Raw genomic sequence first — 115,882 nt, 5'->3', positions numbered from 1 at the left:
TATTCACTGTTTTGCTACGTTTCTATCTGTGTTTGGCACTTCCAAACTCTTCTCCACTCTATTTAGATGGTGTAATACCGAAGAGAATTGAGTGAGTGAGTCTAGGGACCAAACACTGTATTTATAGCCGAAGCCTCTATCAAACTTCGGTGTCTACATGTCCCACGTGATTCTATTTTCATGGGATCAATTATCAACGTGATGGAAGAGTATTGGACCACTTCAAGGACTCTTAAGTGATAGACTCGTTCTCACGGACGTCTCCGTGAGAAACGGTCAACAAATTCTTCATAAAGTTTTCAGTACCATAGATGCAGACACAGTTACATGACAATTTATATGGTTATGCTTAAGTGGAAGGTCATGCAACCAGAACATTTGAATTAAGAATCTGCCAAGTTACAACTGCTATATCTGAAGCAGGTTTCTCAAAATTGTAGTATGGACTGGTGGTAGAAACAAAAAAGACAAACTGATCTTGCTGCTGCACCTGATTGGGAATCAGCTTTGTGTACATGTTGCTAATGGCACATGACTTTTTGTGGTTGAGAAAAAGTACTATCACCGCTAGCTAGCAGCATCATCCCATACTATCTTCATAGGGGAGTAATTTCAAAATGTTACTGCATGCAATTGCTGGCCCAGAACAGCAAACTGTCTGCTACGAAAAGGGATATATAGTAAAATTAGTGAGTGACCCAGAATTTATATCATGCAGCTCACTGCAATGATGGTAAAAAGTCATCAAAGTGAATATGTGCAACTAATTAATATGAAAATTATTCAAGTCAGGCCAATTGTTTCAAGAACAACAGGAAACAAAGTGACTCAAACATGAGGATATAAATATAGAGATGATCAATTGTTGTTAAACTAATTAAGATTAGAGTTTAGCATTGTCGTTTAGAGAGTATGAAGTACAGATTTAATATACGAAGTACAAAAAAAGGTCTTACAACCGGTTCAAGATTGATAAGAAAAATACAAGTACACGTTACAATGATATAAAATGAAATATCTGGTATCTCGCTGATCCAGCACATCATCATCATATATCTTCTTGATTTTTCTTCAATTGATCAAAACTTTGAGAAAATCTGGTGCAAAACAGCCTAAACCTCTCTGATGTTGCTTGTAAAGGCTGAGTGAATCAATGCTCTCCAATTCCTCCAGTTGGGGATGCCAAGAATGGATCTTAATCAACCCAAGGCCGCTACATGGTTGGAAACAGGGATGGATCTTAATATATCAACCCAAAACTGAAGAAAAGGAAAAGTAATGTAAACATATTAATTATTTTATATTTAATTATTTTACATTGATAACAAAACAACATTGATATCGGAAAAGGAACAAGAAAAATACCATGATTCCCCATTTCTAACCACTTAATTCCACATGCTGAACCTGATGCAAGGTCCAAATGCTATGGGAACTGATCCAAAAAACACAATGTGAAATAATTTTATCATCAGCATGTACGTAGATCGATCTATCCTGATAGAAACATGCATGCAGGAAATAATGTATCAGAGCAACAATTATTTCTCTGGTAAGAGAGGGTAAGAGAGGGATTACATTTCTCTGGTAATCCACTGATTCGATGAGACCATGAAGCGTTTATACGCTGGTCTTGACCTTTAATTCTCTTCTTGTTTGAGAATCTGTGAATCTTTAGACTCTCCTCCATTTTGTAGCTTAAATGTGTGGCAGATCATGAAGACTGGTCGGACGGTGGATCATTGAATTTGTATGACCAACGCCTTAGCTTTAGCGCTCTGAATTGTGTATGTTGCTAAGTGCATAGAGGCTTAAATAGAGCCAGAAGAAGTTTCATGATTGAACCTTATGATCTCCACCTGCCTTTTAAAACCAAATGATATAAATGAATATAATCTCTACAGATTTTATATTTAATTATTTTACTTTCTCCTAAAATTTAAAAACTAATGGGATTATCAACAAGGCATGGCCGTATGGCCTTGGCATGTCGAGTCTAGCTCTAATAAAGTCGTAAAAAACAATTTCTATTCATGTTTTCTATAAATTGACACTACAAGAAAAATGACCATTTGTGATGAATTATATGTAACGAGAATGACTTTTTGCGATCAAATTAAACTCATTTTAACAGAAAATAATCATTTTCTTAGAAAATAACTGATCACAACTGAGCAGTTTTTTTGTAGTGTGATCTGTGAAAACTATAAACACAAGAAGTTGTTGAGTAAAAATCTAATGAGTAATTTTGTTATTTGAAAGCAATTTTCTCAAATATACCTAAAATTATCCTATTATTATACAGCTTTATAGTTTTCTACAAGGAATACTCAAATGGTAGAATAATTTAATGTCTTCTAAACCTATTATGGCATATAAAAACTGTTGATCTCCGATTCAATTTTCAATTCTTCTTACAAAATATTATAAATCTCTTACCAATGTTGATAGGGTTTCATACTAAATATGTACATTCCATCCACGTGTGAATTGATGTCAGGATTATTTTTGTGCATATAAACCAGCAAAACGCTACAAAAGAAAAATAATAAAGTCTCTCTCCCCTATCTCCACCTGTTTTTCATAACCAAACAATATAAATGTATATATTGATCTCTACGGGTTTTATATTTAATTATTTTACTTTCTCCACCTTTTTTTCATGTTGTATGAACTCGACTGAATATTTTCATTTAAGCTTGCCAATCATATGTTATGTGGATTCCTATAAGTCCCTAGCTTGTTAAATGGGAACACCTAAAATATAAACCACAAGAAAATCTTAAAAATTTCAGCATAACACATGATTAAAGTAGAATAGCGCAATGAGGTCTCTAGATGCCTGAAGAACATGCTGCAATACTTTTTGGGTGGAGGGAAGAGGCTTGTATTTATTCACAATAAAACCATACATCATCACATAGTTCAAGAATTTGTCCACTAAAACCATTTTTTTTTTTTTTTTTTGTAGAGAATAGTCGGAATCAAACAGGTGAAACTTCATGTATAGATTGGAGAGTAAGAAAAAGGCGGAGGTGGGCTACTTACTTTCTCCGGTCAGGCGCAACATTACATTCTGGTAACTCATTGATTCGATGTGATATTGATATGCAAGGGATTTGAACCAAATACTTTGGAACTCTTGTTTCTTTTCCTTAATACATTCGTTTGGATTTCTTCCATCAGTATACAACTCCATCCTTCTGTAAAATCTAGGTAAAGAAAATCCTCAATAAGTATAAACAAGATGAGAAAGTACCAAAGAAGCAAGTAATTAAGTATGAGAGGGGCTAGGATTCTTCATATTGAAGAATTCCAAACAACCTCTAGAGGAAACAGCTAGGGTTTCTTTTCTGTGCATACTCGGATGCTCTAACGGGCGTATTTATAGAGTTTGTAGGCGAGTATATATAATTGCCCTTGGTTTCTCCGCATCAGGCCATATTTACATAATTATCCCTTTTTTAATAAACAAAATTTTATCTAGCTAGAATTCTAATTATTATTATTTTAATATTTTATTAGGGGTGGTAATCTGTATACACAGGTCATGTTCTTGTCATGTCAAGTCAAGTCAAGATCCTTCGACTATATGAATTAACCGAAACATGACTCGTTAAGCTAAACGAATCAGACATTTAAACCTTAACATGACCCATTTAAATAACAAGTCGTGTCGTGTTGTGTCACCCATTTTGACCCCTTTAATAACTAATCCTAAATGGGTCAACACGACACGACTCATTTTAATCAGTTTCATGTGAATGGGTTGAACTACCTGCAAAATCGAGCTAACCCGATTAACATAGTTTCACATAAAAGTTAAAATCAATATTTATTAGTAGCTGCAATATGTAAAAAAGAAAACATTCAGACTACCTACTAATAAAAAATATCAATATTTTTCAGATTTTAACCTATAATAAAATCAAATATACTTCAAGCCCAACAATATAAAATATGAGTATAGGTCTAGAATTACAATCCCAACAATAAAAATATAAGCATATTGAGGAATATCAATATTACAATTCAACAGTACTAAAACTTTAATTTAGAAATAAAATTTAAACAAGTTATTGCGGATCGATTTTAGGTTAAGCGGATTGTCTTGTTATTAACCCATTTACTAATTGTGTCTTAACGGGTCAAACTGATTTGACTTGAACCCAGTTATATTAAATTCAAACCTACTAATTTTGTGTCATGTTCATGTGTGGGTTCACGGGTCATATCAAATATTGACACCCTTACATTTTATCAGAATTCTTACTGATAAAATATGATATTATAAATTATTAGAAAAAAATATTAATCCATAATAAAAGTTGACAGCTTTAACAACTTGAATTATAGGTGAAAAAAATTATGTTAGAACAAAATTATAATAATCTAAGAAAACTATTATTTTATTATAAAATGATTATATATTAGTTGTGTTTGTACAGAATCAAGAATGACTGAATACAATTCTTGAATGAATAGGTATTAATTTGTGATAAACACAAGTTTTTCATTAATGTTAACATTTGAATAAGTAACTTATATATTGAAAGATCTTTGCTACTTATAATACCATACACCACACATTACAATTTCTTTTATTTTTTTAATTTTTTTAATTTTTTTTAGTTTTATTCTTCTTAAAATAATTGAATTCTTCTATTCATCATCCATACATAACACATTTGGTAAGAGAATTTTTTTTTTTTTGAAAAAAAGATGGTGTGGTTTGTGAGGCTTATAAATAAAATTTTTCATATTGAAAACACACTTCACAAAGTCTTAACCTGAAAAAGTCTTAACCCCATTTTCTTTTTTTGATACAAGGGGGTTGGTGGTTTCGAGCTCAGGTTTTCCATTTGGACAACTGAGCCATATGCCATCAGGTCATTAGGCTCTTGGCAGTCTTAATCCTATTTAGACATTGATATCAACTCATAAGAGAAAGAGTTTTTATATGAACATAATTTGCATTTGTAACAAATTGATATCTATTCCTTATGGTTATATTCAGCGATTTTTTTGCCTTTCTTTTGACCCAATTATAGATAATCAAGGATAAAGATCTTCTAGATTTTTTTCTCGATAACATTCACTCAGTTCAGAATAAAATTTTAAGATTTTTATCCGACAATCATATCAGTTCATATTTTACATTAAAAGAAATACTGTTAATATTCAAAGTTCACATTTGAAAGAAATACTCTTAATAAATTTACTCCCAATGGAAATAGGTGCAACGTTAATACTAAATTAGTGATATTTCATTCCTAATTAATTTATTGAAAGGCTCCTCATATCTCTCTTTCCTTTTTTGTTTTGTCTTATTAGTATGTTTTGTTTTGTTACTATAAGAAAAACGGACTTTTGTGACCATTTAATTGCGGCGAAAAGTCCATTTGTGACCAAAACAAATTCATTTTGGCTGTAAATAGTCATTTCGCTGGAATTAACTGATCATAAATAAACAGTTTTCTTGTAGTTTCTTTTTCTATCCTTCATAATTAATATATCTTATTGTAATCCTCCATGACTACAGCATTTATGGCCATTGTATGATTTTCTATAATATTCTATCCTAAAGATTTTCTACAATTTTAAAAAATAGAAATAATATGTAGACTTCACTATATAATTTAATGCTACACATAGATAACATTGAACTCATCGATTAATGTTATATTAAATGTGGAGAGAGACATTGTAATGCCCATCCTTATGGTGGGATTTTAAAAAATAATTTTAAAAAATAAGATGCAAATTACTAACCTTTTTAAAATCTTTCATTTTCTCCCCAAGCTATAAAAGGGGAGAAATAGAAAACAATGAGTAAAGAATAAATGGAAAGGGAAATAGACTAAGTTGATAATCCAACTTTTATTCTTGACCCCAAAATAATTAGAGTTTTGGAAATAAATAAAATACAATCTTACTAAATATCTCCAAGAGAAATAAAATTATTTAAATAAAATGTATTTGTAAAACTATATCATTTAGGTATCGTTTGGATTCGAAGATGAGTTGAGATGAGTTGAAATGGGTTGTGAATAGTAGTGAGATTTGTGAGTTAAAGTTGTTGAATAGTAATGAATAGTAGTGAGATGAGTTGAGATGAATTGAAATGGGTTGTGAATACAAACCGGGCCTAAGTTTAGAAATTGGGTTTAGTTCAATAACACTAAATTACTTCATTAAAATAATTTTGGACTTATAAAATATTTAGAAGATTTTTAAAACACTTGGCTCAATTTAAAAATTATCCGCTATATTTAAAATAGCGAGGTGGACGGTGGCGGAGCCCTAGCCTTGTGAAATGGTGAGGGAGAGAGAGAGAGAGGACGTAGAGGCCGACAAGGCGTGGTGGCAAAGGTCTGAGACACTATAGTCAATAGCAACGAGGTTGGTTGTTACCGTGGGCTTGCTAGGCTAATCGTGAGAAGGGGCTGGGAGAGGGAGAAGTGGGATCGGGGGGAGAGAGAAAAAGAGAGAAAGTCTGGGGATAAGGACCAGGTGGCTAGGAGGAAAAGAGAGAGAAAAGGAAAAGAAGAAAGGGATATTAGGGTTAAACATCCTAGGGCAAAAAAAAAAACCGTAGTTTCTATCAGGCTCAATAATTGAGTTGAAGCCCATTTATTATTTTTTTAGGAACCAAAACCATAAAATTAGACATAGCCCATATATGTATGTGATTTGTCAACCCAAGACCCAAAACCATTGAAAAGTAATTACAATCCCAATAATAAAAATATAAGCATATTGAGAAATATTAATATTACAATCAAACAATAATAAAATTGTAAACTTGAAATAAAGTTTAAACAATTTATTGTTATTCGATTTTGGGTTAAGCTAGTTAACCCGTTATTGATTCATTTATTAATCATATCTTAACGAGTCAACCCGTTTTGACCCGAACCTATTTATATTAAACCCAAATCTATTTATATTAAACTCAAACCCACTAATTTTGTGTCATATTCATATTGGGTTCATGATGAGTCATGTCACATATAATTGCCACCCTTAACATTTTATCAAGATTTCTGTTGATAAAAACTGGTAATATAAATTATTAGAAAAATAATAATCCATATATAACAAAAGTTGATAGCTTTAATAATTTGAATTATAAATTAAAAAGATTATGTTAGAACAAAAGTATAAGAATCCAAAACAATATTATTTTATTATAAATTAAAGTTGTAAAATAAATAAATATATATATATTATTTGTGTTCGTACTAAGACTCGAAAATAGCTGAATACTATTGTTGAATGAATAGGTACTAATTTGTGAGAAATGCAAGTTTTTCATCAATGTAAACATTTGAACGAGTAACTTATATATAATTGAAAACACTCCCTACAAAATTTTAACCCTATCGAGACATTGATATCCATTCATCTTATAAATAAGAGAGAGTTTCGATGTGGACATAATTTGCTTTTGTAACAAATTGATATCTATGCCTTCAATGGTTATATTCAGCCACTTTTTCTTCTTTCTTTTGACCAAATTCTAGATAATTTATGATAAATATCTTCTAGAGTTTTATCTCGATAACGGTTAGTCTAAATCTTCAGAATTCAAACAGAATTTTTAAGATCTTTATCCGATTAGTTCATATCTTATTTATATGACATTTTAGAAAAATATTGATAATAAATATATTCCCAATGGAAATAGGTCAAACGTTTATAGTAAGTTAGTGATGTTTCATTCCTATTTAATTCTTCAAAGGCTCCTCAGATCTCCCTTTCCTCTTTTTTTTTTTTTTTTTTTTTTTTTTTTTTTTTTTTTTTTTGGTCTTATCTGTAGGTTCTGTTTTGCTTCTTTTTTTTATCCTTCATGATTACAACATTCATGCCCATTGTAAATATTCGTGTGATTTTCTATAATATTCTTTTGTAAACATTTTTAATAATATAAAAAAATTACGAATAATATGTAGAGTACTTCACTATATTTAATGCTACACGTAGGCAACATTGAACTCAATATTTATTACCATTATAAACATTTAATATAACAGTAAATGTGGAGAGAGACACACAGTAACATCCATCCTTATAAGAAAATTTTAGAAAATAATTTTAGAAAATGAGACGAAGACTAAAAGAAGACAATGAGTAGAAAATAAATGGAAAGGGAAATAACCAAGTTTAAAATCCAACTTTTATTCTTGACCCCATAAACAATTAGAGTTTTTAACATAAAATAAATATTTTCAAGAGAAATAAAATTATTTAAAAAATCAATTTGTAAAACTATATTATTTTTGGGACTCCAAAATTAAAGATGCTAACTTTAAAAATTAGGTTTGGTTTAATAACACTAAAAATATCCCATTAAAGCATGAAATGAGTTAAAATTAGTCATGTCATGTTGACTTATTTCTAATTAGTTATTAAAATCGGATGGCTCGATAAGACTTGTTATTTAAATTAGTTGTGTTAGGACTTAAAGGTCTAACCCATTCAGCTTAACGGGTTGGGTTCGTATTGATCCATATAGGCAAATATTCATGACTTGATACAATACGAACATGACCTGCAAATATGAATTGTCACACCAAATAAAATATTAAAAAAGTGATAATTTATAATTCTAGATAAAATTGTGTTTATTAAAAAATGGATAGTTATGGAAATATGGCCTGCTGCGGAGAAACCAAGGGAGGTTATACTCACCTACAAACTCTATAAATACGCCATTCAAAGCATCCAAGTATGCACAGAAAAGAAACCCTGGCCGCTCTCTCAAGAGGTTGTCTGGAATTCTTCAATAAGAAGAATCCTAGCCCCTCTTATACTTAATTACTTGCTTCTTTGGTACTTTCTCATCTTCTTTATACTTATTGAAGGTTTTCTTTATCTATATTTTATGAAAGAATGGAGTTGTACACTGACGAAGGAAATCTAAACGAATGTATTGAGGAAAAGAACATTAAGAGTTCCAAAATAATGGTTCAAATCCCTTGCATATCAATATTACATCGAATCAATGAGTTACCAGAATGTAATGTTGCACTTGACCGGAGAAAGTAAGTAACCCACCTCCACTCTCCACTCTTGTCTTACTCTTTGATCTATATATAATGAAGCTGCACCTATTTGATTTTGACTAATCTCTACTTATTTTAGAATATATAGATTCTTTTGTGGGTTCAAACTTTTGATATATCATCTTTCCTATGGCACTGTTTTTTTTTTTTTTCCCCTTTTCAAGGTTGATCTTTCTGTCTCTTATTTGATATTAGTGGGCATGAAAGGGCAGTTGATGACATGAAAAGGATAATAGATCTCGTTTTCCGAGATGCTCATAATCCCAATTAAGATGAGTCCAATTTATAAGTTAGAAGCATCAGCTTGACGCAATAGCATGCTTAGCAACAAGAGGGGGGGTGTGGGGGGAGCATTTGTTTATCTACAAATCATGCCATTTGTAGATAACAACTTTGTAGATAAACAAATGGCATGAACATTTGACTATATGGATAAATACACATCCCATGATGTGGCATTAGATTTACTCTAATCTATTCATCCATATAGTAAATCTATTCATTATCATTTTTCTTATCATCACATGATGTGGCATTAGATGATGGGTTTATGAAATATAATAAATAACCTTTAATCATCTAATGTCACATCATAAAATGATGAGAATTCGGATAATGAGTAACATTACTTGTTCCATTAGGTTTCTAACTTTTAGGAGAAAGTAAAATAATTAAATACAAAATCTAGAGAATATATTCATTTAAATCGTTTGGTTATAAAAGGCAAGGAGAGATAAGGATAAATATGTGGTTTGAAACTTCTCTTTGGCTCTATTTAAGGCCTCTATGCACTCAAGTACAATTCAAAGAGCTAAGAAGCTCTCCACATACAAATTTGATGATCCACCGTTGGATCACTCTTTATGATTTTTCGCATTAATAAAGCTAAGGCATTATATAATTTTCCCTTTGACATCTAAGCTACAAAATGGAGGAGAATTTACAAATTCTCAGATTCTCAAACACTAAGATAATGAAATGTCAAGATCAGCGTATAAACGCTTCATGGTCACATCGAATCAATAAATTACCTGAGAAATGTAATCCCTCTTTTACTCTATATACATGCATCATGTTTCTATATATTAGCATAGATCTCTGTACATGCTGATGATAAAATTATTTCACATTTTGTTTTTTTGTTTTTTTTTTATGCAGTTCCCGTAATATTTGGAGCTCACAGTGGGTTGAGCATGTGGAATTAAGTGGTTAGAAATGGGGAATCATGGTATTTTTCTACCTCCATTTTTTATGTAAACTATTGATCGAAATCTTACGATTTATTAATTAAAAATGTTCATTTCCTGATATATACCAATGTTCTTGTTTTATCTTTGCCTTTTTTGTGTTTGGTATTTGGAAAGCCATCATTTGTTGTTCTCCTTGTCATTAGTTCTAAATCAATTGTTCGATTTTCACTCTGTGTTCATGAATTATGTGATGCATTATCATACATATAAATGGAAGATGGTGTATGCTATTCTAGAATATAATATCCTAATTAATATGCTTACATTACCTTTCCTTATCTTCAGTTTTGGATTGATATATTAAGATCCATCCTTATTTCCATCCAGCAGCCTTGGGTTGATTAAGACCCATCCTTGTTTTCATCCTATTGGAGGAAGTGGAAAGCATAGGTATACCTTAAAGTGTTCATTCCTCAGCCTTCACAAAGAAAATTAGAAAGGTTTGGGTGAGAACAGCTAGCTGCAGGCACTGCTCAACCATATAATAAACGGAGAGGTTTAGGCTATTTTGCATCAAATTTTCTCAAAATTTTGATCAATTGAAGAAAAACCAAGAAGATTCTTATGTTCAATTACACACTTGAAAATGATCATGACCACTTGTTGTTGGACTGATGAAGTGGGTGAAAAGAACACCATTGATTTTACATGTTAATTAGATAGGTACTTTTAATGATGTGCAGGATCAGTGATTTACAAGATATTCATTTCTATATCGATCATTGTAACGTGTACCTTTTTTTTTTTTTTTTATTAATTTGCACTTCTTATATTAAAGCTTTTACAGGGAGGGTTGATAAAATAGATCCAACTCAGTTACATGGAGAGCTGATATTTTCACATTAATTAGTCTTCTTCATTGCCCTCTAACCTTTCAAAGGTCAAGCGACGACGTTTCTACTATTCTAATTATTGTTGTTACGAATCCAAGAAAAATGGCTGAATACATATTGTTGTTGAATGAATAGGTATTAATTTATGAGAAACGCAAGTTTTTAATTAATTAAACATTTGAATAAGTAATTTATAAATTAAAAGCATTTTAACCATATTGAGACAATAATAATTAATATATATCCATAGAAAGAGTTTGGTTATGGACATAATTTGCATTTGTAACAAATTGATATCTATTCCTTCAAGGGTTATATATATATATTCAACCACTTTTTCTTCTTTCTTTTGACTAAATTATAGATAATTTAGGATAAAGATCTTCTCGAATTTTATTTTGATAATTGTCACTCTTAATTAATCTTCAGAGTTGAGACAAAAAATTTTAAGATCTTTATCTGACAATCTACGAATATCAGTTCATATTTTATTTATACGAAATTTTAAAGAAATTATACTGTTAATAAACTTATTCCCAATGGAAATGGGTGAAACGTTTATACTTTATAGTAAGTTAGTGATGTTTCATTCCTAATTAATTTCTTGAAAGGCTCCAATAAGATCTCCCTTTCCATTTTGTTTTGTTTTTTTTTTCTTATTGGTAGGTTTTGTTTTGTTTCTTTTTTGTTTTTATTCTTCATAATTAATATATCTTATTGTAATCCTCCATGATTACATCATTTATGGCAATTATAAATATTTTTGTGATTTTCTATAATATTGTAAACATTTTCTACAATTTAAAAAAAAAGAAATATATATAATATGTAGATCGACTTTACTATATTTAATGCTACACGTAGACCGCAGAACCCAACATATAATGTTATGTTAATGTGGAGAAAGAGACACTGTAACCCCGTTCTTGTTGTGAGACTTTAAGAAATAATTTTAGAAAATGAGAAGGGAATTACAAAATTTTTTTAAACTTTTCATTTCCTCCGCATGATATAAAAGAGGATTAATATGATCTATCATTTAGCTCTAGTACATTTCATACTACAATGCTTATTGAAAGGACTTGAAATCATCATCTTATCCTCCATCTCGATTCTAACTTAACTCGTGGTCATTCATATACTTTATGTCTATCGTAGTCCATCAATCATTTCTAATCCATTCCTCGCCTAAACACGTGACTACTTCTACATATTTTTTGAAATCCATAGTTCATTCCTTCTATTTCTAACTTCCTACATTCCTCACAACTTATTTCCCTTCATGAACTTAACCTCACTTCTATTAGTAGGTGTCATTCTCACATGCATTCATTGACACTTTCATACTATTAAACATTAGCATATTAAAACATAAACTTTTTAATATACGTAGTGCAGAATAAGACAAGCCTCAGGAAGAATTCAGCCTAGGTTTTTCCTTCACTCTCTATTTTCTTTTCAAAAATTTTCTTTCTTCATAAAACTTTGTCTCCTTTATTTTGAAAAGTTTATAGAATCTTTCATAATCTAGGTTTTGCTCTGATACCATCCTGAAATGTCCTTCCTTGTGATGAGCTTTTAAGAAATAATTTTAAAAAATTAGACGAGAATTACTAAATTTTTTAAAACTTTTCATTTACCCCCTAGAATATAAAAGATTCTATAGTTAAAATTAAAACATGCATTATAAATTAAAAGAGCGTTTGCAGCGGTATTCGTTAAATTAAAATACAAAGCCCATTTTACAAAATATGCATTCATAGGTAACATAAAATGTTTCTTGGTTTCTATCACTTTTCCTTGGGCCTTGGGCCATGTTTTTCCTAACACTTCATTCTTATTTCATTTCTGGGTAGGGCACAAATAAAAATAAAATGAGTCAAATACTCAGTAAGTATTATTTCATACTATAAAATAATACTAACTAAGGTTTTCATTCATGCATTCATCATTCCTCTATATACGTTACATAAAACATTTCTTTCCTCACATAACAAAGTGGGATTTTTCTTTAAAAATATTTTCATTCCTTATAAAAACATTTCCTACACCTCGTACATTTCTTCATTAAGCGATAAACCATTTCATAACATTCAACTAACTGTTATCACTTTCTTTTGATCGGTACATATTGTTACACCCCGTGTATTAAGATTAGCGGTCTTTTAGACCTAGGCTCCAAATGTGGTCACAGGTTGGGAATCTCTTTCCGTTAGGATGGAGCCACTGACTGCACTACCAATGGAACCGATCTAGCATTACAATCTACCCCTCTTTTTGGTACCATCATTCATTTAGTCATGACTGTTACGTAGCTTCGTACATTAAAACATTCATTTCCTTTTCTTTCATTCATTCATTCTTTTCAGTTATTTCCATTTCATTCCTTTCATTCATTATTCTATTTCATTTCATAAAACATCATCATTTCATTTCATGAAACATAAAGTCAATAAGTGCTACATATAACATCCATTTCACATGAAGACAACTGTTTTTTAGGTCCATAAGAAAGGGTTGCCAAAGGAGGCCGTTACATACGTATACTTTAAACATTCATACATAAGCAATAGATTCATAAAACATCATTTCCTTTTAAGAAAACAGTTCCTTTTCTTTTATTGCATAAAAGAACATTTGCTTATAAAAGCATTTCATTTCATTTTATAAAAAGAAACAATTTAGTTTCATTTTCATATCATTTAGAAAACTCTAGAAGAGTATGAACATAATACTTACCTAGACTATATGTCATTCTCATTTCATGTAGTCCATTCATGTGAGTGTCAGATAGAAACCTACATGCATTCATAACTTTACATCATTTCATTTTTAATTGCATATGCAACTTAAACTTAAAACTTGCATAAAATTACCATTGACTTAAACTTCCTTCATTTAGACTAGTTCAATTAACCAATCCCTCCTCCATACATTTCTTTATCAACCATTTCTGAATTTTAATGTTGTAGCTTGTAACCAACTTGAAGTCACCTTTCAACTTCTTTCAGCCTACTTCATGGTCTTATATTTTAAAGTGAGTCTTTATGCTTCACTTTAAAGATTAAGACACAAACCCTTTCACCTTCATCATTCTCTTTCTACCAAACCATCACTTCTACTGCATAACTTGAATCAAGTTACACAACTCAATTGTAGTCAATCATACATCCCTTCATCCATTCATATGTCATGTAACCCAACACTAAATCATGGCACAAACTAAAATTTCTATCATTCTCACCATATAATAAAAAGACAAGCATAATATACATCTTTAAGCCAACTTTGATGCTTAAGCTATGAGGGCCCCACCAGCGCAAGAGGATAGACCACTACTAAAGAAAGATGAAGAGCCACTCAATCAATTTGGTGAAAAATAATTATAGGTGCTGCAAAGTGCAGCTAGTCTAACACGTGAATGAGCAAAAGTGCTTGGTAGACACATCCCAATGTGAGGTGGAAATGAACTTCTCGCCTTGTGACAGGAGAGTTAGGAAAGCGGCTTACAGTAAAGGTGAGAACGAAGAGCTGAAAAAGCTGGTAACTCTGATGATACATGGGTTACTAGCTGAAGGCAGACATAGTTACTCATCTAAGGCTAGCAATGACCTAGGAAAGAATGGAGCAGGTATGAGAGCTTTCTGGAACAACATGAAATTTTTCAGAAGAGTGGCAATGTCTTACGTAGAAGCCCATATTCCATTTGAATGGTCACATCCCAAGTGGGTCCGCAAGAGAGAGTATAATTGGTAGGTCATATCACCTGAATCTAAAGGTATAGCTCAACGCCACGTACGAGACCTTCATTAAAGGAAGGACTAAGGATTGAGCATGTAGACCATACCCTATCCATCTGTCTCTGTCAAACTTAAGTATGAAAATTAAGACTAAAGGACTCATATCCAAGCATATATGGAGTCATAAGTATATCAAAAGAAAGTTTAACAGTCCCGCCCTATAAAAGGAATTTGGACATGGGAAAAAATCTCACTTTTGAGATCTTAAATACTCGAAGAATTTTGGAGCCAAATTCTTCAAAAAAAAAAGGGAAGAAATGGCGCAGCAATAGAGCAATCTTGATGTTAAGAAATAGGTTAGCTTCTAAGACAGTACTGGAAGATGTGGGGCAAATGTTGCATGTAAAAGGCATATGAGTATTTTGTAATCTTGATCATGAATAAATCTATTTTTTGTCATTATTTTTATTCTTATATTTACTCCCTGATTTATGAGACTTCGAATGTATTTTTTGTTTTCATTGATTCTTATCTTTGTGTGAGAACATTATCTTTGTGTGAGAATGATTAAGAGCCTTATCTCTGTGTGAAAACATTATATCTATGTGAGAAATCCTTAACGTGTGTATATCATCATGGGATATGATGGAGAATTCTCCAAACCATTTCTATGAAACATTGCCACAAGTTTCATATGAGAATGAGAAATCCCCATGATGATTGGAGTGGAGCGGTATCGTGTTGGCCTCACTTGATAGGCAAGAAGGAAAATCCCTTGAACATATCATGTGTGGCGTCTTCAAGTTGGTTGACTGGGTAGACGTTTCCCCGGTGCAACATGTTGCCTCTGTGTGTGAGACATATGTGTGATGACAACTGTGCTTGACAACTTTACATACTAGAGTAGAGGTAGATTCCTTACCTTCGTAATGCCTATGCTTTACAACGCATTGGGTAAAGGGTAACTCCTCACAGAGTGACTCCTCATCATGCTTGTGTGTGTATGTGTGTGTCTGATTCCATGCATACATATATGTGTCCTTTCATTGTTACATGAAACTGTTCATTACATCTTCAGGAGCATTATCCCATTAGCAATCTTGTCATAATTGTTTAACCTACCTATGGTTTCCTTCTCATAACCATAGACTTTGATGCAAAATTAAATCCAATGGTAGAGTCAAAGGAATAAAATTCATTTCCGCCCGAACCCTGAGTATGTATTTATAAGGATGGAATTGATGAGAAATGATTTTGCTTATTTCTATGATGTGATTTAGAATTCTGGTATTCCAAGGTCTTAGCTTACTGACTAAACCCTTATCTTTTTCGTTACGATTTCATATGCAGTACTTGAAGGTTGTATTACTTTACTTTGAAGCGGTTTCAGGCCTAAAGGTAAACCTCTCAAAGTTTGAAATGGTTCCCATGGGTGGTGTGAACAATATTCAGGCTTGGCAAATATCTTGGGCTGTAAGGTTGCTTCACTTCCTTTGAAATACCTCGGTCTTCCGTTGGGGGCTGCTTTCGAGACAAAGTTTATTTGGGATTGGGTGTTAGAAAAGATTGAAAGAAGATTGGCTGGGTGGAAATGGATATGCTTGTCCAAGGGTGGTAAATTAACTCTCATCAAGAGCACTTTATCTAACCTCCCTACTTATTTTCTCTCCATTTTCAGCTACATGCAAGTGTAACCTCTCGTATTGACAAAATTTTTCGCAACTTTCTTTAGGGAGGCATTGGGGAGGAAACTAAGTTCCATCTTATTGGTTGGGATAAAGTTTTTCTTACCGATTCCATGCGGTGGGTTAGAGATGCATAATGTGAGGGTCTTTAATAAAGCACTTTTGGAGAAATAGTTATGAAGATTTTATAGGGAATGAAAGAGTTTATGGAGAGAAGTCATAGATTCTAAGTATAGGAGTATGCAGGGGGCTAGTGTTCTAAGGAAGTTAAGGTGGACACATGGCGTGGGATTGTGGAAAAACGTTTAGAGCTGGATGGAGAAGATTATCCAAATTTTTCAGATTCACAATTGGAAGAGGTAATAACGTTTATTTTTGACATGATATGAGGTGTGGTGAAAAGGCTCTAAAGTAGGTGTTTTCCATGCTCTACCAAATTTCTTGTAACAAAGAGGTTGTTCTGGTTGATTTAGTGGTATTATCTAATGGTGTTGTCTATTATAATGTAAGTTTCTTGAGAGCGGCTCAAAATTAGGAGTTGGATAATGTTGATTTCTTTGACTCGTTATATGCAATGTCAATGGTCAATGAGATGGAGGACAGGATGATTTGGTATCTGAGTGGAAATAAAAAAAATTATCGGTGCACTCCTCCTATACGGCTCTCTTAGGTTTTTCTAATGATCATAGTTTTCCTTGGAAGGCTATTTGGAAGTGCAAGGTACCTTCTAAGATTTCTTTCTTTGTATGAACTGCATCTCTTAGGTGGATTCTCACTTCGGATAATTTGAGAAAACACGATCTCATCATCTTAGATTGTTGCTTTACATGCAAGAGAGATAGGGAATTAGTGGATCATCTTTTGTTACATTGCAAGGTGACTAGATGTTTATGGAATTAGATTCTTAGTCGAACAGGGGTGGCTTGGGTTATGCCCGAAAAAGTTAGGGATATTCTGAGGTGCTATACAGAAATTAGGGGAATGTCCACATAGTTGCTATGTGGAGAATGATCCCTTATTGCATTATACGGTGCTTGTGGCTGGAGAGAAACAAGAGGTGCTTTGAAGACATAGAGCATTCTTTGGATGAGCTAAAGCTATTTTTTTACAATGCTTTACTTTCTTGGGTTTCGACCATTATTTGTAATACAAACAATCTTCATGACTTGCTTGTATCTCTCACCAATACTTAGATGTAATTAGGCATGTACATTGTATACAACCATGTACTTAGGCGATGCCTTTTATATCCATAAAATTTAACTTTTACTTATATTAAAAAAAAAAAAGAAACAAAGTAGCTTCTAGAATAATAATCCCATTTCTTATGTGGAGATTTGTAATACAAATGCATCCATATACAACACATGAAGCATCGGCTTCATCCCTCAACACAATAATAAATATTTTGCTCTATTGACAATATGAAAATAGCAGTTACAATTTTTCTCCTCCTTGAATGCTCTAAAAATACTTGCTCTACTTATGCTTACACTTGAGATGGGTTCTATTTGTCTTCCAAGATTAATATTTTAGGTGCAGGAGAAACGACGAGTCAATTCATATGGCTGCTTAGTTCGTAGGTCATGAAAGCCATCCTTTTTTCCTATGGCCAGGATCCATAGCTACCTTATAAAGAAGGGCAGATGCTGCACCTGATTGGAAAGTCCTAAACTTTAAATGTTCCTGATGGCAAGACTTTGGTTAAGAAAGATAAGGAGCTTGACCTTCTTAGACCAGGTAATTCGACTTGGCTTGCTAAAAAGCTGGTCAAAGCTCTAGCCCTTCTGTGAACTGGAGGAATTTCAAGCTTATGTTGTGGGTCTGGTTGAGAAAATATTGCAAAATCATTCAGAGACCTAGCTAAAATATATGTATATAATGCAAACTATTTAGATAATGGAAACAGTATTATGAAATTGAAATAATTTTATATCATCATGTTCCAGCTATTACAAATGTTGTAAAGAATTGTCAAAATCAAACGGGTGCAACTTCATATATAGCTCAGAGAGTCAGATGAGGGCGGAGGCAGGCTACTTGCTTTCTTCGATCAAGCGAAACATTACATTCTGGTAACTCACTGACTCGATGTGATATTGATATGCAAAAGATTTGAATCAAATATTTTGGAACTCTTGTTTATTTTTCTCCATCAGTATACAACTTCATTCTTCTATAAAATATAGGTAAAGAAAACCATCAATGAGAATAAAGAAGACGAGAAAGTACTAAAAAAGAAAGTAATTTGCAGAATTCCAGACAACCTCTAAAGAGAAGCTAAGGTTTCTTTTCTGTGCATATTTAATTGCTCTGAAAGGCATATATATAGAGTTTGTAGGTGAGCGTAACCTCCCATGGTTTCTCCTCAACATGCCATATTTCCATAATTTCCATATTTAATTTTGAATTGAATGTGAAGAGAAGAGACACATAACAAGTAATTGGTACAATAATTAAACTCAATTTCCATTTCGATATTCAATTGATGCAATAATTAAATATCTTGAATTTGTCCTAAAAAAAATTATAAATCTCATACCAATCTTAATAAGGTTTCATACCAAATGTGTACATCTCATCTAAAATAAATAAATATTAAATTCTCTTCTATTAATCATTATCATTATTTATGCCCGTCTTTTATAACCAAACGATATAAATGAATATATATTCTCCACAAATTTTTTATTTAGTTGTTTTACTTTCTCCTAGAAATTACAAACCTAGTGAGAATTTTGTTTTTCATATTGCATAAACTAGACTGAATATTTTCATTTGAGCTAGCCAATCATATATCATTTGGGTTTCTAGCAAGACACCCTCTAGAGAGAGAAGCTTAGAATTCTTTTCATTTATAGAGTTTAAGGCTGGTGTAACTTCCTTGTTTCATTCCTACTTATTTTCTTGAAAGGGTCCTTAATCTTCCTTTTCTCTTCTTTTTTTTCCCTTATTACGGCATTCTATTATGTTTCTGTTTTTTTTTTTTTTTTTTTTTTTTTTTTTTGAACCTTCATAATTAATATCCTTCATAATTAATATATCTTATTGTAATCCTCCATGATTACAGCATTGATGGCCGTTATAAAATTTGTGTGATTTTCTATAATATTATAAAAACGTGTGATTTTCTATAACATTGTAAAAAGAAGATCTCAGGAGCCTTTCAAGAAATTAATTAAGAGTGAATCATCACTAACTTACTATAACAGTTTCATCTATTTCCATTGGAAATAAATTTATTAACAGTATTTCTTTAAAATGTCTTATAAATAAAATAAGATCTTAAAATTTTTGTCCGAACTCGTTTGTTTTCATAACACATCTCATTTTATCTCATCTAATCATTACAATTTTTTCAAATTTTCACATAAAATAAAATAAACAATTCAACTTTTTCAAATCTTAAAACAATAATAATATTAAAAAATATATATTCTAACAATATTTTATTCAATTTTCAACTTTCATTTTAACTCATCTTATCTCATCTGCAAAAACAAACGAAATTTTTTCTTTACTCGCACATAAACGAAGAGATTTCTCATCACTGACATCAATACAAAATAAATTAAGGGAAAGTAAGACTAATGTGCTTAATCGGAATTTTAAAGATCAAAATGTTAATAATTAAAAGTTATTGAAAGGAAGACTATTGAAAGTTATTTTTATTGAAATTATTGTATAATGAGTCAAAGTAAAATAAGTTAGCTATAAATAATATTTTTTTAAAGAAAATTAGCTAGTATTGTACACGGCACCGCGGTCTACTACAAGTTCAAACGAATTTTGAAGTTGAAGTTTATTTTTTTAATAAGTGTGGCTCTTAAATTTGTATTTTGATAATATAATTAACAACAATTTACAAAATAATAGTATTAGGCATTATTCGTGTAATAGATATTCTCAAGTATTCCTATATATTTTCAGATATTATACAAAACTAATTCGTTATTACTAATAAATATTTTAAGATATTCTAAATATCTAAACGGGCACTTAAATAAATTTCAAAATCTTTTTAGACCTAAATTTCAAATAAGAAAAGTTGGTATAAACCTCTTGTACTTTTGGCAATTGAGATTCATCCCATGTTGTTTTAAGAATTAATCCTTTATGCTTTTAAATTTTTAAACGCTTTTAATTTTTTTTAAATCAGACCCTTCTATCCATCTCAGTTAATGGATAACATTTGCCATCGAGCAGCTACATGTCAATCTATTTTTTTGTATTTTTAAAAAATAAAAAATTAATAATTTCACTGGTTTGTGGAAGGGCCTTCCCTGCCCGCCAGACTGCGTTGGTGGCTGAATCTAGCCACTTTATGGTGGTCAGCCAACTCTGGCGTGGTAGAATGAGACCACACCATGGTGACCAGACTTGGCCGGCCATAAGCGGTGGTGCTGGTGGGAGGGGAGGCTCCTCCCACCAACAATTCGTTATTTATTTATTTTTCTGATTTTTTTAATAAAATAATTATTAAAATTTTATTTTAAAAAATTATTTATACAAGTGTTAAATAAACGAAATGATTTATACAAACTTCAAATATACAAGTTTCATGCAAGTCGTTGTAAAAAAGTGAATTTCACCTTAATAAAGTGTAAAAAAAAATTATTCTTTATTAGTGAGATCTATTTTTTTAACAAATGGATTGTATTAAACTTGTCTATTTGAGACTTATACCTAATATTACTCCAAATTTTATATGTCTTTGTAGAAAAGTAAAAAAATATTATTTTTTAATTGAGTATGGCTACTCTACCGCTAAGAGTAGCCTACTCAATATGACTGCTAGGCTAAATGTGTGTTTTTATTTTTTTCTCATTTTTTTTTTCTTATTTTTTTAACATATTTAAATATTTTTAAAAAATAAAAATATACATCAATACACTAAAAATTATTTTCTTAATTATTAAGTAAAAAATTTTAAAAAAATAAATATATAAGCGGTTAAATTGATAGGGCAAAGTGAGAGAAAAAATTAACATTTTCCTTTTTAATTAGACTCATTTTTTTATAAACGACTTACAAAATTTATATATTTAAAATTTGTAATTAAAGTTACTCTTTCATTAATAAGATGACGAATAATACGAGGGCTCAACATTAAATATAAAAGTAATTAAAAAAAAATCTGTTAATTATTTTTACAACACACATCATACATAAATTTTTTATTTTTTCTCTTATTGAATGTCTGATCTATAAATAATGAGCAGGTAAAATCAATTAGTTTGTTACGAAGACAACCAAAGAAACTTAAAAAACTTAAAAATAAAATAAAAATAAAAATGGTGGGCGAAGAAATAACAAAATTTAAAAAAAAAAAAAAAAAAAAAAAAAAAAAAAAAAAAAAAAAAAAAAAAAATTGGAACTAAATATTCGTAGCTTCCAGGTAACGTACGAGAGAGGCTGAAATTCCAAGAAAGATCAAACTTTACTGATGGTCGTTGCGCGTCTTCGTCTCAACCAAAACCGCCTCTCGATCTCAAAGGTATTCTCTCTATTTTTCAGTTTCAATTTTAAAATTAAAGCCTCCGTTTGGTATCCAAGAAAGAAGAGGAAAAAGGAAAGTCGAATTGAACAAAATTTGCAATTATGATGTTTTGTGCTGTTAGTTTAAATTACTCAACCACGACTGGGAGTTGGATGCTTAATTTTCTGTTTGACCTTTAGGATTTGATGTTATAATTTCTTTATAAACTCATTTATGAAATTCTCTCTTCCGAATCTGTTTGTTATACTGTGAAAGTCGAAAGAGGAAAAAATACTAGTCATTGATGTTCGTGGTTTAGGTGTTACTATTTTAGTATTGGTTTCTGATATCCGTAAAAATTATATGTGGTCAATGGCAGTTTGTACATGTTCAGCTGTGTTAATTGCTTCTTCCTTGCCCTTGCCCTTGGTCTTAACTCTTCCAATTTGTGGTAAAATTCATGGCTCCTAGTAACAGCTGGGTTAGATGTTCAGTGTATTTTAGTTTTCATTTTCCAGAAAATCATTTCTAGAAGGAGTTGAATGTATGGAATTTTGTACTTTTTATTATTCATTTTAAATTCATGATTGTGAGTTGGGTTGCTTAAAATAAATGATAAAGCAAATAAATTATGATTTATACGTGGCTGTTGAACTCTGTTGTTAGGAAAAAGGAGAAAAATTAAAAAAAAAAAAAACAAAGGGATAACTTTTATGCTGTTTTTTTGTCGTTTCAGAAATGAAAAATTTTTATTAGATTAAAAATCTCCTCTAATGGAATTATCTTACTTCCTCCTGGTTCTCTTCTATTGGTAAAATTTTATTTTTCCTATTAAAAACACTATTTTACTTTCCGTCCTTTCTTTTTGTTAGCGACCAAATATAGAATTGGAGCTTTCTTTCTTCTAATATTTTTAGGGGTTGTAGATTTCCAGGAAGGCTTTTTGAATATTTTGTTATAAGATTTTGAAGGAATTCAAATATGAGTGATAACTTGATGGAGAAAGTAAGTGCTTTCGGTGAACGCCTCAAGATTGGAGGTGCCGAAGTGAGCCGAAAGATGAGTGAAGGCATGAGCTCAATGAGCTTCAAGGTGAAGGAGCTTTTCCAAGGCTCAACCCAGGCAGATAAGCTTGTTGAAGATGCCACCTCAGAGGACCTTGATGAGCCTGATTGGGCTATGAATCTTGATCTTTGTGACATGATCAATCATGAAAAAATTAACAGTGTTGAATTGATCCGTGGAATCAAAAAGAGGATCATGTTGAAGAGTCCTAGGGTTCAGTACTTGGCTTTGGTGTTGCTTGAAACGTGTGTTAAGAATTGTGAGAAGGCTTTCTCAGAGGTGGCAGCTGAGAGAGTTCTTGATGAGATGGTGAAGCTGATTGATGATCCTCAGACCGTAGTTAATAATCGTAACAAGGCTTTGATATTAATTGAAGCATGGGGAGAATCGGCCAGTGAGCTCCGCTATTTGCCTGTTTATGAAGAAACATATAAGGTATTGTTGAGTTTTGTTGCCAAAATTTTGCTTCTGCAACTCTTCCATTCGAAATTCTCCCTGCTCTTTTTCTCTAGAACATGAAAAATTATGTGAGTTTTGCTGTAAACATTTCTTTTTGGCTTAATCTACTGGAATTTCTTACCAGCATGTGCGATATAATAGAAACTTAGTTTCGACGGCTGATTCTCTCTGGTCAGTGTTCTCATCTCATGAGTAAAAACTTATGTAAACTCTGAAATGGAAAAGCTTAAATAAATTTTTGTATAATTACAAGTAAATGAAGTAAAAAAAAGGATTTAAAAGGGATAATATAAAGTATTCCAGAACAGATAAAAAAAAGTTGTTTCCTAGCCATGCCCCCCATTAAGGAATTGTTTGCTGTGAACCAACAATTTTGGTTCTCAACACTATAGTTTTACCTTTTACCCTGAAAAATCAAGTTTGTACATCTCTCAGTGCAAGATTCTTTTCTTTAAACATTTTCTGCTGGTGTCTTTCTACTTCAGAGTTTAAAATCTAGGGGGATTCGATTCCCTGGCAGAGACAATGAGAGTTTGGCACCTATCTTTACTCCTCCTCGTTCAGTATCAGATTCCGATTACGATGCTAGTCTTCCCCAACAGATTCAGCGTGATTTTCCTGTGCAAAGCTTTACAGCTGAACAAACAAAGGAAGCATTTGATGTTGCAAGAAACATTATTGAGCTTCTTACAACGGTCTTATCCTCTTCACCCCAACAAGATGCTTTGCAGGTGACTTTTTTTTTCGCTTTATTTCTATTTATTTTTCATTAAGTGGACAAGATCCCATAAATTTTATTCAAAACCCTCACTTATGGTGGAGGGATACTATGGTTACATATCCAAGCATGCTTATTACATGACCAAGATGCACACCTATACCATTTCCTATGTATTCCTGTATGGAGATCAAAACTCATCATTCATTTACCACGTATAATTGGAAGCCCTACCTTGTCTAGTCTCATAATAAGGTGACCTTTTTTGTCTCCTTGTTCTGGCTGTCACTTTCGATATCCACTAATTTGGTTACCTCTAAGAGTATTTTTTTATCAATATAAATTGAACAAATCATCACAATTGTTTAACTACCTTGATATCCGTTTGACTACCTTGATTGATTAGCCACATATGCCCTATAGACCAGTAGGAGTTTTAAATTCCTATACGACAATCCAATGTTGGGTTGTTACATTGGGTTGGTATTGGTTCTGATCCCATATGTAACAACCCGAGGAAGGCCCAAGCCATATCAGGGGCGATACTCTAAAAGCACTAGTCAATGTTACAATTGGAACCCTTCAGAATCATTATACATGGTTTGAACTTCTCCCCTTCAAGCATTGCGGGATCCTGTTAACCACCTTCCTATACACAATCCAAAGTATTAAATGCATTCTAATGTAATCTCTAACTGATTGGAGTTATGAATGAAAGCAAAGGTTATTCTTCTCATTATAATGTCTTTTAATATTAATTTTAAAATCCATAATATTTAAAATGCGCTTTTAAATTCCTACGAGATATGGTTATGGCTTCTGTACCGTATTAACCTAGCTTATTTACAAGCTTTAACTATTGTTGCTCACCCGGTTCACATATGACCTGTTAAATGATAGCAGAGGCGGTGTATTCTAGTTATTTCTTCACTGTTTATTCCTTCAACTTTATGATCCTAGTTACTGTAATCATATATTTTAGAATGGTCCTTAATATATTTACCTTCCATATAATGTTCCTTAAAATCTTAGTTTGTCTCCTATCCATATTCCCTTTGTTTGTGTATTTTGACAGTGGATTAGAAACATTGGTATAAGGGGGAGAATGGGTGAAAATATTTGTAAACTAATGGCCTGATGGTGATAGGGACGGATTAAAAAAATGTTGAGGTGGAGCCATGCTTGATGTAACTCCAAGAATCCTAGGACAAGAAGATTGATACATAACACAAGCATTCAGACATTCAAATGCATTCAACCCGACTATTGCATGGGTTCACCTGAGAATTTCATGGTTTTTTTATAAATACAACAGGGGAAGTTCCTAGACCACTTAGAATGTTTAGTTCTTAGGGTAGGGTTTCAATAGATCACATCAGAAAGGAAAATCCCTTATATTGTCCCAATTGTGGTTCATAGTTTCTAGACCACTCAGATTGTTTCTGTTCTTTTTGCATTCTTCAGTAGCAGAAAAGGCTAAATCTTCTGGGTTGATTGAAAGGAGTCCATCTAGATTGTAATGTTAGTTAAGGTTGAACATTTTGCCAGACGCCCACCTAGAGTTTGGGGTTCCTGTGGAATTGGGTTTGTATGAACTTACTTTTGTACCTAGATTTTAAAATGTTACCGAGTAATGGAAAATGTGTCACTTTTATTTTGTATTGTATTCAACACACACAATGGGATGGATTCCTGTAAAATCAAATGTCTGTACCATTGGACATTTTAGTTATTGGCAACTGAAGAACCTAGTACATCAAGCCATGGGGACAGCTCAGGTTACTGTTATACTAAACCCTTGTACAATTTGTGTCTGAAAAAACAAGGAAGCTTAGCGCAATAACAACCTACTGCAATGCAGATATGTGTTATGCTTTATAAGGAACTATTTTGTCAATATTAGTTATGTTTCATATTTTCCTGACTTGAGCATTCAGTATAATTGTTCCATAGTCGGTATTGATTGCTGGTAAGAACACGTAACATGAATGGAATGTATTCTTCCTGTTGTCAGGATGACTTGACAACTACCCTGGTACATCAGTGTCGTCACTCGCAATCTACCATCCAGAGAATCATTGAGGTGGCTGGAGATAACGAGCCCCTGCTTTTTGAAGCCTTGAATGTAAATGATGAGATCCAGAAAGTCCTCTCCAAGTATGAAGAGCTTAATGAGCCGTCAGTTGTTCGCATTGAGCAAGAGCCTGCTATGATACCCGTTGCTGTTGAGCCTGATGAGTCCCCCCGTCATGCAAAAGAAGACGCCCTGATTAGAAAACCAGCTGGTTCACGCCAGGGCGGAGGTAACGATGACATGATGGATGATCTTGATGAAATGATATTTGGTAAGAAAGGAGGTGCTACTTCTGACGGTGGGCACAATACCAAGAAGCGACCACCAAAGGACAATCTCATAACCCTTTGAGCTGCTTCGCTTGCTCAATTATTCGATGATTTTAGGACACAGCACGCCGGGATGGTGCTGATACTGGGGTTTTTAGTTGGTGAAGAACATTTATGCTAGATGTTTAAAAGCTTATCGGCTTCATAAACATGGTTGTGGACTCTCTCTTGGGAATTTAAATTGTTTCTGCACATCATGTAAGTAATAGACGTTTATATATGGATGGGTAATTATATAGGAGACCTTGTGAACAATTACAGTTATATTGTTGTCGTACGAGATTGTGCTAGAGAGTGCGATCGTGTGTTTGGGTAAGAAAATTATAGGAAAATTCTGATCTTATGTTTTTATGATCAATACTTCCTCCTTCAAACTTGGAATTAACCCTCAATCAAACCATCTACGCTCGCCCAAAGATTCGATGTTCTTAGGGTTTGTTTGTTTGTTTGGAAACCAAATGTTCTAACATATTCTTATATTATTTATTATTATTATTTACAAATTATTTGTATCGACTCTAATTTTTAAAAAGTAAATAAATAGATACAGAAATCTTATTTATATATATTTATTTGAAAGTCTTGAATAGGGGTAGCAAATCGTGTTTTCAGGTTGTGTTCGTGTCGTATCAAATCATAAACATTTGATTATAAACATCAATTTGAACCCAACCCGTTAAACTAAAAGTGTAAAATTTTCAAATCTTAACTCAATTCATTTAAATAATGTGTCGTGTCAAACTTCTAAATCCTAACTCAATCCATTTAAATAATATATTGTGTCATCCGTTTTTACCTGTTAAATAATTAACTAGAAATATGTTAACACGACACGACTCATTCAAACCCGTTTGTTTCATGTAAATGGATTGAACTACAGCGCATAACTTATTTGACCTGATTTATATAATTTTACATAAAAATTAAAATCTATATTTATTAATAACCACAATATTTTAAAATATATATATCAATATTTTTCAAATTTTAATATATAATAAAATCAATATTACAAACCATTCAATAATAAATATGAGCATAGGTCTAAAATTACAATCCCAACAATAAAAACAATAAAAATGGGTCAAATACAATAATTGAGAAATATCAATATTACAACTTAATAATAATAAAATTTTAATTTTGAAATCAATTTTAAATAGGTCAAAACGGGTTGATTTCGTGTTAAGCAGATTGATCCGTTTATAAATAGTGTCTTAACGGGTCAACCTGTTTTGACTCGAACACGTTAAAATCAAACTCAAATCTGTTAATTTTGTATTGTGTTCGTGTCGGATTCTAAGAGATGCTACCAACATCATACGTTGCAAGACCACCCCCTTCTTGCCCCCACTCCGCATGGGATGGGGGTGGGGTTTTTGCCCCCGGCACCCGCCCCCATAGTGCGAGGGCGGGGTACCCCGTCTGAGTATTGGGGTGCGGGGGTAGATACCCTATTTGTCCCAACACCCCCCACCCCCCTCCCAAAAAAAATGGGGCCATGGCCCAAAAGTTATTTCTGATTCATTTTGGGCCCAATAATAAATAAATAAAATGTATAATAATTAAATAATAATAAACAATACATAGAATTTATAATAAAAAAATTTAAATTAAGAGAAAATGAAGTAATACTAATATTTATATTAATAATCTCGCTAAAAAATGTACGAAATACAACGTTAACGCGAAAATCTTTTTACAAAATGAAGATTTCTGCATAAATTGAACCTTATATCCTCCTCTAAACATTTGTTGGCAATTTCAAAAATATCGCCTAAGATATTTGGTTCAGTCAAGAAAATCTTTGGAAGATTTATAGAATGATGTCATACCAATCAACGTTTATTATGGTTTGGATAGGGGTAGTAATTCTGTTTTCAGTCGTTTATAATTTTGAGAATTTTACCTATCCACTGTTCGAGGTGTAAACTAGATACAATAACATTTTCGAAAGAGTAAAGTTATAGAGCAGTCTATTCTAACACATCAACCGTAGTACGTCTGAACTAACTTTTTTTTTTTTTTTTTTTTTTTTTTCCCTCTACATATCGAGTAACTCACTGTACTATATTACTGAGCAGGTTCGTAGCACATCAACCGTTCTATATATAAAGTATGTTACGGTTGTAATCAACAGTAGGTTAATGTAAAAATTTATTTTTTTAAAAAATTTAGTTTTGATAGTGAAATGAATTAAAATAATTTATAAATAATAATAAAATTATTAATTTAAATGAAATGAAATGTTAAATATCAAACGGATCTTACGGGACTTGTCTTAACCCCAATTGCTAGGTGTCCAGCTCTTATGGGTACAAGGTGCTGACCCCATGCAGTACCCATCAATGTATAGGTTTGTTAAGATGTGTGTGCACAAAGGTCTGTCTTCCTAGCCTGTCTGAGACGTCTGAAGCCAGACCATTTAATTACCTTATATCCCGACACAAATCCTCTTTAAAGTAGTTTTATAGGGTGTAGGTATTTATGATGATGATTTAAATTTTAATAAAGAGTCACTACAGCATTCAATAAAGATGATGAAAGAGAAATTTTATCTATCGGTTATTATTTATTTTTATATTTTATATTAATAAATTTTTTTCATAAAATATAGAGTATTTTTTATAAAATATAAGAATATTTTTTATAAGATGTAAAATATGAAATAGTAAATAGTTAATGAAAAAAAAAATTTCTTGATGTATTGGATACATTAACACAAAATTTGTCTAATGGTAAGCCTTAGCTATCACAAAGTACTTTCTGTTTATTAACAAAAATATAAATTACCCTGCACTTATATCTGCAATTATTCTTTTTCATTTTTGTTAGTATGACCTTGTCCATGTGCTAGATTATAAGCAAAATTTACAATAGTGCATTGTTATTGTATTCTCCATCTAGAATGTAATATATATATATATATATATAATATAATTGAAGAAGTTGGATTCTAAATCCAATATGATTGATATTATTATTATTATTATTATTGGATATATAGATGGAGTTGGAATGAATGATAGCCTAAAGGATTGGTTATTTCGAAAATTTATAATCCGAAACCCTAAAAGATTGGAACCCTAAATTGATTTAGGGTTCAAATTAAAATCAAAATACACACATATACACACAAAATCACAACATCAAACACATGTACAATCAAATCTCCATAGCACCCAGTTCACAAATCCTATCTTCCATCTCTATTTATCCCCAACCTTCCTTCAATCTCCATAACTCGTAAAAAAAAAACATAAAATACTGAAAGGGTTTTCGAATTTAGGGCTTGCCTTCAACAACAATGATGCGGACAACTGTGACGGCAACGATGACAGACACAGAGAGCGACGGAGTCACCGACACAATGACATAGAGCGACGGAAAGAGACAAATGAGAGAGAAAAGTGAGATTCGAGAAGTGGAGGGTGGAGTCGCGGGAGAAGGGGACTTTACACCCCAAACCAAATGTCATCGTTTTATCTAACGTCATTTTGTCTATGGGATTTATATATATAGGATGCGGGGTGGGGAAACCCGAAGCGGGGCTGGCCCCTTCCATTACACTCAGGCCCAATATGAAACTGGCTTTTGAATTTTATATATATATATATATATATATATATATATATATTATATAGATGAAAGCTCACTTAAGTTTTAATGAATAATTTTGGGTTTTGGCTACGGGTCCATTTTATTTATAAGGATCCGGATCATGTTTTGTTTTGTTTTATTTTTTATTTTTAATGTTTATTATCAATTTCAAATGGATTAGGGTTACAACTCTAGAGTCCATTTTCTCATTAAAATTTTTAAATCCATGTCTTTTATATTATCATATATAATTATATATTATTCTGCCTCGTGCACCATCCTTTTTATTTTCAAATGTTAATGTCTAGTTGCTCTTCACCACACGCACGCTTTTTTCTTTCCCTCCCCATGTTCAGTAAGGCGGCTAATGCCCATCAAGCGGCAACAGCAGCAACCTTTACCCTCCTTGCACGTAAGTTTCGCAACATTCATACACCGAGCCCCCATCTCGCAGCATCAAACCAAACGGAAAAATGCCCTCGTACAAGCATAACTCTATATCTCTAGCCGCGCCTTCCTCTACGTTCAGAAAATAAAAACCCGAACCGATATATCTCCAACCGTTTCCGTCCACTATGCCTCATTCGAACCTCCCATAACTTCACACTCTCTCTCGCGTTGCAACTTCTCTCCGCAGTGCTCTCTTTACATTCATCCACATTCGGTAACAACTTCTCCCTGCTTCTCCACGCAGCAACGCCACACGACCAGAAAACAGCATGCAACGTAGCAGCGTCCGCTGCGCCAGACCACTGTTGTGTAGAGTGAGGACCACGACCAACGCCAAGCGAAAAACCACCGAGAGAAAACATTCACCCTCTGCACGTCTTCCTTCACCCTTAACACAGTCGCAAACCGTCGTCGACCCTGCACAATCTAGTTGATGCCATAAACGAAACCACGCCCCTCAACTAGCAAACCGAATGTAAAAACTGCACCCACGCGTAGCAAACCACCACCGTCTTTAGCCATGCACGTTCCATGCTCAGTCTCCTTAGCCGCAATGCGAACCACCGTACCTGCACCACACTCACGACGCTAACCACCGGGAACCACGTTGAAGTCAGCCCTTGTTTTGCTTCTAAAAAACAGAGCAAGTTCTTGCTCAAATCCTCCACCGAGCCACCTCTCCGTCGGCCTCTCACGGGTTTCTGTACTTTTTTACCGCCGCTGTGCTCGTCAACCCTGGCCAACCCCTACCATCACCTTTTCTACACGGGCCAAGCACCCCCCCCCGGGCGTATGTTGCATGGTGCGTTCTCAGCCCCTCCCCATCTCTCGGACTCTATCTTCTTTTTTTTCACGCTCTCACTCTCTCTCTTGCCCTCTCTCTCTCTCATCACAATATCTCTCTCTTCCACAGTGACCTTCTGTCGCTCCCAGCCGCCCCGCCGTAGACATCCACCCAGGCCACCGCTACATATAGCTTTCGATAAGCATATGCCCTTCCCTGCCCAGCGTTTCCGTTTACGTAGTCTGCATGTTAGCTTTTATCTTGGGGTGTAATTACCATAGTACCCTTAAATTCTTAAGGTGGGCCTGGGCTCACAAGGTTTTGGACGATAGTGGACTTGTTTCTATTTTATTTTATAATAGTCTAAAAACTTTTATATTTACCGAAATTACTTAAGTGATTTAAATTGTTATTAACTAAAGATTTCTTTCAAACTTATTTTCAGGAGTAAACGATAACTGTGTGATTTTCTTTTTTTTTAAGCACTTTAAATATGATCTAGTTTATTTTTATTAAATAAATTTTGTTGTTTAATTTAGAATATCTTGACATAATTATATAATCTAGTATTAAACTTTATAGTTTGATTTCAATAGTAAATAAGTTAGAATTTAATATCTTAGTCGGAGAAAGTAAGTGGATATTGATAGATTTTGAAAAATGATGGTATGTTAGGGTTATGAGAATTTTAAGTCTTAAGGTATTAAAATAGGTATTTCATGTGTAATTACGAAATAACTGTTCAAATTGAAGATTTATTTAAGTTACATGAATTTTTCTATAGGTGACGATTGATATTCATTTGGCATTGTTGTGAAGATTTTATGAAAAACTAAAAAGTCCAAATAAGCGGGGTTCATATGCTAGATTTGCATAAAAAGAAATCAACTAAGGTTGGTTTGTAAAAATTTGCATGTTGTTTTTAAAAAAAAAATGAAAAAAGCCTCAGTATATATTTTGCATTCACTCATAAAATCTATATGAAAGAGAAAAGAAATATTTTTGACATGAATAGTATAGACATGAGCAATATTTGACATGTTTCTGAAATATGTAAAAGAGCGAATATGATATTTGTGAATTTTTTGTACATATGATACGAAAATGATTTGGATATGTTTTTGATCAAATGGAAATGATATGAATATATTCAACACATGGTTTGATATGATATGAATATGAAAAGCCTTTGGCATACTTACCTATTTTGATTTTGATTTTGATTTTGATTCTGATATAATAATACTAGTTCACATTATATGATTGATACCAACATTATATGATATGATATGAGTGTACCCACTTTGGAAACAAAGTGGTTTTTTATGTGTTCTTTCTTGTGTGTACACTCGAGACTTCGAGATTGAAAAATGAGACGTTTCACAATATGATACTGCCTAGTTTAGCCACCGGGGATAGCACAACCCTACTACGGTGGTTAAATATGGTATATGATATGATATGATATGATACAATACGATATGATAAGATGAAGATGTTCATTTATGTTATGCCAAATCGTTTTTTTTTTTTATATGAAACGGGCTTTGAATATGAAAATGATATTTGAATATGAACAATTGGTTTTTGAGTATGAAAAGATTGAAAAGTCGCTCTAATTTTCTGATAACACGTTTCTAAGAGCTGCATATGAAAATGAAATATTTTGTTTATGTACCGAACTTTTTGAAAAAGGCTCATGTTTACATACTAGTATATGTTCTCTGCTTACTGAGTTGTTGATAACTCATCCTCTATCCCTATAACATTTTTCAGATAATTTTGATAGTACAGTTGAGGATCAAGATTATAAATCATATATAAGGCTACGTGAGTATAGTGGAATAAGTACAAAGATGGTACTTTGGTTATCTAAGCATTTTATTCAATAGTTCTGTTTTGCTTTTTCGATTGAGTATTTTGAAAGGTTGAAATTTATTTTGAGATTTAGTGGCACTTATAGTTATTTATTTTGGGAGTAGGAGTTTTAAACATTGAGATTTATGTGTAATTGAGCAGTTAGAGTTTGAGTAGTACTACGGGTCAGCTCCTGTAGAGGCGCACACTTTGCACACCCTACGTGGCTGCATTGTTTGTATTTCTTTTCTTTTCTTTTTTCTTTCCTACCGGAATGGATTTGAACACAACAACCACATTTCAAGTTTTTAACCCATCCCGCTCTTGCGACCCACTCCCTTCCTTCTGTTGCCGAGCACCCTCGCCATCTTTGTCGTCGCCCAGCACCGACGACTCGTCAGCCTGCCTCTAGCCATCTCCACCCATCCCTCTCCTGCGCCCCCTCCCGTACCTCTCGTCACCAGTACCCTCATTTCACAAGAACCACTCGTCGCCCAGCACCAGTGTCGCCCTTCCTCAACCAGCACCATCGTGTGACGCACCCTCGACTCGTCGTTGTCCCTCTCATCACCCAGCACTCGCGACTTGTCGGCCTCCTTCTACCCGTCACCGCCCAGTGCCCACGACTCCAACCTCTGTTTCGCCGCCCATCTGCTCAGCAACAAGAGGTAACTCCTATCTTTGTCTCATAGCTACCTTTGTCTCATTTCTAGCTTTCTAAGAAATGCTGGGATTATCAAGTGTTGGATTTTGTGGTTGCTGCATGTAGAACTTGTGGAGCTGGTGGTGGAATTTTTAATACTTTTGGGTTGAAGGCTGTGATTAGGGATTGGTGGTTAGGTTGTTCAAAATAGGGTGTTGGAGCTTGCATTTCATGCAGTTTTATACAGATTTTACCATTTTGGTGTTGGAAAGTGGTATCGAAGATTTGAGACTCTATTTTCTTCTCATTTTTTTTAAAAAACTTCTAATGGTTATTAGGTTAGGTGGATTTGTATGGTGTAATGACCTTCTCAAAGTAGAAAAATGTTACAGGCTCTTAAACTGATCGTAGAGCACTTCCTTTGCTTTGAAAAAAGCAAAAATTTCATTGGTTATTGTTAGTTTTAATTTGTTAGAAACTTGAGAATTTTCCTTGTGGAGGCTTTCAAGTGATTTTATAGAACACTTTTACTTTGAATGGCAAAGGTTGTAGTTATGTCTAGCTTTTGGTTGCCCCATGCCCACGTTCCAAACCCCATTGGAGATACACGCATTGGGCCAATCTTCCCTGTCACTATCAACGAACATATCCTCTTTAAATTCAAATACACAAACAAACCAAGAGGTTCAAGGATATACATTTCCCCATGGCCAATAGGATGGGAGTTTAAGGGGCTTAAAGGGTGAGGAAGGAAGGGAAATCTCATTATATCATCTTTATATTTTTAAAAGAAATTTGCAAAAACTGATGAGCTATGTCATCATAAAAAATTAAAAGATAGTATATTTTGTAGATTTTTTCTTTATAAAAATTGTTTTGAAATACTTTTGTTCAATGTTACCCACCATTACTAGGGTTGTGTTAGCTTATGTTACTTAGCCTTGATTTTGTGCAAGAGAATTATGTTTTATTTCAAATCTCACAATGCTTCGTTTTTTTTTTTTTTTTTTAAGTTTTCTATTTTCATCCTTTACTAGTGAGTTCCTCTTTTTTTTTTTTTTTTTTTTTTTTTTTTTTTTTTTTTCTAGTTTGTAGAGTTCAGACGCTTCCTTAGCTATGTAAAGTGTGAGCCTCTACAGGGGCTAAACCGTTTATTTATATTGTCTTGTGATATTTTCATGTGGTTTTGATGTGTTGTACAGTGGAGGAAAAAGCCAGATTGGTGCTAAAAGTATGCACACTAGAGGACACAAGACATTGCTCCTACTTAGATCAGAATCTTGGATTTTGGAATGAATATTATGAGACTACTTAGATTGTAATAAGCTTTTTTGTAATGTTGTATACAATTGGAATGAATATTATGGCTCAATATTTTATTAGATGACTTAATCCAAGGATGATTATTTGATGGCAATGTGAATGCGTCATGTTCTAATATTGAGATCAGTCGGTGTGGCTGCTTGTGTAGATGTTGTTGTGCCTAGTTATGTATATAAATGTTGTGGATTGCGTCTACGTGCTTGTGTATAAATGGTTTTGTGTTCAGTTGTGGAGGGATTTTTGTATATATAATCATTGTGAATCGTGTTCAAGTTTATGTGTACAGATGGTTTTGTTTCCAATTGTGTATGGATTTTATGTATAGGCAGGTTGTGGAGAATGTGTTGTGGAGATGCATAGCTTGTGATTCCTTAAGAATTGGGAGTACATGTTGTTAAGCTTAACATACAAAACTTGTACATGAAATCAATTAAGCTTCAATATGTCAGTTATGTTGATTTGTTTCTGTGCATGAGTGAGTTTGGAAAAATTTCAGCATTTGTCACAAACTAGTATTGTTTTAAATGAATGTTTTGGACCATAATTGTAATGCTATATTGTCTTTGAATATCATTATGGATGTGTGCTTAGTAAGATCTGAGTATATATGTTTGAGGGGCAGACATTTTTTAGACCAGTGCTAGTTGAGGTTTTATATAGGATGTGTAATTCTTTATTTTATTCCTTTACTTAAATTGAGTTTGTTTTACCAAAAGCTTTTAGAATAATCTAAAAATTGCTGAAGATGAATTTAGTACATTTTTTTCTCTCTATTGCTTCATAAGAGTGCAAAGCACAGGATGTGACTGAGATTATGATTGTAATGTACTAAAGGAGGTCTCATGGATTTCTCATGAATTTTTTAATATAGCCAAAATGTTTAAGCACAAGTTAAACCTAGTTGATCGTTGCAAAAGCAACCATGATTGAACAAATTTTTTCTTTTTTTTGACTGAACAACAAATCATGGTCAGACAAAAAATAAAGTGAACAACCAACAACTAGCAAGCATCAAAATCTAATATGGAGTCTCCAACCATTACATTTGCTTGTCAATCACACAAATATTATGTTTTGGCATACAGTGGCAAACACGGGCTAGAACATAAAACCCATGCCAAGAAAGAGTATTACAAAAAGCTACAAATTGCAAATTATATTACTATCAACTACTCCACAATAACAATTAAATGAAAACAACACAGATTCAGCTTCTCCATTGAAGGACCTATTTGCATCACATTGTATCTTCATCTCCTGCAACATAAAACAAAACAATGGACGGTAAGCATTGCTTAAATAGCTTAAACGAATAAAGTTCACCAATTGTCTTGTTTTAAAAAGTGTGGACTTTCAATAGCTTTCAAATTATATTTTTCAAATACTCCCCTATTGGGCTTATATACGTCTAATTTATTAAAAAATGATTGTATGCTTTTGTTGTAGTTAAATTATTTACATGTATTGCATGAACGGAAGTTTGTCTCTGATAAATCAAAGTTTGATGATGGGCAAGAACAAATAATCTCAAGCTGTTTGGTTCAGTATTTTCGTCAAACACATACAAATTAAAACTATGATGAATTATGAAGGTTTAGGCCTTATCCAAAAACCAAACAAAGGTTCAGGCCTTAAAACTTATGTGTTGATGCTATGGAAATTAAAACAAAGGTTCAAGCTTTATCAAGAAAAAAATCAACCAGTTAAATTGAATATTCTTTAAAAATGATTTTGTAGGATATTGAAGATGATTATTAATAGTGAAGAACTTGAGATAATCTCTATGTGTGATGGATTTGTAGAAGATTGAAGGTTCACATAATGACAATGAAATGGTAGAAGATCAAAATGATTCAAACTTACTATGGAATTCGATGACTTTTCTTTAGTCCTCACACTGCGGCAATTCGGCAAACACCTCTCTTAGAGACTAAGGGTAGCCTTTTTTTGAAGGAAAGTCATTTCATGAAACCAGTCTCTAAGAAGGAAACCAAACCTTACGTTTTCTTAACCTTAAAGACCACACAATTAGATATGTTTACTTAAGACATAGAACATAGTCCACACGATTATTGAGTTGAGTTTCCGATATGCCTACCTCTGTTTCTAGCCAACCATTAAGCCCTTATAGACGTAGATGTAGATTAACAATTATACTTACCTCGTGAGATGCAGATCTAGACGCAGGGACATATGCTAGTTTCCCAAATGTCTATGTTTGCCCTAAAATTACAGAGAAATGAAGAGACGTGCTTGCCCTAGAATCACGGACAAAAAATAGATGGAGTAAAGAGGGAGAGAGGAGCACAAATTTTGCTCTAAAATCACAGAGAGGTGACTAACCCGACGAGGGAGAAGCATGTAGATCTCTGATGAGTTGCCTAGCAACTGTCTCTAATGGAGTGTTCTTCTTTCTTTCTTACTTTCTGTGATTGCACGAAGGGCGCTGGCGTGAGGAGAAGATCCTGTACGAAGAAGGGTTGGGTTTTGTGAGGGGACTGAGGCCTTCACAGTGAAGAAGAAGAAAGGTCACGACGTGAGGGAGATTGAGGGTTTCAACTTGAAGAAGAAGAAGAAGAAAATTCATGGGGTTTTCGTTGAAGAGGATTTCGAATTCAAGAGGGATGCTTCGTGATGAGGGGGCTGAGGTCAGAACCAATTCGTTGTTAGTGAACCTGGTCTGACACGTAAGGAGTGCAATGACTGATGCGTAAACAGGGACTGCTCTCCGAATTTATTCTTAGGGTTTATATATGAACTACGATTTATGATTTTTTAGTAACAAGTAATAACTCTCCGACTTATTAAGAATCGGGACGTTATAATTGACCCCGCCTCTATTGGGAGTCGCATATGCAAGCGGAGCCACCGCCCCTTACATCTGTTGAGCAAATCTCCCGTCCCATCCAGACGAGAGTGGGACAAACGAGGCGGGCCCGCTGCCCATCCCTATCGAATTCATAGGTCGCTGCCCATCCCTATCCAATTCATAGATCGCATTACATATTGTCCCCTCCCTAATCTCGAAGATTGAAGAGGTGCGTTTACTGAGTTAAAAGATGTCATGCCGATCGAGCGCGAGGATCGAAATCTGAGAAAAAACGGAAATGGCAGGAAAGCAGAGCCCAAGATCCAGGTCCTCCCCAATCCTCCTCCTCCTCCTCATTACCCTTTCTCTCCTTGCTCTCTACATCCTCTACTACCTCTTCTCCCTATCCCATGGAGCCGTCCCCTCCACTCTCTCTCACCAGACCCGGAAACCCGAGACCTCCTTCGTCGTTTCGCTGGAGCACTTCCTCCTTCGCCGAGCCCCCAAATTCCCTCCTCCAGCCCGCGGGGTCATTGCGACTGACGACGTCGTTAGAGACCTCGACGAATCGATGCATAGGATAGAGAGCGAGAGGATGTGGGTAGACCCGTACTTCCCCGCCGCAATGCCGATTAGGGTTTACGTGTATGAGATGCCGAGCAAGTTCACCTACGATCTCCTGTGGCTGTTTCGGAGCACTTACAGAGACACCTCCAATCTCACCTCCAATGGCAGCCCCGTCCACCGCTTAATTGAGCAGGTTCTCTCATTTTAAAAATCAATTTTTATTACCCGTTGTTGTTGCTATTTTTTATCCTTTTTGGCTACCGTGAAAAGAAACAAGGGAAAAGGAGAAAAAATAGAAGAAATGGAAGGAAAATTGGAGAGGAATGATATTTTTTTTTGAAAATACATGTAGCATTCAATTGATTACTGGCTGTGGATGGATTTAATTGCGCCGGAATCGGAGAGATTGTTGAAGAATGTGGTGAGAGTTAATAGGCAGGAGGAGGCAGACCTCTTCTACATACCATTCTTCACCACCATAAGCTTCTTCTTGATGGAGAAACAACAATGCAAAGCGCTTTACAGGGTGTGAGTGATCTTCCAAGTTTTACGTTTCTTTTTTATTGTCGCTTTTTAAAAAAACATTACTTTGTTGTTTCTGTATGCCATTTTGTATCTATTTTACCTAATATTTGTATATATGTTTTGAGATGAAATTCCTAAAGTTGGAATTGGCCTGATATAAGTTCGTAATCGCAAATACAAAGCCCTTACGATTGTTTGTTGTCTTTGAAAGTAGTAAAGCCGTATTTTTTTTTTTTAAATGGGTAGTTGTATTTTTCTGTCACAAATATCATTTCGTTAGTTCTTGTCAAGCTGCAGCCTGGTAATCAAAGGACTAGCTTGGGATGTGCTGTAGACTCTGACATCCTGGGCGATTCTGTGTTAAGATTTTTCCTGGCTTACCTGATACACAATTCTGGAGGGTCTATCCAGGATATACTCCCCAAAGGTGGATCTGAGGGGTCCTACCTTGGTGAGTTTTAACAGCGTCAAAAACAAGAAAAAAAAAAAAAAGAATTTATTTGGTTAGTCATGAGTTGGGACACTTAATTTGTATTGATTTATTGAATGGATATATTTAATTATGTCCTTGGCCAGAATTTTGCTAAAATTGTTAGATCAAATCACATCTCCTCCTCCTCTTGTGAACAAGGGATGGAGCCTGTAAAGGGAAAAACCTATCCACAGCCTGAGTTGTTGGAGATGAAACCTCATATATTGACCCTTTCAATAGGTTTTTGTGCCCTTTTATATTTTTGGCATTTCAACCTTTGAGAATTCTCCTTGTAAAATTGTAAAATTCTCTTATTTTTCTTAAAGCTCTGGCATACTCTTACCTGTGGTATAGGAAGCTCTGAATTGGGTGACCAATCAGCCTGCATGGAAGCGAACTGGCGGAAGGGATCACATACTTCCAGTTCATCATCCCTGGTCTTTCAAATCTGTTCGCAAATTCATGAAGAATGCAATTTGGCTGCTACCAGATATGGACTCTACGGGCAACTGGTGACTATTTAAGTTTCCAAAGAACCTATTTTTAGAGGTCCATTATTCATTAATGCTGTGATTAACTATTAAGTGATTTTTTTTTTCTTCATTCAGGTACAAGCCAGGACAGGTTTTTCTGGAGAAAGACCTAATTCTTCCTTATGTTGCCAATGTTGATTTATGTGATGCCAAATGCTTATCAGAAAGTTATTCAAAGAGAACAACTCTACTCTTTTTCCGGGGTCGTCTTAAAAGAAATGCTGTAAGAGTTATTGTTATTCTATGATTATTTAATTAGTTCATACGTGAAATTAAGAAATTCTCCACTGGTATTTAGTTATTTATTCACACCTTTGGCTGGGCACTTACCTTTTGGAACTCATATAGCATGAGGTGACTGTACTGACTTTTTGAGATTTGGTCACTGCTGCAATTCTGAACAAGGTTCCTTTTATAGAATCTTTTAGTAAAGACAGGTTTCTCAATCAATTATATTAAAGTATGACATGAATAACTATTTTAGGATATTTCTTGTATGGGGATGATTGGAATTTCTTTGGTTACTTTCAAATATGCTGAGGAGAATGGCTTTTCTGAGAAGGGAATAAATGATTATTGGTTGCAAATTTCTTACTTGTGGGGGGATTGCAACTCTAATATCCGTAAAACTTTTTTAGGTGTTGCTCTTGTATATGACCTGTACTTGGGCTATGCCTACTTTCTCATTGATAAAGTTCTTATTCTCATTGATAAAGTTCTTATTCACTGATAAAAAAAAAGTATCTGTAATACTTTTCAGATGGCCCCAATTTTTTTTGTTTTTGGGATAAGTAAGATTTTGTTAAAAAAGGGTGTTGACCAAGAAGTACTCGGGAGACAGCTAAAAATATATTTGAATTGATGGTATTATTGTAGTTGACAGCCAGGATATTATAGATCTGATGCTATTTTGGGGTGTCCAATGGGCAAACTTTAAGGGAAGAATAAGGACACAGAAAAGAGGATAAAGATCTAGGAGATATGTTTTTGTATATTTTGTATATTTATCTGTTTTTATCATAATGTAGAAGTACAGAACTGCTTTAAAATGTCTAGGCACTTGATATTCATTGGTCAGAATTTTAGTTGGTCTTTTCATCTCTTCTTTTTAACACCTGGACCATGAATTATGATGTCTTTGATTACAGATTTTTTTTATTTTATGTCCTAAAGATTACTTGTGTCTTGATATTTTATTTGATTGTACATATTTGATCTTTTTCAAGCTTATGCTGATTTTGTTCCTTCTTAGGGAGGAAAAGTACGTGCTAAACTTGTAGCTGAATTAAGTGGTGCTGAGGGTGTAGTTATAGAGGAGGGAACAGCTGGAGAGGGGGGCAAAGCAGCAGCTCAGAATGGCATGCGCAAGTAATATAAACAGATGCTTACTATTGTCATGGGGTAACCACATTATATACTTTGTCAAGTGGTTGAATTCTTTCATTTGTAATCAGGTCTATCTTTTGCTTAAGCCCAGCTGGTGATACCCCATCATCTGCTAGATTGTTCGATGCTATTGTTAGTGGATGCATCCCTGTCATAGTTAGTGACGAATTGGAGCTTCCTTTTGAAGGGATGCTTGATTACAGAAAGGTATGCATGCTTCCGTAGAGATTGTTCTGTTATTGCTTCCCTTGATTCTTCTCATGACAATATCAAGGAATACAAATAAAGGATCATCCCAAATTCAAAATGTACTTTTTAAGATTTCTACAATTGGATGTTGGAAGTGGTAAATTGTGAGCAATATGCCTACATTCAATGGGTTTTCAAACAAAAGGAAATGACCGCTGTCTTAGCCTGTCAAATAAATTCTTAGTGTTGGTTTGGTTACATATACATAATATTGGTTGAATGTTGTTATGTCGTACACAATGGAGATGATTTATTTCAATCCATTGTGGAAGAAGAAAAGTGAATAACTTTGATGATGTTATTTTTTAGTGTCTCAATGTTTGGGTAATAGATGGATTAGATCCTGTTATCCTCCTATGCAGATAGCTCTTTTTATTTCGTCCACTGATGCTGTACAACCAGGAAGGTTTTTAACATTTCTACGAGGTATTCGCCCTGCTCGTATCAGAGAAATGCAACGAAATCTAGCGAAGGTTTGTGACTTGAATTTGATGTTGTAATGATATCTTTATATCATATTAAATTGTTGAATTAGATGCAAGCAATTTGGGGTTATGTTCTTTAACGATTCTCTTTCCATTGGATTGCAGAAAGAAATGTTTTACGATTTTTATTTTCTCCTCTTGCTCTTTCCAAGACTGGAATGAAGGTTTTAGTTATTTGGAAATTCTGCTGCATTTTGCTTCTTAGTGCCATGGCTTTGCAACTTTATTTGTTGAATATGCCCGTGTTTATTTGTTGAACATGAGTCGTTTAAATAAGGATGGTAATTGAGGTATTTCTCTGAGGGGACCCATGATATTATCTTTATTTTTGCAGTACTCTGGGCATTTTCTGTATTCCAGTCCAGCTCAGCCTTTGGGTCCAGAAGATTTGGTTTGGAGAATGGTTTGTTATTTCTCTTCCTCAATTAAGAAGTTATCCATTGGTTGTATTTTGTTTATAGGTATATTTGAGGGAGTAATGTTCAGAAACATTATGCGGAGTAGGAACATTTATTTTTAAACTTGACTTCAAGCTGACAAATATTGAGTCCGTCCTACATCGATGATGCCCTTTTTAGGTGTAGCACCTGAAGTTTTGGCCAAGACATCTAAAATCATTTCAAGTTTGCAGTCCTACATCGGGTGGGAAGACTGTAATGTCCCACTAACTCTCCATGTTGGATGAGAGCGGTAAATGAATATGATAAAAGGCACACTGAATGTCAAGTCCCACATAACTTTCTTACTAGTTGGAAATGCATTTTATAATGCTTTGATTGAGCTCTTTATCACACCTTCACCAGTCCTTTTAAAGTAGAAGTGCAGATGTTTCCTTTGTATACGACCCGAGTACTTGAGCTTTGCCTACTCTTGGGAATAAAATTTCGTATTACTTATCAAAAAAAAAAAAAAAAAAGGTAGGAGTGCAGATGTGGCTTGGGCTTTTACTTGGTCGATTATAACGTTATTAGAAACTCCCAAGTTTGAAATTATGATTTACCCTTATTTTTTCATTCAACAGATGGCTGGTAAGTTGGTGAATATCAAGCTCCACATCCGGAGATCTCAGCGCGTGGTAAAAGATTCTAGAAGCCTGTGCTCTTGTGATTGCAGGCAAGCCAACTTTACGAGCTCAGGTCTCTTATCTTAATGAATTGCTACTCTCTCCAGTGAAAATATTATTTCCTGCTGTGGCATGGTTTTATTTTTTTGGTCTCTCGTTTGTTAATTTATTGGCGATAATATCTCTCTCTCATGCCCACATCTTTTGGCAACCAATCTTGTATTCAATGTTGGTGGTGGTGTTATCATGCTGTCTTAGCCTATAATGGAACTGTAAATGTTTCATTGAAATATAAAAAAAAGAATACATGCTTACAAAAAAGAAGAGAAAAGAATACAAGCTTACAAAAAAAAAAAAAATCCATGGTAAACCTGAAGATCAAAATCCAAAATGAATACTTTGCCGCATACCTTTGATGATGTTGTGATATGTTGGGATTATTGTCCTCCATTTGTAAGTCAAGCTATTTGGCTTGATAAGAATTCTATTTGTAAGGATTCTATTTGATTTCAATGAATGTTTCCTGTTTAACAAAAACAAAACAATAAAAAAAAAAAAGAATGCGGGATAAATAAGATATGAGTCCGCTAAAAGTTAAATCAAGGCTCGAAAAATTGGAATCGGATAAGGATTGAGCGATTGAATCATTTTAATGTTGATAAAAAAATATTAAAAATTATATATAATGCAATTCAAGTTTTTAATATCATGTATAAAGTAGTATAAAATATAAATTCATTGACTTGGTTCAATAAAAATATTATACGAATAAAAATAATTTCAATTCTTGCCTTATACAAGGAGATAAAGATCATTAAAGAAAATTAATATTAAAGAAAATAAAGAAATACATGTTTTATCTTCTAAATTTTTTGTGATTCTTATTGAATGCAATGATGAAAAAATTAATATATGTTTAATTCTATCGTATCTTTGTACAATAAATTAGAAGAAAAAACTAGTTTAAAAAGAAATATAGTTTTGAATTTGTTGTAATTGGTTTAAAATCGACTAGAACCGGTCTGCATTAGCTTAAATCAATCAATTAAAGCAAACTTAGTGAATGATTAAATAAGTTCATTAGAATCAAGTCGGTTTCTCACCGTTCTGAATTGAATCTTTTTTTAAATTTTACTTTATTGCGTTCAATTTGAAATACACCGAAGAATATGTGGTGTTGGTGTTGTGGGCTCTCATCATACTTTATTATGAAGGTCTTCTGAAGTAATACTCCCGTGGTATATAAGGACTACGTACAACAGTCCTCACTCCAGTGGGGTTCTCTCTCTAGAATAGAGTTAGTCCCTTCTACTGGTCCTCACTGGATTGCAGTGGTGGTCATGGATGAAGAACTGTCTAGACAATGGGAAAGGCTGAGTCTCACTGAAAAGGAGAAGGAAGGGGTGATGTTACCATCCCTCACGAAGACAAAAACAAGGAACCAAAGTTCATTCTGTCTGTTATTGATGATGGTGGCAGGAAAACCTGTTAATGAGGAAGCTTTTAAGAGTACTATGGCCAAAGTTTGGAAGTGTGAGAGTTGGATTCAGTTCACTGAAGTCGGCTTGAACAAATACCTTATTGAGTTCAACACTAAGCAGGATATGTTTCAAGTGATAAGGGGCAGACCATGGTCCTTTGACCACTGGCTTTTATGTATCCAACCTTATGAGGGATCCATGTCCATTAATGAGGTGGCCTTCAACAGAGATGAGTTTTGGCTCCAAGCTTACAATTTGCCCTTCAACTTTATGAACCAAGAAATTGGTTTCCAACTAGGTAGCAGTGTGGGGAGGGTCCTAAACGTCCATGCAGATGAAAGAGGAATAAGCTGGGGCAGGTTCCTGCGAATAAGGGTAGAAATCGACATCACCAAAGCACTACCAAGAGGCACATTTCTTACGGTGGAGGGAAAGAAGGCATGGTATAACATCCTGTATTTTAATGTATTTTTACTGAAGGATTATTTTTAATAATTCAAAAATTTATTCTCTTATTTTATAATTATCGGATATTTTAAATGGGTTATTTTATGATTTTTAAATTGTAAAAATTAAATTGTTATGTTTTCTTAATATTTATTTATTGTTGTACATTTAAATTGTTCTTCTTTTTAAATTAATTGATTGTGAGATTTAATTATTTTATTATCATTGTATCATTACGTTTAAATTATTTTAATTGATTTACTGTTTTAAAATCATCTTCGTTGGATCATTTTCTGTGACCCAAGAAGTGAGGATTGGACCTCATTTCTTTTCCCCACTTTTCTTTTTCTCATTTTTCTTTTCTTTTTCTTTTCTTTTTCCCCATTTCTTCCTCTTCCTTTTCTGTCCCCGCGCGCGAAGCCCCTGCACTCCCTCTCTCCCGTCCGATTTCTCCTCCACCCAACCCGCCGCCGTGAGCCGCCCATGACCGACACCGCCCCTTCCGTTCACCTCCCATCGGTCGGCGACCTCACCTCCCAAATCCCAGTCCCTATCTCGCCGCCGATAGCCTCCACGCGCAACACCCAGCCGCGGCCTTCTCTTTCTTCGCGTGCCGCCGTCGCGCCACCTCCGGCCACCATCTCTTCACCACTTCATCCTCGACCTCCGAGCAACCCAATGGACCCAGCCCCAGCTCCGATCCGTCACCGGTGAAGCACATTCAACTCTATCTCCGATTTCAACTTTTTGGCCTTAAAACCACCATTTGCGCCACCGCCCACGGCAAACCACCACTACCATTGGCTTCACTGACCTCTCTAGGCCCTACCCTATCAATTTCGGGTCTTAGTTTGTTCCCATTTAAAAGTGGGTATTTGAGACTCACGGCCACAGTGTATTTTACACTGTTACGTTGCTGTGCCGCCACCTTTTGCAGCTCCATGATCCTTCGAAAATTATTATATAGCACTGTAAGTATTTTTCCAAAGAACTATCGTGATTTAAATATATTTTTGCACTAACTCATATTATTGTGATCTGGTTAGACATGCTGGACTGAGTCCGAAGAGTTCAGGGGTCGGATGGATTATGGACAGAGTTGTGTGTTTGGTTGGTATTGTGAATTGTTGGTTGTTGGATTTGGTGTTGTTCATGTACATGGGATATTGCACGCATGATCATGTTTGTAAAGGAAACTGGGTTTTCGTGTAAATGCATTCATGTTCATGTGTTTCATGAAAACAGAGTTTTCATGTGTTAAAGGATTTTGGGTGCGTGTGTATCACGACTCCAAGCCGAGATGGGGTATTATCTCGGTGGAGCTCCTCTGGTCACTCGGGGGCGGAATATACTGAGTGACGTCCCCTAGGTTGTCGCTGGGCGACAACGGGATCGGACGAGATGGTCTCGTGTCTACTCCGTGGCCCCTCTGTTGGTGGGGGCTAGAGGATGCTTGGCCACGTACACGCTGGGCGAGGAACTGGGCATCGCTCGTTGCGTAGTGGGTGCTTGGCCACGAACGCGCTGGGCGTGGAACTGAGCATCGCTACGAAGCCAGGACGTGCGGATAATCCCTAGGGAAGATCATGGTGCATTGGTTAATGGAATAATGAGCTGTTTTCTGAGAAAATAGCGTGTGTTGATTAAAATGATTTTATGTGATTCATTTTCTGGGAAAATGAGGTTTTATTGATTTGGATCATTTTCTGGGAAAATGATGTAGTATTCTTTTTGGGCCAAAATGAGATTTTGGCGTGTGTTGGAAAATATCTATTTTCAGGAAAAATAGTATTTTTGGATTTAATGCATATTTCATCATATGCATGCATGTTGGTCGCATTAATATATTTTTATCTCGTGGTTATTTGGGTTATACTTACCTGCGGTACTGTTTTATGGTAACGCAGATTTTGATGCAGAGGAGGATGAGGATGAGCTTGAGGAGTCGACTCCGCCCGAGGAGTGATTGGATCACTCGCATTTTGGTTTGGGACTTGTAAAATATTTATTTCGGATGACTGTATAATGTTTAAACATTTTTACTGATTATCTAAATTGTATTAACAATTCTGGCACTTAGTTGTATTAATTATCCGTTGCGTTATTTTTGTACACTATTGCATGTACACACTTGGCACTAACGTTGGGATGTGTGACCCTGTTGTCATCATCCCGGCGTTTCGATTCTTGTGTCTCCTTACATGGGGGTCATGGGCGCCACATATGGATTCCCTTCAAATATGAGAGACTACCCTCAGTATGCTTCAAGTGTGGTGCCATCAAGCATCTCAGCAGGCCTGCATTAGTGCACCAAATGGGAATGGTAAGCAACAATATGGGACCTGGCTCAGAGCCCCAGTAGCCAAGGATGGTGATCTGCAATATAAAAAATATGGTGAAGGAGCTTCTCAGGAAGGCCATGCTCAGTCTCATCTCAGGAAGGAAGGAAGGGAGGTTAGGGATGAATCTCAAAGTGGCAAAACAGAAGTCAAGGAGGAATATCAAGTTCCTACTAGGGACTTTTTTAATGACAAGGCAAAAGTGGCTGCTCAGAACAACCTACAGGAATCAGAGGACTTGTCAACACAAAGACAGTTACTCGAAATAGAATGTGGAGAAAAGCAAAGTTAAAAAGCAGTGGTCTATTTATCCCCTTCAGAGGGCCCAATGATATGCTAGGAGTGGAAGGCACTGACTTAAGAAAGGTAGACCTTGTGGACAAACAGTCCTATCTCGACACCATCAAGGTAAACAACACTGAAAAGGAACATGAGGTATCAAATGATCTGGTTTCATAGATTAACCCCCTAGACCAATTTTTTATTGATCAAGTCAAAGTTCTGAAACAATCCAAGGTAAGGGCATCTTGGAAGAGACGAGCAAGGAACTTATGTTTTGAGAGCCTTTCCTCAGGGTTCTCTAGCAATTCAAAGAGAGCTACTAGCCCTCTTCCATCTAGTGATGAACAGAAAAAGGATAAAAGAATTAAAATTGAAGAAAGAGTCAGTAATACCTTGCACAATGCAGATCTGGTGGAGGCTATTGAACAGCCCCACCAATCACAATGAATGGCATAAGCTGGAACTGTCGGGGGCTTGGGAACCCCTAGACAATTCAAGATCTGCATCAAATGGTGCACCAGAAGATCCCATCTTTTGTTTTCTTGATGGAAACAAAGTGTAAAAGGCTTAAAGTTGAAAGTATCAAAAAGGCCCCGAGGTTTGAAAACAGCTTTGTAGTAGATTGTAAAGGATTAAGTGGAGGGATTGCTTTCCTATGGAAGGAGGAATTTGAAGCAGCTGTTCACTCATATACTCAAAACTATATTTCCCTAATGGTCAAGGCAGTTTTTTTTTTTGGGGGGGGGGGGGGAGGGGGGGGGGGGGGTTATACTTACAAGTTTTTATGGCTCCCCAATACAGCACAAAGGAAGGAAAGTTGGCAGTTATTACGAAATCTTACACCACTGAATCATGAAGGGTGGTTATGTGTGGGGGACTTCAATGAGGTGCTCAGTTTTGGAGAAAAATGTGGGGGGCCCAAACCCCGCAACCAGATTGAGTCTTTCAGGCACACTGTTGATGCATGTGGATTATGTGACATGGGCTTCATTGGTAATAAATTCACTTGGTCTAATGGAAGATTTGGAGGGGCATTCATTAAAGAGAGGCTTGATAGAGGCTTCTGTAATTTCACATGGTCTAAATCCTATCCTAACTCAAGGGTGTTCACACTACCAGCGTTAAGCTTAGATCACTGCCCACTCCTTATCAACCTAGATGGGAGTCATGCTTTCATCTCAAGGTCTAAAAAGCCTTTTCGATTTGAGGCAAGCTAGACACTTAGAGAGGACTGCTATAAGGTGGTTGAGGAAGCATGGAATCGACCTAGATAGGCAGAAAACCAAGTGAAGAAGGCAAATGAGGGATTGATAGGATGCAAACAGAAATTGTTGAATTGGAGGAAGGTGGATGCAAGCAAGACTCAGGAAGAATTGAAGGATCAACTAACTCTATTAAATGAACTACAGATTCAAAATAAAGGACATCTCAATTGTGCTATTAGGCAAGCACAAAGAGACGCAAACAAACTTCTTGAAGAAGAACATATTAGGTGGAAGCAGCGGGCAAAACAAAAATGGCTAAGGGAGGGAGACAGGAACACCAAGTTTTTCCATCAATATGCTTCCTAAAGAAGGAAAACCAATGTTATTAACAAATTGGTGGATGATTCTGGCCAGGAAGTTCACTCAAAAGAAGGAATCAGTGCTCTTTTCCAAAGCTACTACAAGGACCTTTTCTCTACCTCAAATCCAGAGAACATAACAGAATGCTTAGCATCTCTGAATCCTCGAGTCACAGCAGATCAGAATGAATCACTCACAAGGCCTTATACTCAACAAGAAGTGGAGGATGCCCTCTTCCAAATGGAGGGACTTAGCTCCTCAGGATCAGATGGTTTTCCTGCAGTTTTTTACCAAAAACACTGGCCAATCATTGGAACTCGGGTATGTGATGCAGTCTTATTGGTGCTAAATTCCAAAGGAAGTATTGCTGAGATCAACAACACCTTTATTACTCTAATTCCAAAGAAAAGGGCCCCTACCAAGGGGACTGAGTTTAGACCAATCTCTTTGTGTAATGTTCTCTATAAGCTGGTTTCAAAGGTGGTTTCCAATAGGCTTAAAACATTTCTGCCTCATATCATTTCATGCACCCAGTCTGCTTTTGTGCCTAACAGACTCATTTTTGACAATATTATAGTGGCTTTCTAGGCCCTGCATACAATGAAGTGTAAAATGGCAGGGAATGAGGGCTACATGGCCATGAAACTTGACATGAGCAAGGCCTACGACAGAATTGAGTGGAGTTTTCTTAGAGTTGTGTTGCTCAAGCTGGGGTTCTGCAATCAGTGGGTGGAACTTGTCATGCAATGCATAGAGACAATCTCCTATGAACTTCTGGTGAATGGCATACCCCAAGAACCTATCCACCCAACAAAAGGCATAAGACAAGGTGACCCCCTCTCACCTTATCTCTTCATTTTGTGTGCTGAGGCACTCAGCAACCTGATTAATCAAGCTAAAGCTAAGGGTATGATTCATGGTGTTCCAATTGCAAAAGGACAAATCAGTGTTTCTCATCTATTTTTTGCTGATGACAGCCTGCTTTTTTGCAAGGATAATGCTTTTGAATGGAGTAGATTACTCAGTCTACTAAGAATGTATGAGTTAGCCTCTAGACAAAGGCTTAATCTTGAGAAAACTTCACTCATGTTTAGCAAGAATACAATTAAGGCTGCCCAGAGGTATATAATTTCAATTGCGGGTATGAGATCTGCTACATCATATGAAAAATACCTTGGATTGCCCTCTGCGGTAGGAAAGGGTCGTTATAACTCTTTCAAGAGTATTCTAGACAATGTAAGATTGAGAACTAGTTCTCATAGAGTCAAGGTTCTATCCCAGGCAGGGAAAGAAATCTACATCAAAGCGGTCCTACAAGCCCTCCCCACCTATACCATGAGTGTGTTCAAGCTACCTACCTCACTTCTAAAGGACATAAATAGTGTAATCCACAACTTCTGGTGGGGACAACAAGATAGTGAAAAAAAGACTCATTGGGTTTCTTGGAAGAGGATGGGGAAATCTAAACTAGAAGGGGGGATGGGTTTTAGGGACCTTGAAGTTTTCAACAAAGCCATGCTTGCTAAACAGTGTTGGAGGTTAATCCAGCAACCCGAGACTCTTGCAGCCAAAGTGATGAAAGCCAAATACTATCCAAACACCAACTTCCAGCAAGCAAAACTAGGCTCCAAGCCATCTTTTATCTAGAGGAGCTTTATTTCAACCAGACCTCTTGTTGAAGTAGGTGCATATTGGAGGATTGGGAATGGCATGGAAACATATATATGGAGAGATAAATGGATTGCACATGCTACTCCTAGCAAGAGCATAAGCCTTGTTAAAGTCCTGGACAACAATGCCATTGTCTCAAATTTGATTAATCCTGAATCAAAGCAATGGCATAATGAGATGGTAAAGGAAATTTTTGTCCCAAGAGAAGATGACACCATTTTGAAAACCCCTATTAGTAGCCTCAATAGCAGAGACAGAATCATTTGGCAAGACTCTAAAGATGTCACTTTTTCTGTTAGAAGTGCTTATCACCTGGAAAATGAGAGGATACTATCAGAAAAGTCGCAAGCTTCAAGCAGTGAATCTTTCACAGAAGTTTGGAGGCTGCTATGGCAGCTTAAAATCTCACCTGGAGACAAGGTCTTCCTATGGAGAGTGTGTCTAGAATCCCTCCCTACTCAATCTAACCTTTTCAAAAAGAACATTGTGAAGCAACCATTATGTCCTATATGCAGGTTAGAAGTAGAAGACACAGTGCATGCAGTATGGAGGTGTGAATCTGCTAAGGATGTATGGAGTGCTTGTTCAAAGAGCCTCCAAAAATGTTATCTACCTCAGGAGTCTATGCTGCAACTTTTCGAAGCTCTTACCAAGACCATGAAGCCACAAGTGGTTCAAGAATTTGTAGTTGTGGCTAGGTAAATATGGTGGAGGAGGAACTCTTTCATTTTTAAGGAAACTTTTGCACACCCCTTTGCCATTATTAGGGAGGCCAAACACGCTCTCGAACTACTAAATGAGGAGAATCCAAGAAGAGACTTCAGAACTTGCCGAGCATATACCTCAGCAAATTCATGACAAGCTCCCCTCTGCACTGGATCAAGCTGAATTGGGATGGGGCTATCGACAAGGCACAAGGTCTCATTGGAGTAGGAGTGGTTGCCAGGGACAGTGCAGGCCATATTATTTCTACAATGAGATCCAGCAAACACCTTTTCCCTGACCCTCTACTTGCTGAGGCTTATGGGGCGTTGCAAGCAGTGAAGATTGGACTGGAGCTCGACTTTACACAGGTCATAATTGAAGGGGACCCACTACGAGTTGTAATGGCTATCAAGAGTGATAAATAAGGCTGGAGTAATGCTAGTATGATCATGAATGAAAGTAAAGTATTACTTGGAAGGTTTGCTAAGTGAGAGATTTCTCATGTTAGGAGAAATGGCAATTCTATAGCTCACTTGTTGGCAAAAGACTCTTTCATTTTCTGACCCTATGGTAACATTGAAAGAGATTCCAGCGTGTATTTCTTCTTTGGTTTAATGAAATGATGAAGAGAATTTGACTTAAAAAAAAACAAAATACACCCGTGGTATGTATCAAAATGATTATTTCACCTTAATTTTGTTTATGAAAAATAATAAAATATATATATATATGGGAAGATTGAGTAATGATCCACGCACAATTATTTCTACAACTTTTTTTTTTATATAATAATGTTTTAAAATGGAAATATTTGTGTAAAATAATATTATTTTTATAAGTTATTTTATAAAAATGCCTCTCAAAATATAGTTGTATAAAAAATTATAAAAACTATAATATAATTGGGATAACTCTAGTTACAAATGAGATTTTCATTTATTAATTATGGTAAAGGTGTTTTTATTTTCCCTTTTGTATCGACAAAATCATCTCCAATAGCTAATCATTTGATCGACGAGAGTTGAAGAGGAAACAAAGCACCTAATCTCACTCAGGTAAATAAAAGGAAACAAAATAAAATACACTTCACTTCACTTCAAATTCCCAACAGCTTGCAAGTCCACAACCATAAATTGTCAATTTGTCGTATAATTTGAGATGCAAGTTATAATTTATTTTCCAGGTTTTTTAAGGACGAAATATAAGTGAGGAGACAATTTTTTCAAACATAGACAATTTGTAAAGGGATAGTGGAATGTTACAAGAATACTCAACTATTATTTATTATTTTATCATTACTTTTCACATACTTTTTACTATTTGTTATTATTATTTCATATTTTATCATTACTTTTTTACTACTATTCACAGAACACTTGAAATCATCTCGCTATCCAAACGCAACCAGTTCACTTTTCTGTTATAATAAAATCGCTAAAAAAAGCTACATTGAGCCAAAAAATAAAAGATAAAAACCGCCCATTGTTTGATTTAGCAAAGACTATATATATATATATATATATATATATATATATATAGGCAGGTTACCTCCTAAATAGACCCGAACTTTGAAGTGTTCTGCTGTACTCTGCAATAATAGGGGAGTTTTTCACAAGTTCCCAAATCTTAGCAGAATTCTTCAACCAATCACGTTCAGATACAGTCCTTGCAAAAGAAGGGCCATTCATGGATATAACCTGTATGAGAAAAATTACTTCAATTTTAGTTCTACTCCTATATTTCATCTTGAGAAATAGATTAAAAATTAAAGACAACTTTTCTACACATAAAATTACAAAAAACAAAAAACAAAAAAGTGTTACACGGTGAACGCAGCAATCACATGCTTCTGTGTGTCTGGAATCACCATATATATAGTTCAAAACTGCGGGCCTTACCCATATCTGACACGAGTATTCACATCAGTATCAGATACTGCAGCCATTTACACAAAATGCTTTAAGATATGTTTAAGATACTGTAGACATTTACACAAAATGTCCTTAGATATGTTTAAGATTTTTTAAAGATATGTAAAATGCTTTAGATTCATTTTATTCATCTACCACAAAAAACAAAACAAAACAAAACACAAACACAAACAAAAGAACAAAAAAGCCCAAGCCCTTTTTTGTGAACCATTTTTTTTCCTACAATATCATTCGATAACATTATCGAATCTTCTAGTTACAGAAGTTGAAACCAAGGGTTGATAAAACCATAAATGCATGCATTTTGAAAACTCAAAGACTACTAATTTAAGACTTAAATTAGTAATTTAATTCTACATTATTTTTTACTTAAATTGGTTATTTAATTTTCATCTAATAATAACATAATCACAAGAACAAAGCTCCATGATTTGAAAATTATATAGTATATAGATCTTTTTTCTGGGTAAATATAATATATAAATTGATTAACATTTTAAGTTTCTAGAATTGATATATCATATTGAATATGTATCTGTATTCATATTAGGGCTTTATAGGTGCCTTTCTTTGTTGAGACAGACAGACAGACAGACCTGGTCCCTCAATTTCCATAGCGCGGAAATGTAACTTTCATATTGATCTCTTGGGGAATCATCCTTCTTCTTACGTGGAATAACGAACAAATCCGGCCACAGGGAATCGGGATCATTATGCTGAATACCAGAAGCCGCAGATGAAAGTGGTTGATCTTTGGTAATGCCTCCAGTTTTGTCTCTTATGAATGAAGACGTGCTGAAATAGTGTGAAATGGACTTCCTCATTTGGAAAAAATTACGTGGACTGAAATCTTCGTCATGAAATCTGCAAACAGGGAAAGTACAAATAGATTAGTTGCTTCTATTGCTCTAACCTTGTGTATAGAAGAATTTTAAAATAATATAAGATAGCAAAACTATTGAAGTGCAAATAGTTTCATTTACTAGTTTTTAGATGGTTATAGAGAAAAATGGCATTATATAGAAACAAGCAAAAACAGATACAAAGAGAATATAATCAATCGTTTCTGTGCTCTGTCATATCTTCAAATATTTCCTCTAACTTCACATGTTATCATAAATTAAGTATTTTCTCCATTTATTTTGTGTTCAGAAAAGATCACTCACTTTGTATGGACAAAAATTGGAACAGCCATATACTCTTCACTTTTACTAACTTTATCTTTGTTTTCCTTTTCAGGCCCCATATTTGAGCTCTGGGTATGAGAAGGGAATATTGAAGATGGGTCAGGTATGCCATGTTTCAACAAGTCAACCTGCATAGAGACTTGATGTAAAAGATCATGGGGTAAAAATTGTGGCAGAAGAAAAAATAAAAAAGAGGAATTCCCACAAAAGCAACTAAAAGCAATTAATGCAGATCCAAAAGCTAAGACCAACACAAGAAATATGAATTTTCCCATCCTATTTGGTAAGACCCCTACATCCTTAATGAAACTAAGAAACTCGTGATGCTCAGTATCTTTTACTTCAATCCAAGTTTTTAGTTTCCATGTAATAATCAGTTTTGTTAGTTGTTATGCAATCCTGATACCAGTAGATTTAAACTTCAGATGGAAGCTAGGCAAGATAGATATTATTCCAGAAAAAGGGGCAGATTGTATGTTCTGTGGATCTTTGCAATTCTACAAATAACTTAGTCAGTTGTAACTGGAATTGCCACCTATTGGTGTAACAAAACAGTATGTGCATAGGCTGTCAAACATAGGGGTGGGCAGTGGGGCCAGCACCCCGCCAGGGTCCGCCCCGCCCCCGCATGGTGGGGCGGGCAACCCCGCCAGCACATGTGGGGGTGGGGGGCAGACTGATCCCACCCTGCTGAGACATATATTTATATAAATATAAATATATATAAATTGTGTATATTTATATACAATTCTAACAAATTTAAAAACTATGTTAATAGTTTTTAAATTATGGTCATATTTACAAATTTAAATTTACAATTTAAATTATGTGATAATTTGGGTCCAAAAATATTTTTTTGGACCCAAAAATAGTTTTTAGGCCCAATGGGCCATGGGTACCATTGGACTGGGTGGGGAGCGGGGCGGCTGAGGTGTTTGACCCTGCCCCCAAGCACCGGGGCTAGAGGCCTCGCCCCCACCTCCCAAGGGCGGGATGCAGGGGTGCAAACCCTACCCCCGGCCCATGTGGGGGCGGGTATCACCTCTAGTGAAGGGTAATTCATGGTGCACTATTCTTCAAGAAAGGAGCAACGGTAACAATTACAGATGGAGAAACAATAACCACTCGATCAAAAACATACATGTATAAAACAGAGCAAAAAATGTCAAGCCCCCACCCAAAACAGTGAGTTGGGAGGCACAAGTTATGAATGAAGATCAGACACGCTTAAGAGCCACATTTCAATGCAGGAACCACATTCAAACATGTAAGGAACAGAAATCTGAAACATCATATCTAAACAGATGGTCTAAGCACATGATATTTAAAAATAACAGTTCATTCAATTTGCTAATCAAACAAGCAACGGCTATAGCATACTTGAACTGAGCCATCTAAAAATATATATAATATACTAAGTAATGACTAAGATGAGAGTCCTACTGTTGATATCAATCTCCACATGTTATCATGAGCTCCCTCCGATACCACAAGCAAAACGTGACATATGGATGCTAGTAGAACGCCAAGCTAGAAGAATTCCTTGCAGCATGGCAGAAAAGGACAAGATCATTAGAATTTCAACACTTGGTCAACATGTGCTTAATATCACCACAGTATAGATAAGTCCATGAAAAAAGCAAAAATAAGGAAATACAAAAACATCTTCAGAAATTTCATGGACCCTAAGCAACAGGTGTAATTAATAAACCCACTTCTAAGACTTTAAATTTACCTGAATACTCATAAGTTCATGAGCCAATTCGGCAGACAGAGACTCACCACTTATAACTGATATCGTGGATGAGCCATCAGGTCTCATAATCTCAGCTAAAACAGAAGGACTAAATAAAGGCTGCAAGGCAAGTAGAATACATCATAATTCAATAAAGAGACAACGTAAATACTCCATTATGTACAGTAGTAAAGAGAACACTTGGAAATGTTTAAAGGAAACAACAGGAAAAAAAAGGGAATTCAGATCCTTCAATATAATATCAAGCATGTTATTGATACATAGGGGTGTAAAATCAGTTCAGTTTGGTCCGGTTTTGGACATATTTTGGAACCGAACCAGTCTAAAGTCATTTTGGAATTTTGAGAACTGAAATCGACCAGTTAATCCAGGGAATAGGAACTTTCTTTCTTTCTTTCGGTTTGGTTCGGTTTTACATGTGTGATTCAGTTTTTGGCTTTTTTGTTGGGCTGGTTGGTTTTTTGACCCAAATGAATAATTTTTTGAGTCCAAATCTGATATAACCCAAAACATTATTTTCAACTCACAAGACCATGCATGTAACCAATTAACCAAATAAATGCTAAAAACAATTAGCCAAAATACACTAATTACTTCAAATTAAAACATGCATTTCATAAGCCAAAGGCCTGTGGCCTAGTTGGCATAACCCCCAGCCTCCAAAATGGAGGTCTGGAGTTCGAAACCCCCCTTCCCCCAAATTGGAAAAAAAAAAAAAAAAAAAAAAAAACACGCATTTCATAATGCCTTAAAAAAAACTATCAAAAAAATGCACATAACAATATTCCTAAGGGCTAAAAGCCAAAAACATGCATATAAAAAACAATTAGCCAACATAAACAAAATCTAATAAAAATAAAATACGCTAAAATGATTGCAAATGCAACCACCAAAGTAAAAGGTCTAACTCCAAAGTATCTAAAAAAATTTACGAAATAACTGCTTACCAACTACTCAGCTTAAAAATATGTACTTACAAAAAATAATATATATATATATATATAAACATGTTAATAACTTAATATTAATATTCATGTTTAAGAGTAAGTTTATAACAAGGAAGTATAAATGGTAAGATTAAAATTTCATATTATATTAATTTTATAATGATAAATAATTTGTACAAGTCCCGCGCAAGCCTTTGTAAAAAAGTCCACCTTGAAAAAGTGTAAAAAAAACCATTCTTTTTTAGTGAGACCCACTTTTTTACAAAGTACATAGGGTTTGTTTATTTGGAGCGTGTACCTAACATTACTCTTTTATAATATGTACAATATATATAGCATATAATATATATATAATATAAAAAATTTAAAATATATATTTCGGTTCTGTTCAGTCCAATTCGGTTTCCAAATCATGAAAACTGGGACTGAACCGGTTTTCAATCGGTTTCTGTCCCCAAAAACCGAAACCGGTTTGGTCAGTTTTTCAGTTTTTTCTTACATCCCTATTGATACAGTTGTTAATACCATGACTATTGACTTAAATTCCACTGAGAGAGTAAAAGGGAGAAATAGTTATGATAATATTCATGCCACTTCAAATGCAAAGGACAGCGAGCTATAAAAGCTAACTTGTCAAGAACAAAACACGAGTCTGCACCACAACCCACCCCAACCAACCCCTACATTCCCGAAAGAGACAAATGCGAAAAAATAAATTAGGATCAAGTTAATTAGTAGTCCCTAGTTCCTCAATTCTTAGGTCAAGAAGATTAAGATAAAAGAAGCGCTAGAAATTGCCCGTCAACATCGTATGCTTAATAGCAAATTTTTTTTTTTCTCACCCTCAAATTGTAAATCATCAGGTGCTATCAAGCTTATTTTAGTTAATTATATAAAGCTTTCTTTAGTTCCTCCACCCAAGTTTCGGTTTCTTTTGTTCATATGGATGGGGGCTATTGTTTGTAATGGGCTAAATTGTCCATGATCTTCTACTTTTGATTGTAAACTCTAATTAGGTTATTCTCATGTATACTCCCTGTGTACTTGAGCTTTGCCTACTTCTATGAATAAAACTTCTTGATTAACTATCAAAAAAAAAAAATCTGCTTCAACTATGGAAGATCTATGACTCTCTTGTGACTTCATTTGTAAGATTCAACATATAACACAGAGGAATATAAGATATGAAATAACTTATCATTGAACATTAATATTAAAGTAGACAAAGATTATTATTTTTTATATATAAGTATACATAATATTTAATGTATTGTTTGCAACAAACAAAAAAAATGGTCAAGCGAAAACAACAATATCAGCATTGAACCTGGGTATCGAGAAGGATAATTCGTTCAGCAGAAATTCTTGGTTCAATGCCCATAGTACAATGCTTTGCCATTGCTTTAATATCTTCTGACTGTATTGCGAATGGTGGTAGCATTCCTGAAAGCCAATGCACTATAGTTATCTTATATCGATGTACCTCAATTTAAACTAAAAGGGAAGAATTTAACTCAAAAGGCAACACCAAACACAGTGATATTGCACATATTCAGTAAAATTTTATTCTACAGATGAGTGAAAATTTGAATTTATTATCTAGATATGAAGGAAAAAGATAGCAGCTGAATTGATACTGAACTGTTACTCTACCAGCAGAATGAAGCCTAAAAGAAGATATTTTCCTAGACAAAATGGACATTTGTATTATAGCATTTTTCAACAAAATAGTCATACCAGAACCATAGGCAGGGCCATGACACAACTCTGCAGTAACATGAAAACTTAAGGTGTCACGTCCTCCCTACAATCCAGCATAAATTAATGGCTCCTTTTTCATTAAGTAATGATCAGGCATAGCCTTAACAAAGTACGGTTTTGATTTTAGCTTTCAGTATGTGCTTGCTCACTGAAACACAGGGCTGCACTTGGTCTTCATTCCTTATCATAAAGCAGAACTCCAGAGTCTTTTGATTCTCAATATACAAGAGGAAAATGGGAAGAAACTAACAATCAACTTTGGATTGAATGTATTGGGGGAATAGAGTGGAAAGGGAATGTTGGGACACTATTCCCTTCTCTAGGAAAAGAAGTCAAGAATGCTTCTTCCCATACGTTAAAAGATGAAATTCCATTTTTTTCTTTTGTACCTTAAAAGACACCAATAAAAAGACAGATGTATTTGCCAAATAAAAAATTTCATTCTTTGCTTTTTCTAGATCCTAGCTTGTAATTTAGGTGTTCTTACTTCCTGTATACTTGGGCTATGCCTAATTACTTGGTTTAATAAATTTTATTTTACTTGTCAAAAAATAATTTTATTCCTTTATGTAACTTCGTTGAGAAACTCTCAGATACGCTAGAGAGAGAATACTTCGGTCATTTATATTCCATTTTAATAACATTTTTACTGTCCATTCCTTTCCTGAGAGAGGAGGTATCATGCTTTTCACCCGAGGAAAAAAGTTTTCATGCATGGAAGAATTTATGCAGCATCTATTCACAGAAGTGAATGTACCATGAGAGAAGATGAACCTTGCAATCACAAGGACAGTCATAAACCTGGTCAGCTGTCAAATGACTTGGCAGTTAGAAACAAAGTCTGGACTTTCTTTTCTCTCTCTCTCTTTTTTTTTTTTCCCGAGCACATCGAGTAGTTAAAAAATGCAAACATTACTCACCAGGCGAGCTTGCATCAAACCCATAGAGTTCATTCATAATCGTAGACTTGCCCACCCCGGTTGGACCAATCACCCCCACCACCGTAAAATCTGTATTCTCGGTTAGAAACTGCGAAATTGACGCAAATTCGTTCATGGTTAGTATTCACACAAACTGAAAAAACAAAACAGATATACTATCATTTTGAGAGTTGTTCCACCTCAACTAAGCAAAACCAACCCCTTTGGCTCAATTGAGCTAATCTTTACTTGTTCTAAGAATTAGAAGACCAGAACATAAAAGTTCAAAACTTATATCTTGTTTGGTTACTCAGAAAAATGGAAGAAAACAAATGAAACATGAAATTTCACACTTTTTGGGTTTCTTTTTCAAGATCGTTAACAACTTTCTTGATTGTTAGTAATCTTACTTATAAAAAATATATATATATATAAAAAAAAAAGGATTTTTAACAACTTTACCGGGACACAAAATAATTTCACATGGCTTAATTACCAATAACGCTAAAGAGTCAGAGATTCGGAATTTATTATGCGCGCGCGCGCCCACACACACATATAGGTAGAAAGAGACTGATAAAAAAAGTGTAGGTAGAGAGAGAGAGAGTACAGGGAGAAAGCGGTCGATATGGAAGTCCCAGGAATCAGAGAGGAGGTTAAGGGAGCCGATTGGAGGAAGGCGGGACCGAAGCGACGCCGTCTCATCATCGGCAGAACCTCCACGTCCGAACTTTCCGGCAACTGGTCCGCCAGTGACGAGACCAGGCTTTGCTAACAGGATTTTAGGAGGAGGTGGAGCCGGAGAGGGATTCGATGAACCTGTACCGCCAGTGGACCCTGCCATTGACGAACTATTGCTTCTTCTTTCCTCCCCAAAACCTTAGTACGCAGCAGGCTGGATTACCACGAGTGTTACCAGCTCTGTTTTTGGGCCTTTGGCAACGATGGGCATGAGAACTTGGTAAGTGTGACTGGATCCGTTTGGAACTTGGATGGCAATATTATCTGGCCGTGAAATAATTTCTGAATAATAATAAAATAATAATAAATAATAATGAACTAATATGAGAAGATCTGAAAATAATAATGTTTTCATATTTACTTTTGGTTATTTATATTATATTTAGATGCTGAAGTAATTTTAGATAATTTATAAATAAGAGTTAAAAATTAGTGAATAATTTATAAATAATAGTGAATAATAAGATATTACTTCACTTACTAAACACAACCTTATAATTTAGTTTTAATCATATAATAATCACATGTATCATAAAAAAAATTAAAAAACACTGATAATACTTGAGAAATTAGGAATTGCTGATAAAATGTAACCAAAAAAAGAAGGAATTTGTTGATAAAATGAGATTCTTTGAACAATTATTTATATAAAATCGAATGCAAAGGCAAGATACTTGTACTTTCAGTAATAGTCTTTTATGAGTTAAATAAACATATCACCCATAAATTATTAGATGTTTTATATTTCACACCTGGAATTGTCAAAAATTAAAATTGATACATTATACGTCTATGGCTATATTTTTTTCATTAAAGTTGAGAATAATAAAAATTATGTGACATTGGAACTTGTTAATCTAAAATATATTAACACAATCTCTATAATAGATCACTCTTTTTATTTAACTTTTCAAGGGAAAAATAAGGTATACTCTTTTCCTTTTTCTTTATTTTTATTCAAGCTCTTAAAAGATATTACCCCCTCAAATAGGATTGTTCATCCGGGTTCCGGCCTGGGAACCCGGATATATCCAGACAGAATTCAGGTTTCAAATCTAGGCCGAAACCTGGATTGAAATCGATTTTTAAAAATCCGGAACCCGGGATGCAAATAGGCTAATTGGGTTGGCGAGAAAAGCAGGGAAGAAAATCAATGAAAGATCATACTGAGCCCACCCCTGATGTTCAACTTCAATCAAAGAACATTGGCCAGGAAATCTTCAAGCCTAACATAGTATCATACAAAATGGACTAGTTACTAACATCAACACCTAATAGGTAAATCTTGCCCATAAAATACTCCTATGCATGCAGGAAGTGTGAAAATCAGTTGTTAAGGAAGCAGAGTTGCATGTCCAAGCTAACCCCATTTCTTTAATTCTGGATGAATAGCTAACCTCACCTGTACCCCTTAATAATAAGACTACCAAATGAAATTGATAGATATTTCATCAGCCATCACCCAGAAAAGACCTCATGGCAGCCTTCATGAAATTGGCAGTTCTTCTTGGAGTACTTGTCTCCCCAGCTTCTCCCATGGAAACCCCAACTCCTCCAGGTAACCAAAACCTAGACCTTGTTAGTGCCATTGATGAGATGCAAAGAGCCAACTACTTCACCTTTGTCACACTCATCAACATGGCTTCTCTGGGCAGAAAAATCCAAGAGAATGTTACTTTCTTGATGCCTAATGACAGGATGCTATCAAGGACTGTGATGCCACAAGGCACTGTCTTCGAGTTCTTGCTCCGCCATTCCATCCCATCTCCCTTGCTTTTCGACTACTTAGAGCATATCCCAACAGGCTCCATCATACCTAGTTCATTCCCAGGTTACATGCTCAGAATCATCAACAATGGCAGAAGAAACTTCTCCATCAACAATGTGAAGATCATTAGCCCCAATATTTGTATGGAGGGGTCTTCGATCCGGTGCCATGGCATTGATGGTGTTCTGCTGCCAACAAAGATGCAAGAGAACAACACAACTATTTCTCCATTACCTTCTTGCTCTAGCAGTTCACCTCCTGCTGCAGTGGGTAGACCTTCAGCTCCATCATTTCCATCACCAACAGTTCCACTTGGTGTGCTTAATCCTACTGCAGCAAGTGCCCCTAGACCTTCCCAACCAAATGCCAGTCCACAAAGATCAGGGCCTTCCCCATGGTTCTCTTATGGGGGATGTTGAAATTCCTAGTTACCTGTATGATGGTGTTGATAGTGGGGTCTATCTAGTTAGTGTAATATAGCTTGAAAACCTGTGCAAGTGTTATATGAGCCAGGGATGTTGGAATTTTTTGTAAATGGGCAAACTTGTTGTGTAATTTTCATGAAGTCCTAGTTTTCCCGGGCTTGAACTGTGAAGTCATTGCTGGAAAAAGGTCCATATATATATGTACTAGTCCTTACAAGTTACAAAGTATTGTTTTGCCATTTTGATCCCCCTCCTTTCAGATTCTTATTCCAGCACAGATTTTGTATTTGAGAATAAAAATAAAAATACTATTCATAATCATTTTAACTATTTTTGTTATCATCTCTTGGCGTGATATAAAATAATTGACAGTTAAATAAAAGATAATAAATAATTTCTCATTTATTTAATACAACAATAGAGAATGATAAAGGAATAATGATTAAAAGATTATGAATAGTTAAGTGCTAAAAAAAAGTTATAAAGTTAGTTCTTCATTTACAAATTCATTTATTTTTCTATTATACAAATGGATTGAAGTGTCATGATAAGTAGAAATTGAGTTATTTATGATTTGGAAAATGACAAAAGCTACAATAATTTTTTACAACTCCGTTTTAAATAGGAGATATTTTTGTACAACATACTTGTAAAAATTATTATTTTATAAAAATACCCTTTATTTTTTAAAAAATAATGATAAAAAATAGGTATAAGTTGTCTTTGTCGTAAAAATAGTTGTATCTAGCATTACTCCTACTTCAAAGGGTTATGCTATGTACATTGATCCGTGTTGCTTATTTCCGTGTGTGTGTATATATATAGATGGGTTTCATTGTTGAAGGATTTTGCTTGTCATCCTATGTCACATTTTTCTAATGCAACATATTTTGGTTGTTTGCCTATCTGAATAGAGTAATTTTATGCATAAATCACTATCTATTTTCACATCTCACACTTGTAGATTTTTCTTTCATAAAATATAAGAGTATTTTTTATAGGATGTGGGGTATGGGATAGTGAATAGTAAATTATGCATAAAAATTTTCATTTGAGTAACTCAATGGAGAAATTGGTTGATACTCTTTGAGTTTGAGTTATTCTACTTACAAGACAACTTATAACTTACGAGTATTATTTGCAAATATTTATTCTATCATTTTATTATTTTTCAATTTTTAATGTATCACGTGCTCATGTGATCTATTAATATTTTACTTGATTTTATCTGTTTATTAAAAAAATAGAATATTAGATTTTTTTTTTATTTGACTAATCCAGAATATTAGATTTACGTTTGGATGTTGAACTGAGTTGAGTTGAGTTGAATTGAATTGAGATGATAAAATATTGTTAGAATATTATTTTTTAATATTATTATTATTTTAGAATTTGAAAAAATTGAATTGTTTATTATATTTTGTATTGAAATTTAAAAAAAATTATAATGATGAATTGAAATAAATTTAATAACTAAACGAAATCTAAAGTGTGTATAAATTGAGAAATTTTATTTTATTTTCTAATTAGTAGGTGTTCATTGAAATGATATATAAAATGATTTAAACTATATTTATATTAAAAAATTAACATTATTGTTTGTTTATTTTTTAAATGATAAAGAAAACGATGTGGAATTTAATGGGTCAGCCTTCCGGCGTATCGGGGCCTTATGGTGGAGTGGGGGAGAAGACGACAAAATTCTAGAGAGCTAAACCGATACAGATCTAAAAGCACCCCTTCCTACTCCGAAATCCCTAGCGAAGTAATGGAAGAGTACCAGGAGGAGTTAAGGACACCGCCGGTGAGTCTGGTATCGCTGGTGGGATGTCCGGAGCTTCACGCCGCCATTTCAAAGCACCTCCATTCGGAGCAGCCACCAATCAACACCCTCGCTCTCCCTGACTTCTCCAACGTCTCTCTATTCTCTAGGACCCCCAAAGGCGACGATCCTTCCCCTGCTCATGTCGTTCCAGGCATCTTGAAGCGGGATTGGCTCCTCAAGCACCGCACTAGGGCTCCCTCCGTGCTCGCCGCTCTCTTCTCTTCCGATCAGCTCTCCGGCGACCCCGCCCAGTGGCTCCAGGTCTGCTCCCTCCTTGATCAAATCAAAGCCGTCCTTCGTTCCCGAAACATTAAATTTCTTCTTGTGGTGGTGGTGGTGCCGCATGGAGGTATGTACCGGCTTAATTGGAATTGGGCAGTGGATCCACTACACTTTCTCCTTGTAATTTAAATTGTATATTTGGTTGAGTTGTCTTGCAGACGATATTGGCGAAGATCGAATGCTTGCTCTACGCAAGCGTGCCGAACTGGATTCGAAATACATTGTCATCCTTAAGCCGGACGAGCCCTCCGAGCTCAAACAGTCACTCAGCAGGCTCGGATCCGCCCTGGCAGAATTGGCCAATACATATTACAGAGATGAAGGAAAACGGATTAAATTGCGTATTGAAAAGAAGACCTCTAGTTCTTCTAGTATTGAGTTGCACATTCGTTATTGCTTCAAAGTAAGAGCGCCTCTTTGGGCCTTGCTCTCAAATGCATGCAGCTTTTTGTATGCGTTTAGATAATGTATGTTGCTGTGAATTGCTAGGTTGCTGTGTATGCAGAGTTCCGAAGAGATTGGGCTGAAGCTTTGAGATTTTACGAAGATGCCTATCATACACTGCGAGAGGTACTTTAAAAATTCACATCCATGCTTCAGTCATTTTAATATTTTCAAAACATAAAATACTTTTTATGACCTTTCTATGAATATTTATGCTACAGATGGTTGGTACATCGAAAAGGTTGCCAGCTATTCAACGCTTAGTTGAGATAAAAACTGTGGCAGAGCAATTGCACTTCAAGATATCAACTCTGTTATTCCATGGTGGAAAGGTTGGGGAAGCAGTTACGTGGTTCCGCCAGCATAATGCTTCTTATAGAAGGCTGGTTGGAACCCCAGAAGCCGTCTTTCTTCATTGGGAGTGGATGAGTAGACAATTTTTGGTATTCGGGGAGTTGCTGGACAAAAGTTCAGCAGCCATTGCAAATATTTCATCTCTAGCTTTAGGTACAGCTGACAAACCTTTGTCCGAGTGGGAATCTCGTCCAGCGTATTACTATCAGGTGAGCGCAGCCTTTTTTACTTTTGCGTGTGCATTTCGGAGGCAAATGGAAAATACAGTTTATCTGTGTCTCTAGTTGTGTGCACGTGGAGGTAATGAGGGATCCTTTTTGCTATATGGGAAGCTCCTTGGGTGATAGAATAGTAGCTACATAGCTAAAGATTGCGTGTTTATTAAAAATTTGAATTTGGAAAGGCACAACTCCAGAGATTCTGTAGATCAAACCTATGTCACCTGAAAAAGGATTCGAGAGAGATTTGGACTATTAGGGTTTGTTGAAACTAATTACACCTTTCACTGACTTGAATCTCGACTTTTTATCTTGAAACAGTTAGCTGCTCACTACTTAAAGGAGAAGAGAGCTTCTTTGGAACTTGCGCTCTCAATGTCCGAAACTGGTAATGAGATGGATAATAATGCTGAGTCTGTGGTACCTTCAGCTTATGTTGGTCAGTTTGCTCGATTGCTGGAGCAAGGGGATGAATTTGCTATGCAGCCGTAAGTCTTCACAGATAATGCTGAGATTGATTACTTTCAACAGTAAATTTTCCTTTTACTAACGCTTGATGTTGTTTCATCCTGCTTTCAGTCTCACTGATGAAGAATATATCCGTTTTGCTGTTGTGGAAGGAAAAAGGTTTCAAGATTCATATGAAATAATTGCCTTGTTGAAAAAATCTTATGAATCATATAGTAATCTCAAAGTCCAGAGGATGGGCTCTTTCTGTGGATTCCAAATTGGCAAGGAATATTATACGGCTGGTGAATTTAATAATGCGAAACAGCTTTTTGATGATATTGCAAGTCTGTACAGACGAGAGGGGTGGGTCACTCTTCTTTGGGAAGTCTTGGGTTACCTGCGGGAATGTGCAAGGAAATATGGTACTGTGAAAGATTTTATAGAGTACTCACTTGAAATGGCTGCGCTTCCAGTATCATCTGGTACTGATACCCAGTCTTTCTATAGAGAGAATGGTCCAGCTGGCCCTGCAAGTTTGGCACGGAGAGAAGAAATACACAAGGATGTTTTCGGGCTTGTCATTGGGGAATCAGGGCTATCATCAGTTGAGAGCAATGATGATCTCAAAATTACTGTACATAATCCACTTCACCTTGAGATTGATCTTGTCAGTCCACTAAGATTGGTGCTTCTTGCTTCGGTTGCATTTCATGAACAAAAAACCAAGCCCAGTGTACCCACTTTGATTACACTCTCACTATTATCACAATTACCCCTGACTGTTGAAATTGATCAATTAGAAGTGCAATTCAATCAATCTAATTGCAACTTTATCATCATGAATGCCCAAAGACCTCCTCTAGCTGATACAGCTGATGATAAACAAGGCTGCCGAGTAGAGACTTCTTCTTCTCTGACACTTTCTACAAACAAATGGCTACGTTTGACATATCACGTCAAATCTGGTAAGTCAGTTATCTGATCTTATTTCTGTTATGTTTAGGTTGTGTGCTAGGTTCAATCTATTATAGGGGAAAAAGTGGGTGAGGTGGGGGGCACTGAACATGTTCCTGATACCCACAAGAAATAATTTACACAAGAGAAGCTGGGGGGGGGGGGGGGGGGGGGGGGGGGGGGGGGGGGGGGGGGGGGGGGGGGTGTCCCCTCTGGTTCTTCAAAAAATGTACGAATTGATTCACCCCATTCTATTGCCAAAATTGACTTAATGATCCAGTTTAAAGAATTGCTCCATGCTGACCTTTTTGGTTCCACTATTTTTGCACTTAGAAAGATGCCTTAGCTATAGCAGAATTATTACGATCCAATTTAAGGAATTGCTCCATGCTTACCTTTTTTATTCGACTATTTTTTATCCTAGAAAGACACCCTACCTATAGCAGAATCAGGTATATTATTGTTGTATAAAAAAATGTTCTGTCTGTTGTTTCGTAATTGTTCAGAATATTTTATGACTGATTCAGATCAAAGTGGAAAACTTGAATGCACATCTGTTATAGCAAAAATGGGACCACACTTCACGATCTGTTGCAGAGCTGAAAGTCCAGCTTCAATGGAGGATTTACCACTTTTCAAGTTTGAAGACCGTGTAGAGACTTATCCAACCAAGGATCCTGCTCTAGCCTTCACTGGTCAGAAGGCTACCCAGATTGAAGAACCGGACCCGCAAGTAGATCTTAATATAGGTGCTTCTGGTCCTGCACTTGTTGGAGAGAGGTTCATAGTACCTGTTACTGTGAGCTCTGTGGGCCATGCAGTCTACTCTGGCGAGTTGAAGATCAATCTGGTGGATGTAAGAGGTGGCAGCTTGTTTAGTCCTAGGGAAACAGAAGCATACTCTTTGGATAGTCATCACGTTGAGCTTGTTGGCATCTCTGTTCCAGAAGGAAAGGATGAAACTCAAATGGATACGGATGAAATCAATAAAATTCAGAAGTCTTTTGGATTGTTTTCTGTTCCATTTCTGAAATGCGGAGAATCATGGTCCTGCAAACTCGAAATCAAGTGGCATCGGCCCAAACCTGTAATGCTTTACGTATCGTTGGGCTATTCTCCGCATGGCTTTGAATCAACTGCACAAAAGGTTAATGTCCACAAGAGCTTGCAAATTGAAGGAAAGACTGCTATTGTAATTAGCCATCGGTTTATGCTGCCATTTCGTCAGGACCCATTGTTGCTGTCTAGGATCAAGGCAGTCGCTGATTCTGATCTGCCAGCATCACTTCCTCGTAATGAAACATGTATTCTCCTTGTTAGTGCTAAGAACTCTGCAGAGGTTCCGTTGCAATTACTAGGCATGTCTCTTCAAGAAGATAATGAAGACACTGGAAGGCCATGTTCTGTGCAACACGAGGGTGAAGACCTTCTGGAACCTGCCCTTCTTGTGCCAGGAGAAGAGTTCAAAAAGGTTTTTACAGTCATTTCTGAGGATGATTCTTCAAAGCTAACGTTAGGGACTGCGTGTGTAACATGGATGAGGGATTCTGGTTCAAAAGCAGCTTCGGTTTTGACTAAACAAACCCTTCCTGATGTAAATGTGGAGTCACCTCCTCTGGTTGTGAGTTTGGACTGTCCCCCATATGCCATCCTTGGTGATCCCTTCACATACCTTGTCAAAATTCGGAACCAAACAATACTGCTTCAAGAGGTAAAATTCTCATTGGCAGATGCACAGAGTTTTGTGTTATCTGGGTCTCATAATGACACGGCTTTTGTTCTTCCAAAATCTGAGCATATTCTCAGTTACAAGCTTGTACCACTTGCCTCAGGCGTCCAACAGATGCCCAGATTTACCGTGACAGCAGTAAGATACTCAGTTGGGTTTCAACCCTCAATTGCTGCATCTACTATATTCGTATTTCCCTCGAAGCCTCACTTAAAGGGGGCTGATGTGGGGGACAGTAGGATAGGATCCCTTGTGGCTGAATGAATCCCGACCATCTTATATATATATATATATATTTGAAAAACCAGTTGTAACCAAGCTGAAAGGATGCAATCACAGGATTGTTGATGGCAAACTTGGTAGACCTTGTCTCTGACTGATTGTTGGATGATTAGAATCCACTTGTTCAGAAGCTAGAGGGGAGAACAATTCATGAATGCACAAAACTGGGAGACCTCAAGGCAATATCTACTGACATGTTGCGGGGATATCATAGTTGTTACAATTAGTCAAGCAATGTTTGTGTTTGTGATTCTGGGAAGATCTCGGTATTATTAGTAAGAAGGTGTTTATCCAGAAACAACATCTAACTGATAGAAGAAAATTTGTTGTTAAATGGTTGGTTAAATGTTGCATGCATGCATACATGAAACTCTGGGTTTGTGAAATATATATATATATAAAAAAAGAGTCTTGGTCTTTAATTCTTTGTCATGAACAGTGGAGCCCATACGCCAAGCTTGGATCAAGATCTTCAATAATTTCTGCTGTCCGCTGCTATCTTGAATCTAATTTTGGCGGCTTCTATCTTTGTTATATGGAAGTGTAACTCTAGCCCTATGAGGCCTAAAGATATAATATTCTAGGCTATTTCTTTTTCAGTCAGAGGCAATATGTAACGTTGGAATGAATTTTAATAAAAGTAGGTTTGTTAATTTTATCTTTTATCTTTTATTTTAAAGAGTTGTTATTTTGTGTGTATAATAGACATCTGAAATCAAATTATAATTGAAATTTTATTTGTTTCTAGACTCAAAAGTCTTAATTATATTAAAATATGAATAATTCTTCTCATCAGTTACTATTTATTATTTTACACTTTATGAAAAAAAGAAAAAAAAAATACCGTGGGGGTGTGGAGAAGGATTATTCCTAGACGGACATCTCTTATAATAGAGGAAGCAAATGGCTCAAATTTTTAGTAGCTATGTTAACTCTTATCTCATTTTTTTCCCATGTTTACGTGTCATCGGCTAATAATTTGTAAATTATTTTTTTAAAAATATAATACCTGATCAAATGGTTGTAAATTTTGACAACTTGTTTTTTTCATCTTCTTTTTTCAAATTTCTGAATATTATTAGAATCAAAATTCAAATGAGAAGTCATTTTTATTTGAGGAAACTCAAAATAAAAATTAAAAAAATGACTTTTATTAATGATTGTAAATTTATTTAATAAAGATGCCAAACTAACAAAGAAAATAAAAATATATATATATATAATTACAATAATAACGGTCAATAATAGCAGTGGAGTCCAAGCCCAAGCCCCAAAAAAAAAAAAAAAAAAAAAAAAAAACCCTAAATCCCACCACACCAGCAACCTAATACCGCCACAAAACCCTTAAAAAAAAAAAAAAAAAAAAAAAAAAAAAAAGGAGAAACCCTTCCAAAACCCCATGGCTGAACCTCTCAAACACCATTTCTCTCTCTGCAACCTTCTACGATAACATGACATAAGTTACATAAGGGAGTCTCTGAGTTTGAGTTTCCACATTCTTGCTCTGCAAGCCAATCCTTCCCTATTAAACCTCTCTAAAGACTCTCCCTTCTCCCACACAAAATCTCAACTCAGAGGGTTTTTTCCTGGAGGGGAAAAAAGGAGAAGCAAAAATGGCTAAATCGTTTGCGCTGGGGCTCATATCAGCCCTGGCAGCCTCGTCTTCGACCTCCTTATCATCCCAATCCAACTTGGCTTATGCTGATGGGTCTTTCAAACTCTCTCCATTTTCTTCTTCTTCTTCATCTACTCCTCCTCCTGGGCAATCTCATCCGTCCAGCCCGCCAGAATCTGAGGCTAACACCGAGTCTTCTTCTCCGCCGAGGATTCGGAATGATAATCCTAGGACCACATCAGCGGGGTTCGACCCGGAGGCGCTGGAGCGGGGGGCCAAGGCGTTGAAGGAGATCACCGATTCCTCTCATGCCAAGAAGGTTGTTTGCGCTGTTATATAAATGGATTTTTATTTATTTATATTTTTCTTTTCATTTCATTGTCATCTTTGGTTCTTCATTTTCCGATATATCGTTGATGGGTTTCGAAGTTTTTAGTTTTAGTTTTATCTTTTTAGTTTCCCCAAATGGGCTTTGTTCTGAATTAATGGGTCGCAATGGTATTTACGGTTGTTTATCTTGAGGAATTGTGAAAAATAATGTTGAGGTGTGTAAATGGATTTTTAATGGGGACTGCTTTATAATTAATGATTTGTGGAGGGAATGACTGGTTTCTTTTTGTTAGTATAGGTGTTTGAATTTATCAAGAAGAAAGAAGAGACAAGGCAAACGGAGATGGAATCAAAGGTTGCAGAGTTCAAGGCACTGCAAGCTCAAGCTGAAACTGTAAGATTCTTTTTTCTTACAAGAGATAACCATAGGTGTATCTCTTGTCTCCTTGCGTACTTGAGTTGTGCCTTTTAATGCTTCCTAGTAAAGATTTATTGCTTACAAAAAAATCTAATTGTATTGTTATTATCATCAAGGGAAGACATATACTAAACCCCTAGGGATTGGCTCAAGTGGTAAAGGCCTTGGTCTTGGTAGAATGTTCCCTCCAAGTCTAAGGTTCAAATCCTCTTGGGTGCAAACAATTTCTAGGGGCTATTGGATTGGGGGAGCTTCTCCTTAAATTACCCGAGATGCACTTGCGGAAAACTTCTTGTCGAGGACCTGTGCACTCCCGAGATCAGTCAAGACTTTGTTCTTGGACATCCAGTGCCAATAAAAAAAAAAAAAGGAAGACAAACTAGATCCTGCTTTTAGTGTCAACGAGTCTGGATGTAGACTTTGATCCATGATTCCAAGGGTACTATCTGGATTTAGGGAAGGTTTGGATAGTGAGATGAGATGAGATGATATGAGATAAAAATTGAAAGTTGAATAAAATATTGTTAGAATATTATTTTTCGAAATTATTTTTGTTTTGAAATTTTAAAAAGTTGAATTGGTTATTGTATTTTATTTGGAAGTTTGAGAAAATTGTAATAATTAGATGAGATCAGTTGGAAGGCTTTTGTATCCAAACAAGGCCTTAGAATTTCTTGCTTTACCCATAAAAAAAAAAAAAAAAAAAAAAAAAACCTATTTGGATTTATAAAAAAGCTTACAATAATGTTCATTTGGGATTCTATGCAATTGGTAACTAATCATGGAAAGCACCATCCACACTTGTGCTATAACCTCCAAAAAGACTAGTCAATTTGAAGTTTCCCTAGAATCACTTATAAAGCCCAATTTCACCTAGTAAGTAGCCAATATGAGACTTAGCACCTGTGACTATCTTTATAACTTACCCACTTCACGTGGATCATTCATAATTTATCAAGGAGAGGTGGATTTGAAGAGATGGCATGGGTGGATTGTGCATTTCATGTCTTCAGTGCGGTTTCAGTTTTGATTAATGGATCACCCTTTGACTTCTTTAGTAGCTCGTTTGAGACAAGGGGAATCACTATCTTCCTTATTGTTAATTGTTTTTGTGGAGGCGCTGAATAAAACACTATTTGTTGCTGTGTGCTTGGGTACACAACTCCTATCAGGATTTTCTGCGAGTTAGAGGAGTTCTGTTGAGTTGCTTCTGTTGCACCTATTCGCCAATATGTTGATCTTTGATGAGCCCATTTAGACTCATTTCTGTCATTTACACTATTTTTTCTTATGTTTCCAAACTGTTTCAGGTTTGAGGATTAATTTGGCTAAATCTGAATTAGTTTTTGTTAGTCCGTGATGGATATTGTTAGATTGGCTAGAGTTCTTGGATATGGGTGACAACTTTGCCTATAAGTGCTCATAATTCCTCTGGGGGTGTTATTCAAGGCCAAAGGATGGAAGTAACTCCATTTTTCAAAGGAGGCACAATAAGTTTGATTAAAAAGACCCGTGTATTTGGGCTTTTGCCTATTCTTACGATCAATAAAATCTTATTTACCGGTAAAAAAAAAAAAGTTTGATTAAACAAACACCATCCAATTTTCCCACCTACCATATCTCTTTTCTCTAAATCAATTGGTGTGGCCAATCATATGAAAAGGCTTTGGAGGGAATACTTGAGGGTGGAAATGGGGATAAGTCCAAGTTTCATATAGTCAATGGGCCCAAGATATGTGTTTATTTTGGGGTGTTGGGGGTTAGAAATTTACTGGTATTAATCATGCTTTGTTGTGCTAATGGCTGTGGCACTTGGCTACAAAAGCAAGGCATTATGGCAATCAATGACAGAAGTCAAGTACGGTTGTACGTGGAGAGAGTGGTGCTCTAATGAATTCAATGGGCCTTAATGGGTTGGCATGTGGAAAAAAATAAGGGTAGGTTAGGGGATTTTCTAGAGCTTTATCATATTCAATGTGGGAGATGATCAAAGAGAAGATTTTGGCATGATGTTTGATGCATTGATCAGGCATTGAAAGCTGTTTTCTGGAGTTCTTAAGACCTCCCCATGATGACGAGGCAATGGGTGGCAGTATGCACTCAGTGTGCTTCGGTTGCACTCCGTTGCGATTTTTAATAAAATTGTCTTCTAAAAAACTTAATTGTTTTTAGGGAGCATTGAAAGACCAGCATGAGACTGTGGTTCCATTCTCCTCACAAACCAATAGTTTCAATGAGAATCATATGAGTTGGATTGCTGTTAGCTCATGAGAAATTTAAAGAAGGGGCCCTGTGTATACTTCCTGTGTACTTGGGCTTTGCCTATTTCTATGAATAAAACTTCTTGATTACCTATAAAATAAAAAAATAAAAAAAATAAAGAAGAGGCTGGGGTGGGTGCTGAACTTCCATTTGATAGGCCCCTTTCTTTTAGAGCTGCATCAGCTGGCAGCTTGTTCTGTAATCTTTGCATATTTTTGCCAAATAATGATTTTGGGATTTAACCTTCATTCAGAGCTAGTGATATGCGTGTATATACAACTGCTTAGTGAAATGTCAGCTTTAGCCACGCAAATAAGATGGCTGTCTAGCTCTCTCTTGAGTGTTATTTGGTCCATGTACCCATATTTATGCTCAAGAATTTCTAGTAGTTATGAGAGTATGATACCAAGCCCTTTTTTCGCTGGTATACTCTTTGGTTTGTGAATTCTATGTTGTGTTGCTTGGCAGGAGAGACAAAGGGTAATATATGATGAACAGAAGAAGCTAGCTCAGCATCAAGCACAAACAAAATCCCAAATGGCTCGCTATGAGGATGAATTGGCAAGGAAGAGGATGCAGGCAAGTACTTTATTCTGGGTTCTTACAAAATTATTTGTGATGGATAATTAAATCTGCTTTATTTTTCATGGCAGGCAGAAAATGAGCACCAGAGAGCGAGGAATCAAGAGCTTGTAAAGCTACAAGAAGAATCATCAATTAGGCAGGAGCAAGCTCGACGGGCAACAGAAGAGCAGATTCAAGCACAACGTCGGCAAACAGAGAGGGAGAAGGCTGAGATAGAACGTGAAACCATCAGAGTGAGAGCTATGGCAGAAGCAGAAGGGAGAGCCCACGAAGCAAAGTTAGCTGAAGAGGTTAACAGACGAATTCTTGTTGATCGTGCAAATGCAGAGAGAGAGAAATGGGTAGCTGCAATAAATACTACTTTTGAACATATTGGAGGTATGAACTCAATTATATTGTTTAATTTGACCCAAGAAAGGCTTGCTATCACTATTAGGTATTCCACTCTTTTGCCCACTATAGATAATTATTCATCATAGAAAAACATGCATTTTTTACTTTATCTCAAGTAATATTGTATATTTTTTTTTGCTAGTACTTGCAGGACTTGGATCCTCTTACTCCTTTTTGGTTTTCCAAGTAGTCTTCTTTGATTTTTGAAAACAGCATAACCAAAAAAAAAAAAAAATATAGCCACATACAAACACATTTTCATATATCATTTTACATTGAATTGTATCTTAATTAAATGTTCAGTTTTTTTCATCATTTGCTGGCATGGATATCACAAAACTCACAATATCTTGTATAAATGTAGTGGACTAGGTTGATTAATTTGTTCAGATTCTCCTCATATCTTGGATTCAGTTTACTGAGGGAGACAAGGCAGGCGATTGAGATAGCTAATCTTCTTTTGTCACATCGTTTATTCCTAATATGTATGGTATACCAAGAGTTCAGTTGACCTAGGACATGGCATAATTGTAGTGTTTTTTTTTTTTTTTTTTTTTGAGAAGCTGTGGCTTAGTGTGGAGTCATCTATCTTCTGCAGGTGGTTTGAGAGCCATTCTAACCGATCAAAATAAGTTGGTTGTATTTGTTGGGGGAGTGACAGCTCTAGCTGCAGGGGTTTACACCACAAGGTATTTGTTTAAATCATACTAGAGGATAGGAATATGCTGTCCTTTTTATATTTGTATGTGCATGTTTGCCTTCAAAAGCTTAAAATATCTATCAGTGAGCTGCATAGTCTTGACTTTTCTTGTTTTAGTTATAACATTGGTATTTGTTCTTGGCTGTTCCTCTATCTTTCTTTTTCTTTTTTCTTTTTTCTTTTTTACCAAAAACCAAAAAAGAAAACTTATAAAAAAATCTTTCTTTTTCTTTTTTTCCCTGCTCTACTACTCACCTTATAGCTAGAACTTTCCAAGGAGTTAATGCTTGCTCTAGATCTTAATTTTCCCAAGTGGAAAGAAAATGCCTTTTAGCCTGTCATTTTTCTCTATATTTTTGCTTTTAGTTCGGGTTGGTTTGAAGGTGTTGTAAAAGTTATTTGTATCAAGAAGGCTATAGCAAGATGTATTACTTCATTTGCTGAAATTTATTATTATTCTCCATGTACACCGATTCTTTGGACATAGTGACCATTGTCACTTGGGTAGTTATTTTGCCCCAGTAAAGCTCTTTAATTTTGACGTCTTATTGGTAAGAACTTTTTTGATTGGATGTATTGGTTGTATTATTTTGTTTGTTTATCTTCTTTCTGCATAGTTATAACTTATGTAGTGTGATACCCCATATGATATGAATAAGATTAGGTGGTGTATGAGATCCCACATTGCTTGGGAAGGAGAAGTTCTTGCTCTTTATAAGGTTCCAATGGGGCTCCAATTGTATCATTAACTAGTCCTTTTAGAGTATAGGCCATGTGGTTTGGGCCTTTTATTTGGGCGTTACAAATAGTATTAGAGACTATCCCAACCAGAAATGTGGGACTTGAGCCATGTCACCTACAATGGACAGGCCCGACGAGGACGTCGGGAATTTAAGAGGGGTAGATTATGATACCCCATATGATATGAATAAGGGTAGGTGGTGTATGAAATCCCACATTGCTTGGGAATGAGAAATTCTTGTTCTTTATAAGGTTCCAATGAGGCTCTAATTGTATCATTAACTAGTTTTTTTAGAGTATAGGCCATGTGGTTTGGGCCTTCCATTGGGGGTGTTACATGTAGGTTGCTTTTCTTCATTGCAGGGAAGGTGCAAAGGTGATATGGAGCTATGTTGATAGAATATTAGGACAACCATCACTGATTAGAGAGTCATCCAGAGGGAAATATCCGTGGTCGGGCTTGTTTTCTCGTGCCATGAGCACAGTTTCTCGTGGTGGTGAGAAGGGATCTTCATTGACGAATGGGAATGGGTTTGGTGATGTAATTTTACATTCTTCTCTTCAAAAAAGGATTGAACAGCTGGCTGGTGCAACTGCCAATACGAAATCCCATCAGGCACCATTCCGGAACATGCTCTTCTATGGTCCTCCAGGAACGGGAAAAACAATGGCTGCTAGAGAGCTGGCTCGTAAATCTGTATGAGATCTTGCTTACCACTGTAGTAATTCATGTTCTTGTTCATTTAATTTAGTCTACACAATTAGATAAAAATGTTTTTTCTGTGTAAAAACGTTGATACATACACATAGGCATGTAAAAATGCTTTCTTCTTCTATGTGGTAGCATTTATATGGTAAGATGGTTGAGTGATAAACAAAGTGATTGTACATCTTGGTTGCTTTCGTAAGTTGATAGCAGGTTCCAATATTTACATTCATTTTTTACATTTGGGATTGTTATATTTTACCCCCTTTCCACCTGAACTATCATTCCTTTACAATGTGACCTCTAAAGACTAAAGTGGCCACTTAAGATCAAATGTGAAGATTGTGCAGTGTTGAATATTTTGTCCTTCCTAATGGCTAGATGCCGATAGTGTTATGCAACTTCTGTTTTGAATTGGGGTGCCATGTGACAAGTATAGTTGTTTGAGGGTTAGATTACAAAAAGGAATGCTAGTTTGGAGAGTTAAAAGTGCGATTTCCCTATACATTTTGAATTTTAGATAAATTTGATGTTAATAGAGCTCTTAGGTGCATGAATAGGCGATGCTTTTGTATGTGCTGTATACTCAGGCCTTTATCTTTTGCCGAATAAAAAAAAATAGAGCTCCTAGGCATTTTAGGAATGAAAATGATATCTTATATGTGGACACTGAGAAAGCAAATAGGACTTTTATTTTCTCTGTTACTAGCAGTTGAATAACATGTCTTGCCAAGATTTTGGATGCTACTGAAATTGTTAGTGAATGTATATGGACAGTGGTACCATACTTAAGGGTTTTTACGTGTGCTTTCATTATATAGTCATATTTGCATGAAAATATGCCTTTGGTTCCTCCTGACCACCATTGTCATCGTCATCATCTTTATTTGCATCTCACTAATTCTAATGCATATAGGGATTGGATTATGCATTGATGACTGGAGGAGATGTTGCTCCATTGGGACCTCAGGCTGTCACCAAGATACACCAGTTGTTTGATTGGGCCAAGAAGTCACGGAAAGGTTTATTGCTTTTCATTGATGAAGCTGATGCATTTCTGTGCGAGTAAGTTGCCGATAGAGGTTCTCCTAATTAGGAAGAATCTAATAATTTATACCTACCACATACTCCAGTCCATACCACCCCATCTGAACCATGGCATTGGCTATGCTTGCCAGTATTGATGTTCAGCCACTTCAGTATGAATTACAATTTGTCAATCCTAATACTCTTTGGCATCAACAAGATGAATCAGGCTCATTGCTTTTTTCATCATCTGAATAATTCAATGAACATGAACGTGAAACTATCCTCAACATATCTTAGACTTGTGAACAAAATGTGGTATTAGTGGTTTTCAATACTAATGGTAGTTTGGGCTGCAGCTATTGATTATTAATTGGCTAAGTACATTCTAGTGTGTCCTTACCGTTTGTATGTCTTTGCACGAGATAGTATGTTATGACTTCTCATTTTTGTTCTTGGCATTTGAAGTTCTGATTTATTTCACTACCATTGGATCTTTGGAAATAAAAACAGTCACAACAATGATGATGAGATATTGAGCTAAGCCCAGATTTGTGAAATTTCCTTGTTCATGGAGAAAACTAACTTCATCAAGAGCCTTACAAATTCATTATCAAATGGAAGAGGGTGAATGATTTATAGCTATGGTCGTTGGGCATAATGGCTCACCGTCTGACTATACCTATTATTGGTTCCTCTTTTACCTTCCCCATGGTCTTATAAGAGTGCTCTTTTCATTTTTATATCCATAACAGTTGAGTAATGGCTAATGTATATTGTGTTACTCAAATATAGAGGAGAATCTTCCCACTCTGTGTACTTGGACTTTGCCTATTCTTATGAATAAAACTTCTTGATTACGGATAAAAAAGAAAAAAAAAATATATGAGAATCTTCCATCCATCTATTGATAGGAAACCCTGGCTGAGGACTTTTATGTGTTGACTAAATTTTTGCAGGCGGAACAAAACCTACATGAGTGAAGCTCAAAGAAGTGCACTCAATGCCCTTCTTTTCCGCACGGGTGACCAGTCGAAGGACATAGTACTTGCTCTCGCTACAAATCGCCCTGGTGATCTTGATTCAGCTGTGGCAGACCGTATTGATGAAGCTTTGGAATTTCCATTGCCTGGGGAACAGGAACGCTTCAAGCTTCTAAAACTGTACCTGGACAAGTATATAGCTCATGCTGGACCGAAGAAATCTAGTTGGATCCAAAATTTGTTCAAAAGGGAACAGCAGAATATAGAGATTAAGGGTTTGACTGATGATATATTAAGGGAAGCGGCAGCTAAAACCGAGGATTCTCTGGAAGAGAAATAGCTAAATTGATGGCAAGTGTTCAAGCAGCTGTTTATGGGAGTGAGAACTGTGTGCTTGATCCAAGCCTGTTCCGAGAGGTGGTAGATTATAAAGTCGCAGAGCATCAACAGAGAAGCAAACTGGCAGCTGATAAAGGTAGTGCATGATGCTTTGTGTAACTGGGGCAATTCATGTATTAACGTGGTCATTATTGGCAGGTTTTTTTTCCGCTTAGCTGTTAGGAACGGCCCATTTTTTTTAGTTCTGGCATCATGATCTTTATCATTATTTGGCCCCTGTTCATTTGGGGATTTTGGTCTTATGAGGCATATCTTAAGGTTATTCGAGATTATTATTGCTCATGATAATTATGGATTATATCCATAGGCATATCTGTTAAAATAGTTTCTTGCTATCCTTATAGTTGGGTTTTGTGCCAATTGGCCGCTTGGATTTTGTTAATAAAAGTCAAATGCTGGTGATGGTGATAACTGAATTTACTCGTAGTTTATGTACTTGTTACAATTGTCTTCTGGCTGCCATTGTAGTTAGTTCTGTGTCCTTGTAGGGTCCAGGGTTGGCCCTTCAACAGTTTTGAGACTTTGACGGCTCTACAGAATATACAGAGAATTGGGGACACTTCTATCCTTTATTTGATTGTAGTTTTGGTTAATCATCATCATGGCCAAAACCTTCCATGCTAGCTCAAAATGTTCATGTTTGATGTGGAAGCAGTGCAGTGCAGTGCAGTGCTATGTTGGAGAAATGCTGATCTATCTAGTTTACTAAGCATATTTTCTTTTCCAGGAGTTCTATGGTACACAAAACGGAACTCATTTTTTTTGTTGCATGTTCTATGGGATCAACATAAGAGCACTGGCATGTTGTAATATAGATCAATTTCAAATGAAACCAATTCTTCTTTGTTAAGGTTTTCATTTTCCAAGGTATGGCTAATAATTAAAGCAAACAAAAATGCTAATACAACCGCCCGGGGTAACCTTTGGGAAATCGTTGCTCACGTGGAGATGAAATGTCCCGTTTCATTTGATGACTCAAACGCCCCTCTCCTTCCCTTCGTCTTCTTCACTCCAGTCAAGTAGATCCCTTCGTCTTCTCCACCCCTTGCTGTCTCCATGAAGCCACTATTGAAGACCACTTCATCATCTCCACTCAGAGAAACTCCTTTCTCTTCTCCACTCAGATCTGGTCTCCACGAAGCCATCATCGAAGCTCCCTTCGTCTTCTCCACAGACCCACGAAGCTAACCCCTTCGTCTTCTCCATAGACCCACGAAGCTCCCTTCTTCATCTTATCTCCAACTATATACGACCAGCTCTTGTAACCATGATGAAACTGACTCAACTGATATATTATTAAAAAAACAAAAACAAAAATGAAAATAAAACACAACGAAAACGGAGGAAAAATTGTTGAAGAGGGAAGCTGGAAGTTGTGTTGTCTAGAAGAAGGGGAGAAAAGATATGCTCTGCTCGATCTCTGAACTGGAAGAAGAAATTTCGCCGCCTGAGTCTAGGAACCGTAGATCGTGTCGTCTGGGTTTGGGAAGAAAAACTCATTTCGATCTTGGGTTTGGGAAGAAAAAAAGCTCGGCTCTGTTCAATCTCGGGTTTGGAAAAAGAGATTTCTTTAATCTGTTTTGCTCAAATTCATACTTATTTTCTCATTTTGTTGGTTTTCTTTATGGTTTTGTTTTGCTCTTTATTTGTTGTGTGAAGATTTCATTAAGATGGGTGCGAATAGTAGACTAGAGTGAAATCGCTGGAGGGAAAATTGTTGAAGACGAAGGATCATTGGCGGAGTAAAATTCTTGAAGATGAAGGGGAGAGGCAGAGAAGACGAAGAGACGAAGTCTAGAGGAGTGAGTTTCGAAACAGAGGGAAGGAGTGAAAGAAAACGGTCCATTTCGTTCAAAACGCGTCGTTTCACTTGCCATGAGGGCAACGGTTTCCCAAAGGTTACCCCGGGTGGTTGTATATGGTATTTTTGTAAAGCAAATATAGGGGTATAATCTGCCTATTTGCATCAACCTAAGAAGTAAGAACTCAGATTTCTTTCGCCTATAGTCAAGCACAAGTTACACGATAAAGAGTTAGAAACGAAATCTTGCCCTTCTTTTTTTTTTTTTACAAAATAACAATAAATCTCTCTTTAATTCAATACACTATTCCTTTAATTAATGCATGATAAAATGTCATCTCATCTAAAACCATTAAGGTACCTCTACCGCTCACATGGTCGTTAGGAACGGTCAAATTGACTCCAGATGTTCTGTAATTCCAACTTTCAAGCAGGAGACCCAACCTGACTCACTGAAACCCCAACAATAATCAAGATATCGTATAAGCTGATCCCTATTTGCAGGGAAAACAACGAGGCATAATTGAATATTTAAGATTGACACAGAATAGTTTTCAAAACCTCATGAATAAAGAAGTGATTATTCGAAATTAGCCATCAGTTCTTAAGAGCAAGCTTAATGCAATTAAATGAGTCCCAATTGAAAGAGAACCGAACTTTATAAAATCTCATGAAAAAAACAGTCATGGAAGTAGTTCTGCAATAATGGAACTCACAACAACGTTTCATGAAACAGTTAGTAGACAAAGTGAATACAATTCAAATTTTCATATAGATGGGCCTCACAGAAACGCATGAAGGGGCATGTCAAATACTTATTTTCGCTTAATATTAATCACACTAAAGTAAATCATTACACCATGATTTTGTCTGGGAAAAAAAGGAGATGCCGGTACAAATATGCACCCTGCCAATTTCACAATTATCCCTAGGGGACTCATCACTGCAGAATGCAATGCAGCATAATAATCACCATAAGACTCCTAATGGTGGTGCTCCTGAACATAGCGAAGGCCACAATACTTGCAGACTGCCGGCTCATGCAGGTCAAGGCATATGAACTCAATTGGATGCCCAAGTGCAGGATTGCTATCTGCAACCAGAAACAAGAGAACCCAATCATACCCATTGGGAAGGCATTGACTTGGTCATGAACATAGAAGCCACATCTAGCTTCTTTGGTGAAAGTAAAATAAACAAGTAAATCAATCAGTGTACAAACTAACCTCCTTCACAAGCAACAATCCTGCCCTCAACCTTAATAGGTGGAACTTCATTGATCAACTCCATTGGGGACTTCTTACTTCTATCCTATAAAAAAAATGAAAATAGGAATGTTCATATACTCCTGCATTAAAACATTTTTAAGCCTTCCAGAAAGTTTTCCTTGTGGGAATAACCATAATTACAGGGAATAACTATAACTTTCTAACATTCGAAAAGACTCGAGACAAGGCAAGCATATCCATACATAGAGTCACAGTAACAAAGAGAGAGACGGGGTGAAAGGAAAGGAAAGGAAAACTACCAAAATTGCATTACACCTTAAGACTTTGTGCCTTTAGGGAGTTTTGCTTCTTCCTCCTTTTAGGGATTTGTTTAGATCTTAGTTTTTCTTTTTCTTTCTTTCTTTTGTATGTATCTTGTACTTGTGTTGTGTACTAGCTATGCCCTTTTATCTTTTCAAAAAAATATTATTGTTTATGGAAAAAAAAAAGGCCTTATCATCCTCCCAAATTGATACAAAACTCATAACCTTTTTTCCTGAAGAAAAACCTAAACACTATATAGTATAGATTCAACAACTAGTACCACCTGAAAGTAAATAACCAAAAAAATAGATAAAACCCGGGCAGATCCTCCTGACTGTAAACAAGTTTTCTTTTCCTTCTCCTACATTATCACAGCAACCAAGCAGACTTTTGCGTCAACCTCAAACTCCTTTTTTTAAGGAAAACTTATACCTGTCAATCCATACAATTTTCACGACAAGACACCAATTAGGTATTATAACAAATAAAAGTACCTCCCAAAAATTAAGCTCATACAATCCAGATTTTATATAATTACTATAGTACAAGATTTTCAGTTCTAAGAAATTCCGTTTACAAGCAAAAAAAAAAACCTCAGAAATCCCGTTAAAGAGAGAAGAAAATAAAGAAAATGGGATCTGATATATGGTAATAAAACAAGGTTTTATACACAGAAATTATAGTGAGCTGTTGGCAGTGGGGAAATCAAAAGGCACCTGCATCCATTTGGCGGTGTGGTTGCTGACTTGGGCGCTCACGAGGCAGAGGTTTCTGGCCGCCGATGGAGAATTGGACGATGACGATCTGATTAGGGTTTTGAACAAACTCGACGCCATCCCTCCAAAAACCAAGTGGTATCTATGATTCTATGATCCGTAGGTACGAGGACGAGGAAAATTAGAAGGTAAGAGTTGAAAGCTGGGTGGTCTTGGGCTCAGCGGACGGCCCAATGAAAAAACCCAAGGCCCAAATTTCTCTCAAAGTTTTGGACTACTCATAATCTCATATGGTTGATTGTCACATTTTATTAACCGCGAGGAAAATTTTAAGAGTCATGTTAGGCTGCACCGCCAGCACAAATTTGCATTTTTTTTTTCTTTTTTTTTTAATATTTTTAAAAAATAAAAAAATAAATTAATACACTAAAAACCAATTCCTTAATCATTAAGTAAAAAAAAAAGAATTAAAAAAAATTAAATACATGAGTGGTCAAAGTGATGGTGCAAACTCAAGCTGCATATTAACATTTTCCAAATTTTAAAGAGACATGATTTAGCTACAAAGATATTTTATAAAAGTAAATTTATAAACTGATATACTTTGATGTAATATGTGAGATTATAAAATTAATTTTATTGTAAAGTATATTTAATATATCATATGAAACTATGTCATTTTATAAATTTATTTTTGTGAGATCTCTTTTTGGCCGTAGAAGTTATTCACTTTAAATATAAAGAAATGATATTTGCAGTCAAGTTCCGCGCACTCCTTTTAGAAAAAATGGTTAAATCTAGGATCTATATAAAAAAATTATTTTTTAATAGTAGACTTTACTTTTTTTAAAAGAAGTGCACGTGACTTGCACACTCTATGATTATATTTAACATTACTCTCAAATATAATATGCGTATAATGTTTTTGACTTGACAAACAATCAAATAAATCATTTGTTCTTATTGATACGACAAATATTGATATGTCTGTCACATCAATAATGTTACGTGAATGTTATATTTAAAGTGTTACGGGTAGAAAATGTCTATAAAAAAAATTAATAGAAATAATGTCAAACTCCTTGTTCATTTAACAGGATCAATTGAACATGACCGACCATTCATTGTAAGGATATCTTCAAACAAGAAACAGGCTCTATACCCTTAGATCCACGGAGGATTAACAATAAACCATAGTCCCTTAGATAGAATTCAGCATCTCCCTCAAATCAAATCTTGATAATAGAGACTAGAAGAGCTCTTTCCTATTCTTTCAATCAAGTTAGGGACTCTTAGCAATAAATTGAGTGATATACCAAGGCATTTGTTTATAACAAACACAATACAATTACAAATACTTGACATCTATCTCTATTCATTTGCTCTTCTCCTTCAATATCTAAGGGTCTATATTAAGTGTCGATCACTTACGTAGAGTCATGGTTCAAATTTAATATTTCTGGTCTGATATCACGTTAAATCACTATTTGTTTAAAAAACTTAAATTGAAAGGAGAAGCGCAGTAAGTTTAATTACTAAATTATATTCTAGCAATATTGTTACGAGGTTTTAAGTTTTGATCCAACTTCAATGTCATTGAAGATGGGGATTCTAAAACTGTTTGTGGAATTTAACATGACACCTTCAGCTTTGAGATCTTTGCCTGAAGACTTGTAAAATGGCACTACTGCACTCTTAATAAACTTGTCTACTTCCACAAACTCCAAAAATTTGCTTGAAAAACTTGATATCTTCTTCCACAAATCCATTGTCTTTGCAACCACTCAGCATGGTCCGGTTGCATGCAATGTCAGGATACAAACCAGATGTCCGAAGCTTTTGATGGATCCTTTTGACTACCCTGATTAGACCTGCTTTTGCAAAAGCCAGAGAATAAGAGGTTCAAATGTGCACAAGAAGGGGGAATTAATGCCTCTTTTCCTGCATAGAATCAATGCATGGTTTCCTCGGCTTCTAAGTATTTCAAACTCTCGGTAAAAACCCAACAAGGAAAAGGTATCATGTGAATGTGAAGCAGTCAGGTGAGCAACCATCTCTTTGCATATATATATGTATGTGTGTATATATGTATATATATATATATATATAACAATATATGTATATATATATATATATGTTATATATATATATATATATATATATATGGCTTGAAAAAGCTCATCCATCTACTTCTGCTTCATTATAAAATCTGCATGCAGTGGCTTACAACATTATTTTATGTCTAATCTTCTAACAAATTTTATGAGATGGCAACGGGTAATTACTGCACAATTCAAAATAGAAAGACAACGCTGAACTGATGATGATCATTTTACATACAATTAGATCGAGTTTTAGACATTGGATTCTTTTAGTTTTGTATAGATTTCTGGTTTGGTTGTATTTTGGCTTTCAGTTTTATAGGTTGTCTTTTTGGGGTTGGTTTGAGATTTTTGTAACCTCCAAACTTATACTTTGTACATGCATGGGGTTCTTCAGCCGTAAGTGAAGGTATACACTGCTCAACCGTAAGCTATAACCCCAATGGACATTCAATATAAGCTCTTTATAATACAAAAAGATGTATTTGTAAGTACACATCAAACACTAGTGATATGAAAGCCTATCATTACAAAAAAAAAAAAAAAAAAAAAAAAAAAAAAAAAAAAAAAAAGAGAAAAAGAAAAAGAAAAGAAGATCAGAAAAGATCAATTGCCATCACAAAAATAAAAAGAGGGTACTGTAATAATTGGAGTCCCACTTTTACCAGACAGATTTGAATAGGAATCATGCATGTCATTGAGTTAATGGGTGAAATGCGAATTTGGTTTGTACCCTTTTTTTGTAATTGGTGATGATATGGTCTGCAATGAATCCCATGTACCTCCCCCTAACATTGATGTGGTAAAAGGTGAAGAGCAGTTTCCTATGGTCATAATTGAGATCTATCCCTCATGTCTCACTTTTGCATTATGGTGGTCTGTCCTTCGGATAATGTACAAACTTTTGGAACCAGAAGCCCATCTTTTTCCTGAAAGCTTTTCTTCACAGGGAAGCTTCCACTGAAATGAAAGCCAAAACTCTTCACTATTCTATCTTTATATCACCATCTTGAAACCTCTCAGAAAAAGAAAAAGAATGAAAAAACAAGAAGAAGATAAAAGGCAGTTATATGGGCATCTTATCATATATAACTCGAGACCCACAAAGGAAAAGTGATAAAGCCTCTTTATCTTCTTTCTCAATACTTCATCTGGTTTTGCTATTATCCTACAATATTCCAGATTTAAGGGGATATATGTGTACCAAAATGAAGTCAATCAAATTTATTTATTAATTGCTTTTCCATGAATTATTATGTAATTCAATACAAATTGAAAGGGAAAAGAGCATAGGAGAGACTGTCTGTATTGTTTGAACTCAATGTTTTCTGACTTGTTGCTCCCATTTTCATAAGATTAATCAATAATAATTTGAAGATGAAGATAATATCAAATCTCAATCTAAGAGATTATGATTTAATTCGTTCTTAAATAGGAAAAGGATATTAATAAATCCTAAAATTTGAAAATATTCAAATCCCTCGCATTCCAATTATGGACACAAAAATCCATTTATAAGCCTTTTATTGATACACCCAATGCATTATTCGTGTGGAAACATTTTACATCAAATAGAACAAAAGAATTATTGGTATTTATAAATTTTTAAAGTTTTAATGGATTTACACACTGGATTGTATTTAACAAACTCTTTAATAGTGGATTGGAACTTGGAGTCTCACCTCATTTGGATGCATTAATGGGTCTTTGTTACCCCCACAAACCTATGGCCTCCATACAAAAACATCTTGTTGCATGGACCTAAACTTACATAAAATGTTTATCTGCAATAGGTCACAAAATTGAACTATCAACAAGAAGAGCAAAGTATATAAGAGGCATGCTGACGTGGCACCCAAAAAAAATTTTCTCTCGACTCCGATAGGCGATTAGGGTTGCGATTGCCCCAACCGCAGGCCTCACGGCTTAGTGGGATGGGCAAGATGGTGGTCCGGTGGGTTCTGATCAGCTGACGATGGCGAATGTGGAGAGGCGAGTGGGTGGATCATCGGGTGTTGGTGTTGGAAGGGGTTTTGCATAGGTTGTGATGGACTGACCTCAAGTTCTTCCTAAGGTTGATATTGCCTTCAGAGATCCAAAATTTTCAGATGGAGAAATGTTTTTCCTTTTTTCTAGAGCTGAGATCAATAAATTGGCTGAGCCTTTTCGTTTCTCTGTAGTGTTGAAATTCTTGCGAAGGCGGCCTTCTCTGGATCATGTACGTGGCTTCATCAAATCACGTTGGGGATTGAGAGTCATGCCTGTCTTTGGACAATTGAAGAACCCTCGTAATATTCTTGTTCATTTATCAAATGAGGATGATTTTATTTATGTCATGGCTCGGGGAAACTCTGAGATTGCAGGGTCTCCATATCGAGTTTTTCATTGGTCTCCGGAGTTTGTTGAGGAAGAAGACTCTCCTTTGGTTCCAGTCTGGTTATCTCTTCTAAGATTGCCACCGAAATTTTCCATGAGTATATGTTGAGAACGATTGGGGGAGGTTTTGGACAGTATTTGAAGCGGGATAATGCAACGACGTGTGTGACTCGGCCTGAGGCGGCTCGCATTTGCGTTGAATTAGACGTATCAAAACCTCTGAAAAATGCATTCTGGTTGGGGGTTCTGGGATTGTCGTCTAGCCATCATCAAGAGGTCTTATATGAAGCTCTTCTTATGTTTTGTTGTTTGTGTAAAAAAACAAGGGCATGATGAGAGCAGGTGTGGACGTCGACATCACCTGGATAAAATTGGGAATGTGAAGGAAGCTCAAAATGAGGGTGGGCGTGAGAAGGCTAAGAAGGTGTGGAAGGTAGTGGGGAATAAAAACACAGAAGAAGTGAGGCCAGAGGAAGTGGGGAATAAAAATACAGAAGAAGAAGTGAGGTTGGAAATGGATGTTTTTCTCCAAGGTGTCGGGAGGATATTCTAAGTTGTGTTAATCAACATCGACGGGCGATGGAGATGGTTGCATTGGAAGTTCTTTATGTGGACTCAAAGGGGGGAGCTCGGACTCAGAGACAATTTGAGGAAGAAAAGGGAGGTGGAAGTTTGAAGGGTGTTGTTGCTAACTTATCTGGGGACGAAATGTGGACATGGCCTCAAATAACAAAGGGTTAGCCAGTTGGTTTGAAATTTATGAGGAGGCTTCAGATACAGAGGTTGCTATTGAAGGGTTGGATGATATGGTAGTGTCACCACGAAGCTCGCTAAAAGTGGTGGATGAAGTACTTGAATTTGAATTGTCTCATTTGGCTAATGTGGGGGTAGTTCGAGATGATGGTGGGATTAACAAATGGTGTTCTTTGCCTGAGAGAGAGCCAAATGAAGAATTGGAGGAGGTTGCAAGCAAATTTTTTTATTCCGACTTGGAATTGAATGTTCTATTGAAGCGATTAAGGGGAGTGAAGCAAAAAGAACCGTTGGTTGTCATGGATAGGAGGACTCGGTCCAATTTTTTTTTTAAAAATTATTATGAAGATTCTTATATGGAATATTAGAAGAATTCTTTTGTCGAAGAGTAGGCTTCGGCGTATTCTGAATAAAAATAGGCTGTTGTTGGTGGCCCTTTTAGAACCTTTTCTTTTTCCTGATAAATGTCGGCGATGGGCTAGGTGGTTGCACCTACCAAATTTTTTGAATAACGCAAAAGTTAGGGGTAAAGTTTGCTTGTTTTGGGATGATAGTTTGGAGTTTGAGCTCATATCCATGTCAGATCAAGCCTTGTCTAGATGGTTTGTGAGTGGTAATGTGAGGGTTTTGGTTTCCATAGTGTATGCAAGTTGTTTTGGAGTTGTGGGAGTATTTGTGTGCTCTAGATGCAGGTGTTTGGTCGTGCTTTGTGGGTGGTGATTTTAATATTGTTCGCTGTGATGAGGAGAAGGTAGAGTCTCTCAAGCAAGAGATGAGTTTAATTTATGCATCCAAGATTGTGATTTTATTAAGCTACCTTCCCGCCGGGGGGGGGGGGGGGGGGATTTTCTTGGTGTAATAGTAGACTCGGGGGGAGGAGGATTTGGGCTAAGTTGGATAGGGTCTTGGTGAATTCTTTATTCCTAAAGTTTTGAGATGTGCGTATGGAATATCTTCCGCGAACTTCTTCGGATCATTGTCCTACGATAATTTATTTGGAGAAAGAGAGGAGGAGTGGGGTTAAATATTTTCGGTTTCAACGTATGTGGGGGTCTCATGAAGGCTTTTTACCGTTGGTCCGGGAGTGTTGGAATCAAGGGGTTGAGGGTTGTGCTATAGTGAGGGTGAGTCATAAGCTGAAATGCTTGAAACAGGTCTTGAGAAAGTGGAATCTTGAAACATTTGGGAGAGTTGAACTAGAGATTAAAAATGTCGAGTCAAGAATAATGGAACTAGAAGAAGTGCTTTGTTTTGAATTTTCATAGGAGATGGAGAGAGAGCTGTTGTTGCAAGCAACGACACTTGCTATGGCTTCACCGTGAAGAGATATTGGCTTGCCAAAAATATGCATCAAGTGGTTATCTGATTCAGATTCTAATTCAGCATTTTTTCATGCTTCCTTACAAATGAAAAAAAAAAAGAACAAATTGATTAATTGCATGAAACTTAGTGTTGGGACTCCGTTACAATCAGCTGAAGAATAACATGATGTGACAGATTTTTTTTTCCAGGACTTGCTCTCGGCAACACCAGTGGGCGTGAATGAAGATTGCTTTTGTTTGTTAGAACCTATTGTTACTGAAAGAGAAAATGCTCTGTTATGTGCTCCTCCATCCATTGAAGAAGTAAAAGCAGCCTTGTGGTCTATTGCTTAGGATAGTAGTCCTGGGCCAGATGGATTCTCAGTAACTTTTTTTATCCTTGCATGGGAGGTTGTGAAACAAGATCTGTCTGATATGGCAAAGGAATTTTTTGAAGGTATTCCTTTGACTAATTTTTTTGGTGTGACTAACATTGTTTTGATCCCGAAGGTTGACGTCCTGGAGTGCTTTGGTCATTTTCGGTCTATTAGTTTATGTTCGGTAGTCTATAAAATCATGGCTAAAATTATGGTTTTTAGATTGGCACCAATTATTGGGGGCATTGTTTTATCGAAGCAGGCTGCATTTATTCAGGGTCGAAGTATTTTTGAAAATATGGCTATTGCTCAAGAACTTGTACATGGAATGAATTGGAAGACTAGAAGGGACAATGTTATGATGAAAATTGATATGATTAAAGTTTATGACCGAGTGAATTGGAGGTTCTTGTTGGAAGGTTTACGTCGTTTGGGCTTTTCAGAAAGGTGGCAATCATTGATCTTTAATTCCATTTCCTCTCCAGTTTTTTCTGTCATGCTGAAAGGGTTTCTTTAAGCCATCTCGTGGTCTTCGTCAGGGGGACCCTATTTCGCCATATTTGTTTATATTGTCGAAAGAATTGCTCTCTCATATGCTTCGTCAGGAATTTCAGTTGGGAAAAGTGAAGGCTTTTAATTCTAATAGGGGAGTTCGGGTCTCTTATTTGCTTTACGCAGATGATCTTTTGATTTTTGCAAATGGTGGTAAGGATTTTATTCAAAATTTGATGGGTGTGATATGAAAGTATGAAAGTTTATCGGGACAACTTGTAAATCCGAATAAGTCTATTTTTTTCTCCAAAAATTTTGCTTATGATTGGAAGCGACAATTGATGCAAATTTTGAGTTTTGTAGAAGGGGTTTGGCCTTGTGTGTATTTGGGGATGCCACTTTACGTTGGGAGAAGGACTTTGAATATGTTTGATCCTTTGTTGGCAAAAGTGCAAAAGAAATTGGCGGGTTGGAGGAGTAAGTTATTGTCTTTTGGCGGAAAATTAATTCTCATTAAGCATGTTCTTAATAGTATGCCATACATTTGTTGTCGGTGATGAATTTGCCTAAAGGGATTTTTGCTAAGTTGAAGATAATTTTTTCAAATTTCCTTTGGGGGTCAAGTACAGAAACTAAAAAAATAAAATGGGTCTCATGGCGTTGTATTTGTCTACTGGTAGAAGAATGAGGGCTAGACATTCGGGATTTTTCGGAGGTCTAGAAATCTTTGTTTATGAAATTTGCTTGGAAGTTACTTTCGGGTGGTTCCTTATGGTTTGATTTTTTTTTTAGGAAAAAATATGTCGGGGATGGTAATGTTGCTGCGCTTGGGTTGACTTTACAGGGCTCCTGTTTTTGGAAAAATGTTTTGGAAGTATTGCCTTTGATGTTAAGGAACTCGAAATGGCTAGTACGAGAGGATGCTGTAAATTTCTGGTTTGATAATTGGCTTGGTGAGGGGCCAATTGCAAATTTTTTTGCCTATTGTGGGTGATCCCAAACTGCGTGCTCATAATTTATGGGAGGGGTTGGGATGGAATCTGGAAGAGGTTTGGCAATTGGTTGATGAACCAATGGTGAAGAAAATTATTCACTCTAATGTGCGAGTTAGGGAGGAAAGACGTGCTGGTTTGGCAGCACACGGTGGATGAGATTTTTGCTACTAAGTCGGCTTGACAACTTATTTGGTCTCATGGTAGTGTTTGTCCTTGGAATAAATGGTTATGGCAGGATCATGTTCCTAAGAAGATGTCGTTTTTGTGTTGGCAGGCACGTAAAAACGTTGTTCCGGTTGATGATGTTATTCAGCAACTTGGTATCCTGGTTGTTTCGAAGTGCCATTGCTGTGTTTCTAACAAGGTTGAGACCTTGGATCATGTTCTTTGCGATGGTGAGGGACCGAGGAAGGTTTGAGATTTTTTTGAGGCAATATTTGCCGTTCGATTACCAAATACTCGAGTATGGACGGATGTTGTACATGTTTTCTGGTGTCGGGCTTCTTTATCCTCGCAGAGTCGTTGGCTCCGTGGAATCATTCTCATTCTCATTTCATGGGCTCTTTGGAGAGCTAGGTGTGCGGCTCGTGAGGAAGATGTAAAGTATGACTGGAAGAGCATTATTCAGATGGTAAAAGGTTTTATTTTGGATATCTCGAGATCCATGAGATTGTTCAAAACAGTGGGTGAGCATGACTTGAGGATGCTGAGGGAGTTAAACTGCCCAGCAGTTCCCATTGCAGTAAGGACGCCGAAGTTAATTGCTTGTTCTCCACCAACAGGGGGTTCACAAAACTCAATGTAGACGATAGTTTACTTGGCAATCCTGGAATGACTGGTTGGGGGAGGGGGGGCGTGATCCGAAATGTGCAGGGGCTGGTTCTTGGGGGCTTTGCCCATTGCTATGGCCAGGCTACAAATACTATTGCTGAATGCAGAGCTTTTGTGGATGGTCTTCATCTTTGTCAACAGTTAGGACTCAGAGATGTGCTGGTTGAGTCGAATTCTAGTGTTATGGTGGGTTGGTTTATCGCAGGGATGTATAAATATTAGTATATGTGAGATTTTTGGGAAGAAGCACAATCTATTATTTCTTCTCTAAACGTTCATTTTAAACATGTGTTTAGGGAAGCTAATATGGTAGTTGATTTTTTGGCAAAACATGGGCGAGTGGCACAACTTGGGATTTTGTTGGAGAGGAGTTTGGTCTGGGTAGACTTAATGGTCTTATAAGTACGAATAGATTGGGTTTACCTTATGTTAGATGTTAGGAGTCTTTGGATGTTTGTTAGAAATTTTTGGAGGGATTTTATTTTATTTTTATTTTTATTTTTTATTTTTTATTTTTTATTAAAAGGAGGACGATACCTCCACATATTATTAAAAAAACCCTCACTCAAGCGGAGGAATCACTGTTAACATTAATCAGCCATATGGTCTAATTCTTTTGTTCTCCCCTCATGGGAAAGGCACATGCAACTTTACTGGTTAGAGTTGTAGATGTAAAGTTTGGCTAGGACTAGGTGACTAAGTTGATAAGTTTGTATAGAATTAGGTGACTAAAATGATAGAGTTTATCTTATCAATAAGTTTGAATTTAAATGAATGTAAAATAATTGTTGACTTTATTTTAAAGAACATTAAGTTTATCTAGGAGTCTTTAAGGTTGGTTAGATAAGTCAGGAACATGAAATTCGAATTCAAAAAGATCTGCAATTATCCAGAACAGAAGTTGAATACAGTTTAGTAACTACATAGAAGAGTTATCGCGACATGTCAGCAATCTGTCAAGAGACGTCTTCGCGACAGATTCTATCTGTTAGCAAAATCCTACTGAAATTGAAACTCTTTTCAGATTGTTTATTTAAAGGATCCTACTGGTTAGGATCCATAGAGATTCAGATCTACATATTTTCTAGAGTACTTTCTAGTGCATTGTTTGGTGAGAAAATTCCTTAGTGAATTTTCATATTTGTGATCTCTCTTTGAGTGTGATCGTGCTTCGTACGTGGAGGATCGTGTGATTGGATTTCAGCCCCTAGCGTTCTAGGAGGAAAGACAATATTTGAAGATCGCCAGAGGTTCTGGCTGCTACCGCTGTAGAGACAAACGGGTCGTTTGTCTGGGCAAGTAAGAGAGTCAAGTTGTAAAGGTTTTGTAATTAATGAGTACTTGTAATTGATTTTCAAATAATAAAATTAACTTTCCTGGGTTTGGCTGCCTCGTAGGGTTTTACCTTTAAAGAGTTCTTTAAAGGGTTTCCCTTCGATATCAATCTTAATGTTATGCAATTTATTTATTTTATGTATTTGATTGTTTATCAAATTAATTGCATGCTTGACAACTAACCAATTTGTTGAGTGAATTGGTAGATATTTCCGCTGTATTATAGGGGTACTTGGGTAATTTCAAGAGTAAATCTACTCTCACCGATTGTTGGGTTCCGATAGGATCCTGACAATTTTTTTTTTACTTAATAATTAAGGAAATATTTTTTAATGATGTTGTAAGTTTTTTTTTAATTGTTTAAGGGTTTAAAATAAATGAATGAAAAAAAATAATAAAAATAAACTTTTGCTCTTATCGAGACCCATCTCGTGCTAGCACTGCGCCAAATTATTAGGCTCTCAATTTGTCATTTTCCATTATCATGTATCTTTAAAAACTATTAAATACTCTCATAGTACGAATGACATGGTCCTTCTAACCTATCACAATATGTTATGCTATTAAAACCTTTTATATAATCATTTATTTTTAACGAAATGCATCCTATAATAAGTTTGTGCAAAACTATATAATTATTGCTCAACACCATCTCTTTCAAGTAAAATATACGAAAGATACAACCTCTCGTTCTAGACATTCTATCCATCCTCAATTTTTTCAAAGTTTGAAAGGTGCAAAATATTCACTGCTAAAATAACTTTGTTACTCTCAACTTGGGTAGATTCTCTTCCCATCAATGGTCCAATACATTTACTCCTTTTCTCGCTATAATTTTAAAAACAATCCTCCAATATTTGTAATCTTTATTTTTGCAAATTTATATTGCCTAGAAAAAAGAAGACTTATTTGGAAAGTCTTTAAACAAAAATGTTCAACATTTAAATGGATTAATGGTTTTAGTCCATCTAAACTCTTTTAAAATTGTTATCTAAGGACATGTTTGGACACTTATAGTGTTTCAAAATTTTATGAATGGTAGTAAAATAGTTTGAGTGGAGATGTTTTATTGGATTTTGAGTAAGGGTGCTACTTACACCCTTAGGATGGGGGCGCCCACTTTCTGCATCCTGCCCTCGTCCTGGTGGGTGGTAAGATTTGCCCCCAGGATCCACCCCATTTTCCGATTGCTTGGGGGCAAATTTGGACTCGTGGTCTGTCCACCTCCCGTCTGGCCCAAATGGACCATTGGCTTATTGGGTACAAAACTTGTTTGTGGGCCATTTTGGGCCCTGATTTAAAAAAAAAATGTATAAAAACAAATTAAAACTATATTTTACATATAATAATGTAAAATGAAATAAAAGTTGTTAAAGTATAAAACATAAAAATCTAAGTATTCTAAACTATTACAATAATACAAATTAATCTAAAAATATTACAAAATTTCAAATAATTTGAATGAATAATATTACAATATTACAAATTGTAACTAGCGAGATGACTTTGAGTTCTGAGATTGGAATTTAGGGGTGCTGGGCAAGTGAGACTGAGATTATAAAATCTGAAACACTAAAATAAAATTAGAATTACAAACAATATATATCTATGTAAAAAAATTAAAAATATAAAACTACAAGTACAAACCAAGTGAGACTATCAAGGATGGCAGATTAGATCATTGGAAATTTGGAATTTGAGCTGGGCAAGTGAGGGTGTAAGACTATAAAACTTGAAAAACAAAATACGAAAAAAAAAACCATAAATACAAACATTATATACATATGTGAAAAAATTGAAAAATTAAAATTATCAACCAAGATGAGATTGAGATCAAGATAAGATCATTAAGATTGGACATGTAACAATGAGACTATAAAAACTAAAAAAATTACAAGAAAACCCAACTAGAATTACAAATATTATATACATACTACGAATAAATAAGAGAACCATTATACAAACCAATAGTAATGGTAGATCGAACTATGAAGTTCTATTGCGGCGGATGCAAACGCAAGAGCATTTTTCGGATTTGTCCCTATTACAACTAAATTTGAATATCAGTAATAAGACAATATATTATAAGCAAAAATAATATTATAGCAATATCAAATGTAAGAGTGATTACCGGATGCAGACTGATTACCACCCGTATCCTCGTCAGTCTCCACAAAGTCTACCGCATCCAGAATATGAATTGGCTTCCATTTGATTCAATTTTGAGTGCAAATTAATGCCTCCACAGTGGTAGGAGACAATGAACTTCAGAATGGATCCAATATATGCCCCTTGTACTAAAGGCCGACTTTGAGGCTATGGTGGACCTAAGGGCTGTAAATAAACCAATCTGTTTGATAGCCTACTTGATACTCGCTCGGTTAAACTCTAATTGAACTCGACTCGTGAAAAAAAGCTCACCTGTGACATTAGATACTCGCTCGATTAGTAAATGACACATACTCGGCTAAACTCAACTCGACTCGATTAATGCTTGTTAAGGCTCGCTCATTTATGCTCGAGTCGACTCGTTAGTTCGACTCGATTAAATCTCATTCATACATTGATAAATGTGTATGTATATATATATATTGATTAATAATATAAGCATAACACCTTTTATAATTAAATACATAGTATGTAACCTAATTACTTATATCTATATATTGAATTTATTTCATAGCTATTTTATAATTTGTCCAATAGTTAGTTTGTAATATTTAATAATTTCATATATTAGTATGTAGAAACTATATATGAAATGTTGATATATACTATCATATTATTTATATGTATTGGTAATTTATGTTGGCATATAATATGTGGTTATTATCGATAATTATAAGAGTGGTGCTAGGCTGCCGTCCAGCAATGACCGTTAGGCCTGCCGCCTTGCACAAAGTTGACTTTTTATTTTTTTATTTATTTTTCTTTTCATATTTTTTAACATATTTAAATATTTTTAAAAAATAAAAAAATACATCAATATACTAAAAGTCACTTCCTTAATCATTAAGTAAAAAAAATAAAAAAAATTTAAATACATGAGTAGTCAAAATGAGTGGGCAAACTCAGGCGGCATACTAGCATTTTCCTAATTATAAACTAGTTACATATTAATTATTTATGAACTTTTACAATTTTCTAATTCATGGTCTACTTGTTAGTTGTAAAAACTTCATTAAATTTAGCTTTATTTATTTATTTATTTGATTTCTTAATTATTAAGTTTTATTCAAAATCTAAAAAAATAAAAAACAACTCCAACTCGGCTTGACTCGACTCGAGCTTGAGTTAAAAATTTAACTTATCAAGTTGAGCTCGAACAAAGATTGAAAAAAATATCGAGCTCGAGCATGAGCTTGGTAATCCAAAAACCAGCTCGACTTGATTACAATCCTAACAGTGGTAATAGAAATGACCAAAATACTACGGATTATGTCTCTAAGGATGAGATACTTGACAACATTGATCTTTTTAAAATTTTGTTTAAGAAGACTATTGCTAGGGGAAGGTTTATTTGCGTTCAAGGAAAAAAGATTTGGATCAGCTTCAAATATGAGAAGCTCCCTAAATTATTTTCATGTGGTTGGTTAGTTCATGGGCCTCAAGGATGTTTAAAGGGTGCACCTGTTATGGGGACTGTGGAGTCTTAGTTTGGGTCGTGGTTGAGGGTTGATGATAATAAGAGAAGGAGATCATTATTTCAGTCCTCAGGTGACAACTATGGAGAAGGGTTGGGATCAGATGGCAGCTTTGAAAATGGAGGGACACAGCATAATTCAGGCCAGGAACAGAGGAAGAGTTAGGACTACAAGGGCTGCTGTGTTACCAATAAAAATATAGGCACTCAACGTGTTGATGGAGATCAAATGAAGCAAAAATCCATAGTCTCTGATAACTCAAAAGTGGATGCAAACAGCTTGGTTAGTGGAGAGCAAATAGGCATCCGGGAGCATCACTCTGATGGGAATAAAATTAACTCAGTGCCTCAAGTAAAAACTGGAAAGGGGATGGACACAAATGGACCAAGTGATGACGAGTATGCTGGGACTATCTTGGTGCATGCTCAAACAGATAGTGGTGTTGCGGATATTGAGAAGGACAGAGTTCAGTTGAGGGAGGAAACCAATGCAATAGTTCAGGAATGCAAATTCACTAAAGGGAGTGGAAGCTGGAAACGTATAGCTCGTGGCCAAGGTATGTTAAAATCTGAATCTATTTTGACTCTTGGTAGTAAATGTCCCTTAGATAATCTGGTTGATTTGTCTAACCCAGTGGAGGGTGTTAAAGAGTAAAAGAGTGGAGGTTAGTTCTGATGATATTACTAATGTATCGGTGGTGGCTGGAAGTCAGCCTTGTCAAACAGTATGAAACTCTTAAGTTGGAACTGTCGGGAGCTTGAGAACCCTTGCACAGTTCAATGCCTTGGTCTATTGATCAAGGAAAAAGATCCTAATATGGTTTTCTTAATGGAAACTAAGTTGATTGATGATCGTGCTAGGAACATTGCTAGAAGATTTAAATATGAGGGCCGTATAGTTGTTGATGCAGTGGGGAGAAGTGGTGGCTTATTACTCCTTTGGAAGCAAGAAATTCCTTTTGAGTTGTTTAACTATTCTAAGCGACACATTTATGGATTTTTTTATACTGAAAAGAATGGTCCTAAATGGATGCTTTCAACCCTATTGTTAGTCAAAGAAAAAAGTCTTGGCTGTTATTAAATTCTTTCAAGCCTGTTAACATGGGTTGGTGTATCATTGGAGATTTTAATGAAGTATTATCCAATGATGAGAAGATGGGGGGAAGGATGAGGGGAGAGCACCAAATGTGGTTGTTTCAAAGGGTCGTCGAGGATGGTTAGCTTTTTTATCTTGGTTGGAAGGGTGTAAAATTCACTTGGAGTAATTGGCACGAGGATTCATCTTTCACAAATGAGAGATTGGATAGGGTATTAGCTAACAAAGAATGGAAGGAAGTTTTCACAGTTTCTAGTGTGGAAACTTTGACAGCTTTGTGCTCAGATCACAGTCCTATTCTTCTTGATTGTAATTCTGGGAAAGGATCAAGATATAGAAGGTTGTATAACCATTTCAAGTATGATGCTAGTTGGAGTAAAGAAGAAGGTTGTACTGATCTAATTGCTAATGAATGGCAGAAAAAGGGTTGACTTTGGCAGTCATTTGAAGACTGTGTAATGGAAGCTAGAGGCCTGTAGTAAAGGTTTAAAGCAGTGGAGTAAAAATTTGCTGAGAGACAGAAATCAAGCCATTAAAGAGAAGACTAAAGAGCTTAGTCGGCTACAAAGAGATGAGTGTGCTGCTAATATGAGTCAGTTAAAAAGGTTGCAATCTGAGTTGGGCTTCTTGTTAGATCAGGAGGACACAAGGTGGAAGCAAATGGCAAAAAGACATTGGTTAGCACATGGAGATAGAAATACTAAATTCTATCATGCATGTGTTAATCAAAGAAGGAAAAAGAATTGTATTAAAAAGGCGATAACTGATGAAGAGAAAATGTTGGATGGTCAGGAGGAAATTTTAGAAGGTTTTTGGCATCACTTGTCGAAGGTTTTTATAGCCTCTAACCCCTCTCAAGGCTCAATTTTTTAGTGTTTACAAGGAGTAGACTATAGAATCACGAGCGATATGCAGCAGCAACTTGATAAGGCCTTTACCCAAGCTAAAGTAGAAGAGGCTATTAGTCATATGTCTCCTGTTAAATCTCTTGGGCCTGACGGATTCAATGCAGGGTTCTTTAAAAATCATTGGGATAAAGTGGGAGATGAGGTAAGTGATTCAATTTTGAAATTTTTCAAAACTGGCATTTTGCCTCAAGGATTAAATCATACCTTCATTGTACTTGTGCCTAAAGTTAATTCTCCTACCTATATGCATCAATTTAACCAATCAGCTTATGTAATGTACTATATAAGTTGATTTCTAAAGTTCTTCTAATAGGCTAAAGGTGGTGTTAACAAAAATCATTTCTTGGAATCAAAATGCATTTATTTCAGAAAGATTGATTACTGATAATATTATGGTGGCATATGAAGTTCTTCACTCTATGAAATCTAGACAAAAATTCAAGTTAGGCAATATGGCTATAAAGTTTGATATGTCAAAAGTATATGATAGGGTGGAATGGGTTTCCTTAGAGGCCATGTTAATAAAATTGGGGTTCAGTGAGAGATGGATTAGTTTATTAATGGCCTGTGTTAAATTTGTCAGCTATTCAATCTCAATTAATGGGACTCCAGGGGATATTATACTACCTTCTAGAGGATTGAGACAAAGGGACCCTCTATCCCCATATTTATTCTTGTTATGTGCTGAAGGGCTATCTTCTCTACTGCAACAAGCTGAATTGAATGGGAGGATTAAAAGTGTAGCAATAACTAGGGGAGACATAAGGACTAATCACCTTTTATTTACTGACGATTGTGTAGTGTTTTGCAGCGCAAGAATTGATGAATGGTTTAATCTCATAAGTATTGTCAAACTATTAATAAACAGAAGACTTCTCTCTTATTCAGCTCAAATACCGGAACTGCAGCAAAGGAATTCATTATTCAACATGCTCATGGTGTTTCTTGTGATAACTATAACAAATATTTGGGCCTTCCCATTGTGGTGGGAAGGTCAAAATACAATACCTTTAGGAGCTTAAAGAAGAGAATTTGGAGGAGGTTAAACAATTGGAAGACTTCCTTTCTATCTGCAGCAGGTAAGGAACTTTTGATTAAAAGTGATTTGCAAGCAATTCCTGCTTATACAATGTGTGTTTTTAGACTTCTGATCGGTGCAAAACTGCAAGTGCACAGTTCTAAATTAGGAGTTTATCCTTCTCAAATTCGGATAGGTTTATGGTCAGTCTTGGACCTTGTTAAGAGAGGTATGGTTTGGAGAGTGGGAAATGGGAAAAATATTAAGGTGTGGAAAGACAAATGGCTACAAAGTCTCTTACTTTTCAAGTCCAAACAGTGCCTAATAGAATTGGTTTTGAGGCCACAGTTTCTATACTTATAGATGAAAAGAGACAGGTATGGAAGAAAGAGATGATTAATGAGGTGTTTAAACAAGATGAAGCTATATTAATTTGTAATATTCCTATCAGCTCAAGAAATGCAGAGGACAAACTTATATGGAGATTTTCAAACAAGGGCGTCTTTTTTGTGAAGAGTGCCTATTTTTCTGATTTAGGTATAAAAAAAAGTATCATGGAGAGTCTTCAAGTGCAACATAAGATCAGGTTCAATGGCATAGAATCTGGAAACTTAGCGTTACTGGAAAGGTGAAACAATTTATGTGGAAAGTTCTAAATGACCTATTACCTACCAAACTTAATCTTGCTAGGAAACAAATTATAGATTCTTCTCAATGTCCTATTTGGAACTTTGAGGTAGTCTATTTTACATGTATTGTGGGAATGCCTAGCAGTAGGAGATGTGTGGGAGATGGAGATAGTCCTGTTAAGAAATGGAGTGGGAGTTATGCTGATTTCCCAATTTGTAGTATGATTTTCTTGATAGATTAGATAGTGTGTTACAGACTCTGGACTAGAAGGAATCAATTTATGTTTGACAACCAATTCATCAGTCCATCAATGGTGCTAAAGTTAGCTGCTTCTGATATAGAAATGGTCAAAGATGCAAGAACTGCTGCAAGTATACGAGAAGAGAATGGTTTTTCAAGTCATGCCGCAAGCCTTACAAGTGGTGCTAGAAGAGAATTAAAGGCTCCTGCTCCAGGTTGGATGAAAGTAAATTTAGATGTTGGTTTTGATAAGGTCCAGCAAAATATGGACATTGATATAGTCATTAGAGATTTCTCAGGTGATGTACAAGTGATGCTTGCTGCTCCCAAATCTTGTGTTCCCTCTGCATACCTAGCTGAGTGCTATGCTCTATGAAGGGTTGTTTCCTTGTGTCATGAATTGGGTTTTGAATCAGTTGAATATGAAAGTGATGCTAAGAATGTTGTGGATACAATCAATGCAGATAACTCAGATTTGTCCTGGTCAGGCCAGATAATTGAAAACATAAGGCATCTAATGGCTTGGCACCCAACTTGGAAACTGTCATTCATTCGAAGGGAAGGCAACAAAGCTGTCCATGTTATTGCAAAGTTTGCTTTGTCTCTAGATAGTGGGTCAGTCTGGATGGAGGAGGGACCAGATGTGGTCCTTCCTAATATTGCTTATGATAAATCTTGTATTAGTTAATTTATGAAATGAAGTTTCTCTTTAAAAAAAAAAAAAAAACCAAACACAGAGACATATACATTATACACACGTATTTCAGTATATGTACGTATGTGTATGTATATATATGTGTTTGCATGTAAAAATTTTCCCTCTTTTGCGTGCGCTTGAACCCTGGCATTTTCTTAACCTCTTCTTCCCCGTTGCCTTCGTCTCCTTCAACCTTTGACCTCCGTTCGATCGCCACTTTAACCTCCCCAATAACCCCCTACCTCCACCCCTTTGCTAAATCCTTCACCCAAAAACCCACTTCACAAATCCACAGTTTCTGTCCTCGGAAACTCTAAGACAGAGACCTCGCTTCTTCCTTTCACTGGTGCTTATCCCCCTTACTTCTTTGATACCCACTTCCTCCCAAGGTCGGCTCTCTTATGGTTTGAACACTTCACAATTTGACTGTATTTTTCTTTTTGATATTTTGCTTGAATGTTGGGGTTAAGCTCAGCTCTCCTCTGGGTTTTCCTCCAACCCGTAATTTCTGACGTTTTTGGCTAATCTTTTTCCTTTTTTGGGACTTTTGTTACCGGAAAGAATCGCCATGGGGACGAGGAGGCAGCAATTGAGTCGAGAGGAGGAGGAGGAGCCACCAAGTCGCGGTGCCGCCACAATTTCGAGCCAATCCGTGTCGACCAGCCGGAGCATAGGGTCGCCGTCAAGCCGGAGCGAGCAGACGATGGCTACACCTGCCAGTGACAGCACTTTGTTTCGGCTAAACCATCTGGACATCCAAGGGGATGATGCCGGATCGCAGGGCGCTGTTGGGTGAGTTCCGTTGGAATTAATATTCTTTCGAGTGAGTTTCTAGAAATGTGGCGAAAGTTCATATAATGCTGCTGAATTTGATTGTGTTCGGGGGTTTGTGCCCGAGGGTCTAAGGTTAACTATTTTTTTTAATATAGGTAAAATAAATTTTGTTAATAGAAATGAAACTAGGGGTGGCCCAAGTACAAAGAAAATTCCTAGTCAAGAACTAGAAATAGATACAAGAAAATCATGAAAATTGAGCCCATTTAGATCTACAGCAACTGCCCATGACATTAGTGTATCAAAGAAGAAACGTCTAAGTTCATCCAGTGAGCATTCATGGTCTACAAAGTTCCGATCGTTGCTTTCCCTCCAGATGCGCCACAGTACACATATGGGAACCATCTTCCATAATGCAACAATTTGCGGGATGCTGTATAGGCCTTTCATGGGTCTAAGGTTTACTTTATTTTATTTTTGAAATGTGAAGTTTTTATATTGGAATTGGGTAATTTTTTAATCGTAACTGTGCCAATTAATATATCACTTGTTTAACATTATTATCTAGAGCGTCCGCATAACTTATGCCCATAGTTTTTATTATCTTAGTTGTGAACATTTTGTTGAAATGGATAATGTATTTGACCTCATTATACTTGAATGAGCTTGGGAAAGTCGAAAATGTGTATTAAACCTTTTCATTTTGTAGTTCTATGGATGATTAGTTGCTCGTTGTTTCTTCAAAGTTGTAGTTTAATTTTTCAATTACAATAAACACATAGCTTTGCTTTTTTCAGTATATTCTTACTGGGTATCACTTTCTAAGCAGTAGCAAGAAGAAAAAAAGGGGGCAACGGGCAGTTGGAGGTGATAAGAGTGGAAGAGGACTCCGCCAGTTTAGCATGAAAGGTGTTAGTTTTCCCTTTCCATTGCGTTTTTCTTTCGTGATAAGTTGTTACAATCTTTGCCAGTTGTGAACTGTAGTTAAGCAAACATTGCATTGCGCATTCTTAATCTTGAGAGGTTATATTGTACACCATGCTTGGGAGTTTGGGAGCGAAAAATTGGAGATGATAGGATCTGTTCTTAGGTAGAGGAAAGGATAGAGACTTCTTCTCCACTTGTCTGGATGTTTAGAAGGGAAAGGAGATCTAAATAGTTATCTTTTGGTTTTAGACAATGGAAATACAGCAACACACTCTCCTTTTTTTTCTTTTTCCCATTTTATTCTCTCTTTCACCTGTTTACTTTTATCTGCTGCTGGTATTTTGGAGGTTGTGGAAAAATAACAGTTGAAACTTGTGCATTTGACCCAAATGTGATCACTTTTGGAAAAGAGTGAAATGGATAAAATTTGCCAAGTTGGAGTGGGGTTTTCCTTGGGAGAAACGTTGAAAGGATGATACGACCAATACCTTTCCTGCATCCTCTTGTTTCCCTCCAAATCTATCAATCCAGCATTTTGTTAAGTCTATCATGTGACATTGTTTTTGTTCGCTTGCTCTCCCTAGGTGGGCTTTGTTTCAGATGAGCTAGTGGCAATATTTTTGTTCTTGTTTCCCCCCTATAAAAAAATATGTATATATATATATATATATATTTGTTTCCTCCACTGATGTTGTGTATAATTTTCATTGGTACTACTCAGTGTGCGAGAAAGTGGAAAGCAAGGGGAGAACTACTTACAATGAGGTTAGGTGATTTGTTTGTCATTCTTATATTTTTGCTTATCTTGTTTGGTGGAAGTGCTTATCTTATATTTTTGCAAGAGTGCTTATTCCTATTAATAAATTACCTCTGTAATTTATCTGATGCCAATTTTATGCTTGCAAGTAATAATAGGGTTGGTTGTGTGTGTTGATGCCCAATTATGAAGATGGAGTTATTTTTTCATTGGCAATCTTGTTATATACTCTGGTGGAAAAATAAGTAAATATTTTTTATGGTTCCACAACCTTGAAAGCGTTATGATTCATTATTCCATGGTTCCACAACATGGAATAACGAATTCTTATATAAAAAAAGAATAATGAATTGTATTTTGCCTATCCAAGTTTTGGTTGTACAATTAGGAAAACAATGGTCATACTGTTCTATTTATTTGCCTGGCTTTGGAGGTGGCTTGTGCATTAGTTCTTTTCTGTTGTATTGTGTGATCTATTTTGTAAGGTAGTGTCCATGCCTTCCCCTTTTGGTTGTGGAGATAAAGCACCCTTTTATAAGGGAAGTTTAGGTTCTAGTCTTTTGGGATTACTTTGTGTCCCAATAATGTAACACATGAATTTTTACTTTATATATTGGCAAGATGTGACTTTGGGACAAAATGGCATGAGTGGATAACACACTATATCTCTTTTGTGAGATTCTTTGTTGATAAATGGTAAGCCCTTTGATTTTTTAAGTTCTCAAGAATTGTGTGAAAAGGACCCTCTATTTCCTTATCTCTTTGTCGTATGGAAGCTTTGAGTAGAATGTTAAGTGCTATGGTGGACCTGGGACTCCTATCAGGTTTCTTGGTAGGGCAAAGGAATATAGATGAGCTATTGATGTCTAAATTTACACTTTGTGGATGACATGCTTGTATTTTGTGAGGAGAACCTAGAACATTTTATCCTCTGTTGCTTACTCCTATGCTTTGAAGCTATATCAAGGCTGAATGTTATCTTGGCCAAGTCAGAATTAGTCCTGATGGCGCTGTGGAAGACTTTGGGTTAGTGTCTTCTTTACTTTACTGATGAAGTATCTAGGTCTCCCCTTGGGGTGTCCTATAAGGCTAAATCCATATAAGATGGTATCATTGAGAAAATTAACCAGCGATTGGCAGGTTGGAAATGACTATTTGTCTAATGGGGGATGAATTACTTTGATTAAAAGTACGCTTTTGTACTTGCCCACTTAATTTTTGTCTTTATTTCCCATGCCAATAGATGTGGCCAAGTGTTTAAAGAAGCTTCAGAGGGACTTCTTGTAGAGCAAGGTAGATGGAGCACAAAATTTCACTTGGTATCCCTAGGTGGTTTTGGTATAAAAAATTTGGTTGCATTCAATTAGTCACTATTGGGCAAATGGTTGTGACCCTATTCAACAGAAAGGGAGGCACCAGGGCATTCTGTGTTGGAAAGTAGGTACAGTATTATGTGGGTTGGGTGGTGTTCCAACGTAGTCAATGGGCGGGCCATACAGAGTCATGAGGAAAAAATATCTGCCAAGGATGGGGTGAATCCTCCAGGTCCACTAGACTTATGGATGTGGTGGTAGGCGAGGCCAAGATCGGATTACGGCATGATATATGGTGCTGAGATTTGGCCCTAAAGGAAGTCTGACCAAAATTGTTCAGAATCTCATGTTGCAGATTAACAATGGCTGATCTTTATCAGGCTGACAGTGGCCATCCACAGTGGATTATCACTTTTTATCAGACTTATCTAGGATTGGATTATGCAATCAGTTTCTTACACAAGAACGTATTCACTGAGGCTGTGGAAGGTAATAGCAAGGTAAGAATGGGGTGGCCATTGCGAAAAAATGAAAATGAAGCCCGATCTTTTGATCAGATCTTTCACCATACGATCAGAATGTTCTTTCCTCAAAAACTATATGGTGTAATAAGTCTCCCTTGAGAGTAGCCTTCTTCATATGGATTGCAGCACTAGAGTAGATATTAACTATGGACAATTTGAGAAAGGGGCACTTAGTAGTGATTGATTGGTTTTGTATGCGAGAGGGATGGGAAGCCATCGATCATTTGTTGCTGGATTGTGAAGCAGCTAGGGCTTTACATTTTTTTGAATCTTCTGCCTATTTGGGATTGACTGATGTTTCCCAACGGGTGGTGGAGTTATTAGTCGTTTGGGGAAGCTGACTGGGAAGAATTTGAATGTAGAGGTGTGGCAGATGGTTTCTTTGTGCTTAATGTGGAGTCTATGGAAGAAAAGTAACGTCTATGGTTCTGAAGATAGTGAGAGAACATTATTAGAGTTAAAAAACCTTGATGCTCAAATTTCTGTGTGAACAAATAACTGCCCACAACAATACTTGCTTCTCATCTTTTGTAGATTTTGTGAGTTCTTGTTCTCCTCCCTTGCCTTAACTAGGTGTCCTCCTTTGTTTACTTTCGGTATACTTGGGTTGTTCTTGCTCCCTACTTGCGTCCCTAATGTTATTTTAATAAAAGTTTTTTATCTATACTTTTAAAAGTAAAGTCACACCATTAATAACCTCCTATTTTTGAAATTATATAATTTTTTAATATAATTTTTGTTTTGGGATTTGAAAAAGTTAAATTGTTTTTTGTGTTTTGTTTGGAAGTTTGAGAAAGTTAATGATTAGGTAATAATTAGATGAAAAAGTTGAAAATTTGAAATTAAAAAGTGTTTGTGTTTGAATGGTGTTTGGATGTTGAGATGAGATGAGATAGGTTGAGACCATCTGTGAAACCAAACAGGGCCTAAGAGTTTAAATTAATGTCCAGGTGGCAGATGAACTAGTGACAGAGTTTACTGATCCTGGTAATAGTGTCACATCCCCAGATCAGGTATGCTATTCTTTACCATGCAGATAAATATGTTTTCTATCTGTGCAAATATATCTGCAATCTCCAGGTGAAAGTAGAACTTAATGATGTAACTCTTCTATTTATTTATTTAGTTTTTCTGTTTGAACTTCTATTTGACAGCAACAATATGATGAGAAAAACATCCGTCGAAGGGTCTATGACGCTCTGAATGTTCTCATGGCGATGGATATTATATCTAAGGATAAGAAAGAGATACAATGGAGAGGTCTGCCTCGTACAAGCCTAAACGATATTGAAGAATTGAAGGTCTGGCTGCTGTTTCTATTTTCATGTAGTATGTTTCAGTGGATTTCTCTGTAATCTCGATCTAATATGAGCTTAAAAAACTCCTTAAATTTAATGGATGCAGACGGAGCGTTTAGGACTCAGGAACAGGATTGAAAAGAAAGCTGCATATTTGCAAGAATTGGGGGAACAAGTATGACTACCAATTTATACTTTTATGTATATCATTACCTAGGCTTGAATTTGTTCTTTGCATATGCTTAGCTTCAATTTTATTTTCTTGTTTCCTTTTAAGTGAACTATGTCTAGTTCAGGGAATTGACTAAAAAAAAAAAGAAAAAGAAAGTGAGAACATGGTACTTGCCACTGGTCATGTCTGCTTACTGAGTTATTATCTCCGTCCATCAAGTTCACAGGCCTTCAGAACCTGATACAACGAAATGAGCAATTATACAGCTCTGGGAATGCTCCAAGTGGAGGTGTGGCTTTACCTTTTATTCTGGTTGAGGTAGATTTCTTCTCACTATATACCTTGTATGATAATTTTATATCCATTATTTTTGAAGTTTTTCCATGAGTATCTTCACCAAATAAATTTGTATAAGAAATCCTACTTAGGGTCTACTTAAGGTCTAGTTGCGGTTAGGCCAATTAGCTCATGGCTAAACCAATTTCCATCACACAGACACCTTACTCCGTTCTATTGAAGGAGTTAGTTGTGTTATACTTGAACCAATGTATTTCAGTTTTATTTGAACCTAATATTTTCATTTGTAAAATATCTTTTTTTTTATAAGTAAAAAAGAATTTATTAAAAACACCAACTGTCAATTACAAAGATAGAAAAGCCCTAATTATGTAGGGACATTAGCAACTAAAAAGTCATGAAGGTCCATGCCATTAAAATCCACAGCAATGGCCCAAGTACAAAGAGTCCTAAAAAATAACAGTTTTAGCTCCGCCATGGTTCTCTCTGTCTTCAAAAGTCCTCCCATTGCGCTCTTGCCATAAACACCACATAAGACAGATAGGGATCATCTTCCAAACCGCTCTAATCTATCTCACACCTCTAATTGAGGCCCAGCAAGCCAATACATCCAACACATTTTCCGGCATAACCCATGCTAAGTCCATTCTTTTGAACACCTCATCCCACATATTCCTGGTTACCTCACAATGTAGGAGTAAATGATTCACCAACTCACCCCTGCTTTTACACATATAGCACCAATCGTTAATGATTATCCTCCTTTTTCTCAGATTATCCGTGGTGAGAATCTTACCCAAAGACGCTGTCCACACAAAAAAAGCAGCTTTGGGAGGAGCCTTATGACGCCACAACCTTCTCTATGGAAACTGTATTTCAGGAACTTTTGAGAGAACCTTATAGAAAGAACGAACAGTGAACACGCCCTTCCCTGCAGGACTCCACCACAAAGCATCTTCATTCTAGATATTTGGATGGCAAGAGTACAAGAGACTATAAAAATCTTCAAAACTCCCCATCTCCCAATCCTGTGCCGCTCGATTGAAATTGATGTTCCAGTGAATGCTCCTACCTGAGACTTCCATAACCTCCGCCATTGTGGCACCTTTGGCACTTGCAATCAGGAAAAGAGTAGGAAACAGATCTTGTAGAACACTACTACTACACCAAGCATCCTTCCAAAATCTGATCTTGGAACCTGTCCCCAATTGCAATCTAGTGTGTCGATGGAAAACCTCCCACCCTCTTCTAATATGCTTCCATAGCCCCATTCCAGAGGCCCCTCTAACTTCTCTGGTACACCATCCCTCTCCTAAATTACCATATTTGTACTCTATCAAAGTCTTCCATAAAGCATCGGGTTCCTTGGTATATCGCCACAACCATTTGCCAAGTAACGCCCGATTGAACAACCTCAGGTTTCTAATACCCAAACCACCATTAGAGATAGGATGGCACACCATCTCCCACTTGACTAAATGGAATTTAAACTCATCTCCCAGACCCCCTCACAGAAAGTCTCTCTGTAACTTCTCAAGTCGACCCGCCACACTTGCCGGTAGAGGGAATAACGATAGAAAGTAGGTGGGTAGGTTAGAAAGTGTACTTTTGATTAACGTTGTCTGGCCCCCTTTCGACAAGTACATTCTCTTCCACCCTGCCAATCTCCGCTCTACTTTTTCAATTATTGTATCCCAAATCGAGCGTGCCCTCGATGCTATACCCAGTGGTAATCCCAGATAAGTCATAGGAAGAGCCGCTATCTTGCAACCCAGTGTGCTAGCCAACTCCCTTATATTTTGAACTTCTCCAATCGGCACTATCTCGGATTTATCATAACTCACTTTTAAACCAGATATGGCTTCAAAACAAAGCAACAGTACCTTAACAGCCCTCAACTGGCCTTAATCAGCCTCGCACATAATAAGCGTATCGTCTGCAAACAGCAAATGAGAAATAGTAGTAATACCCCTACTCGGCAAACCAATTTGAAAGCCACTAACAATCCATTAGTCACTAAAGCCAAGATCATCCTGCTTAGTGCCTCCATGACAATAACGAAAAGTAAAGGAGATAACAGATCCCCTTGTCTCAAACCACGAGAACTCGGGATGAAACCCTCTGGACTGCCATTGATCAAAACAGAGAAACGTACCTTGGAAATACACCAACTGATCCAAGACCTCCACCTTTATCCAAACCCACATCTACCCAATAAATAAAGAAGGAAATCCCAATTAACATGATCATACGCCTTTTTCCATATCTAGTTTACACATAAATTTGGGTTGCCAGCCTTCAATCTACTATCCAAACATTCATTGGCAATAAGAGCCGCATCAAGGATCTGTCTACCCTTAACAAAAGCATTTTGAGGCTTAGTAATGATCTTCCCCAATACCCCACTTAGTCGATTGGCAAGCACTTTTGCAATGATCTTATACACACCATTCACTAAACTAATGGGCCGAAAATCTGAAATCTCAATGGCCCCTACCTTTTTAGGAATTAATGCAAGAAAAGTGGTGTTGAGACTTTTTTCAAATTTTCCTACCAAAAAAAACTCTTGAAACACCTTCAAGAGATCTTCTTTAATAACCTCCCAACATTCTTGGAAAAAATCCATAGAGAAACCATTCGGACCAGGGGCCTTATCTTTTGCCATCTTCCTTACTACATCATAGACCTCTTCCTCTTCGAAAGCCCTCTCCATCCTAGCAACATCCCTAGCTCAATAGTGTCAAAAACCAATCCATCCAAAGTAGGCCTCCACCCCCCTGCTCAGAGAGAAGCTTTTCAAAGAACTCAATCACATGGTCTTGAATAACCTCTTCTTCTCTGCACTCGACCCCTTCAATTTTCAGCACTTCAATGTTATTATTTTTTCTATGAGAGTTTGCAATTCTATGGAAAAACTTCGTGCTCCGATCCCCTTCCTTTAACCAAAGAGCTCTTGATTTTTGGCGCCAAGACATTTCTTCCTGCAATATTATCCTCTCAAGATCTGCAACCAGCAAAGACTTCTGTGCTTGCTCTCCCTCAGTAAGTGCCCTCCCTACTTGTAATCTTTCTAAATCCTCTATTTCCATCCACTTAGTTTTTTTGTTCTCCTCTACATTGCCGAAAGACTGTTTATTCCACTCCTTTAAGTCTCTTTTTAAGACTTCCAGTTTATTCGCAAAAATGAAACTGGGTGTACCTTCGAAGTGATACGAAGTCCACCATCGTTTGACTCTTTCCACAAAACCTTCTGACTTCAACTACATGTTCTCGAACTTAAAATACCTTCTACCACTACGAAGACCTCCACAATCAAGCAAAATAGGCCAGTGATCCGAGGCTAGGCGTCCCAAACGCTTTTGCCATACATCCGGAAAATGGCTCTCCCACTCGGGAGAAATTAAGAAACGATCCAAACGGGACCAAGTCTGATTATTTGACCATGTAGCTGGACCCCCAGCTAGCGGAAGGTCTATCAAGTTCAAGTCGAAGATACATTCAGAAAACTCCAAACTTGCTGGCCTCAATCTTCTACCTCCGATGATTTCACTCTGAAAACAAACCACATTAAAATCCCCCCCAATACACCAAGGGAGCTCCCACCAGCTATATACCCCTGCAAGCTCATCCCACAATAATCTTCTATCGGCGTCTAGGTTAGGCCCATACACACCTGCAAATGCCCACGAGAAACCATCTGACACACATTTAAAAGAACATGCTACCATATATCTCCCTATATAAAATATATAACAGAATTATAGAAGATATGAATGCCATTCGGTCAGTTAGTTTGTATATCTTGTTTCTACCAACTTGACTTGGTTTAGAATGTTACAAAGCATGTATAGAATATAGAAATGTAAATGGGCCAGTTGATGCAATTCAATTATTTTTAGCCCAGTTGTAAAGAGTCATCCAATCATGCATAGAGTTAGAAATAAATAAATTAAATATGCACTACGCTATGGTCAATTGATTTAAATCAGTTGTAAAACTTCGAAATGCACCAATCTGTAGGCTTTGTACTTGCTCTCCAATCTGTGTGTATGTGTGCGCCCGCGACACAAGAGTACCTACTCTCCAATCTCATTTGTTAATGATGCATGTAAGATGATTGTGTTATGCTATGCAGCTCTTATATGTGGATAATTATTTTGTGTAGCTCTTATAGCACCACATTTCGGAAAGTTACAAGTGCTTTTTGTGAAAATGTAATAACTAGTCATCTTTCTCCAATGACATCTAACACATGAATGAAGTAATGGTACACCTCTTTGACCACTTCTTGGCGTTACTCTTTGTCCCAAATGATTTAACAACTGGATCATTGAAGTTATAGACTTATAGCATTATTGGTTTGGGCTTTATGTTTTTAACTGAAAGTATTATTTTGGGAGTAGTATGGGCAAATTTAGGATGCAGATCATATTGGAATTGGAATGCAAAGGAATCTTGGGAATTTATTAGGTGGACCATATTGGCGATTTATTATGTATTCAAACAAAGTATGGGTTTTGGCTTAATCGAATCTTGGATATGCTGAGTTCAATGCTAACCTAAAATAAGCCAAACTCTGTAGATAATGACAACAATGCAGTTAACCTATTTTGGAATGAAACTAAGAATATTGGATCAGTGGATGTGGTGAATAGTTAATGATTCAAAAAGATGAAAGAAGTGATTATGTACTGTATAACTTCGGCTTTATCAATTTTGTTACGCAATGTCCTATGTTGGGAGATCACTTTGATTCTAATAATGTAATCACGATATTCCTCCGTCACAAGTGAGGGCTCATTAATAAAATTATGGGATGCCGTCCTCTTCTTAAAAAAGAAAAAAAAAAAAAAAGAAGAAAAATTCGATATGGGGAATCTTCCTATTTATTATGTATAACTTTGGCTCAATTTTTATTTTTATTTTTTATTTTTTTATGCAAGATCTTGTGTGGGGAGATCAATTTGATACGATCCCATCTTCCTATTTTCCGCCTTAATGGAATTCAAGTTTGCTTAAATTGAATTTTGACCACAGAATTTGAACTTTGCTAGATAGATTTTTGTAAGGGAAAAGAATGATGTGAAGATGGCAAGATGGATGGGTCACGAGTGTAAAGAGTTGGCCCTCCTAGTCCAAGTGAGGTCTTGTGTCCAAAAATGGCAACCAAAGGTTAATGCATAAGAAATTCTGAGATGATACAGACTGAAGGTGCTGGATGTTGCTTATATTACTGGGACTGTGACAGTCATCAATATATCTTGTCTCATGATAGCTCTTTAGTTCATCAATTTTTTTCTTAGGGGCCCATCCAGCTTTTTGTGCTTTACGTCAATCTAGAGATGAAGCCATCTAGACTTACCTGGGTCTCTTCCCATACCTTCTTATGTAGAGACTTGAACGATTTTTGTCCTGTGAAACTCAATCTAATTCCATGCTAGGAGATATCTGATTGTTGTTACTGCACTTTTTCTCTCTCTTCTTTTACATGGCTCTTGTGCATTCATCACCATAATAAGACAAGAGCAGTGATGGCAGTTTGGGGTTTTCAGAAAGATTAAATACCAAGGCTATCCTTTTGAAATATGCATTTTCACTTGATTATATTTGCCATTTTATACATTCCTGGCATTTATGTTCGTTGAAAGTGCCTTATCATTTTGAGATGTAATCTTTTCTTAGACATTTTAGTTGCTTTCTCATGCCTTTAATTTTCTTTGTTCCTGATATTTGAGAAATGTAGACCCGCCCTCATGCGACTGTCGAGGTGGAAATATCGGAGGATATGCAACTGGTGCATTTTGACTTCAACAGGTAAATGAGCCCATTGAGTGTGCTATATTTTTGCAATTTTAGCTCCCATTGATCGTTAGGTGCTACGCAAATCCTTCTTCCATAGCACTTGCTTTGTGCCTGGCTCCCCCACAAATTATTGGATTTATAGGTTACTAACTATTTTATCATGTTTGGTTCTCTCTGCAGCACCCCATTTGAGCTCCATGATGACAACTACGTTCTGAAGGCAATGAAATTTTGTGAAAAACCACAGATTGATGATGATATGGCGCACAATCTCTCTGGAGATGGAGGTGAAGGTTCTAGCATGTATCAACCACAGATCCCAGTTCCTTCATTGTCAAACACAGCGGTTAGGCCTCCCACCTCACCGCCTCTTCCTGGAATACTAAAAGCACGTGTCAAGCATGAGCATTAATCAGCAGGATTGGCTCAAACATCCCAACATGAGTACTCTGCATATCTGTATATTTTGCAATGTAATATGCCGGAAGTGCATGGCCCCTAATGATTATGCTCATCTCATTAGATTGCCCTCGTTCTGCAAATATCTAAATCTACAAGCAGATCGTGCACTTCTTCAGAGAAACTTTAGGAGGTTTTTTTTCTGGCAAATTCGTTGCTTTACATAATCTGCCAATGTAATTTTTGTTATCATATTCTTTTCCTGCTTTTATAGCCTTTTATAGCCTTTAATGTTGTAGAAATGGGAGTGTTGGAGTGTAGATTTTCCAGCTCCGTTGAAAATTATAGGATCAATTTAGCAATTGGAATTCCCTCCCTGTACCGCGTATTGCATTTATGTATACTCTTGTTCGATGATTCTATTGCCATCATATATGTCAACAAGGGAAAAGCTGAAAAGAGAAGATATTCTGTAGGAATCCACCATTTCAGCTGTAACTCAATATCAGACACAACATCTTAAAAATACATGTACATTTTATAAGGCTCGATTCTCGGAACTGCTCTGTTTTGGAGAAGTTAAAGCCTGCAGTTTGAGGACGACACCTGCTCGTACTCGTCATGCAGCATTGTTGATTCTTGATCACTTCTTATTATTACAGGTACCAAAAGCGCAAAATTTTTGCTGAAAATAAGAATAGGTAAGGA

General features: G+C 35.9%; 7 protein-coding genes, 1 long non-coding RNA gene and 1 pseudogene across 17 annotated transcripts; 6 read left to right on the top strand and 3 right to left on the bottom strand.

Annotated features, from left to right (window-relative positions):
* Positions 1 to 21,919: 21,919 nt before the first annotated feature.
* Positions 21,920 to 26,964, top strand: LOC121257779 (TOM1-like protein 1). 4 transcript variants are annotated; one of them, XM_041159008.1, is made up of 4 exons: positions 21,920 to 22,073; positions 23,018 to 23,555; positions 24,065 to 24,310; positions 26,312 to 26,964. In XM_041159008.1, the coding sequence occupies exons 2-4, from the start codon at positions 23,037 to 23,039 to the stop codon at positions 26,720 to 26,722; spliced, it is 1,176 nt and encodes a 391-aa protein (XP_041014942.1). In that variant the 5' UTR covers positions 21,920 to 22,073; positions 23,018 to 23,036; the 3' UTR covers positions 26,723 to 26,964. The 4 variants fall into 4 exon arrangements, with proteins under 4 accessions (XP_041014942.1, XP_041014940.1, XP_041014943.1 ...); XM_041159006.1 differs by having other exon boundaries at positions 21,928 to 22,073; positions 22,982 to 23,555; XM_041159009.1 differs by having other exon boundaries at positions 21,930 to 22,073; positions 23,027 to 23,555.
* Positions 26,965 to 36,286: 9,322 nt separating this feature from the next.
* Positions 36,287 to 37,727, bottom strand: LOC121258095. 2 transcript variants are annotated; one of them, XR_005939335.1, is made up of 3 exons: positions 37,456 to 37,727; positions 37,221 to 37,369; positions 36,287 to 36,614 (listed from the first exon to the last, which is right to left on the bottom strand). It is a non-coding gene; the product is annotated as an uncharacterized LOC121258095 (long non-coding RNA). The 2 variants fall into 2 exon arrangements; XR_005939336.1 differs by having other exon boundaries at positions 37,221 to 37,727.
* Positions 37,728 to 38,418: 691 nt separating this feature from the next.
* LOC121258260 (probable arabinosyltransferase ARAD1) lies at positions 38,419 to 43,760 on the top strand. Its single transcript, XM_041159714.1, has 9 exons — positions 38,419 to 38,926; positions 39,086 to 39,259; positions 40,085 to 40,242; positions 40,339 to 40,486; positions 41,516 to 41,631; positions 41,718 to 41,856; positions 42,261 to 42,371; positions 42,718 to 42,786; positions 43,405 to 43,760. The coding sequence occupies exons 1-9, from the start codon at positions 38,465 to 38,467 to the stop codon at positions 43,531 to 43,533; spliced, it is 1,506 nt and encodes a 501-aa protein (XP_041015648.1). The 5' UTR covers positions 38,419 to 38,464; the 3' UTR covers positions 43,534 to 43,760.
* Positions 43,761 to 53,348: 9,588 nt separating this feature from the next.
* Positions 53,349 to 61,417, bottom strand: LOC121258275 (protein SMG9-like). Of its 2 annotated transcripts, none has more exons than XM_041159739.1 (8): positions 61,049 to 61,417; positions 60,439 to 60,547; positions 59,085 to 59,215; positions 56,790 to 56,909; positions 56,498 to 56,584; positions 55,034 to 55,182; positions 54,464 to 54,731; positions 53,349 to 53,633 (listed from the first exon to the last, which is right to left on the bottom strand). In XM_041159739.1, the coding sequence occupies exons 1-8, from the start codon at positions 61,280 to 61,282 to the stop codon at positions 53,481 to 53,483; spliced, it is 1,251 nt and encodes a 416-aa protein (XP_041015673.1). In that variant the 5' UTR covers positions 61,283 to 61,417; the 3' UTR covers positions 53,349 to 53,480. The 2 variants fall into 2 exon arrangements, with proteins under 2 accessions (XP_041015673.1, XP_041015674.1); XM_041159740.1 differs by having other exon boundaries at positions 59,085 to 59,200.
* A 1,135-nt stretch (positions 61,418 to 62,552) lies between these two features.
* On the top strand, positions 62,553 to 63,687 carry LOC121257113 (FAS1 domain-containing protein SELMODRAFT_448915-like). The gene has a single exon (XM_041158006.1). It carries the CDS (start codon positions 62,656 to 62,658, stop codon positions 63,364 to 63,366), a length of 711 nt encoding a protein of 236 aa, XP_041013940.1. The 5' UTR covers positions 62,553 to 62,655; the 3' UTR covers positions 63,367 to 63,687.
* Positions 63,688 to 65,023: 1,336 nt separating this feature from the next.
* On the top strand, positions 65,024 to 70,302 carry LOC121257562 (trafficking protein particle complex subunit 11). 2 transcript variants are annotated; one of them, XM_041158607.1, is made up of 7 exons: positions 65,024 to 65,546; positions 65,638 to 65,882; positions 65,969 to 66,049; positions 66,145 to 66,486; positions 66,817 to 66,983; positions 67,075 to 67,910; positions 68,406 to 70,302. In XM_041158607.1, the coding sequence occupies exons 1-7, from the start codon at positions 65,045 to 65,047 to the stop codon at positions 69,890 to 69,892; spliced, it is 3,660 nt and encodes a 1,219-aa protein (XP_041014541.1). In that variant the 5' UTR covers positions 65,024 to 65,044; the 3' UTR covers positions 69,893 to 70,302. The 2 variants fall into 2 exon arrangements, with proteins under 2 accessions (XP_041014541.1, XP_041014542.1); XM_041158608.1 differs by having other exon boundaries at positions 65,025 to 65,546; positions 68,427 to 70,302.
* Positions 70,303 to 71,274: 972 nt separating this feature from the next.
* LOC121258134 lies at positions 71,275 to 80,405 on the top strand (annotated as a pseudogene).
* Positions 80,406 to 82,670: 2,265 nt separating this feature from the next.
* LOC121258504 (NADH dehydrogenase [ubiquinone] iron-sulfur protein 6, mitochondrial) lies at positions 82,671 to 84,320 on the bottom strand. Its single transcript, XM_041160033.1, has 3 exons — positions 84,118 to 84,320; positions 83,096 to 83,180; positions 82,671 to 82,962 (listed from the first exon to the last, which is right to left on the bottom strand). The coding sequence occupies exons 1-3, from the start codon at positions 84,235 to 84,237 to the stop codon at positions 82,853 to 82,855; spliced, it is 315 nt and encodes a 104-aa protein (XP_041015967.1). The 5' UTR covers positions 84,238 to 84,320; the 3' UTR covers positions 82,671 to 82,852.
* Positions 84,321 to 103,019: 18,699 nt separating this feature from the next.
* Positions 103,020 to 115,555, top strand: LOC121258034 (transcription factor-like protein DPB). 4 transcript variants are annotated; one of them, XM_041159361.1, is made up of 10 exons: positions 103,020 to 103,300; positions 103,473 to 103,703; positions 104,518 to 104,594; positions 105,334 to 105,377; positions 108,157 to 108,219; positions 108,361 to 108,507; positions 108,611 to 108,679; positions 108,896 to 108,994; positions 114,717 to 114,787; positions 114,956 to 115,555. In XM_041159361.1, the coding sequence occupies exons 2-10, from the start codon at positions 103,480 to 103,482 to the stop codon at positions 115,185 to 115,187; spliced, it is 1,026 nt and encodes a 341-aa protein (XP_041015295.1). In that variant the 5' UTR covers positions 103,020 to 103,300; positions 103,473 to 103,479; the 3' UTR covers positions 115,188 to 115,555. The 4 variants fall into 4 exon arrangements, with proteins under 4 accessions (XP_041015295.1, XP_041015294.1, XP_041015296.1 ...); XM_041159360.1 differs by having other exon boundaries at positions 103,020 to 103,315; positions 104,515 to 104,594; XM_041159362.1 differs by having other exon boundaries at positions 104,515 to 104,594; positions 114,709 to 114,787; positions 114,956 to 115,132.
* The last annotated feature ends 327 nt before the right edge of the window (positions 115,556 to 115,882 follow it).

The sequence above is a fragment of the Juglans microcarpa x Juglans regia genome, chromosome 3S, assembly GCF_004785595.1.
Source record: "Juglans microcarpa x Juglans regia isolate MS1-56 chromosome 3S, Jm3101_v1.0, whole genome shotgun sequence".
Lineage (NCBI taxonomy): Eukaryota > Viridiplantae > Streptophyta > Magnoliopsida > Fagales > Juglandaceae > Juglans > Juglans microcarpa x Juglans regia.
Note: the sequence above shows the minus strand (reverse complement) of the source record. Positions and strands in the feature narration are given on the sequence as shown.

Coding starts and splice junctions, on each gene's coding strand:
- LOC121258034 (XM_041159360.1), top strand. CDS start 103,480: ATGGGGACGAGGAGGCAGCAATTGAGTCGAGAGGAGGAGGAGGAGCCA. Junction 108,220..108,360: donor GTGTCACATCCCCAGATCAG/GTATGCTATTCT, acceptor TCTATTTGACAG/CAACAATATGATGAGAAAAA. Junction 108,508..108,610: donor ACGATATTGAAGAATTGAAG/GTCTGGCTGCTG, acceptor TAATGGATGCAG/ACGGAGCGTTTAGGACTCAG.
- LOC121258275 (XM_041159739.1), bottom strand. CDS start 61,282: ATGGCAGGGTCCACTGGCGGTACAGGTTCATCGAATCCCTCTCCGGCT. Junction 60,548..61,048: donor ATATCGACCGCTTTCTCCCT/GTACTCTCTCTC, acceptor TCAATTTCGCAG/TTTCTAACCGAGAATACAGA. Junction 55,183..56,497: donor TGTGGAGATTGATATCAACA/GTAGGACTCTCA, acceptor GTCTCTATGCAG/GTTGACTTGTTGAAACATGG.
- LOC121258260 (XM_041159714.1), top strand. CDS start 38,465: ATGGCAGGAAAGCAGAGCCCAAGATCCAGGTCCTCCCCAATCCTCCTC. Junction 40,487..41,515: donor GTCGTCTTAAAAGAAATGCT/GTAAGAGTTATT, acceptor GTTCCTTCTTAG/GGAGGAAAAGTACGTGCTAA. Junction 41,632..41,717: donor GCTCAGAATGGCATGCGCAA/GTAATATAAACA, acceptor ATTTGTAATCAG/GTCTATCTTTTGCTTAAGCC.
- LOC121257562 (XM_041158607.1), top strand. CDS start 65,045: ATGGTGGAGTGGGGGAGAAGACGACAAAATTCTAGAGAGCTAAACCGA. Junction 66,487..66,816: donor GTCCAGCGTATTACTATCAG/GTGAGCGCAGCC, acceptor ATCTTGAAACAG/TTAGCTGCTCACTACTTAAA. Junction 66,984..67,074: donor GATGAATTTGCTATGCAGCC/GTAAGTCTTCAC, acceptor TCCTGCTTTCAG/TCTCACTGATGAAGAATATA.
- LOC121257779 (XM_041159008.1), top strand. CDS start 23,037: ATGAGTGATAACTTGATGGAGAAAGTAAGTGCTTTCGGTGAACGCCTC. Junction 23,556..24,064: donor TTTATGAAGAAACATATAAG/GTATTGTTGAGT, acceptor TTTCTACTTCAG/AGTTTAAAATCTAGGGGGAT. Junction 24,311..26,311: donor CCCAACAAGATGCTTTGCAG/GTGACTTTTTTT, acceptor TCCTGTTGTCAG/GATGACTTGACAACTACCCT.
- LOC121257113 (XM_041158006.1), top strand. CDS start 62,656: ATGGCAGCCTTCATGAAATTGGCAGTTCTTCTTGGAGTACTTGTCTCC.
- LOC121258504 (XM_041160033.1), bottom strand. CDS start 84,237: ATGGCGTCGAGTTTGTTCAAAACCCTAATCAGATCGTCATCGTCCAAT. Junction 83,181..84,117: donor ACACCGCCAAATGGATGCAG/GTGCCTTTTGAT, acceptor TTTTTTTTATAG/GATAGAAGTAAGAAGTCCCC. Junction 82,963..83,095: donor GATTGTTGCTTGTGAAGGAG/GTTAGTTTGTAC, acceptor TTCTGGTTGCAG/ATAGCAATCCTGCACTTGGG.